The 144,179-nt window shown below is 40.7% G+C and overlaps 1 protein-coding gene and 1 pseudogene across 2 annotated transcripts; one reads left to right on the top strand and one right to left on the bottom strand.

Annotated features, from left to right (window-relative positions):
• The first annotated feature begins 562 nt into the window (after window positions 1-562).
• LOC118995216 (small ubiquitin-related modifier 3-like) lies at window positions 563-10,502 on the top strand (annotated as a pseudogene).
• Window positions 10,503-86,281: 75,779 nt separating this feature from the next.
• Window positions 86,282-141,948, bottom strand: GXYLT1 (glucoside xylosyltransferase 1). Of its 2 annotated transcripts, XM_037058145.1 has the most exons (8): window positions 141,679-141,948; window positions 133,604-133,696; window positions 115,460-115,631; window positions 111,405-111,530; window positions 107,647-107,898; window positions 100,118-100,241; window positions 99,647-99,819; window positions 86,282-91,219 (listed from the first exon to the last, which is right to left on the bottom strand). In XM_037058145.1, the coding sequence occupies exons 1-8, from the start codon at window positions 141,897-141,899 to the stop codon at window positions 91,058-91,060; spliced, it is 1,323 nt and encodes a 440-aa protein (XP_036914040.1). In that variant the 5' UTR covers window positions 141,900-141,948; the 3' UTR covers window positions 86,282-91,057. The 2 variants fall into 2 exon arrangements, with proteins under 2 accessions (XP_036914040.1, XP_036914041.1); XM_037058146.1 differs by lacking the exon at window positions 133,604-133,696.
• Between the last annotated feature and the right edge of the window lie 2,231 nt (window positions 141,949-144,179).

The following is a 144,179-nucleotide window of genomic DNA, read 5'->3' as shown; positions in this document are numbered from 1 at the left end:
TTCTAAAACCAAAACTATCTGGGACAAACCATGATAGTGGGTTACCCTGGTGATAGCACAAATCCAACATCAAATCAATAAAAAACAAATCTGCAAGGGGCCAATATGAATCAGTTCAAGTTCATAGGTTTATGCAGGCCTGGCTTTAGCTCAGGATATTTTGGGGTTACCTAGGAGACTTTTAAACCACATAGTCTTCATATAACCCTCTGTGAACACTATTGATCTCAACTGAGCTTTTGAGAGGTAATGTACAGTAGTCCCCCTTTGTTCACAATTCCACTTTCCATGGTTTCTGTAACAGACAGTCAGCCCTGGTCCAGAAATAAGCAATTCTTAAGTTTTAAATCGTGCACTCTTCTGTGTGGCATGAGGAAACCCCATGTGTCCCACTCTGTTTCACGCAGGAATGGGTGAATCACCCCTTTGTCCAGTGTACTCGCGCTGCATAGGATGCACCCCCATAACTCACTTGGTAGTCCTCTTGGTTATCAGAGCAACTGCCCCAGTGTGGCAGTGCTGTGCTCAAGTCACCCCCACCGTAGCCTAATGCTACGTCACCATGTCTACGCCAATTCACCACATTTCATCTCCACGGGCAGGCACTGTGTCATCGCCCGTCAGCACAAGCAGGGTGAGCACAGTACAGTCAGATATTTTTAGAGAGAGAGAAACACAGATATCACCGTAACTCTTATCACAATATATTGTGATAATTGTTCCATTTTATTAGTAGTAATTGCTAATTTCTTACTGTGCCTAATTTATGCATTAAACTGTATCATAGGTATATACAGGGAAAAAACCATAGCATATGCAGGGCTCGGTACTGTCTGCAGTTTTAGGCACCCACGGGGAGCCCTGGAACGTGCCTTCTGTGGGCCCGGGGAACACAGCAGCAAACTTCGTGTCGCACTCCTCAGAACTAAAGCACGGCTACTTCACACTGTCAGTGCGGGACGGATCCTTGGACTCGAGCAGACAGTTGAGCGAGGGATAGAGTTAACGTTCAGGTGAAAATTGAAAAGCCTGACAAGCGCAGAAAGGTGACTTCACCTCCATTTGGTGGTGAGCTGAGGGAACATTGAAGGTCAGGAACAAAAGTCTTTGAAAGTCATTTGGAATCTTCTCTACTACATAATGGCATTCATGGAGGTAAGAATATTCTACTCAAAGAATTGGGCCACCTCAATTTTAGCCTGGAAAAAACAGAAGCTGAAAAAAGGCAGATGTTGCCCCAAAAAATCAATCACAATAAAGCTCCTATACAGTAATTAAATTGACTTTTGCTACTTTAGGGTATAACCAGCCATTGTCAACTGTCTGAGGAATTAACAACAAAGTAACTGAATGGTTGCCCAGGACCTGCATCTCATTAAAATAAAGCATTCCCAAAAAAACAAAATTAAATGAGAGATTCCCATACACCCACCATCTACTCTGTACTAAAATGATAATCCACTCCTCTGTGATGCCCTTGTGTTTCTAATGCATGGAACCCAAGACTTATAGTCAATAATCCTCATTTAGGAGCTCTAGTTTAGTAGCTGTCGTTCAGCAAATAACCTGTGGAAGTCATTTAACAAATAAATATTCCCTATTCCTGAGTAATCTAATCAGTAATCACATGGATTTTCTTTCCTGGTTAAGTTCCAGTTGTCAATTGTAATTTGTAAAAGAAACCAGGAGGAAGCTGAAAACAAAGATGGCAATTATCCAGCTAACTTGGGGTTTGTATACAGCTGCACACATCAGATATGTTACAGAATATCCCCTATTTCCATTGACGAAATTTCCAGATGGTTGCTAACATTCTCTCTTGTGTTCTACTATGTAGACAATCATAAGTAAAACGGAAATGAAGTCATCCTGTGATGTCTGATCTATAAAGCACAGTGTTTGCAGGTAGTGACAATTGTTTCCTGGATGCAGGTTATCGATAGAGGTATAGTCAGTTTTACTTTTTTAACCATATTTCTCCTCTCTTAATACATAAGTTGGGGGAAATATTTGCATAGTGAAACAAGGAAAAATCCGTTGCAAAGTCGAAATAGGGAAGACAATTTTTCTTGTGCGCTATTTGTAGTTTTCTAGGGAGGCGTTGACTCTTACTATGTAACTCAGACATTCACCTCACAAAAGCTGGAGCTTCCTTACGTACCCTGGCTGGTGTGGTCCCATTGGCTGGAGCATCATCCCATAACAAAAGGATGCGGGTCTCATTTCCTGTCCAGGCACCTATAAAAGGCAACCAATCAATGATTCGCTCTTGCACTGATGTTTCTCTCTCTCCCTTCCTCTCTCTCTCTAAAAGGCAATGAAAGGATGTCTTCAGGGGAGGATTTAAAAAAAAAAAAAAAAGGCTGGAGCATCTACTGGGGGCCTTTGAGCTGCGGCAATGGCTCAAAAAAGATTTCCAGCTCTGAAGAGCCTTGTTGCTATTACTTCATCGTCTTGTTCACCAGCTGATTTCCAAACCCCTGTTTTATTTTCTGCTGAGTCCATCCAGTGGAGAACAGAATAGCTGGGTGCCAGAGAGCCATGTACTGAGGCCATGCAGTGAGACATTATGCTTTTATTCCCTTTGACTTCTTCATGGTACCCTACCTGCTTCCCAGCTACCGAAATTCCATTACACACCATTTTGCTCTGTGCATCTGTAGCCTTAGTCATTAAACGGAAGGGCAAGAGCACCCTTTTCTGCACAATGAAGTTATTCCCTCAGTTCAGCTCAGAAGCAAGCGTTTCTTCCTTCTGAATAACTACTTTCATCTGTGACTAAGAGGTCTGAAATTTTACTACTCAACCCGCTAACTTTTGCTTTGCATCAGAATGAAGGTCAGTAATCTTCCTGACAGAAGGTTTAAAGCATTGGAAGCTTAGCATTAGAGTCTAGGAACTTAACCCTCAGCCCCCTCATGGGGCACTGCTAATGCAGCCTCATTTCAGCTTCCAGCTGGCTTTCCAAAAAAGCTGAGGAGAACAGGATGGCTCCACCGCCTCAGCCCCCACTCTGCAGCTAGGCATTTACTCAAACACACCTCTCTGCAAGACAGCCGGGCAAGGCTCCACGGAGGAAGGCAGGACTGCAGCAGGCATCCTGGCTTTCATTGTCGTGAACTCCTGAATCAAATTCTCAAAGAAGTCTCCGTACACACACCCTTTAGCTGCCATCAGAGTGCCCAGAAATTGGATGGCCACCTCATTCTTTTTTCTACAGGTGAAATGACCCTTATTTTTAAACAATTTTTTATTTTATTTCTATTTCTGTTCTATTTTATTGTGGATATAAAGTTGTGCCTTGAACAAATGAATGGCGCGAAGCATGTTTTACTCTCTAAAGAAGCACGTAACATCTCTACTTCCAAAAATGTACGTGCATACATTTGTTTAAAAATAGCTGCCTTCATTATCATAATGATCTTTCCCCTGTGTTTGGGAGCTCAGGGAATTAGTGATAAATGTAAATGTAATCAAGGACACCACCAGGCTTTTAATCTGGCAAGTGAAAGCCATTTATATCTCCATCACTGTGGCAGGACAAGGCAGTTTTATCACCAAAAGAGTTTGGAAGTCATCTGATTGCCATCTGACTTTTTTTTCCATGTTTATATCTTGCCTGAATGAAAATGCTGGTCTTAATGTCAAGTGCCAGTACATGTTACAGGGAAATGCACTGGTGTATTTGGTACTACAGAGTAGTACACTAACAGTGTAAATTGGTACTACCTCACTGGAGAACAACCTGCCAAAATATATCAGAAATGTGAAAATGTGATTATCCCATAACTCAGAAATCATCCCCTTCTATGTATTTACCCTGACATAGTTGCATACCTAGGAACAGATTCATGTTTGCTGTTTTGCTATTTACAACAAAAAAAATTAAAAAGGAAACATCCTAAATGCCCAATAAATGGCAACTAGTCAAATATATTTAGTGTGCAAATAAAATTTAACACAAGTATTTAAACTAATAGGATATTTAAAATATTGTTTAATAAGAAATACACAGTACAGAAAATTCACATTAAATTTATTCAGGCAGCAAATATTTGCCTAACACTAAGTAACAGACATTGTTCTAGAGCAGAGGTCAGCAAACTTGTCACAAAGAGATCCACATAGTAAATACTTTGGGCTCTGCACGCGTGTGGTTCCAGCCACCATTTCCCAGCTATGCCAGCTGACCACGAAAGTGACCACGGGCAATGTGTAAATAAATGGGTGTGGTTCTGTGCCAATAAACCATCACTTGCAACCAGGCTACTGGACAAATTTGCTCCTGGCTATTAGCTTACTGACCATTGGAACATATAAGTGAAGCAAAACATACAAAAAGCTCTAACTCCATAGATCTTATATTTTTATATGTATATGTATATATATGCATGGTGAATATGCATCTAATCAGATTATATATATATATATATATAAATATATACGTATATATTTATAATATATAAATCCATGTATTTACATATTTATGGTATGTGTAAATATAAATATATATTTATATAAATGTATTTATATTCATATATGTATGTGTTTATAAATTTATATAGGTTTATATTTAAAACCTATATAAATGTATAGATGATGATGCCAGACATATATATTTCTGTATATATAAAATCTGATTGGATGCACGTTCGCCACTCATTAAGCATATCTTTAAAGATGATGCCAGACACCATGCTATAATTAGCTAGTGATTCAACGGTAAACAAAAGCTATTTGGTCTCTGCTCTCCCAAAGCTCATGGTCCAGTGGAGAAGACAGGCAAGAATGCCAGCAAAAGAACAATTCAGTTTTAAATATATATATATATATATATATATATATATTGATAAGAAGGAAATAAAATGATTAACATTGGTTATCTCTGAGTAGTGAAATGTCTTTTAAGTTTTCCTTTATTCTTTTTTACTTCACCCTATCATTTGAAATTTTTACAATAAATATGTTTTATCATTTCAGAAATAATAAAGCTAGTCTCAGACAGTTGTAAGTAATGAAAAGGATAAAAGTTTAATTTGTGTTTTCTATAGAACACCTAATCCTAATGGATTTAGAAAAATGGATGGTCTACATTTTTACAGTGATTTGTCTTTGAAATTGTCTACCTAGAATGAAAGGTCTTACTATCTTCTAAATAAATAAACAAACAAAAATCCTTGTCTTTGGGATATGGATGAGAGACTTAGTGAGAGACACAAAAACCTTAATTCTTCTCCATTTATTCACTAATCTCCAGTGTAAAGCAAAGTGCTTAAGGAGGTATAGGAAAGGAATAACGCAAAGACTGGCAATCCCCTGGGATAATGGGTCCAAGTATCTTTTCTTTTATTTTGAAAGGAAAGTGTACACTAGAAAATGTGCTTTGCCCAAAGAGAGGTCTGGCTTTTGCCCTTCGCTTCTGGGAGGTCACCTGTGACATATTGGATAAAGCATTTTTGTGTAGGGTTGGGGCTGGCCACCCTTGACAGTCTTAGGTTGGGGGTTGACTGTGACAGAAAGACCAACCATGTTATTTAGAGTGGGAACTTTGGGCCTCATGGTCTCAGTCAACCTGGTGACTGAGTTCAACTCCATAGGCAATTGACCGATCATGCCTGTTAATAACGTCCCAGTGAAAACATTGAAAACCCAACCCAGGTGAACCTCCCTGGTGGACAGTACCCCGTGTGTGTTGTCAGGAATTGCCAGCAGGAAAACAACAGAAGCTTCTCCCAGACTCTGCAAATCAGTGCATTTTTTCGATGCATCTCTTTGGCTGATGTTAACCTGTTTCCCTCCTCATAAGAAGCATAAGCACAACTATAGTTGGTTTCAGTGAATTCTTGTGAGTCCTTCTAGTGGATTATGTAACTACAGCGGGGTTTTGAGAAGCCCCTCAAACTTTCTGTTGGTGTCAGAAGTAAGTACGGTCCTGTTGAGACCTGTGCATTTTGGCAAACTTTATATAGGGAATGTTCGGAGGAAAAGAAGAGAAGACAATGTGTTAGTGGAACTTCAGCTCTCCATTTCTGGTGAGACCATATTCTCTGGGCCTCTTTCTCCCTCTGCTCCTTCTGAATTCCAAACACCATTCACCAGGTTTAACAGAAGGAATACCTGCATAGCACATTCTGATTTTACAAAGATGCCCAGCTGCCCTGATAAAACGAATGGCATTAGGGCACATTTACATATAGTATCTCCATACTGTACCTACAACTTTATCTTAGAAACATTTAAGTACAATTTTCCTTCTTTAATGTTTAAGAAGCAAATAAAACTCAAAGACTGAAATTAGTGCATATCCTTGGTGCAAAGAGCCCAAATTTCGCCAAAATATTTGCCTGTCTGCTTTTTACTGAGTCAGAGAGAAATGTTTCATTTGGCTTCCTAATTCATTATATTAAAAAATATTTCCTAGAACACTAGGTTTAAACACATTCCATTTTCTCAAAAGAGCTACAAAGATCACATGTTTGTGACAGTTTAGATGTGTGTTTATATCTATCACCCAGTGTTGATTCTGAGTAGTCAACAACCTCTACCGAACCTTTCTTGGGGGAAGACTTAGGCTTTTGGTAATGGCGGCCTCTAGTCTGTTTATCTTTAAGGTATGAAAATTTGAGAAAAATCTCTAAAACTTAGACTGTCATGTCCTTAAAGATTGCCCTAGAGTCTTTCCCAGTCAAATGTGAGTATATCAAATGTGAGTAAATCCTAGCTCATCCAGCCCATTGTTTTTTAAATACCAAAAAATAATCCAAGAGAACTAGCATTGTGAACCTCCATCAAAAACTTGGTCTGAACCTCGGAAGTATTTCTTCCTTGCCTGCATTTTACTTGCACAAGCCATATGTTACTCATTTTGAGGACTTGAATTCAGGGCAGGGTCAACCTCTAAAAACTCAGCCTAGTTCTGTGTCTGTCCTTGCCCAGCCCTTGAAAAGATCAGGTGCGATTCAATTATGAAGTCGTGTCTGACTTTTTGAAGTGTAAATCCACTCCACTTGGAAATGGCAAGTGTAAAATCCATTCTTAAAAAGCACTCGACATTTTCACATACAGTTTTACAGCCGTGGAAATGTGAAGTGGCTCAAAATAGATGGCCAAGAATAGCTTTTTTTTAAAAAGGGGGGGAGGGTTCTAATGCTTGGTCAGGAGCAGAAGGCTGATGTTTAGCTCTTCGTTTTAACTAGAAAATGTGAACTTCTTTAAAATCTGTGCTTTGTAACACTCACCTGTGTGAGCTAATTTTTTCTGATAATATTTTAACTGTGGCTCTGTGTGCTTCATCTCACATGCCTTTCTCTTCACAAGGACTTAATAGGCTGTCTGTATTCTGCACTCGCAGTGAAAAGTAATCATACAGATCAGGAGTTGGCAAACTTCATCCATAAAAGGCCAGACAGTGAAGATATTTGTCTTGGCAGCCATATGGTCTCTGTCATCTCTGCTGTTTTAACGTGTAAGCAGACAATATGTACACAAATGAACATGGCTGTGTACCAGGAAAACTTTATTTATGGACACTGACATTTGAATTGCATACAATATTTGCATGCCACAAAATATTATTCTTCCACCATTTAAGAAACTAAAAATCATCCTTAGCTTGCAGGTCACACAAACACGGACAGTGGGCTAGACTTGGACTCCCAGCCATAGTTTGTCAGCCATTGATACGGATGGCAAAAATAATTGAACAAAAGAAAGCATAAATGGCAGTACACATGTTCTGCGTTTTTACATGCTCTGTGGGAAAGATCTCTCAGGGATCCTCAGCACCATCAGTGGTTCAGGATGCTGGCTGTCCCGATGACGTCAGCCAGTGCACGCTCTGGCCTGCCCTGCTCCTCACTGGGCCGCAGCCCCTCCGTCTGGGAGTCCAGCTCCACCCAAACACCATCCTGACACCCGCAGCACTGGCACCATCAGGGAGCATGTTAGAAATGCAGAACCCCAGGCTCTGCCCTTGAACCTTCTGAATCAGAATCTGTATTTTACTGAAAGACGCCAGATACAAAATCACATATTGTATGGCTCCATTTACTTGGAAAACAGAGAAGAGGTAAACCCATAGAAACAGAGAGAAGATTGTTGACTGCCAGGGTCTTAGGAAGAGGGAGGAATGGGGACTAAGTGTTTGAAGACTATGAGGTTTTCTTGATGGCATTGATGTCTTGGAACTAAGTGGAGATAATGGCTGTACAACATTCTGAATATACTAAATGCCACTGAAATGTGTACTTTAAAATGATTAATTTTATGTTACGTGAATTTTACCTCAATAAAAACAATTTTAAGAAGAATCTCCCAAGTAATTTATATGCACATTAAAATTTGAGGAGCAACCTCTCATTGATGAACTACAGGAATTTTCAGTCATTTTAAGTCTGGTTTATAGAAATATTTTCAAAACAAAGGAACAAAATCTATCCATTGGTGCTAATGCATCACCAAATTAATGGTTATCTAAATATTATTGACACATTGTCTTAAGCCTTTGGGTTATAAAATGTTAAAATAATCTCACTTTTTAAGTTCTTTTTCCCAAACTTCTCCTACATATTCAATGAGGAAATTGCTAATACGTATGATATATCAAATGTACTTCACCTATTAAATATGTTTGTGTGATTTTTTCTTGTTCTGAAAGCTGTTCCCCAGCACCACCTATTTCTTCCTGTTGTTTATTCAACTATAACATTCTTTAAATTTTTTTAACTTTCATAGAATAACTCTCCAGAAGAAGTTTACCCTACTTGATATTCAGTATATATTTTCTTATGACAGCTTTATGGTACAATTAAATTTCATACATTTTTTCAGCCCTCTCTGAATATGCATTAGAAAGCCGACCATCATAATTCTAAGCCAATTGGCTTAATTTGCTTATTTAAGCCCACTACATCTCACAGCCCTGCTACATTTCCGTACATTCCTCTGCCGTCTGTGCTCCATCCACCTGCCCAAAGTTACTGGTTGTGCTGACAGTGAAGAAAACCACAGGGCACCAACAGTCAAAATATAACTTCCATTTGAAAGCTTGTTAGAAAACATAAAGTCCCTATTTAGATTTTGAACTTTAATACTCCCAACTGTATAGCAGCTTCAGGGTCATGGAAGAGACCAAAAGTTGAATATCAAGAGCAGCCTGGGCCTCCATTTTTTCAAAATCATTACCAGAGTTTAGCACGTAAAACATTATCACAGCACAGCTTGTGAGAAAAAAAAATCCTGATGTTTAGATGGACTAAGTAACTTAATAAGGCTCATCTGGATGCAAAAATAAATGAGCTTCAAGTTAACATCAACTTTTAATGCTTGCCATTTTATGTTAATTTGTATTTTTTAAATTATAGCTGATTCTTTGCAATCAGTCTATAGCTAATTATATCTCCAACATGTAAATCTGAGGAAGTTCTGGGACCAAAGAACAACAAAAAATACCCGACAAAGACCTTGGAGGCAGAACTGTGACAGGCCTCCATCGCCTGGTCAGACCCAGCCTGCAAAACACCCCTCCAGCTCCGAACTTCTGTAGCTGTTCCTTCCCAGAGATCAAAGCTTAGTTTGTTTCACCTCAGAAACCATACTGACACATCCGGTTGCAGGTATTTTTCCCGATTTGTTTTGTTATCTTTGTAATCGATGGCTCTATCCTCGGGAGCTACGTGTCAGGCGGATGTAGGCTGGATTTTTGAGAAGCCTGCCTGCTGATACCATCTAAATCAGGAAGCTGGAGTAAAATATATTCTTCCACCTGCCACTAACACTCTACATGGTCTTCGGTACCAGACAAAAGGATTCCTCCAATTATTAAAAGATATCACATCGAACTAGGATGTATTCTAGGATGTTAATATTTAAAAAAAGTAATTCCCGCATCCTCATCAGTACTTTAGATTCTGATAACAACGAAACCAATAGTTAACATTTAATGGGGGGGTACCCTGAGCCAGGCACTTTGTAAATGCTATTTATCTCACTTTTCACAACAGCCTCGCATGACAAAACTGAAAAACAGTTAACCAAAGATAGCAACCTAGAGTTGCGAGGAGGAGCGGTGGCCAGAAAGCATGATTGTCTGCTCCCACACTGCCTAATTACCCGCCACAGCTCTGCCAGCCTGCACCCTTCACAGCCATTTCTAAGGAGAAGCCCAAGGAGGGAGTGAAGGCAGAGAATGACCACATCAACCTGAGAGTGGTCAGGCAGGATGGCTCTGTGGTCCAGTTCAAGATCAAGAGATACACCCCACTGGGCAAGCTGATGAAGGCCTACTGTGAGAGACAGGGCTTGTCCATGAGGCAGATTAGATTCAGTATTGATGTACAGCCAAGCAATGAAGTAGGCACCCAGGCCCAGCTGGAGATGGAGGACCAAGTCTCCATCACTCGTTCCAGCAACAGACAGGAGGCTTGCAAGTCACTGGCTGCCTTGTGGGATGTGGTCTCTGGAGGGACCAGCCCCACTTTGCCACCATCCACTTTCCTCTCTGACACAGTGCAGGCACAACTCGAAACTGCAGGGATGAATCCTCACCTGAAACCAGGCCAGCCACAGTGTCATGTGCGTTTGGGAGAATTGAGTTGCAAGGTTCACGGGGGTTGTTTTTGCTTTCATTCATTCTTGTCCTTCCTGGTCCTATATTTCTTTGAAGCTTGTGTGGTGAATGTCCTCTTTCAGCCTAGACGGAGATCTTATCCTAGGTATGGAGTAAGCCCTCCTGCTTATTTTATCATGTAGAGAGCTCACGTCACCAAAGTAGGGGTGCTTCTGTGGGACAAGCGTTGGGGGCATTGTCCGGATGGGAGACAAACCTCCTGTTGCTAAACATTGCAAGTTTAAGTTCTGCGAGAAAATGGGAAAGCTGGAGAGAGAACACTGGAATGCTTTGTAAAACGTGAGGAGAAAAATAACCGCGTCCCTCAGTGGTATGGCCCTGCATGCTCTGTCCCGCTAGTGCCTGCCTGAGCAGGTGTCAATCCAGGGCCCCCGACAGCGCATGAGCAAAATGGGGCACAGCAAAGTGGGCTTTTCTCCTTTTGTAAAAAAATTTCATTCACAGATTACATTCAATATTAGTTTGTTTAGTTTTGGGTGTTGCCCTTTTGTTAATACAAAAAAAAAAAGTAATTCCCACGTTTCTCACTTTCTAGTAGTACTGTGGCCTCAGAGTTCTCCCAGTGTTCGCTTATGATGAATAATTATGGTCTCTACATAAAAAAAACAGGGTTAAGCATTGCTGATTTGGTGGTGACGTTTTGGTGCAGAAGACCTGCTTCAAAGTGTGCTTACGGAGGGGTCCCGTGCAAAGACGCCTTCGTGTCCTTCTCAGGGACTGCTCTGCCGCTTTCCAAACACTAGCTGGGATTTCATTTCTGTGGAATATCGTGGAACATGTACCTATTAAACTGTCGGTTCTCCAACTGCCCCTCTGTGTGGAACCCCTGCTACCTGGCGGCCCAGCCCTGCCTCGTTCTGGTCCCTGGACAGTGAGACCCCAACCACGTCTCGCTTGCCGGGAATCTTGCCTTTCCTTTGTGTTTTGCTGTTGGGTGTGGATGTGGTGTCTGTCAGCTCTGCTGTTTGTTCACAATTTATACATTCTTTGCTGTCCTTTACTACTGTAAACAGTGAATATACCATCCTAGGAAATGATCAAAACAGAGTGGTCTGATTTTAGAGTCAGGTAGATCAGGGTTGTTCAAATTCCAGTGCAGCAAATTCAGCTAATAATTTACCTGCCTGTTGACCACTGGCTTTAAGTCTACAACTCTCACACTTCACAGGGGAAGACACTGAGGCTCAGAAAGGTTAAGCAACTTGCTCAAGTCGACACAGCCAGCTATTGGCAAATTCAGGACCAGAGCCAAGATCTCCTGTCTGCTCAACCATCTCTGATGTCCAGGGTTGGGTCCCCCATGGTGCCCTGAGCTGCCAGGATAGGCTCTGGCCACCAGCATCCCTGATTGAAAATAACCATCCCATCATTAGAATAATGATGTTGGAAAATCATTATCTTGTTTCTATGAATCTTCCTCAATGTTTGTATAGCTCACATTTATTTCAGTGTTTCATATTAGAAGCATTTGAGGTATTTATTTAGAAATGTGGTAGAGTTTTTGTGAGCAGAAACATGCCATAGGAGCTTAACTCTTGTATATATTAATTAGCCTATGGTAATAGTGGTTTTGCTATATATTATTTCACTTGTGAACAATGCCAAGTGAGGCCTTACTGTATAAGGGTTCCAATCGCTCCACATCCTTACCAATACTTGTTATAGTCCATGTTGTTGTTTTTTATTATAGCCATCCTAGAGAGAGTGAAGTCATACTTCACTGTTGCTTTGATTTTCCTGAAATTCTTAAGAGATTTGAACAAGGGATGCCTCATTTTCATTTTACCTCGGGCCCAGCAAATGATGTAGCTGGTCCTAACTGGAGCAAAATAACTACAAAGGGATCCCCAGCACACAGGAGCCACACTCCCTCCTTCTTTGCCCCGGAGACTAAAAAAAGGCTAGGGTGTGGGTGGAAGGAGAAGAAACCCTCGGACACCCAGAAGGACTACCAGGTTTACCCCCAGAGGGGACCTACAGGGATTTCAATCCACCCACTGTCCTAAACCTCCAGACATTTCTACCCCACCGGAGCTTTTCCCTCTCTTAACCCCTCCAGCTTGAATTTCTTCAAGTGAAATGAAACTAACTCTTTCATTATCCTTTCAACAACAGTCTGCTACTTGCCTGCTAGGTACTGAGCCCGAGCTGCAGGTACCAAGGCAAACAGTCCTGAGTCCCTGGATTCTGGAGCTTGAATCAAAAGCCTGGTTGGTTTACCATGTTCATCAAACTTCATTCACATTCAATCAAAATTCTACGTATTAACTGACAGGCATAATTTTTACAAAATCAGTTTCCCATGGAAGAGGAGGAGAAAAAAAGAGGATATGCAATTCCTTAAGTCGGGGTAGAGGCAGCCATTAAGAGGTAACAGAAAATGGAAGGTGGAATAACAAAGAACATTGAAATATTTTATAAATTTGCCAAAGAATGACCCTGTTTGCCCACACTGGGCAGGGCTGAGAGCCGCCCTGCTCAGAGGCGTGTCTGTCTTGCCAGTGCCTAGTGGCAGTTCTGCTTGGCTTGATTTATGGAGATGAGACTGGAGCCTATTTTTTTCAACACCGTCTCTTTCCCTGAGGATTTGTTAATTGAGGTATCACCTCTCAAGAATCATTGAGTAAAACTAATATATTACATTGCATGTTTCTGATTTCCACCAGGCCAATTACTTCACAATGTGAATTAAAGGGAAGACCTCGCTCTTGAGCATGTCAAATAGGAAGCAGTTTATTCAGGACCAAACGGGAAGAGGTTGATTTCCCTAATTTACACCCTGGAATTAGATTTTATTTCATTTTTTTACCCTATTTCTAGAAATGAAATCATAAATTTCTCCTGACAGGTTAGCACAGATTAATTTTAAGTGCTCATAATTCAGTTATCTCTGGCTCGTCTTGACCAGCGTTCATTAGAAGTTCATCACATAACTTTGTAACACCCAAAATTGTATATTTAACTCTTATTAATATCTTGGAGTGGTTATGTCCTATTGAGGAAGATTATTAAATAACCTGGCATAATTTTAGGGTTTCCCAGACTCTTAGCAATTTGAGACTGTGCAGATAAGGGGCCTTAAGTATTTTCATACTTCCGAAGATCTACCCAAAAAAACAACAATAAACAACACACTCCAACATCAACAAAACACTTATTTGTATTTGGCTAGAATTATATCAACTCTCACATTCATCAGACATTCTGACTGACAACCATGTGTGGTTGTTGTTGTCATTGTTGTTTGACTAATAAAAATATATATATTAGTCACCACTTAATAAAATTGTTTTGTAGATATTTTTAAATCTGGGTAAAAGTGAGTGATGTTACTAAAGAGGTCCTTGGTATTAAGAAGTTTGGGAAAAACCTGGAATTAAACTATAAAACATCAGAAAATCCTATTCCTTTAGCAGCTATTGCTTGTAAATGCAAAGCTATTTATGAATTAATGTTCCTTCTTTCTCATCCCCAATCACAGGTTTTTTCCCCTCCCACCCATTCCCACCTGTCACCTGGAAGTGACCACACTTGAGGGCTAGGGCTCCCCAGCAGGTTCTCTTTATGGGTTGCACAATCAAAATAATTTGTACTGTTGACATACTATTTTCTTGACAACCTCAGCTTAGATTTCATTTTGGATATTAATATCAACTGTTTTCTCTCTGCTTACTGGAGGGGGTCTTGCCCAGCATGAAAACCCAATGAAATCCAAGTGGGTACCCCTGCTCCCATTCGAAGGTTTAAGCAAGGATCACTCTAATTAACTTGATTCTTCTCTATTGGGAAGTTCCAGAGATGAACAAGCTAATGAAACTTCATAAACTGGGTCTTTACCAAATGACTCTCATCATTTGTTAGAAGTGAATTCTAGCTCATATCTAATCCTACCAAAAAGTAAGTTGAAATGTACAATAAATCAAAAGGAGGCAGAAAAGAGGTGGGGGGGGGGGCATCCCTTCTATACAGAAGATAAAGGAGCGACAGTTCCATGTGCACTCTCATGGTCAAGAGAGTTAGTAATAATAGTAACAATAACAATAATGCATAAACAAATGTTTTCTTAATACCTTTCTTTCCAAAAACAAATAGGGAGTACAAAGGGCTGGCTGGGATCCCATGGGCAGCAGCTGAAGATCTGGAGAGACATTTCTGTGGCCAGGGAGGTTCCTCTGAGAAGTGTAAGATCTGAACCCCAAGCTGGACTCCCCAGCCTACAGCGCCAGCGTGAGGACAGGAACCCAGATAACATCCAGCTGTGGAAAGCAGCAGGGTTCTGTCTGCCAGGGAGGACAGCTGGAGAGGCAGAGAGCCTCTTAAAGGGCCAGCACACAAAATTTTGCTTCCAGCTACTTATCCTGTGCTCCAGTAGAGGGAGGGCAGAGTGGACTAGAGTTGTTTGAGGAGAATCTGGAACTGGTGGGTCTGGGGAGAGAACTGAATGAACAGCCACCAGATCCTTGTGCTGAGTCATTCCCCATACAGTAGAAGCCATTCTCTGGCAGAGCACTGCCTCCACACGGCAGCAGCCTGAGGGGAGGCAAGAGCCCCGCCCACAGGAATTACTCTGCCCCACCCTGTGGTACTTAAACTGGGCTGGTGATTATAGCTTGATTGGTTTAACAGCAGATCTGTTTAATGGCTGATTAGTTTACAATGGAGGCAGAAAATACAAAGAAACAGCTAAACTGGGAAGACAAAGAAACAGACCCCAAGTAAAAAAAAGAGAGAGAGAGAATTCTATGGAAGACGACCAGATGAAATGGAAGCAAGCAATTTATCAGATAGAGAATTTAGAGTAATTATTATAAGGATATTCAAAAGCATTAAAAAAGCAGAGAAACCATAAAAAAGGACCAGTCAGAAATCATAGAGAACCCCAAAGATTCCACCAAGAAACTACTAGAACTGATCAATGAATTCAGAAAAGTAGTGGAATACAAAATTAATACCCAGAAATTAGTTGCATTTTTAAATGCCAATAACAAACAGAAAGAGAAACCAAAAATAATCTCATTCACAATTGCTTCAAAAAGAATAAAATAACTAGAAATAAACTTAATGAAGAATGTAAAAGACCTGTACTCTGAAAACTATAAGACATTGGAGAAAGAAATTCAAGAAGATACTGCCCTGGCTGGTGTAGCTCAGTGGATTTGGCATGGGCCTGTGAAGCAAAGGGTCGCCAGTTCGATTCCCAGTCAGGGCACATGCCTGGGTTGCAGGCCAGGTCCACAGTAGGAGACACATGAGAGGCAACCACACATTGATGTTTCTCTCCCACTCTTTCTCCTTCTCATCCCCTCTCTCTAGAAATAAATAAATGAAATATTTTATAAAAAGAAAAGAAAGAAATTCAAGAAGATACAAATAAGTGGAAGCACATATGGTATTCATGAATAAGAAGAATTAACATCATTAAAAAATCCATACTACCCACCCTGGCTGTGTATCTCAATGGATTGAGCACGGGTCTATGAACCAAAGGGTCACTGGATTGATTCCCAGTCAGGGCACATGCCTGGGTTGAGGTCCAGGTCCCCAGTAGGGGGCATGTAAGAGGCAACCACACATTGATGTTTCCCTCCCCCTCTTTCTCCTTCCCTTCCCCTCTTTAAAATAAATAAAATCCTCTTTTAAAAAACCCATACTACCCAAAGCAATCTACAGATTTAATGCAATTCCTATCAAGATCCCAATGCCATATTTCACAAAACTAAAACAAGTATTTCAAAAAATTTATATGAACCCACAAAAGGCCCTGCATAGCAACAGTGGGTCTGAGAAAAAAGAACAAAGTTGGAAGAATCATGCTCCCTAATATGAAACTATACTATAAGGCCATAACAATCAAAACAGTATGGTACTGGCATAAAAACAGGCACATAGATCAATGGGACATAACAGAAAGCCCAGAAATAAACCCATACTTTTACAATCAATTATTATTCAACAGAGGAAGCAACACATACAAAGGACTAAAGATAGTTTATTCAATATGTAACATTGGGAAAATTGGACAGATATGTGCAGAAAAATGAAACAAAACCACTTTCTTACACTACACACAAGAATAAATTCAAAATGGGCCAAAGACTTAAATTTTAGACCTGAAACCATAAAAACCCTAGAAGAAAACATAGGGAGCAAACTCTGGACATTGCTCATAGCAATGTTTTATTGGATATATCTCCCCAGGCAAGAGAAACAAAAGAAAAAAATAAACAAATGAGACTTTATCAACTGACACAATTTTGCCCAGCAAAGGAAATTATCAACAAAATAAAAAGACAACCAACAGAATTCAAGAACATATTCACCGATACATCTGATTAAGGGTTAATATCCAAAATTCACAAAGTACTTACAAATCTCAACACCAAAACAAACAAACAATCCAGTTAAAAAATGGGCAAAGGGCCTGAATAGATACTTCTCCAAAGAGGACATACAAATGGCCAATAGACATACAAAAAGATGCTCAAGGTCACTAATCATCAGAGAAATGCAAATTAAAACCACAATGAGATATCACTTACACCTCTCAGAATGGCCATCATCAATAAAATACCAAACAACAAGTGCTGGTGAGGATGTGGAGAAAGGGGAACCCTTTTGCACTGCTGGCCAGAATGCAGACTGGTGCAGCCACTGTGGAAAGTAGTATGGAGTTACCTCAAATAACTAAAAATGGATTTGCCTTTTGACCCAGTGAATCCACTTCTGGGAATATATACAAAAGAACCCAAAACACTAATTGGAAAGAACATAAGCTTCCCTATGCTCATTGCAGCATTATTTACAATCACCAAAATATGGCAGTAGCCCAAGTGTCCATCAGTGGATGAGTAGATGAAACAACTATAGGACATTTACACAATGGAATACTACTTCGTTGTAAAAAGAAGAAAATTTTACTCTTTGCCACTGTATGGATACACCTGGAGAACATTATGCTAAGTGAAATAAGCCAGTCATAGAAAGACAAATACCATATGACTTCATTCACTTGTGGAATCTAACAAATAACCTGAACTAACAAGTAAAATGAAGACAGACTCACAGAGAGCAGGATGACAGCTAGTAGGAAGGGAGGTTAGAGGGTGGAGGGATTGAGGAAAAAGGAAAAAGGACCCATGGACACGGACAACAGTGTGGTGATTGTTGGGGGCAGGGAGGTACAAGGAGACTGAAAGGTAATGTAAAAAATACAATAAAATTGAATTTTAAAAAATTAAAAAGAACAAAAAAATAAAGAAACACTTCACAGAAATCTCCAGCAGTTGAAGTTTACCTGTCATAGGCGACATAGTTAACAAAAGCAAACTCTCATACTTGGCCTTGGCTATACTGGTGGGAGGGGGACAATGGCTCTCCTTCCTCCCAGAGAGAGAGTCTCTCTAATCACACAGCTTCAGACACTGCAGGGCCAAGCAGAATAGAAAAGGTTGGATGCTGTGCTTTGTTTTGTGTTGTTTTGTTCAGTCGGGAAATATCATTAGCCATAAATACTAGTTATTCACATCCTAATTTTGTTTATTATTTTTCTTTATACTATGGGCAATAAAAAGCCATCAAAGTTTTCTGAACAAGCAAATGACATTCTCAAACTTGTGTGTAGCAAGATAACTCTGAAGGCTGTGCGAAGGATGAACAAAGTGATGGAGAGACAGAAGGTGAAGCAGATAAGGAGCTTCTTACAAAAGGTGGTGCCAGGCCAAACCAGGATAAAGGCAGAAAGGCAGAGGAGGGTATAGATAAAAGAAACACAGCAAAGAATAGAAATCATTAGTAGTTAACTGCTGATTATGGATGAGGGAGAGGGAGACATAGGAATGATGCTCAGAAACTAACTAAAGGACAAAGGCATGCACTGAAAAGCTGTAAAGAATGTATTCTACGATGGCTTTACAGATGCTCATGAACCTTGCCCGTGTGCCACACTGAATGGTCCATGCTCACTAGGACCTACTCAGATGGCTGGCTGATACCTGCCTCTGAACAAAAGGGGAGAATTGAGCCCACTGTTGTAGCCCCGTAGGAAAAGCACAGATTTGGAGTTAGCTGGCTGGGTTAGATTACATGCTTGCCCTTCCTTCTTCCTGCTCCACCCTGAAGTCACCTAGGGTACGCCACTAATCCTATCAGAGCCCATGCTTTCTGATCCGAACATGAGGGCTATACCCCTCATAGGATGATTGGAAAAACCAACAATTTTACGCAGGATGGCACCTACGGCAGCCTGGAACATATCATGGGCCTAACCATTAGTAACAGTTTTCAGCCACAGAAATAGTTCCACATGGGACTCAGAGAAAATGCATGATTTCCCATAGTCCTGCAGTAAATGAGTAATGAAACCAAATCTCAAGGTCAGTTTGTCTAAAGTAGCCTTCCCCGTAAGTGATATTTCCCAAACAGCAAGAACATGAGATGCTTTCTCCCTCATAGCTTTCTTTGTGTTCTCTGTGTCCTGTGCATACTTTCTTTTCAGGTCCTGAGCAATGTCCAAGGCAAAACACTAAAAAAAGACTTTCACTCCCAATAGCAAAACATTTTTCTACTTATATAGTATCTATTGTTTTCCTTAGCCCACATAACAATTTTCCTAATTCTGAATGACACAATGTACCACATTTTATTTTATCAGCTATTGGGGGACCCCCAAAATAGAATTTATTAAAAAATTGTGTTTTATTCTTACACGTTTAAACTTCAGTCACCTACAAAGTACTCTCCATTTGATATAATACACCTATCAAGATACTTTTTTCGCTGTTACTGTTTTTTCCAATTGATGAGTTCAAAACAGTTTTGAACTCATCGATTTTGATGCCTTTTAGAGCCTCAGCCATGTTTTGTTCTGCCTCTTCCACATCAGCAAAACAATTCCCTTTGAGGGTTGTTTTCATCGGAAAAACAAAAAAAGTTGCTTGGGATGAGATCAGGTGAATAAGGAGGGTGGAGGTCATGCTGTTTTGGGTCAAAAACTGCTTAAGACTCAGCACGGTGTAGGCAGATGCACTTTTAAATCACCCACCATGAAACCGGCAAATGCGTTGAAAGTCTTCAAAAAGCATTTCACTGAAGCAGAATGCAGCCTCTCACAACAATGCCAGCTGGTACACTGATATAGATGGGTTCCTAGAACACTCACTCACCTAATGGGTGGAAGCCTGAACTACAAGGGGTACACCTTCCAGAAAATAATTCCAGAGTTTTGTGGGGTCCCCCCTTATATTATTACACAACTATCTCAGAACTTACTGTCTTGAAAGGACATTTTGTGATTTTTCTCAATTCTGTACCTTGTCTGAGCTCAGATAGACAGTTCTGTTCCACATGGTGTTGACTGGGCTAGTGTTCATGGCCACAGTCAGCTGGGAGCTTTGCTGGAAAATCCGAAATGGCTTCACTCATGTGTCCAACAGTGTGGCTAGAACAGCTGGGAGCTGGCTGGGTCTCTCTTTTTTCCACATTCTTCAGCTGTGTGGCCCAAGCTTCTTTACAAAGCAGCTAGCTCCCAACGCGCAAAGCAGACATTGCTGGACCCCTTCAGGCCAGAGCTCAGAAATCCAGAAAGTCACCTCCACAGCATTCTCTTGGTCAAAGCAAATCCCAAGGCCAGGCCAGGTGCAAAGGGAGGGCAACAGATGCTTCCTCCAGATGCACACAATCTCCCACAAAGGTAGAAAGGAATTACTGGGGGAAGTATTGGTGGCCATCTTTGAAAATACGTATTTACAAGAAACACTATTTGTAAAATAATCTGGGCTTCCAAGTCAACAGAGAACTATTTCATTATGACTTTTTAGAAAATATCTCATCCATTCCTCAACAAGGGCAAAATACCTTTACCTCTGATTTCCAGGGAATATTTATTTCTTTTAGGACCATAGTAGGTTAGATGGTGGCCTCCAAAAATATGTTCAAATCCTTAAAACCTATGGCAGTAATCTTTACTTAATCTAAACTTTCTCTTTTACTCAGAGAAAGTTTTTGCAGATGTCATTAAGAAGTCTGAGATCACATTATACTAGATTACCTGGGTGGGTCCTAAATCCAATGACAAGTGGCCTTCTAAGAGACAGAGAGGAGAAAACGCATAGAGGAGAAGGTGATGTGAAGACAGAGGCAGAGATTAGAATGTTGTGGTCATAAGAAAGCCAAGAATTGCTGCAGTCACCAGAAGTGGAAGCAGGGGAAGAATTCTCCCCCAGAGCTGCCAGAGGGAATAGGGCCCTGCTGACTCCTCGATTTAAGACTTCTGTTCTCCAAGACCCCAAGAGAATACATTTCTATTATCTCAAGCCACCCAGTTTTTGGTACCTTTTTAAACCAGCCCCAGAATCTTTATACTTCAGGCTAAGTGTCTCCCTCCCACTTTGGGACTAGTTTGGCAGGGCACTGGCTGTGGCTGGCAGCCCCTACTTTCCCCATCCACTCAGCAGAGGTGAGGGCCTCCGGGAGGCCCTCTACCTGAAAACTCAGCTCACCCAGGCTTTGAGCCAGTCCTGACAAGAACATGTAGGATGTTAGAAGCTTCTGTCTCACCAGGTCCTTCTGGAAACAGTCTTGGAGCTCAAAGTTCCCAGAGCTGTAGCCCTCCGTGCACCCATTTGGCTCTCCCACAGGGAGGGCTCAGGCTTCAGGATCAGAGAGCTGAAGTGGCAGCCCCACCACCTGTGAACTTGAATAAACCACATAAATTCTCAGAGCCCTAGTTTCTTTCTCAGTAAATTAGATGACACACCTTCCTCATAGCACTATTTCAAGTATTAATAAAGCACGTAAAGTGCCTGGCACATAGTAGGACTCTCAAGAAATAGTGCCTATTTTAACTAACATTCTTTTTTATCTTTATCATATATTTTTCCATTACCATTTAGTCCCCTATATCCCCTCCCCCAGCAGTCATTAACTAACATTCTTTTGATCTGCCTTGTCTGTTGTCCACCTGATGCCCCGTGCGGCTGGAGCAACAGTCTGAACCCCAATCTGGTAGGTGAGGTCTCTGACCTCCTTCCTAGCTCTTGTCAGCCCCTCCACCCCCACCCCAAATCATCTGTCCTCCATGACTTTAACCTAACGGCTCCTCCACCACCGTTACCTGGCCCACCCAGTAGATTCGACCTACCAGGATGCAAGTTCACTGACCCTTAGAATTAAGTCAGAATTCGTGGGACCTGGGCATCAGTATTTTTCAAAGCACCACATCATGATTCTACAGACAGCAGGGGTTGAAAACCCTTAACAGGAGGTTAAAGCTATTTCTTTTTGAATCAGTACTCAGTGACCTGGTCCTCCTGGTTCTGGCACTCACCCTTCCCAACAACATCAGCATCACCTGGGAACCTATCAGAACTGCAGAATCTCAAGCCCCACCACAGACCTACTGATTCAGAAACTCTGAGGTAGGGCCCAGCATTTGCGTTTTAACAAACCCTCCAGGTAATTCTGACGCACACAATCTGAGATTTGTGGCCCTAGTGTATTTCAGTGACAGTTCACACTATCTGGTAGGTAGCCTCTGAGATAAAATGAAAAACCCTACCTGGGTTTCTGCCAAAGGTGCTGCTAGCGCCCTCTGCAGGCCATGCAGATAGAGAGAAATACACCAGACCTTTCAGAACAGGCACCTACATTCTGCCTCACCCAGGGCAGAGCTCTTAACAGCTGATACGCAGGGTGTGCCCAGTCTGTGGCTTCACAAGCCCACAACCCTAGCAGCCTGGCCACTCTGCTGCAAACAACAAAATCGATGCAATGAATGATCTACAAGGTCAAAAATCTGAGTCTGAACTATAAAAGTACAGCATTTGACATTTATACTGCCAACTGCTTTCTATAGCATTTCAAATATTTAACAAATAGCACCTCCTGATATTTAATTTTTCAGGGTTAACAATGTATTTGATGCTCATAGGGTGTGGAGTCAGATATCAACCTCACCCTGACCATAAATTCTGCATTTATCTTACCAGGACCTTGTGAGCTAGGCTGTAAAAGGATGACATGCTTACAAGACTCAGAGCTAAGTGCCAGCATGCCATGACTGGGCATTTCTTGCTGTGACCCACCCTGGAGGAGACACAAAGCAGATCCTCAGACTCTTGGGCCCCTCCTTATAATGGTTCTGACAGATTCTGTTATTAAAGCTTCCTCCTTAATTACTGACATATGTGCAATTCAAGTTACTTTCTTGCAATTATGTTATTCAGCAATAATTGGATTTCTAGTTTTAATTGGGCCTTAAATTAGCGACAGCTTTCCTGAAAGCCATTACAGTGATTTCTAACTACAGTTTTTGCTGCTTTTTGAGTACGTTATATTTCAAACAGGTTGATTCACCAGTAGCAGTCACAGCTGCAATGAACTCTTACCTGGTTTCCTATTAATGATTACAAGTTGGGTGCTATTCTGTTACATCTAAACTTTTGCTACAAATACTATCCACTGAGCATTGTTTGGTCACAAGAAAGGCTGTCTCCTGCCCGGGGCTTAACAAGCACAAAATTCTGTTTGTGACAAAGACCCAGCCATGCAAACAACTATTTAGCTCAGTTAAATGGGACAAGAATCTATTTTTTTTGCCACCTGCTACTGCAGATAAACACTTGAAACTAATACAAAATAAAAGAAAATCACATTATTCTTAAATGCTATTGAAATCAACATTTTGTTACAGAAAGCATTATCCCATTGGTGTCTTCTTTTCCTAAAAGGGCTCTCTACTTAAATCAGCCCAACAAGTAAGCATTGTATCTTCCATGCCCTCGTTATTGCGAAGGACACTAAGCTAGTGACAGACAATGCAGTGATGTGTTGAGAGTATGAGTCAGGCCACCTGGTAGAACTCCAGTCCTGCTCCTTCCTGCCTATGTGACCTAAGGCAAGCGGCTGAATCTCTCTGGGGTTCTATTTCCTCATTTGTAAAATATACCCCAAGGTGATGTGGATTAAACTATTTACTACATGTGAAGGATTTTTAAAGTACCAGCCACATGGTAAGTGCTTATTAAATGCTAGTTCTATTACTCAGGCTCAAGGTGCCCAGGACTCTACCTCTGTGGCCCGTCACTGTATTCTCTGCCTCCAGAGTGGTGACCAATAGATGATAAACGATTGGTGCTTTTGGTCTAATAAGAAAATCCGGGACTACAGGAAATGCCCTAAGGGTGAAGAGATTCAAAGGAGAGTAATTTTGTCTACTTTCGAGTATACCAGGCAGGACATTGATAGGAAATGCATGGAACATTCAAAAGGAATAATTGAGGAACAGTTCATGAAACCACTACTCACAAAAGTATGGGGCAAATTAAGAGAAATGAAAACTATGGTAAAGCACTGCAGGGGTAGCAATAGCAGAGCACCATTACCCACCCCCGACCCCCACCCAGGCCTGGAGGGACCTGGAAGGGCAGAAGCTGTGGAGCAGGGCCTCTGAGAGGAGCTGCAGCCTTCGGTAACCAGTGCCGTCTCTGCTCCCTGCAGCCACACAGGAAAGGAGCCGGGGCGATAATTACCCTGCCCTTCATAATACTCTTGCTCTTCGATCTTGTCCTGTTGTCCAAAGGCAATCAGAAGCAAGAGGGCAAATGACATCATCCATACAGGTCAGCTTCCAAGGCATAGAGCAGAGTGGAGAGGGGTGGAGAGTGAATGTGAAGAAGGAAATGAAGAACATTTGCCATAAGGGGAAATTAGGAAAAGATTTGGTAGAGGTGGAATTTAAAATACACCTTTAAGCAAGGTTGGGCTACACAAGGTGAAGTTGAAGGTGTGGGGAAAGGTAGCCCAGGTGGAAAGAACAACATGGGTAAATTGAGATAGGGAATAATGGCAAGACAGGTTTAGGAGTCATCATCCAAGTTGGTTGTGGAATAGGGCACAAGTTTGTAGTAGAGAGAACCCTGAAATGATAGACTGAGCACTGTTGGTGGGATTGCAGACTGGGGCAACCACTGTGGAGAGCAGTCTGGAGATACCTCAGATAATGAAAAAGGGAGCTACCTTCTGACCCAGCAACCCCACTTCTGAGCAGAGATCTGAATGAACCCAAAACACTAATTCAAAAGAACATAAGCCCCCTGTGTTCATTGCGGCATTATTTACAGTCGCCAAGATATGGAAGCAGCCCAAGTGCCCATCATTAGATGAGTGGAGAAAACAACTGTGGGACATTTACACAATGGAATACTACTCAGCTGTAAAAAACAAAAAAAGAAGAGAATTTAACCCTTTGCGACTATAAGAACACACCTGAAGAACATTATGCCAGATCCTACCCTTTGCAACAGCATGGATGGAACTGGAAAGCATTATGCTGAGTGCAATAAGCCAGGCAGTGAAAGACAAATACCATATGATCTCACCTTTAACAGGAATCTAAACAACAAAACAAAGCAAGCAAAATATAACCAAAGATACTGAAATAGAGAACAGGGGGACAGTGACCAGAGGGGAGAGGGGAGGGAATTTCAAGGGAAAAAGGGGAAGGATTTACAGGAACTAGTATAAAGGACACATGGACAACAACTAAGGGGGGGGTGGAAATGGGAGGGAGGTGGGGACCTCTGGGGGGGGCGGGCTGGGATGGGAGTAAAAGATAGAAAACTGTACTTGAACAACAATTAAATAAAAAATGAAAAAATATGATATTAAAAAAAGAACATCATGCTAAGTGAAATAAGCCAGTCAGAGAAAAACAGATACCATATAAGCTCACTCATATGTGGACTCTAACAGACAAACTGAACTAACAAGCAGAATAGAGACAGACTCAGAGAGAGCAGGGTGACAGCTATGCTGGGGATTGGTTAGGGGATGGAAGGACTGACCAGAAAATAAAAGGACTCAGGGACACGGACAACAGTGTGGTAATTGTTGAGGGCGCGGGTACAGGGGATTTAAATGATAATGAAAAAATACTATAAAAAAATTAAAAAGGAAAAGATAGATTGGAGATTCTCACACAATGTCTCAAATGACAGGGGAAAGACTGGGAACTTGATTTGGGGGGCAGCAAGGGCCTCTAAAGTTTGGGGTGCAGTAGATAAAGATCAAAGCTATGGTTCAAGAAGTCTGAATTTACAGGTGGTGCATCGGAGAGACTGGAAAGTGAAAAGACCAGTGCTAGTAAGGTGACTGGTCTGTACAATGGCCCAAGGCAGAGGAAAATGACGAATGAACTCAGCTGGGAGCAACAAGAGCGGGGCTCCTGTGCCCGTGGAACATGTGGGTTAGGTAGGAAGTGAGGGTGGGGAACCAGAGTTCAGAAAAAGTTAACGATTTTTAAAAAAATATCTGACCTGGATGGCTGAATATCTAGGAGGAGAAAGGCAAGCATAAGAGTAGGTGCAAGAAGCTTCAGCCGTTGGGGGCAGAAGAGTAATAACAAGGAAGTCGCTGGGTGTCTGCTCTCACACCCACTCCCCTTGGATCTTGTACAGACACTTCCCCATCCCAGCCAGCTGGATTCTACCCCAGCGCATTTCCACTTGTGTTCATTCTCGTTACTCTGACAGCCCACCCGGTTAACCTGATTCGCTGTCTTGGTTCTATTGTCTTTGATATCTGACTCATTTCCAGGTCCCTGCTTCCTTGCTGTCCTGAAGCTCCATCCTGGTTCTAAGCCCACCTCTGGTTAATCTCAGGCCTTTGAGGGGCTTGTGTTCAGGGACCCCTTCAGCGCTGGATCCATCCAGAGCAATGCTATCCTGCAGAACTTCCCACAATAACGGACATGTTCTATACTGGCACTGCCCATTAAGGTAACTGCTCACACAGATGGCTACTGAGCACTTGAAATGTGGCTAGCAAGGCTGAGAAAGTGAAGTTTTAATTTTACTTAATTGTAATTAATTCTAATTTGAATAGCCTTGGGTAGGAAATTCATTTCAGTGTGGAAGGTGGAAAAGAATGAAGGTCTGTTAGATTTTGAATTTTTAAACAGATGTTGCTGGAAACAGCCCTAGGGGGAACTGGCAAGAATAAAGTTTGTCTTTAGCATGTTTTCAGCTTCACTCTACTTCCTTTCCCCAAACCTATATATCATGTCCGAAGCTACTTTCTGAGCCTCCCGCAGCAGGGCTCCGCCATGCCCTGCTCTGCCCTGCCCTGCCTCTCCTTGGGACCTCTGTGGTGTGTGTCATAGACCCCACAACTTGTCCTGCACCAGGCTAGGATCAAGCCCTAGGCAAACAAAACAAGGAGAGGAGGGCAGGGCCATGGAGGGGACCACAGCCAATCAAACGAAACTGTCCAGCTGACCTCCAGGAGAAAAATTCTAAATCTCACTGTAGATCCTCCTCTAAATTTTTTCCACAGAATTTTTCATGTTCTAAAACACCAGATAATTTAGTTTACTATTGAATGCTCCTCTCCCCACACAAGAATATAAGCATCACAAGGGCAGGAAATGTTGTCTGTATAGTTCACTAATATATCAAATTACCTCCAGCAGAGTCTGTTGAATGAATGAATTGGACCAGGCGAGGAGACAGGGATTGTGCCAAGTGACACATAATGGCATCAAGATTCTAGGATCTTGACATGTGGCTCATTTGGTTGAGCATCATCTCACAAAGTGAAAAAACGCCAGTTGGATTCCTGGTCAGGGCACAAGCCTGCTTTGTGGGTTTGGGTCCCCGGTTGGGCCACACATGGCAGGCAGCTGATTGATGTTTTTCTCTCACACATTGATGTTTCTCTTCCTTTCTTTCTCCTCTTCCCCTCTTCCTAAACTAAATAAATAAAACCTTTAAAAAACATTCTAGGACCCCAGATAATAGGTGGAGGACATAAAAGTGGGATTTATTTCAGGACTAGACCAAAGGGTGAAACCTATGTGCACCTCCAAAAGAATAGTAGTTGCCCAACCACAAGGTTAGGAAGGGCTGTGAAACCAACCCTGAGCCCAGCAAAAAAGAGTGTTAGAATTGATTAGTTATGTCTGCCATGAGTGCAGGAGGGGTGGTCTCGAAGCCCCATGTCTGTCAGTCTTGCCTGGTGGGCAAGCAGGGACTTCCCCCTGCACTCCCTTCTGGCACAGATGACACCATGGACATCCTTGATGATCTAGTGAAGCCTGAACTCCTCTTTATAAAAATAGCTTTGAAAGCGTTAAGTAAAATACACAATATTAAAGAAGGCAAAATATAGGGTGGGCAACAGTAGGTTTACAGTTGCTCATGTGGAAAATAATACAATAATTAATAAATAGCAACATAAGCATAAATTCTGTTTTATGTACTCACAACTATAAACCTACTTTTGCCCCCACCCTGTATATTAAAATATAGCTATCAAATATTTTTAATAAATTTATGAAATAGTAATATACATGATTTTTCATTAATGCTTTAAGTAATAAAACTAGAGACAAGTATAACTGCCATAATTTTGAAGTGTTAATAAGTGACTGTATTATTTTAATATATCTGTAATAATGTGACTTGAAAAAATCTGTGATTTTTTTTTTTTTTTTTTGCTGACAAAATCTCTTTGGGTTTGTTGCCTACATTTATAGTTGAAGAAAATACTAAATTGTAGCTAGAGGTGTCCAAGTTCACGGTCACCATGAATTACTCATCCCTGGCCTAGTCTAATGACACCTATTTTCACCTCTCCAATAGGCAGAGGGATGCTACTGAAAGCAAAACTTACAAGGCTTCAGTAGAGGTGCATTGATTCAGGCACCACTACCTTTCACCTGGTGGGAGAATGTGGTTGAGCTAACTAGAATACACACAGTCATGAGAAAGATGATCACTGGTAACTTATAGAGATTATCTATTAATCTAGTCAGTCTTCATAAAATGTATTCATTCAGGAGATATGTATTGAGCATATACTATATGCTAGACACTATTTTAGATACTGGGGATAGGTCAGTAAACAAAATAGACCCTCCAAAATCCCTTTCCTCATGAAACTTAGATTTCAGTAGAGGGCAGTTGGCTGGGTGGGTGGGGGGCAGTAGCATAGTCAGACAATAAACACAAACAAGTGATATAAATGTTGTCATACGTAGGTACATAACACGTGCTATGAAATCATATAAAGAACATTGTATAGAGAGCCAGAGAGAGAATTGCAATTTTAAATGGAGTGATCAGGGTAACACCTATTAAGAAGGTGAAGTGGACATTTAATAAAAGACTTGAAGGAAGTGAAATCAACCACACTCCCTTGACAAATGAGTTCTCTTATCCCAAGTGGCCATGTTCTTCTGGGTCAACAGGCAGCCTGGTTTAATGAAAGCCACGCAAGAATGGAGGTCCCCATCCTCTCTCAGCCAGCTGACTTTTCCTGAACTTGGTTTCCCCAGCTATGAACAGAGACTTGGTGTACATTAACTCTAGGGTGGTGGAGGTACATCAGGGGCCTTGGAGGGAGACGATACTAGACGCCAAGTAGCCGAAAATTTGAAATACTTTCCCACCTCAACTTTTGGCCTATTTTATACAATGCAAATCAGGTTTTGTTGGAAAAATTCTCACTACAAACCCCCCCAAAAGTCTGAAACCTATTAAATGGTGATTATAATTATAACAATTATTCGAAAGAAAAAACCAACAACGCAATATGCTGCTGCCTTGACGCTTCACTTCTCACACAGCTTGCGATGATTTCACTACTGCTTTCAGCTTGATTTCCTTAGTCTCCACACCAAAGTGTTTATAATGACGATAATGAGTTTCAAAAAAAGTCAGATAAAATGCGCATTTGGGGTAGGCTTGTAAGTTCCAAGAATACATTAGCTTTGATTTAGGGAACTGCGTCATGCAGCTACCAGGAGAAGGTGAGGCACAGCGTTGCTGCTCCCAGCCCCAAACTGCCCCAAACACCCTGGCTGCCCCACTAATGCATTCTGGGTTATTTCATTAAGGGATCACCTGGCTATCCCCACTGAAAACAGTCCCCCAGCATGCGCGCGCGCTCGCACACACACACACACACACACACACACACACACACACATAGACACAAGCTCACCGAGAGGAATTTTCTAATAGGCGATAGATCCTCAGGACAGGGTCCTGTTCAGTCAGATGTCAGACATAGCGTACCCACATAACTGATTACATCGCTCTCCCCATAAATATTCCACCACCAAGGAAGAGATTTACGATATTGTATCTTCAGTTCAATTTTCAGAACGATTTACAGCTCACACACATCCCAAAACTTATTACCAACTGCATTATTTGAAAACAAAGCGATAACTTGCTGTCCTCTGAGAGGACCGACAGAGCCATGGGCGGCGTGCTCTCTCTCTCTCTCCGCCATCTCTGCCACTCCTCTTGCGAGAGTATATATAGAGCAAACCTCTTAAGTGAAATTACGAAGCACACATGCTACACAGCGCGTGTTATCTATTAAGTGAAAAGCCTTCAGAGGACCACATATTTGTCTTCAGACTGGGAACCTTCACGGGACTTCATAAGAAACTCAGAGGCCGCAGAGATTGGGCTGAGAAACAATGAGACTCTGGGATCACACTCCTGTGATACGAAGTAGTTTACTAACATCCGACACCACAACACAGATGTGGACTTTAGCCATTCATCATGTTCTCCTGTCCCCTGACTTTGTGACTTAGACTCCTGTCCCTGGCCCGTTCAGTGAGAACTTTTAGCAGTGTTCAGTGTTTGGTCCCTGTGAAAGCCAACTTCAGGCTGCTCTTTAAAACAGGAATACTTTTCACGCCCTGGGCCAATCAGGTCAGCCCCCGAGACATTGTTCTGCGATGCACGTTCCCCAGCTGCCCATCAGAACCCAAGGAAACTTTAAAGAAACACTGGTCTCCAGTCACGTATTTGGCATGTCTGGCTTAATTGATCTAGGTTTGTGACCAGACATCACTATTTTCAAACGCAGAGCCCCTTGGATGATTCCAATGCAGCCGAGCTGACTTCAAGTCCCTGAGCTTCAGTGTCCTCAGCTGTGAACTATACAGTTAGTAGACACTTACTTTGACAAGCTGGGTGAATCGTTAACCACCGTAGCTCACACTAAATATGTTCATATTTGACTCTTGCTTTCCCACTCAAGAGCCATTCCCTTCTTCCAGGACCAGAGTTTTGTTGCATTATCACATAAGAGGGAGAACTATGAGATCAGATATGCAAAGAAGTACCATCATTCAGCATCTTCATGCATCTTTTTATCCCATAATATTTTCTATGTCCTGTTTTGGTTGTATGCTGGAGAACAAACAAAACACAGTCCTCGTTTACTGAGAACGTATTTCCCCCCATGACTAACTTCATACTGACATGGAAGAAGAAAACGATGTCCCTAAATTCAATATGCTTCCAAAAACTGAGCGAATACCTTTGTTCATGGAGGCAAAATCACAAAAAGAAAACAATTTGAATGCGAGTGTTCATTTTCATTTTAGGGTCAACAGCATCAAAGTCCTTTGCTGTTCAAGTAGGAGTGAGGCACCAGTCATATCTCTAAATGAGATGCACCCTTTTGTCATACACACAATGCAGTTGTGTTGGCCCATCTCATCCGCCGGTGCCAACAACCACACAGTTGTTGTAGAGGTAGCCCTGAAGATCGGCACTGGTGATGAAGGCAGCTCAAGGAATTACTGCCCCTGAGCTGAGCTCTTGGACGATAAATGGAGGCAACTGTAGACTCAGTCACCAGAGAAGGGGACTGCTGCAGCAGTCGCCAGTGATGCGGCCCACACAGTGAATCCGGCCATTTCCTTGGGTGTCATTCCTCCTTCCTTCTGTTTTCTCAATGTGAGTCTCTCCACATCACTTAGGTCGCCCTGTGATTCGCTTATACTAAATCTTCCTTTTAAAACCAGGTACTTCGTAGTCATGACTTAACACTTTCACGCTTCACTCCGGTTTGGTCCCTATGAAAGCCAACTTCAGGCTGCTCTTTAATAAAAACAGGAATACTTTTCACGCCCTGGGCCAATCAGGTCAGCCCCCGTGACATTGTTCTGCGATGCATGTTCCCCCAGGATTGCCTCCCATGCTTGCATCTTTGAAAAATATCTGTAATAAAAATTCAAATACATTCAAAAGTAAACATAAATAAAACATAATTTCTTCCAAATGATTTATAAAATACTAAAGCATTCACTTCCCTGTCTTTCTGTCTGTCAAGAGAGCCGCCACACACACATCCTTGGGGGGTGGAGCTGCTTTCCCCTGCGGAAACTTCCACAGGCGCTGCCTTGAAGATAAACACCCAGAAGCCTGCCGCTGCTCCCAGAACGGGGATCTCACTTTACTCATCAAAGCATCCGGATGATATTCTCCATAGCGAGATGGTATAACTCTATATAAACTCTCCAAAGGGCTCTAATTTCAGCAAAAATGCTCAGATGTAAACAGGATGGCCACAAGTAGGGGGCAGAGGAGCGGCTCACCTTAGAGGATTTTACTACAGCCCCAGTCCTAGGGAAGGCACTGTGGAGTTAGGATCACTCCTCCCCCACCTCCGCCCTCCGGGGCGCCTGCCAATGCCCAGTGCCCTGCCTTAGTAACCATGGAGACGCCTAGAGTCTTAGGTCTCAGTTGCCATGCGCGGAATCCCCAGGGGGGCCTGTGAAAACACAGGATTCTGGGGCCCGATTCTGAGTTCTGATACACTAGGTCTTGGGGGGAGCCTGAGATTCTGCATTTCTGTTTTCCAGCTCTATTGAGATATCATTGACATAAAACATTTTGTAAGCCAGAGGTGTACAATGTGATGATTTGATATATTGATATGTATATATTGTAAACTGAGAACCACAGTAAGGTTAGTTAACACACCCATTACCTCATATAGTTGCCATTTTTGCGGGTGTGATAAGAGCTTTCAAGATCTACTCTGTCGTCAGCTTTCAAGTATGCAATACAGTGCTGTCAACTATAGTCACCACGTTGTACTTTAGATCCCCAGAACTTACTCATCTTATAACCGGAAGTTCGTAGCCTTTGCCCACCTTCACCCATTTCTCCCAACCTCCCTATTCTTCACCCACCCTGACAACCACTAATCTATGCTCTGTTTTTGTGGGTTCTGTGTTTTTAAATTCAACATATGAGTGAGATCATAAGGCATTTGTCTTTCTTTGTGGGACTTAGTAAGTATTTCACTTAGCATAATGCTCCTGGTCCATTCATATAGTCCCAAACAGTGGGATTTCCTTCTTTTTAGGGCTGAATAATATTCCGTTGTCCATCTGTGTGTGTGTGTGTGTGTGTGTAGGTATATCCAGGAGCTGGATTGCTAGATCATCCATTAGTTCTACTTTTAATTCATTGAGGAACCTCCACACTGTTTTTAATAGTGCCTGCACCAATTCACATTCCCACCCACAGTGCACAGTGCTACTTTTTCTCCACATACTCATTAGCACACTATTTCCTTTCTTTCTGAGAACAGCCATTCTAACAGGTATGAGATGACATCTCATTACAGTTTTGATTTGTATTTCCCTAAAGGAGAGCCACGTTGAGTGCCTTTTCATGCACCTGTTGGCCATGTATGTATGTTCTTTGAAACTATGTTTATTCAGGTCTTTTGCCCATTTTTAATCAGGTTATTTGGATTTTCACTACTGAGTTTTATGACTTCCTTATATATTTTGGATATTAACATTTGTGAGATACGTATATGATTTTCTGCCTTTCTGAAGGTTGTCTTTTCACTTTGTTAACTGGTTCTCTCATTGTGCAGAAGGTGTATGGTTTGATATAACCCCACTTGTTTATGTTCACTTTTGTTGCTTGTGCTTGGTGTCATAACAGAAAATCACTGCCAAGACCAATGTTAGGGACATTTTTCCCTATTTTTTTCTAAGAGCTTTATGGGTTGGGGTCCTCCTTGAAGTCTCTAACCCATTTCAAGTTATTTTTTTGGTGTAAGATAAGGTCCAGTTTCATTCTTCTGCATGTAGGCATCAACTTTTCCAGCACCATTTATTGAATAGACTGTCTTTTCCTCATTGAGTATCCTTAGATCCTTTGTCCGTTATTAGTTGATTCTATGTGCATGGGTTTATTTCTGGGATCTCTACTCTGTTCCATTGATCTATGTGTCTGTTTTGGGGCCAATACCATATTGTTTCTTATTAAAATAGCTCTGTAGCATAGTTTGAAATCAGAAGTATAATGCCTCCAGCTCCCATCTTTCTCAAGGTTGCTTCGGCTATTCAGGGTCTTTTCAGGTTTCATACAAATTTTAAGATTTTTTTTCTGTAAAAAAAAGGTCATTGGAATTTTGATATGGATTGTATTGAATCTATAGATGGCTTTGAGTATTATGGACATTTTATCAATCAGCATATTAGTTCTCTCAATCCATTAACATGAAATATCTTTCCATATATTTGTTTCTCCTTCGGTCTTTACCAATCAATGTCTTATAGTTTTTAGTGCACAGATCTTTCACCTCCTTGGTTAAATTTATCCCTAAGTACTTTATTTTTTTTTGATCCTATTGTAATGGGTTTGTTTTCTTTATTTGTTTTTCCAGATAGACTATTGTTAATATATGAAAACACACCTGATTTTTGAATATTGATTTTGCACCCTGCAACTTTACTGGATTTGTTTATTCTAACAGGGTTTTTTGGTAGCTCCCCTGGAGTTTTATATACATAAGATAATCTGAAGAGACAATTTTACTTCTTTCTTTCCAATTTGGATATCTTCTATTTCTTTTTCTTGCCTAAATGCTATCTAGAATTTACAGTACTATGTCAAACAGGAGTGAGGAGAGTAGACACATGTGTTTTCTTTGGAAGTGGACACACCCTGATCTTAGAGGAATAGCTTTTACATGAGTATGTTAGTTGTGGACACGTCCTCTATATCCAATTTGTTGGAATCTGCACTTCTAACAAGTTCCCAGATGATACTGATACTGCGGCACTTGGAACCACACTCTGGGAACGACAACTCATCCAAGTACTCAGGGATCAAGGCTTCCTTGATGGGACTCAGGGAAGAATGGGGTTGTGCTCAGAACAATTCGAAATGCACCAGACCTGGTCACATCATAGTCCATAGAAAGATTCCAGGGTTATATGATTCCCGGGGGATTCTATACACACACACACACACACACACACACACACACACACGAAGATGAATGACACATTAGGACTAATTCAAAATAAGTAAGATATATGATGAATTCTTCTTTTTGAGTAACTCACAGAGTAGTTAAATAAAAGTTACAAAAATAAAAAGAACAATGTAAAAATGTATTAGAGAAGTGAGTGATTAACTGCCCAAGAAAGTTAGGAAATTTTTAAACAAGGAGGTGAGCCTGGACCCAGGACTTGAAGGGTGAATAGGAGAGGAGAGGTGAAGTGGGGAGTTCCAGGCAATCAAAGGGCAGCTGAGACCTGAAAGAGCCTGGTATGCACAGAAAATTAAAACATGTCATGTGCACTTGTGGGAATGTTTGAAGACTAACTAGTGTGTATAGGTCCTTAAATGTCAACCTAAGGCGCTGAACCTTGTAACAACCAAAAGATTTTTCACATCAGATATGTATTCACATGAGAGACCAGTACACTGTCCTTCTGAAATCACATTTGGGCTCCTGTCCAGTTCCAGCTGTCTTCAGTCTCCAGAGACATCCTAGAGTATGAGAAAGCTTTAGCCACAGAAATCAAACAGATTCAATAAATGGACTGAGAAATTAGGATACTAAACAGAGACCACCCAATAAGCTGCTATCTGGAGGTTTCTGCATACAATAGTAAGATCTGCCTCAGACCCGAGAACTCTATGTGGCCAGATATCGGCAGGAATTCTCAGAGCTGGGCCGTGTGATCAGCCATCCATACCTGTGAGCATGCAGGTATTCTATTGGTAATTACGAGGCTATGCAAACTGCTTGATGTACAGCCACTGAACTGAACACAAACACGAGTCAAGTGCATAATTAATGACAAAAAAGGTATTAAGATAGTTACTATATGGGTATAAGGTTTGCAGTCACAACTCAGATGTACATAAACAAATAGAACTTTTAAAAAAACCATTTCCCTATAACCCAACCTATGTCAGCTCTCCAACCTACACTTCCCCTGAAGTAGAAAACCTTGCTCAGTCACTCACAGGAAAACTCAGCCAATTCAGAGTTCTCACCCTCTCCTTTTAATTCTTTTTTTTTTTGCCCAGGCATCATGTCAGCCATGGGGGCTTCAGCAGCCTTCCTGTGTATTAGAAGGTGGCACCCTGCCCCATCTCCATCTTCTGGCCGTATACTGTGTCCACTCCTAATGCATCTTGCAGGATGTTTATGCTCTTTGATCACTAACCACACTGCTACTGAGCCGTACAGGCTATCTGTCCCCAGCTCTGTGGGCACCGGGGCCCTGCTGGTCACCTGCACCCTTCTGGTTTAGATCTCTAGGCCTCTCAGATCTCCTGGCCACTCTCAGCCCCCTCTGCACCCCTCCTCAGGACACAGAAACCCTCCTTTACTCTTCCACACTACTTCAGGGCCAAGGAAACTTGATGGTTATGGGCTGTCAACTCGTTTCTCCTTAAGTAAACCACTCTGTCATTTTTATACTGGGGACCTAGTTGATACAGGGGATGCTAGGTCCAAGAGGCTCCCGCTTTCTCGGACTTCACCCAGAAAACAAAGCACACATATGCCTGCTCTGGAACTACCCCCAGACTTCTCTGGGCCTCCTCCTGTCTAGTCTCTGCCAAGGACCCATCCCAGAAGGTGTGGAACCCCTTCCCCGGCACCCTCAGCCCTGGGTATAGCCCCTTCCACCCACCTCCTACCACCAACTGATTGAACTTATATCTCTTTTTGAGCAGTAAAAACTGTTACCTAAAAAAACAATCAACCTCATCTACCTTCAAATTACTTGGATGATGTACCTTGGTCATTCTTTTATTCACTTATTTGTTAATTATTGACTATCTACTATTGTAACAAATATGTCCTAGGCACTTAGGATACATCAAAAAACAAAACACACAAACAAGTATCTGCGCACTGAAGCTTGCACTAGAGGGAGAAGGCAGACTATAAACAGTAAATACAAAACATTATATTATCACATTTAGTATATCTTCTATATGATAAGATTATATAGCATGCTTACTAATTACATTCTATATTAGAAGATGACACGTGTTATGGAAAACAAATCCCACTGCGAGAAGCCGAATGCAAACCACCCCTCAGGTTCTGGGGTGTGAGGTCCTGGCACCAGCCACTTTTCAAAGCTCCCGAGTGAGTCTAATGTGCAGCCAGATGTGGGAACCCCTGCCTCTGTCCACGGAAATCATCATCATTGCTCCGTGGGAATTCTCCTTTCCTTATTAACTTCTTTACTCTTTGACTCACTTAGTAAATTCAGTAATTCCTCAGTGGGTAGGTAGGGAGTGAAGGGATTGAGCAGAAAGGAAAAAGGACTCATGGGCGTGGATAATGGTGTTATGATTGGGGGGTGTGTATAAGGAGACTAAAGGGTAATGGAAAAAATACAATAAATGTGTTTGTGCTCCAAAAATTTAAAAAGTATGATAATTCAATAAATATGTATTTACTAAAATGTAGCCCCTCCATTTTCCAGCCTTGTTCTAAACACCAGGGCCAGAGCAATGAAGAAATGAGACAAGGTCCTTCTTCTCATGCTGTCCACATACCAGAGGATCGTTTCTTCCATTCATCACCTCATTTAATTCTCACAACACAGACACACGCAGGGAACACTGTTATCATCTCCACTTCCCGGGGGAGGAAACTGAGCCTTCACCACGTTAAGAAACTTGCCCAAAGTCCCAGGACTACAGAGTGACAGTGCTGAGACTCACGCGGAGGCCTGAGGGATCCAGAGACCACATTCCTGCAACCTGCCTTGGAGCAGCGTTTCCCAGTGGAAGGAAGGCCTTTATTCCTGCTTCTCTCCATTTTATTTCCAACACTTCATGACGGACCGGTTTCGAGATAGAATTTAATGGAATCAAATTTGAACAGCTCAAAATTGTGTAATTGATTACATTCCATTTTCATCACAAATTACTAATTTGATTCACACTTGCTAATGTGACACCTGAGGGAAGGAGACGAGGTCGGTGGGGGGTTGGGCCTTAATGACCTACAATATATGTGCTAATTGTGTAAGGTAAGTATGATTTTACATTCCCAGGTGGGCTAGGATTAGACAGGCCACATAGCTATCATTAGCTTATCTGTTGGATGCCTGAAAATCATTGTCATCAAGCCTGGTAAATTTCAAAATTAATTTTTATTAAATCTCCCCACACGAGAGGTACTCTGCATCTGGATGTATATGAGATATTCTCAATGAATATCTCACGCATTGAGATGCATATCTCACGTGATACATCATACATGATATGGGTTCTTCTACTTACAGAAATTCTAAGTCTTTTATCATCATATCACATTCAGTATAACTGTGAGTTATTTTAAAGATATATGCTGTTCTGGCTGAATTGTGCCCCTGACAAAATTCTTGCATTCAAACTCTAGCCCAGTACCTCAGGATGTGACTGCATTCAAAGATAAGGCTTTTAGAGAGGGGCCTGAGTTCAAATGAGGCCATCAGGATGTGTCTCAGTCTTCGGCGACTGGAGCCCCCAGAAGAAGAATTGTGGACACACAGAGAGACTCTGGGATGCATGCTCACACAGGAAACAATCGTGTGTGGATACAGCGAGAAGGCCACCACCTGCAAGCCAAGGAGGGGGCCACAGAAGAAACTAAACCTGTCCATACCTTGATCTTGGCCTTCCAGACTCCAGAACTATGAGAAAATTAATTTTGGCTGTAAGACACCCAGTCTGTAACATTCTGTTATGGCAGCTGTCGCAAACGAACGCACGTGCATACTGTGTTCAGTGGAACAAATCATTACCTTTCTCTGTCTGACATAAAACTATGCTCTTGGCATATGCCATGGACCCTTTCTTCCAGGAATTTACAGTCTCCTGGAAACACACACACACACACACACACACACACACACACACGAATGAGACAATTAGAGAACAACAGGGGGTCCAGCAGAGGAGCTGAGTGCCACCCGAGGCGGTCAAAGCCAAGTGAGATCAGCATGGGTCAGAGAAAGACTGAAGTTAGAAAAGAAGGGATGGCTTTTTAAAAAATTTCACTGAATTTATTGGGATGATGGATACAATCAGAGCCTAAGTGATTATAAACTTTTTAAAACACACACACAAAGAAGTTGGGTGGAGCTGGGGTGAAATGCACAACAGTACAGAGTGAAAAGGGTTCAGAAGAAATGGTAAGACACAGCAGTGAGGGGTTTGTGCTTCGGAGCCGCCCCTGCCAGGTACCAGATACGTGACCTTCAAGTGAGGAGACCACGCACGTGGTGCGGCTGCGGCGCAGAGTGACAGACAGGCTCTGAGCGCAATCTGCTGGCACGCGGTACATTCTCAGTGAGTACAACGGGCGTATGAGCGGGCAGCGATGAGAACCTCGCCCAGAAAAAAGGAAGAAGATTCCGGCTGAGAAATAATGAAAGATAAAGGACGTCTGTGCTGAAGACTTGAGACTAACCTAAATTCTCCCGATAAAAAGGATATTCCCTGAAAGGAGTGTTTTGCTTCCAAATTGACAATACATCAGCATAATAATAGCTGACATTTGCTGAGCACTCGGGCGCGCCAAGCTCTATTTTAAATACCTCACATGTATGAATTGCTTATATATGCTCATAAAAATTCATTGAGGTCGGTCTGATAATAATCGTCCCCACTTTAAAGATGAAGAAACTGAGGTGGACAAGGTGACGCGCATGTCCCACAGTTACACCGTTATAACGGGGGAGGGATTCAGGCACAGGCAGTTCCATCCAAGAACATTGCACCCACACTGTCCTCAAAAGCACCTACAGGGCTCCGTGTGAAAGAGCTCTTAGAATCCACACCAGAGAGGCCCTAAGTTACCCCAAATCGTGTAGCAGCCGGTGGCAAAGCCAGAACACGAAGTCCTGCGAATGGCCCGTGCCCTTCTCCAGCTACGCACTGGCGTTCACTCTTCAAAATGCATAAAACTGGGAACGTTCAGGAAGGGTCTTATATTTTTTTTCGGAAGAATACATACTCTATAACCATCCCAAAGAATTCTGTTGATTTCCACCAGACTCTGGATACTTCCTACTTCTCCATGTGACTTAGTAACTTTCAGAACAGAGAGAGAGAGAAAGAAGGAAGTTCTCAAAATATAAATTCTATGACAATGGGGGAAATAGAAATTTAACTACAAATTTTCTTATGCATTAATAGTAAAAGCTAATGTTTATTAAGACTACAATATGCACATTAACTGCATTTTCTAATTTAATCCTCACACCAACCCTTGTATATATACATGCAGTGTTAATCCCATTTTAGAGATGAGCAGACTGACAGTCAGAGAGGTGAAGTAACTCATGGAAGCTAGAAGGTTGTCAGTGGCAGGGCCGGGGGGCTCAGACCCAGGTCCGGCCGCAGCCCTCAGCACCCGTACTCCTAACTCCACGCTGTTACCTCCAACTCACTCTCTTTTCGGCACGTCTGCTCGAGCCAGCCTCCCACCCCCACCCCCGCTGCTGAATGCCTTCTCTCTCTCCAAATCCTAATTATGTTCTCAAGTTGCAGTTCCCTGCCACACCTTCAACTCCTTACACCAGAACAGGGGCTTCAAAATCCCCCAGGGGGATTGGCTAAAATGGAGGTTCCTGTACCATACCCCTAGTTCAATGAATTACAGTCTAGGAGAATGGTGCTAACTCTGCATTTCAGCAGGGTCACTGGGGGACTCTGACGCTCACGGAGCCCTGCACGAAACTTGCGCACTTATCACAAGTCAACCCAGGGGCACTGGAGACTGGCAAGGGGTGCACCAGCTCCAAGCAAGCTTGGTCACAAAGACAGCTGCTTGCCATTTCTCGTAAAAGCAAGACTATAAATGTTTACTGAGCTCTCGGGTCCGCCAAACAAAGTTGGGTTACCTATAATGTGGCTTCATTATGGAACGAGTTAACCCTTGGTACTAATAACTGAAAAAATATTAAGTACAGAACACAAAGAAAGAGAGACTATGGGGGTTCATGTTGACTCCATTATACAAGTTAAAGAGTATCCATACCCTTTAGGCATTTCCACTTCAAACATATAAATGTTCAGGAAAGGAAAATGGATACTGGGAATTTAAATCAAGCTTTGTAAGAAGCCACTTCTAAAAGCCAGGTGGCTAATGCAAATTAGAATACATTGTGATCCTCTTCTAAATAACAAGGAGGAGAAGAAAGACACATTTTCAATAACATTTGTGAAGCATTGATTTCCCTTTCTTTCTTACCCAGGGATAGTCCATTGACTCTGGAAATGCCACCCTAAATAGGAACATGATTAACAATGATGATTTGGTGACAGGTGCATTTAGAGTAAAGCAGCTCCTTCATCAGCATTAATGAATATTTATTGAGCACCTACTATGTATAAAGCATACGATGAAATAGAGATTTGAAAAATATTTGTTTTTTTCAAGATTTAATTTATTTATTTTTAGAGAGAGGGGAAAGAAAGAACGAGAGGGAGAGAAACATCAATGTGTGGTTGCTTCTCATGCGCCCCCAGCTGGGGACCTGGCCTGCAACCCAGGCATGTGCCCTGACTGGGAACTGAACCGTTGACCCTTTGGATGGCAGTCTGGCACTCAATCCATTTAGCCACACCAGCCAGGGCTGAAAAATACTTAGGTTTACACCACGGAGACCTAAGATGACGGTATCTGAAAAAGTGATTAAGCTACGTCCTAAATCGGATCTGGAATATTTAAGGAGCATCTACATCAAGTCTGACCAAAGGAATCATAAAGACAGGTGAACATAAGTTTTCCTCAATGGCCTCATCAACTAGCAGGGTTCGGTGAGCAGGAGCTGTCTTCTCCTGGCCGCCCTTCTATTTCTCCAGAACAGCCATGATTGAACAAATGGTCCCCTGTCAACAACTCCAGATAATTTGAGAGGGAAAAAAATCCAGGCATCCTTTATTATATTGTTTTTAGTGTCTGTTAAAAAATGCATATGATTAAAAGGTACCATAAATTCAGCATTATCTTAACTTGTAATTTATTAAGCACAGTAGTACGGATGAAAAAGGAGCCACATACTAAACCCAACAAGCCCACAGGAGCCCTGCATGGTGGCCTTATAAACTCAGAGACCAAAAGTGACCATCTAGGATGGTCTGAAATTAAAACTTTCTAACTGGAAGGGGTTCGTGGCAAGGAGTCACGTCCTCAACCAGAATTACTTTGGCCTAACAAAGGTCAGTCTCCACCTTAATTAACTAAGCCTATCTGATGTCTTTTTTTGCACCTAGGATAACATACCTGATAAAATGCCTTTTGGAATAGCAAAGTAATTTCCTGTTTTCCAGACCCTTCAAAGTACAAGCACCCGAGGGGAGACCACAACTCCCTTCGTTGTTATTGTTGGCTGTTAACTCTCCTGTACCCACCTATGTAAAACACGCGTCTGTCATTTTACTTCCTATCCCATCCCAGAGGTTTCCCTGCTTTGCCTTCTCCCACCTCCCTGACCGAGCTCCAATGAATTTCTGTAACACCCTTACATCCTCCCCTTAGATGTATCGAATAAGTGGTAAACTGCCATTTTCTGGACCATTTTCTCAACTCGTTGAGATTTTGCTTTCTGGCAACTGACAGTTTGGCTCAAATAAACTTGTAAAAATTCTTACAGGTTAGGATGTTTCTTACATTGACAGCAGTTTCTACATATACCTAAAAAGTAGTTAAATCATCTCATTTATCCAGTCTACAGACAATGCTCGGAACACTAAGGGATTTGAAGTTCCCTTTAATCATGTCAACGGCCCAGAGGAAGCAGAGGTTGGAGGCCTACTTGCTGAGATTTGTTGCCTCCGCTTATTATCTCAAGGGATTTCCTCCCAGACTCTTCTTCACCGGGCCATGGAGGGAGAGCCCCGGTGCCCACTGAAAGCACCAAGGTCAGACCTGTTAGGAAATGGGAAGGCCCACAGCAGACTCCAGGCTTCTGCAGTTTTTTTACAGCAGCATTTCCAGGGTCTTCATGTTTACAGTTGGGGACTGAGCCTGGACGGTCTCAGAGCAACGGCTTCATTCTCTGTGAAGATTCAATTTCACCCCAGAGGATGCCCTGACTGGCATAAAGCTGGTGAGTAGAAAAGGATGAGGCAAAAAAGCATGGTCAAGCAGGTCATTAATGCCCAGTTCTCTCCACAGGGGGCAAGGACTGTCCTTAGGAATAGGTACGCTGTAAAACTGTAGGCAACAGAGAAGTGGATTAAAGTAGATCATTCTTAACGTTTATTCCTCAAAACTCTCAGAAGTCAAACAGGATTTCAACTTGGGGTCATCCACCAAGCATGAAGGTTGCAGATAACAGTATTATTAATATTCCATAAATTCTTTATATAGTACTCAGTGGAAAAATCATCATTTGTAATATTTATCTGGTGCTTGAATGAGAACATGCGATAATATGACAATTCAATTTTCTACTTTGACACCTCAAATATGACCAAGTCATTATAATCAATCTGTAATACATTTATCATTTACATGAAGCCAATTATGTGCCAATAATCAGTGAAATTTCTAACTTGTAACCTAGTCCCATGTGCCATGGTGACAGTGAAGGTGGAGACATTTGCTGTAATTATGCTGTTATTGCCTCTAAGAAAATGTTTTATACCTGAAAGGGCAGGCAGTTCTTTTAAAACCTCAATTCCAGTCTGGCTCTTTATGACAAATTGCCTTTTGAATCATAAGCATTTTAGAAGGGCAATAGGAGATGCAGTCACCAAAACACAGCATGAGTATGTGCCTTTGGAATCAGATAAACTGTGGTTCAAATCCTGGCTGTGCATTTATTAACAGAGTCACCTGGGGCAAGTAACTGAAGCTCTCTAAGCCTCAGTTTCCCCTACTATAAAAGGGATGGTCATAATTACCATGTGAGGTTGTGGAAGGATTCACCGTGTTGTAGGCACAGAGGTGCCCTACAAATTATAGGAGCTGTCATTATCATCAAGAGAACACAACCAAACCTCAGGTCATGTTTTTAAAAGAGTAATTGCTGAGACAAGAGAAGCATTTAAAGTATAGCACTCATTCTAATCAAGAGTCTTTTAAAATATTCTGATTACTAGAGAACAATTACATGTACTATTTTAATAACGTCATAAATGGTTGCACTTTGTTCTTTGTTTATTGCATGCTAAAACCCCGCATTAGAATTATAGGCATGTAAACTGGGGTTATTAGGAGTGTCTGCAGAAGGCACTTGCTGATGCATCATGTAGCCTGAGCCTTGTCTTTGGAAGAGAGAAATTCAAATGGCTGCTCCTTTCAAGGGTCGCCCAGATCCAGAGTGTTCATTTGAGATCATCTGCATGGCACATGTGTGTGCATTTTAACTCAGCTTTCCACAGTCAGCCCCTCCTAGGAATTTTTCTTACCCTATGAGACAGTGAAGAATACTGTCTGGGACCAGGGTGGATTTGGAGATAAGCAATATGTGGGGAAGCTGGGAAGCTTCCCATGAATTTCTTCTCTGGTCCCAAAGAGCTGTCTTCAGGCCTCCAGGAGCCACAGGTACTACCTGGGATACCTGAGTCGGTATGAGCACATACTGTGGAACACACAAAGCATGTCATCACCAGGCGTCTGAGTTCTAGTCGCCTAGCATGAAATAAACCACCCCAAACATGGAGGCTTAAAAAACATGATTCTCATAATCCTCTGGGTTGACTGGTGGTGCCACTTTCCGTGGTGTCCGGCGCGGTGCCAGGATGGCCGGGGTCATCTGGGGACTTGGTGGCGCTGGAACCTCCAGGATGGCTCACTTCCGGGCTACCGCCTGCTGTTGGCTGGGAGCTCAGCTGAGGCCACCCACTGAAACCCCCACACGTGGAATCCCCGCAAAGAGGGGACATCTTACGGTTTGGTGGCTAGGCTGCCAAAGGTGGCTCTCAGAGAAAGCAGAATCACAAAGAGCCAGATGGAAGCAGCAAGGTTGCTTCTTCTAAGGACCTTGCTTTGGAAGCCACTGGTGTCATGCCCAGCTCACCATGGGGCCCAGCTCACACTGGCAGGGCCGGCCCGCCGCAAGGCGGGGCGGGGCAGTCAGACTTCCATCCCGGGAGGTGCTGCTGTTTGCAACGTGAGATTGATAAAGCGCAAACTTGTTGAAGGACATTTTGATTCTTGATAAAGTTTAGTCATTAAGTAGTTTTTAATCAACGTATAAAAGTGTATAAGTCATCTAACAAGATGATTCAGAATTTAAGCTTTGTAGTCACTTTCCTAGCACTGTGAGGCCACACTGTATGATTAAGAAGTTGGTCATCGGTGCCTACTTTGGATTGATTTAGGACCAAGAGGGGGAATCGTGGACAAAAAAGACTGGCGGTTCTATGAAAAGTAACCTCACAGGATGATCTAATCGTAAATTCCTAACTGGGCAGGTAAGCGCGGGCAGTCCAGGCCCAGGAATATAACTTCTTAGTAAAGGGCTTATCCTTGCTTCAAGCCAGCCCTGTCCACTGTTGCTGTGCCTCTAGGTTAACACACCGTGACAGAAGCTGCAACCACATTCACCCGAGCACACAATCTCGTTAACACCCCTATAACCCAATCCTGCCTGGTTTTTTCATTCTGCCTTCAGTGTAAACTTTCTTACTTTCTCTCCCTAATTTCAAATGCATAAAAGAAGCTGCATAACTGTTACTCTCTGGAGATCTTGCTCCCCAGCATGTTTTGTCACTTCGGCTCAAATAAACTTTTATTTTAAAAAAAATTTTTTTTAAAGCTTTGTAATAAGACAGGTCTGAATTTAAATCCTTAGATCTACTGGTTGTATAACCTTGAGCAAATCACTGAGCCTCAATTTCTCTACCTCTAAATTGGCTATAGAAATGAACCTCACAGAGGAGCTCCAGGGATTGAATTTAAAAAATGCATGGCCTGTGTTTAGCACTTTGAAAAAGTGTGCCTTGTAGTTACCGTAATTCCACAAGGCAGTGATGTAGATGAACCTCCATCCTTCTCCATCCCCCTCCTCCACTCCCCAGCCCCGTCTTGCTTCAACTTCTATCCTATTGGAGTAGATGCTTTGCTACCTACCACGCCTGATGCGTGAGCTAGCTGGGAAGTGGCCTTACTGGAAAGAAGCATTTTAACATTTGTTCATACAAAAAAATATATCAAAGACAAACAATTTAAGGGGCAAAATGTCAACGAAAAAAAAAACTAAAAAAAATAGCCCTGTCATAATCAAAGGTTCTTTTTTATTTTTCTAAATATTTTATTGTTTATGCTATTGCAGTTGCCCCACTTTTTCCCCTTTTCCCCCTCCACCTAGCCCATCCCCCACTGCCATAATTAGTCCCTCACCATTGTCCATGGCCATGAGTCCTTCAGAAATGTTCTTCAACTAACCCCTTCGAAAAACAATTTTTAAAAGGCCACTACCTGACAAACCGGAAGCCAACTCCTACATATTAATCACACATGGTAAACTAGTGTTGGCCCCCTTGCCACATTTCTCGGGACAAAATTGACCCAGAGACAGAAGTGGGCTCCATGCAGAATGAGCTGAAGGTGGTCTCTGAATGCACAGTGGGCACATTAGGCCCCAAGCCAAGGAAAGCAGGGGTAGGAGGGGCTGCGGGCCGAAGCAGGGCTCGTAACTGGGAACCAGAAGAACTGATTCCAGCCTATTCGGTTAGAGTAACAGGGCACATTAAATAAAAGAAGGGCAGGAAGTCCTCCAAAAGAATTCTAGTGGCCTCCCTGGGAACGTTCCTCCTCCTGCCTGTTCTAAGCAACTCTTCCCAGCCTGGGGTGCAAAACTGCACAGTGCGGCTTCTGACCCAAGTTCGGCCCAATCAATCCAAGTCTAGCCCCTCCAAGTTCCTAGTAAACCAAGCGCTTACGGCAGATTTTAAAGTGGACATTTTGCTCATTTCAAATATTTTATTGGAAGGAAGGAAGGGAGCTCTCTGGCCTGAACTGTACAAGCGACTACCTTATGAAGCAGTGAAGTGGCCCAGCACACACAGAGCATGCGGCCCCAGCCCACCCCACTCTGAAGCTAACAAGAGCTATGCAGATCAGCCATGCTGCTCTGCTCTACAAAGTGTCGTGGGAACTCTGCTGGTGACACATGTATGCAAGCTGGATGGACAGGGTGGCAATGCTCTGGCATGGCATGGTGAAACAAAGCTCTCCTCGTGTATCCAGGTAAAGCCTTTTTAGGGGCTGCCTACTCCTCAGCACTGCCGTCCATCTAGTTATATATTAAAACCCCAGTGGATGAGGCCTTCTCAGTCGCGGTTTCCTCCCAGTTCTTGCCTAATACCTACAAATCCGCCTGGCTACCCATATTCATTGTTGCCATGTTTGATGCTCTATAGTAACAATGCTGAACAATGGACTTACGGGCAATGCATTAGCCAGTGCAAACAGACTCACGCTAAGACTTTCACATCTTGTTACAGTATTTTTTACGCTGTTCAGAAAAAAAAACTCTTAGATGCTAACCCTTTTTTAACTTAGAAGCTAGAAGGGAGAGCCATCCTTTAACATTCTGCGGGTGCCCCAAACAAGAAACAGCTTGCTAGGAATGCCGAGTCCCTTTGAGAAGTTCTCTAACACACCTAGTCACAACCATCTAGTCATAGCTTAGATGTGAATTGCTTATATGCTTTTGTTTCAACTCAAGAGATTGTAGTTAGATGACTGGGTGGTTCAAATGCATCTCATTGGTTTTTGCCCTCAGTCCCCACCCAGGGAGGTGATTTCCCAAAAATTCTTATTGGCCAGACTATATTTTCATGGAAAAGAAGGGCCTACCTTCTGTAATCCTTCATGAAAGCCTGCCAGTAATTCATGGATGATACTCAAATGATTGCCCCACAACTTCAGGCAGCCATTTTTTATTTAAAACCATTATATCAGTGAAAACTCGGTTTATATGTCATAGAACTAAATTCTGCTGATTACACTCAGCCAACTGTGTGCACTTAAATGTCACCTAATTGGATGGGAGTTTAGCCAGGCGAAGGTGACGGATCTGCTGCCACCAGGCCATACAGAATTGACTGTCACTCATTAAAGTTATCCTTAAGATAAAGTTAAATCTATTTCATTTCCTTGCTCAGGATCAGTAAAGTAAATAGGACTAAGATGGGAGAATTAAAGGAGATATTCTAGGGAAGAGCATTGACAGCTGAAATATAATCAGTTTCTAAGATTTATAATGCTATTGACTTTTCTTTTGCATCATAAATTTCACTGCTGACTCTCTGCCTGGGCTTTATTATAATATCACATCATATTAGGGAGATCAGCTTTGCTGGTGACGAATGAAAATCACTGATATGAAAAAAAAATTCCCATTATCAGCTTATCATCTAATTATATTAGCATCTTTGTATCCTATTATCAAGTTTTTTAATATGAAATAACATTTCCTAATGACAGGGATTTCACTAATGCTATATGAGTGATACTAATATTATTTGTGAGTTCTCATCATGCATATCCTGCTTGAAAGCAGAGAATATTTGTTTTCTACACAGACTTCAATGATTGCAAATGGTGTCTGGCAATTCAAGTAAAAACGATGCTTTATGGAAAAGCTCTCCCCTTGCTCAGAATTGAGGGCCCTTCACAGTTTGTCTACAGCCTTCGATTAATAGCATGGTGACTCAAAAATACGAAGGTGGTTACAGCAGATAGGAAAAAAACTGCTAACCTACAGAATGCAAAGTAGAATGTATCTAATTTCTTTGATTATCACTCATCCTATTCTCAAACTCAAATCAGGGTGACGTTCAGCTGAGTAAACTATTATCCAAAACCACAAATATTCTGTATCAAGTGTTTGCCCATGCCACTCAGTAAGAGATTTTTACTTATTTCTTAGCAAATTCACAACTTTCTTAGATGGGGTGACACCTGATAAGGGGAAAAAAGGCATTTCTAAAATTCATTTTTTAGAGTGTGATCGAATCATTGGAGTTTGTGGCTCTATCTGCAAGATGCTGAACCAGTCAATCACCTCCGCGATTCAGTATGACAACCAGTCCGTGCAGTGAGAAAATCAATTTTATCGGCTCATTGAACTGAACCAATGCCTGTGGGCACATGCAAATCAATGGCCTTCCATGGCTTCCCATCACTGCCATGGCAGCTGCTTCTCTCTCGTCATGGTGGGTAAAAGTGGTCTCACCCAGCCAAAATTTCCACAAAAGGAAAGCCCAGCTCTTTCACGTATTTTTAAGTTCCCCTGGCATCTGGCACCAAACGATGAGACACTTGTTCGGTAGCGTCTCATAGGGCCAAATACGTGCCCTGGCCAACACCAACCCAGGGCCCCAGAGAGCAGATCGGGCCCCTCGACAAGCTCCTTGGCTGCCCTGCTCCTTCCTTTTAGAATTCAGGATTCGATTCTCACTCCAATAGTCAGAACGGCTTCTCTTCAGCATCTCTTCTAGGTCCTCGTGACAGTCATATACCTGCAGGGCCCATCATGAGATTCCAGAATTCCTACAGCAGTTAAGTAGTTTTACTTTATGAACCCTCCCCGCACATCACCAGCTGAAATATAAGCCCTTAAAATGGAGCTGCTGGGTGTTTATAACCCATGCAATGAATGGCAGATCACAGGGTTTATTAAATATTGAGTCACTGCCCTGGCTGGTGTGGTTCAGTGGATTGACCACTGGACTGCAAACCCAAAGGTCACAGGTTCAATTCCCAGTCAGTACACTTGCCTGGGTTGCAAGCCAGACCCCCATTTGGGGATGTGTGAGAGGCAACAGATCAATATATCTCTCATATATTGATGTTTCTCTCCCTCTCTTTCTCCCTCCCTCACCCTCTCTCTAAAAGTAAATAAATTAAAATAAATTGAATGACTGAATTCATTAACTAATTAATTAAAAGCAATGACTCTCAAACTTTAATTGGCATTTCTTAAAATCACCTGAAATCTTTTTTAAAATATGGATTCTTGCACTCCACTCCCCCCGCCCCGAAAATCTTATTTGTCCTAGATAGGATATATGCATCTAAATCTTAACAAGCAGCCTAAGTGTCATGCTTTGATTCAAGTGTCAGTTGTCTTCCATGGATCTGACTTATCTCCTACTTTAGAAAAACTACATAGATGTTTACTATAAGAAAAATGTTGTAAGTTAGCTCATTTCTACAGCAAGTGGCTATTTCTGCTGTTGTGTTGATTTCGTCGTTTATGTAAGCCTAGGAGAATGGTCAAACATTTAAAACATATTTTCAGCTCTTAGTTTCAGTGAAAACCAGTTGGGAAGGCCTCCCTAATGAAATGTGTGAAAATATTTTCACCCAGAATGCCTGCAAGTCTCAAGAAATGTTTCCCCCTGCTTGACTCTTTTGAGTTACCTTAGCCTCAATGTATTTCCAAGCACCCTGGAGCAGAAAAATAAAAAGAACAGGTCCTGAGCAGTTTCCACCATTACGAAGAGGTGAGAGAAGTCACAGGGAAGCCTAATTAGGCTGTCAGACTAAAGAAGAAAGTACGAGAAAGCCAGCTTCTTGAAAAGCTACATAGAAGCTGAGCAACATGGAGACAGTGAGGAGGTTAAAAATGTCGTGTCTCTGAAGGCTTCTCAACTTCTCACAGGCGGACGTGCATCCTGTTCGGCATTTCTGTTCTGAGTGCATAAGCTCCTGTGACAGACCTTCTACAGCACAGCGAACTTAGGGGCTCCCTGGACATTGGGATGTGAGGTCCTTGCAAGTGAGGCCTGTGACCTCCCGTGTTGTGGTTAGAAGCTTGTTTTATTAGAGTTAGACCCCAAATTCAAATCCAGATGACCACTGATCAATTGTGTGAGCTTTGCAGCTTATCCTCTGAACCTCAACTTCCTCCTCTGAAAAGTGGACACAGTAACAACTTCCCTGGTGGCATGGGTGCGCGTGAATTAAGGGAGATAGCTCATGAAAATCTTAGCAAACTTGCACTGTAAGCATCCGATAAATGTTAGCTTGTATAAATTATGATCCATTTTGGGTCCCCAGTACGACTTGTGATAATGGAATGGAAAGGAGGACCTCTGATACCCACCCTACCACAGCCAGCCTCTGCCTCCAGCTGGGTCCCTAAGGAAGACAACTCGAAGGCCAGTCAAATGTTCACTGCTCATCACTCTTAAGAACCCGACACAAGCCTTACAGGAAAGGCTTAACCCTCGTGCCCCTGGACCTAAAATCCCAGGAGACTTCCATGGCCTTGCCTTCTGTGTCTAACCTTTAGCTCTTAGCTCTTGAAGGTTCCCACTGCCTGGAAAGATACTCAAAAAAAGGATGTCAGTGGAGACAGCACCAAGACAGGCCACCCAGAAACCAGAAGTGAGCCCCTGCCTTGGCTTGCCTGGGGCAATCCCAGTGGAGTTATTGGTAAGACACCCTCGCTCCTGCTGTGTTGCTACCATTATCCAGCCACTAGGCTTCGGGGAACCAGAGTCTCTCCAAGGCCCTTGCACACATTGGAAGCAGATGGAGCCTCTCTCGTGACACCACCCTCGGGGGCTAACAGGGAAGAGAAGTGATCAGGGAGGAACAAACCTCCAAGGACATAAGCTACTGGCTCCCACCTCCATTCCACAGGCCCTGGTCCCGAGCCTTGCAGCTCAGGTGGATGCCTGGGAACCCCTCTGCTGGAACCTTTGTCAAAGCCCCTCTTCCTCCGGTGGGGGAGCCCAGGATAATTTTAATTAGACCCTTAAACCTTGTTCCTAATAGGGTCTCCAACCAGTATAAGAAACTCAAAATGTGAACTTTCACTTTAGAAAAAGCCTTTTCAGTTACTTAAAAACTAATACATTATTGATGGTCATAAGATTCTTGGGTGAGGGAAAAAAGACGACCTAGCAAGTCCGAAAAAAATCACAATCAGCCTTATTAACTAATTCCTGGCGAGCAATTTGCATTCACGATGTGCTCCCAGAATATGACCTCACTCCTGCTTTTCAGCAGGACCATGAGATCGGCAATGCAGCCCAACATTCACAAGTGATAACAGGACACCAAATAACCCTAGGTGACCGGCCAAAACGACACAGCAGAAAAGCAGCAGGCCTGGAACCCGCGCCCCAGGCTTGTGGCTCCAGATCTTGCGAGTCTCTCCCATACCAGTCACATCCAACCCAGACTAAGCTTGCAGTCCAGTATACAGAAAAGAAAAAAGAAAAAGAAAGGAGAAAAACACAGAGAAGGGAAAGTCCGGGAGGGACCCTTTAAGTAGCCGAGGCAGCATCTCTGACCCGCCCTGTCCATGCAGACGTGCCGTGCAATGAGACATGACTGGAAACCGGGCCACGTGATTCACTCAGTTTGGCTCGGTCTCAGATGTTTCCATGATGAGAGCATCTCACTCACTGGATGTGATGCTGAGATGTAAAGCCTTGTACTTTTGGTAACACAACCCCTGAACACACAGGGACACAGCTGGTGCACCTGCTGCTCAACCCAGGGAAACAGATGTTGGAGGGAAAACCCTGGGGAGAGGCGATGTCAGGCGCACCCCGCCCCCTGCCCCCCGCGTGGCACCTCTGAGGAGCCGTGGCGGCTCGGGCGTCCAGCACTGCCGGTGTGGGGGGGTGGGGGGAGCGCTTCCCCAGGCCCCACCTCACCCACTCCTGTCAGCGTCCCTGAGAAAGGGGGAGGCAGGAGAGAGGCGGTTGTCCCCACCCTGTAGATGGGGCAGGAGAATACTTCAGATAGTACACTCTGTTGTTTCTCTGCATCTGTGCTGCGGGGCACAGAAGTGGACTATGAAGGTCAGGCCCCCGAGGGCTGGGCTTTCGGGGCGGGGCAAGGTTCTCCGGCCCAGCCTCGGTCCAGAAACCACAGAGCACCTGCCTCCAGGGCACCAGGCTTGGCCTCCGGGGACAGCGCAGATGCCAACGGGGATGCTTCAGACCTCAGGCTGGACTGTCCTCCCCTGAACACAGGGCACCACTGATACTCCTGGGTTCTCGTACAACCCAGGGAGTTGGAAGGAGCCCCAGAAATAATGATAAATAAGTCTCTTGCTCACTCTGGGAGATAAGCACAACGTGGTGGGGGCGGTTCCAGCTTTTTTTAAACTAAGATAATTTTTAAGGTCATATAAGGTAAAAGCAATTTAAAAATTCACACCAGAAATACAGGGAAAGTACAGAGATTTCCCCTATACCCCCTGCCCCTACAGGTACATATCCCCCATCATCAACACCCCCCACCAGAGTGGTACTTCTGTTACAGTTGATAAACCGATACTGGTCACCCGGAGTCCATAGTTCACAATGGGACTCACTCTTGGTGTTGCGAGTTTTATGGATTTGCACAAATGTATAATGACAGGCATTCGCCATTAGGGTATCACACAGAGTAGTTGCACTGCCCTAAAAGTGTTCCGTGCTCTGCGCATTCATCTCTCCCTCCACCCCCAACCACAAATCTTTTTACTGTCTCCAGAGTTTCACTTTTTCTAGAATGGCATATGGTTGGAATCAGACAGTAGGCAGCCTTTTCAGACTGGCTACTTTCATTTCGGACTGCATTTAAGGTTTCTCCATGTCTTTTCACGGCTTGATAGCTGGTTTCTTTTAGCACTGAATAACATATTCCATTGTCTGGATGGACCACAGTCCACTTATTCCACCGCCTCCTGCAGGACAACTCGTTTTGTGTAGACTTTGTTTAAATGAAGAAATATGAAACTCTGTGTGGATCTTACTTTGTGATTGTAAATTTCTTCCCACCAGACTAGTGAGAAGAAAACTAAGATGCCAAACATCCATAAAAACCCATTTTTGAGGTATAAGGGCAACCCATGCTTGTAATGAGACACTTGGTTTATTGGGCAACCTACTGGCAGATTTATGGTTCTCCCTTTATTTCCTACATGGACCTCAATTGTTTAAAGTAACTTTGGGGTGCCCTGTCCTTCACTGACTGACTTCATTGATCGTCTCAATACCAGTTACGATCCTAAGGATGTCTTGCCAAGACAGCCTATGTGGTTCCCTTTGGAGGGGTTCCCAAGGCTCCCAGTCATTAAGAACTTTTTGTGCCCTGGTTCCAGGGGCTTTCATTAGGACATAAAAAGTAGCTCAGTTTTTTGGTTCCTTGTCTTGGAAGAGTTTATGAATATAAACTCACATGATATTCATCTGGTTGTAAATGTCTCTTACACCTGTCCTGTTCTGCTCCCATTCTGCAGCAATATGAATTTTGGAGTGTTTTTTTTTCTTAGCACTGGAAGATTTCTTTTCTAGTTTTTCTTGCTTTCTAGCTCAGCTATACTGTTATGGGTTTCTCTTACATTTAACCCAGCATATCTGTGTGTTCAGGGCCCAAGGAGGGCTTCTCCTGGCACCTCGGTTTGCCATTCCCAGGGTAATCTCTGTAAAAAATGTCATTCATCCCTTGATTCACTCATTTGACAATTTTGAATTCTTATGAGGTTTCAGACACCATGCAAGGCACGTGGAATGAAACAAACATGAGTGACACGAATGCCATTTCCCAACAAATTCATAATCTCAGAAAGGCAGCAAACTCCAGGGCAGTGGGGCTTCTGCCTGGCACAGGTTTGCACAAAAGGGAACAGCAGCAGAGAACACTGAGCCACTGACTCACAGGAAAGCTGGGGAAGGCTTTGCACATACGGCCCTGGGTGATGAATGCGACCAGGTGAAATCCATCCATGATCAGCATGTCAGTGACACAAATTAACCTTGACATTTCTGATCTGCACCTGTTTTAAAATGCAACAGAGCATAAGGTGAAGTGGGTTGTTCAACTACTCGAGAAACCTGGGTCAGAGTCCTCACTGCCCCTCTCTGTGAAGCGTGAGCAAGTCCTTGCACATTTCTACACACCAGTTTCTCACCACATTGTTTAGCCAGTTGGCTGAAATAATCTCTACAATCTTCTCTAGCTGAAGATTGCGTGATTATTATACCGAACCGTCATCGTTTTCCCACAAAAAAATCATTTTTATTAAATTATTTAAGGAAATGAAGCTGCATGTATCTGTTTTTGCTGAGGTCAACAAATGCAAATTTAGCTAAAGCAGCAGAGGTGGAAGAAGAAAACAGAACAACCAAAAAACTGAAGAGAAGAGAGATTGCTGGTGAGCCTTGGATGCAATTAGCACAATAATGCTGGCACAGGGCAAACTGAAACCCAGATTGTTTAGTGTGAACGGGCGTGAAGTCACTTTGACTGAAATCTGTGGTTGCCCTGCTTCACCACAAACTTCTCAAAGTTACAAGCAGCATCTTTTCCTTGCGGCCCACTACTGAGCACCAAGGGACCCTTACTGAATACAAAACGGTGGTTCAGAAGAAGAGAGCACCGGTTTCTCGGTGTTTGTTGGGCTGCTGAAAACATTCTTCCAAGCACAGAAGAAGCAATAAGAAGCAATCCCATCCTTCCTCTGGGCAAGCAGCCGCTTCCCTTAGCCTAATGAACGCGGTTAATCCAACTCCCAGAAACCCTGCATCAAGGATAACAAAAACTATGACCTCGAGAGCACAGATTGCTATGAAGTGAGGTAATTTATGGTGCTAAATGCGTAGCTACAGTTGCTCACCCAATTCTGAATCTGTTGTTTACAATCTCCAGCTCAGCTCTGCCAACATTGGGTTCCTGTCCCAGCGGCCGAGGCAGACAAAAGGGAAAGCGCAGCGCCACCTGCTGTCTGTCTTCCACTGGAAGCTGTGAAGAAATTGCTACCATGTCCGGAAGGAATTCCTTCCAGTGGGACTCTGACTACATTTTGTAAATTAATTTACTCCACTGTAAAGGAATACATGAAATTTAGTTGTTTTGGTATGTTTCATTATTTGTGATTGTTTTTGTCATATTCTACATAAGGGTCTCACGCAAAAATGAAATTTGAAGTTTAAACCTAGTCTAGAATATTGTATGTTTTGTAAAACCACAACATACATTTTTTTTTTACTTTTTAAATATGTTTATTGATTTTAGAGAGAGAAGAGGGGAGAGAAAGAGAAAATCAATGAGAGAGAGAAACATCAATTGGTTGCCTCCCATATGCACCCCAACCGGGGATCGAACCCACAACCTAGGTATGTGCCCTGAGCAGGAATCAAACTGCAACCTTCTGGTGTACAGGATGATGCTCTAGTCAAATAAGCCACACTGGCCAGGACAACATACATTTTTAAAAAATCATCCCATCTTAATTTCAATGTTTACCTTTGCATTTATCTTAAATACCATAAAATAATGCCATACACTCAAGTAACTATTGACTAGGGGAAATGTATCAAACAACGTTGTAAAACAAATAGCATCTTTTGAGTTATTGAGATAAATATTTTTAAAGAAACATATTGAAATTTAAAGAAACTGATTCAAGTGTAGTCTTGCTTTAAAAAAAAAAAGCCAAAACTTTGCATCAACTTTACTGGTCTTAACTGGACTCAGTATGTGATTTTATTTTTATAAAACCTATTTTAAGTGCTAACAGTGGTGCCCGGGGACTCTTTCAGCTATGAATGAAGAAGCCCCGGTTAGGACGAGATACTTACCTTCTAGCTTGGATGATTTGGAGCTTGAGTGTTATGACCAGAAAAAAAAATGGTGAAAAGGTCAAGGACAGACACAATGTCCCCGAACCCTTGCCTCCTACACAGCCGTCCCTTAGACTCTGTATTGCTACCACAGCAGCGACCCAGACAGAGAGGCCCAAAGTCCCCTTCCCCTGGCCTCTTCCTTCCAGCATCTAACTCCAGTTGATTTTATTAATTAAGCTTCTATTTCTATAACAAGCAGGAGTGACAGCAGGAGATAAATGCTTGTTTCTTAATACAAATATTCAAAAAAATATTAAGAGAGAAAAAGGTGCTAGAAATAGTTCTCATGAAACAAAGTATAGATTGAGCCATAAGAAAAAGCTGCTATTAATATTTTAGTAGCTAAAATAAAGCAGTTTTGCACACTACTCAGGAACTACTTAGAAGACTCGAGGAAAGGAACACTGACGTGGATGTGACTAGGAAATAACATCCCGAGGAAGTGCGGTTTTTAGCCTCACAGAATTTGTCCATGAACACGATCGTGCTTATGTAACACTAAGTTGGACAAAACTAAGTCGGATATCACTCAGCTAGATGCACACACTCAAACACACCTCCAATAGGGGCTATCGGTTTGTGTGTTAAGACTCAGTTTTTCATCCTGTTTTAGTAATGAAGTCTCTGTCAAACTTTTCTTGTTTTAACATAAATAAGAACTACACATAAAATTAACATCTTCACACATTAACCAATAGACATGCTCTGTTACAAAAGTCCATTCTTAAGGCAGCCCCTTGACAGTGAGAAAGCATCTCCTCAAGGAAATGGAAAGAAGTTAAGCTCCCAAGCCGACTCATGGGGAGCTGCACCATTCACAACGCAGCTACACTACAATGCTATTTTACAAACCTGAACTGCAGGCTCAGGAAGTGGAAAGTTGCGGGGGGAGAGAGTAAAAAAGATCAGAAAGTGGCATTGTGATACTTAGTGTTTGTGACACCATTTCTAGTATTCTGATATATTACACAATTTTAAGTACCAAAGTATGTATTTACTTCTAGACAGCACGTGAAAGAATGTGAAGTCTGAATCATTTATGTATTCGCGGATCAATGACTCAGCAGTTCAATTTATACCACCATACAAACTTAGGTTCATTTTCTTTGTCTAAGCAAAGCCACGCCCGTCGAGGTCCCAACAAGCAACCAGATGCGCCATGGCGAAGCTTCCACTGAAAGGACGAGGCCTATTCCAACCCAACGGCTTTCTGAACCAGTGAAGTACGAAAGTGGCTGTATTGAACTTGACCAAAATCCCTCCGCCTCAGTCTCTAAATGGTGAAACAAAGAAAGACAAAGACAAACTCAAAATGCTGGCTTCAAAACAACATGTTATGGCTTACCGTAATAAAAAAATTGACACTCGGGGAAAAAAAGAGTATACAAATTTTAAAAAAGTACTCCTCAAGGAGCCGGGGTTATTTGAAGATGAAGGAGTCAAAAGTCAAAGTCTGGAGTTAGCTTTTAGTCCCAGTAAGAACATTGGCAGCGGCTGGAAACGTTTGTAGAAAAACATGCTTCCAACTGAATGATGATACTATTGACCTCATTTTTTTGAGTTGGTATTCCTTAAAACAACTATAAGTTATACCAAATACCTGACTTTACATTTGTGGCTAATTTGCTTCCTTTTCTAAAAAGACCATTTTAGTGAGGAATTATTTTATATATTTCATCTCAATAATTTATATTGTTACAATGTATATTTATCTATTTTCATAGATTTGTATTTTACTTGAGGTTTTCTAGGTTTACATTTGTCATTCCTGACATATGTGAAGTTTTTAGTCCCACTGAATTGTTTTTCAGGCATTCTGAAATTTTGTTTTCATTAAATTATGGATAATATGTGTATTTTAGTGTTTCTTTCACTTAAAATCAAAACAAACACTGAAGTGCCAGAAATACCATTTTTGCTGGTGCATCATAACGTCCAATGGAGCTCAAACAATGATGGCATGTTGAGGAAGAAGAAAGAAGTAGGACCCAGGAGATCTGTAGTTCAGGTTTAAATAGAACGTACCGAGGCCATAAATAGGGAATGGAAACCCTTCACCAATACGTAAGTAAAAATTAAAACAACACTGAGCCATCCACTAAGCCAGTAAGAGTCCTTATTTTTCCCATAATGAATAATAAATATTTTTGTTAAATATTTCACTTCCCACCCCCCCCCACACCCCCCAGAAAATAGAATGTGTTGGTTCCCTGAGCATAAGACACGCCCCATCTGTTTACTGGAGCCCAGTTCTCCTCTCCAGCCGGTTCTGCTCCTGATTCAGCTTCTATCCATCAATAACTTCAGGCCTTTCATCTTCATGTTTAAAAACAAAATTCAACCAACTAAATGTGAAGATCCAATCGGCTTTATTAAGATATTCGTGAACGAATATCTTAATAAAGCATCTCATCTAGCAAGTAGAGGGTTTGCATAAAATGGAATCTTCTACAGGAAGAAGGGTGGGGCGAGGGAGCCCTTAGCAAAAGAGGGAAGGCTTGTTCGCAGGCCAGGACATCTTCTTTTGGGGGACAGGGCCCGGCAAGGGCTTTAAATGCAGATCTCTTCTTCTTCCTTTGGGGCTGGGGGGGGGTGCATTTTGAGGGTCCCTGTGAGAGATACCTTACCGGCACTAAAGCAGAAAATTCCACATTGGTTGATTAAGATTACATTTCTGGTGAAGGTTAAAACTGCAGTTAGGTCAAGTATTAGGTCTAGGTTTGGTATCATAGGCTTTAGCCTAAGCAACACCTTTGGGCCTGTGTTTTTCTCTTCATTCACACAGTGGAGGTTTTGACTAGATGACATCCAGTCTCCTATCCAGCTCTAAAGAATTACTCCCTGTTTCCAATCATTGCAGAGTCAGTCTTTGACAATTATGACGTTTTGTTTTATAATAAGAAATGGGGATTTGGAAAAAGATATATAGACTCAGTTTTCATCCCCATTTGTAACATGGTACTTCTAAAACCCTTGGATTTTTCTAAGCGATGATTGAGAGCAAAGTGCCTTGATATATTAATTAGGTGACTTGGAAAACATACAAGGATGGGAGCTGGTTTCCAGGGTAGCCTATCTCATAATCAGTATCAATGAGGTGTCTGTTAAATACATTATGACACATATAAACAATGAAATACTGAACAAATGTCAAAAAGACCGGTGTATCTCTACTCGTATCAATATGACTAATCTGCAAGTTATCAGAGGAAAAAAAAACAAACCTAAGTACAGAATGCCCTGTATGGTATGTTGTCATTTGCATTATCTCTCTTCCAGTTGAATTTTCAGATCATAGACACTGTGCTCTGTCTGGCCAACCGGCATGGTTTGTCTACCTGGCTTTGTGGCCGCTAAAGCCATGACACCTTTCCGTTTTCTCTTTACCATCGCTTCTGTTTACCACCTACCCAACCAAACATTCCACTTCTGTCATGACTATGGTTGACAAGATTAATGTGAGCCTGGAATGTAAAAAAATTAGACTCTTAGATCATTTCCTATTTATGATACAGTAGGAGACTAGATCTTCAAATTATAAGCTTCCACCCTGAGGCTGTTTAATCTGTGGATTTTGTTGTATTTGTAAAATTCTGTTGATATGGGATAATGCAACAATTTTATGTGTTCCTGGCCTTTGAGTCTTAAAAAACTGGGGCCTATGAAAATATTTTTTAAAAGTTCTCCCTGAAATTCATGTAATAATATTGGTTGTCAACTGTAACTAAAAAAATTTAAAAATTTTCTAAATGTTCTAGAACAGAGATCTGGGGTATGATTGAGCATACCCTAGTATCTAAGATATAACCAATTCTCTAGCTATGACTGAAAAAATAATAGGAAATGGGAAGAAATACAATGAGACTAATTTCATTAGGGTCACTTAAGAAAGAGAAACCCACTTTTTGTACTTTGTTGGAACAACAGAAGGAAAATATAATAGTCAATTATGTTAATTGTTGATAAGAAAAATTATAATATTAATGAGGAGAGGAACTTAAGCTTTCCTGTGAAATCAAGAAATTAGTTCACAGTCCAGTTTGGGGCCCGTTGCGTCACTGGAATACACATCCAGTATACCAGAAACAAGGGGAGGGGGGGAATCCTCCAGGGTAGAGAGACGTCTACCTCTACAAGAATTTATTGTATATGTAGCCTTCGGGTTTCCTTAATTAATGCTCTTCCTTGACCCATTTCAGAATTTCTGGGAGCAACATAAAAGAAGAATTTACATAAAGCCTTCTGGGGCTTCACTGAATTTTCAATTAGCCTAGGAAGTGTGTAAGATTTTTGAAGTAACTCCAGCAACATCCAAGCAGAATATGTTGCTCTGGATTTGGTCAGACAACAGAGTCACTGCAAGTATTAAGACATGAGTTTAATATAGGAGCTCAAGTCTGCAGCTAGAAAAGAAGGAAAATGGTCACTAATATCCTTGGTTTCCACTAAAGCCCTGGAGGAAAAGGAGGAGCCGGAACTCACAGGGAAGTCGGAGAAACTGCTGCACCATCACAACTGCCCAGGGGGGGCTCCGGGGAGCCCCGCAAAGCCACTGTGTGTGGCCGCCATGACTTCCTGTGCACGATGGCTTTTGCTTCCACTTTCACCCTCTGAGACGCCATGCCAGTTTCTCCCCTGCCCAACTCTAATTCAGATTCTAATTCAGAATCATCTCCTGATCCCCTTTTACCTAGTTTCTCCATCCCAGGCTCTTTTCATGATTCCTCTTCATCTCTCGGAGATCAGTCCCAGGACCTCCTTTCTACCGGATTTCATCCGGTCCCATGACTGTAAATAGCATCTCTGTACTGCTGATGAACCCCAGTATACATCTCCAGCTGGGACCCTGACTCTGGATTCTTGCCTCATGTATTCAAGTGCCTCTTGATTTCTCTGCTTGAATGTCTAGGAGCACAAATCAAACTTTTAATTTCCCCCAAGAAAAATGTCTCCCTCAGTCTCCCTATCATAACAAATAGCAACTCTGTCTTTTCAGTTGCTTACATCAAGTCCCCTTGATTTCTGTCTTCCACCCCAAATCTAAATCATTCCCAAACCTTGTCATCCTTATGTTCAGAATATTATTGAGTATCTTACTACATCTCATTACCTCCCCTGCTGTGATCTTGTACAAGCTCCCATCTGGATTTCTGAAACAGCCTCCTAAGCCAACCCACCCAAGTCTATCTCCAATCCCACCGGCAGAGGGATCCATCTGAAACCTAAGTTACACCACATCCTCCTCTGCTCAGAATTCTGCAGTGACATTCCATTCACTCAGAGTGACGTCAAATATTTTACAATGTCACATTATCAGGAAGGCCTGTCCCGATCACCTTACATAAAACAGCAATCGCATAAGTACCCTCCTCTGCCTGCTTTATTTTTCTCAATAGTGCATATTACCACCTGACCTGTTATGAAATTATTTAGCATTCTACATGGAATCCCACTGTGGACTGAATTGGGTCCCTCCAAAATTCACAGGCTGAAGCTGTGAATGTATCTAGCCCCAGTGTAATGATATTTGGAGATGAGCCTTTGCAGCTAATTAGGTTTCGATGAGGGTGGGGTCCTCATAACGGAATTAATGCTCGTATAAGAAGAGACACCGGAGAGTTTGCTTTCTCCTTTTCTCTCCACCCTGGGAGGCCTTAGCTTAAAACCAAGACTACTCTTTCCTCATTCCCCGAGGAGCGCTGTCTACAAGCCAGAAACCTCACCAGGAACCGACTCTGCCTATATGGTGACCTTGAACTTCCCAGGCTCCAGAGCTGTGATAAAATTACTTTCTGTTGTTTAAGCCACCCTGTCTACGATATTTTGTTATGGAAGCCTGAGTAGACAAGGACACTCCCACTCTCCCCAACTAGATTATAAAATTCATAAGGGACCAGATTTTGTTTTGTTCACCACTGTATCGCAGCACCTAGTTGCCACTCAAAAAATACAAAGTATTCTCACAATTAATAAACTAGTGAATAAACGAGTTGCCCAGTCTTAGGTTGAATGTAGCAGAGCTTGAATGTAGCTTTGGCTAGCTCAGATGGTAACTGATAACTACAAAATGAAGTGGGAACAAGTTTTCCATCTTAATTGTACGACTCTAATTTGCAAGTGACAGAATAAACAGCCTACCTTCAATATTCTGGAACATTCAGGAAATGCAAATACAAATTCTGCCTCTCTGGTGTTCTCCTATCTGAAGGGAGTGGTCCTCTATCTGAGAACCTCACAGCACATCTGTCCTGCCGCAGACCTCATCCAGTGAGCAGCATTTAGGGATCCCGCAAGCACAGCATTAAATTCCACTCCACCTGAAAACTGCAGAAATGTGCTTCTTCCTTAAAAGCTATCATCAAAGCGGTAACTCCCAGTACAAGGGCCAACCCATAGGCACGTGAGGTCCTGACTTTGAAGCCAAGGCAGTCCTTTCTTAATTCCCCCAAGAGGGAGCGCATGTTGTTACAGAGACATAATTCACGATGTGAATTAGCTTTCGATAGTAATTCATCTGGTTCCACTAACAGGGAAAGCTCGAAACCATTCGGACGCGTTGCCTTCAGACTGCTGAGGCAGAGTGCTTTGCAAGCAGTAAGCAATGATTGTCTTTGAAAATCAAGCCAAATGGGCCAGAAATGAGAAGCAGTTTGTAAAATCCCATGTCTGGGCCCACCAGAGCCAATTACTCTAAGAGGGGCAATTTGTGTGTCTTTATTTGGATGCTTGAGATAGCCTGTTTATTGCAAGGTAAACGAATTGATGTGCTCTCTCCGTGTAATTGAGGAAAAGCCTGCCGGATCACAAATTCATCCGGTGATTACTTTAGGATTCCTCTGAGAAAGTGCTTACATAATTCCTTTGTCTGTGTTTTCCAAAAGGACATATGTCTCCTATGCAGTGTTCTTGAGATCACAAATGTACCCCATTGATTTTCTCCGTCTACAATGCGTCGATTTTCAGACCATTGTGTGTAAGGTGAGAGGAAACAATAACTGTGTATAGAAAATATTGATCGGCAACCATTGATTGAAGGCCCCATGGTGTCAAAAGATTAGTTACTTTTAAGAGAAGCACTAAAGGTGACTTTCAACTACTTTTTATTGACTAACACGACCAGATAAACCCTTCTATTCAAAGCCATAGACTCTTCTCCAAAAGCCATAATGAAATAGACCATTTTTGTACCTTGCTTGAGATCTAAATAATACTGTCAACATATTTTCCAAATACATATAAACATATGCAGTATTGTTACCGAATATCATATTGTAATTTAACTACACTACTAGTTAATATCTTTAGTGTTTACTATGTTCCCAAAATTGTTCCAAGTGATTTTAAAAATATTTTTTATATTTACTTATTTAATCTTCACCAAACCCCTCTGGAGGAGATACCAGTTTTATCCCCATTTCACAGAAGAGAAAACTGAAGCACAGAGAGATTAAGTAACTTGTCCAAAGTCACACAGCTAGTAAGTGGGAGAGCCAGACTTTGAAATCAAATAGGCTGGCTGTAGAAATTATACTCTTAACTACTACACAAGGGTGCCACTCACATACTGAGGAAAATGTGAGAAACTTCATTGGTCAAAATTTCCAGTGAAAATTATTCAAATACTAGCCATTACTTCTGCACCTGAAGAAGGTGAAACAGAAAATGTAATTGTTTAAACCATAAGCAAGTTTTTTTATTTATCTTCAAAATTTATACTTTCATAGCTTAATAACATACTCAAGGAAGATTTCCTATTATGATTTATCATTTTAAATCCTGTAGGCTTCGAATCTAAAAGATTTAAGAATCTAAAGAAACCATTAGAGAAATACAAGTCAAAACCACAAAGAGCTACCACTTCACACCCATGAGGATGCTAGCACCAAAGACGGGGGAAAAAAACAGAAAATAACAAGCATTGGCAAGGATGTGGGGAAAATGGCCCCCTTGTACACTGTTGGTAGGAATGTAAAATGGCATAGGTGTCATGGAAAATAGTATGGCGTTTCCTCAAAATACTAGACACAGGATATCATGGAGTCCAGCAATTCCAAGTCCAGGTACATACCCAAGAAAACTGAAAGCAAGGTCTTCAACAGATACTCATAAACCCATGCTTGTAGCAATATTATTCACAATAGCCAAAGGGTAAAAGCAAACCTAAGTACCCATCAACAGGAAAATGGATAAACAAAATATCATACGGACGTAGAGTGGGACTATTATTCAGCCTTAAAAACAAAGGATATTCTGACACATGTACAACACAAAGGGACCTTGACACTGATAATGAAACAAGCCAGTCCCCAAAGAACAAATACTGAATGAGTCCACTTACATGAGGGACCTAGAGTCATCGACTACTGAAACAGAAAGAGGAATGATGGTGGTCAGGAGCCAGGGCAAGAAGGAAATGGAGAGTTATTTTTTAATGGGTGTCGAGTGTCCATTTGAGATGGTAAATGGGTGATGATGATGGCTGCCCAATAATGTGAATGTGCCTAGCGCCACGGAACTGCACAATTCAAAAATAGTTAAATTTTGTGTTATATATATTTCACTACAATACAAAAGACTAAATATGTTTGTGTGCTCAGATTAGATAGATGGTTAATGGGTAGATAGATCCACTCTTTTTCATGGTAGTCGAAGCTGTGAAGACTGCTCTGCATCTTCTTTTCTTACCGCAACAAATCAGATTAGAAATAATTCCATATTAGCGCACTACTTTAAAAAGCTGCTTGAGATTCTATGGGTAGGGATACTATAATTTATCCAAGCTACCTGTTAGCAATGATTGTTTAATTAGCTACAGTCTTGCGATAGACAATGCTGCAATAATAACAAAAATCCTTTAAAATAGAAAGTACACAATAGTTCTTGCATTAGTCTCAAAAGATGAGAGAATATAGTGTTAAAATAAAAACAACCCCAAAGCCGTCTACTAAGGTAGGAAAACTCTCGACTTCTCTTATAACAGCAAGAGTTTATTTATTTCTTACTCACGCAACATGTCCTACAGGGGTCACCAAGAGCTTCAGCTCCACACAGCTCCACCATCCACCTCCCGACTGCATCGACTCTGCAGCATCCAGACGTTACAGCCTCCCTCCTTAATCACTGGGCTTCCCACCACTGAGTCCAGAACGAGACTCAGGGCTCTTAGCCAGAACTAGTATTCGCTGTCTCCCAACTTTAAAATGGCTTTAAAGTGTAGGAGGATAAAACGAACTATTCGGTGAGTGTTATGACTATGTCTTCCACATTTCAATCACACGAATAGAAATACTTTTCTCACTACTGGTAAATTCAAAGTTTGCAAATTATTTATGGAAAGCTTCCTAATTCTCAACTGATTATATTTCATTCAACAACTATTTATGTCACCCTTACTACATGCGGAGTGCAGGAACATGGTACACATTCGATCCATATTTGCTGAATAAACAAAGGAATGATCCCTAATTAAACTAGTAATTGCTGCCATTTCTCCCAGAACAATCTAACTACTAGAAATGCATAGAAAGAACAAATGAGAAATGACTTCCGTTTTCTCACCTACCTACTTGGCCAGGGCCCAAATTACCCTAACTTCCTAATGACCTTGATGGCTGGGAGAACCAGGAATCTTCCTGAGCTCTAAATTGCAAGTAAGCAATGATCATTACCCAATTCAAAATTCTCATTGTTTCAAGGTCAAACCATAAGCCTCAGTTGGCACGTAAACATCTCAGTTTACAGCTCGCATTTGCATGTCACACAAACATTATGCATAGGTAAAAGATGAGGATACATTTCGACCCAATCCAGTGGCTAATTAGAAACACCTGCACCAAGGCACCATCCAACTCTTGATGTTAGGTTACTGTTTGCATTAAAGGGTAAGTGATTATGCCTGTCAAATTGTGACAGGACTTGCCTTCTTCTTGTTCCTGTATAAATTAAATGCCACAATTTTAAATATCCCACAACATTTTTAAATGACACTGCTATTTTTGACTTCCAGGTAACAGATTTCAGTTGTCGGTGACAGAATTATAATTGGATTTATAAAAAAGTAGAAAGGTATATTTACATGTATAAGCATATCGCTTTAATCATTAGTGTCAGAGTATCTTCTCCACTCAGACTGGTGCTCTTCACTTTATCTGTACGACTAGCAGGGCACCCAGCACGGGCAGGTACTCAACACATACTTGTTGAAATAATCCAACTCCGGCCTCAATGTCCTTGACTTCCAAATCTCCAGTCCCAGCCACTCTCTAGCTAAGCATCTTTCTGCGTGTCACCATTCCACAGACAGTGCATGCTCTCCTGCCATAAGCATTTACATTTTTTCTAAGTTTACAATCCTTCAAATCAAGGTCAAAAATTCAGGTTGCCCCTTGTCCATGCACAGGAGAAACAGGTCTCCCTTCAGTCCCGGAGGCAGTATCACGGTGTGAAGTGGACTTTATAGGCCAGCAGTCCTAACCTGGGACCACAGGGAGGCCTTTGGAAATTCAGGCATCCCCCAAACTTCACACAAAATCGGTGTCGTGTGGATCTCGTCTCTCCCTCGGGGAAGGAGAGGGGTGGTTGCAGGGTAAGGTGTGTCTGTGGCATTGCCACGGAGTAGTGGGACAGGTGTAGTGGGACAGGTTTGGGTGTCAGTGTGGTCACCAAGTCGATTGCTCCAGGTCCACGTGAATGGTGTCCACGTAGGATCAATGGTGGTTGTTACGAGGCCTAGTGTGCGGTCAGGGCTGGCTAACGAATTTGCAAGGCCCAGGGCAAAATGAAAATGGGGATCCCCTTGTTCAAAAACTACTTAGAATTTCAAATGGTGACAATAGGGCACTAAAGCAAATGTGGGCCCTTCCGAGCCAGGGCCCGGTGCAACGGCCCCGGTGACAGACCCATGAGGCAGGCCAGTTTGCAGTGTCGATGTGGTGACAGCGGTGGCCGCACAGTCCGTGTGTTTCAAGCGGGGCTCAGGGACTGGGCTGCAGGGCCAGGTCTGTGGGGTTGATGGGGGCAGCAGTGACCTCAGCAGCACTGAACTCCAGAAACAGCAGTGCATTTGTTGGGGACAGCGGCTAGTGTCTCCTCAAGAGACACTTCTGGGGGTGGGGGGTTGGCGTCCCTTCCTGGCTGACTAGTGTCATTCCTGGTTCCACAGATGCCCCCATGATTCTACGGGCTACCAATACCTTAAGAACAGAAAGCCTCCCTTCCTATTTCAAAAGCAGATTTGCTTCTTCAGTTCACAACAAAGAACCCCAGCTGGTCTGTGGCCTGTGTGCCTCCGCTGGGGAGGGAACAGTGGCTTTTATCCGGGTCCCAGCGTCCCGGGTCTCAGACTCGAGCCTGACAGCATTTCAATCCCAGCTCTGTCCCTTCCATGCTTCATGACCTACTTTCCCCTTATATAAAGCAGGATTAATAAAATCTGCTTTGCAGTGTGGTTGTGTGAGGAATAAGCAATAATGCAGGGGAACTGCCTGCCATTCACGTACTTAAATTTAATTCCCTTTTCCAGACTCCCTTAAATTATAAATAAAACTCAAGTTTCACTAGAAGAAATGGGGTTATAAGGTGAGTTAATAAACAAGGATCAGTGATGGCTCAGATGTGTTTAATGTTTTTTTAAAAAAATGAGTATTCTATGTTTACTAAAGATATTTTGAAAATTCAAATAAAATCTGCAGAAAACTGAGATAGAGCATTCTATAAATTATACAGGAAAGATGAATGAAAAACTGGATGTAAGAATTAAATACCATGATAGTTCAAGATCACTACAAGTGTTTCGTTTCTGGGATTGATAGGTCAAGTGATATTGGTCATGTACCCAATACTTCTGAATTTCAGGATGGCGTCTGACAGGGTCTCCTGATACTTCATGGGGCCCTTGTAGACAGGAAGCAGGAAGAGGTAGGCACCGGAAGTGACTCAGCATGGTGGGTCCACAACCAGTTACATGACCACAGCCTCAAGAACGGATGACAACACGAAGGAGCAGGGTTTCTAGTGTACATCCTGGGACAATTCCTTTGGTCCTATACACATGGTTATTATGACTTCAGTGAGGCCAATCAACTCATTTAATTATTTATTCATAAAAATGCAGTAAATATGTACTCTATGTCATGCACTGTGCTAGTCACTGAAGATACCATGCTGAAAGAATATAGAGTTCTGCATTCCAGAAACTTAGAAGTTAGGAAACAAAAGAAGTGAAGCCTATAGACTATTAATAATGTAGTCCATTAAGAGGTTGGACTGGCATAAATAGAGAGTAGTAGGGCAGCTGGGGGGGTGGTCTAGCTCAGCCAGTAGTAAAAGAGTCCTGGAAAAGTCGGCTGAAACTTGAAGAATAAGCCCTGGCTGATGTGGCTCAGTGGGTTGAGTGCCAGCCTGTGAACCAAAGGGTCACTGGTTCAATTCCCAGTCAGGGCACATGCCTGGGTTGCAGGCCAGGTCCCCAGTAGAGGGCACACGAGAGGTAAACATACATTGATGTTCCTCTCCCTCTCTTTCTCCCTCCCTCCCTTACTCTCTAAAAATAAATAAATAAAATCTTAAAAAAAAGAAACTTGAAGAATAAGAAAGAGTTAACAGGTGTTTTTTTAAAAAGGAAGCATTACAGTAGAACAGTACATGCGATGACGCAAATTGAGATAAAGCCTGGACTGTTCCAAGATTCACACTCCTGGTTGTATGTATGGAGCAGAGTGTATGAGGTGGGAATCACGAGAGATGAGGATGGAGGTGACAAGAGCATTTGACAGGCTCACTAGTGACACTATGTTATATAATAAGAACCCTAAGGACTCTGGTAAGCCAAAGTGATAGGCTAAATACAAGAAATTTAATAGGGATAAACACAAATTTCAAAATCTAATTACTGAAGGCCAGGGTGGAGCCTTGAAAGAAGACATACAGATTTTTAGCTGATTACAAGACCAGTGTGACTTGAATGAGTGAGGGAGTAACCCATAAAACACACTGCTTCAAAATCCAAGTCCTAAAAGGGAAAAGTCAGAATCTGACTTCATGGTGTGGTGCTCGCCATAAATTTCACATCATTGTATTTGCCTTCAACTGTCAAAGGGCTTTTGACAGGGAGGTAGGATCCGACTGCTCCGTGAGGCCTCTGAGGACAGACGGGTGTGGGGAAGTGAGAGGAGAGCCCTAAGGAGGAGAAAACAGCTCTGCCTGAGCTCGTCAACACCGAAAGGGCCGCCGGGTGTGGTGGGGAGTTGATGCGCTGAAGCACAGTCAGGCAGAGGCTTGCTGTGATCATGTGGACCATGTCTCCAAAGACCTTCAGGCAGCTCCGACTAGGTATGGTAGGAGTGAGGAGATGAAAAACGAATAAGAAATGACCTTGCCTTCTAGGCAGTCACAATGATGGCATGCTCTATATTCAGCGGTACGTGGAAGTTAATAAGCATATTGAAATTATACTCTCACTCAAAACTGTTGTATTTTTGAGAAGTCATTTCCCCTGAATATTAGTTTTTACAGCTCAGTATGTATTAAAAACAAATCTATATCACCAAAACGTCTTGTATTCCATTGTGAAGTTAAAAATGGCATTGATTTACAACCTAACATAAGCAAACCCACACTCGGACCATAAAGATTAAAAAGCTGTTCCCAGTGCATGCCACCCTGGGAACCCATCCAATAATTAAGGCTCCAAGGTTTCTGTGGAAAAAACTCAGATTTCTGCCTCCAGCTGTGCAATATAGAACCTTGTAGACAACATTTTTAAATTTACCATTAAAAGTATAAGAACCTTTTCCAGACCCAACAGAAACTTCTCTTTGAGACAATGAGAGACGTTTTTCATGGCACTAAGCTGAAAAAGGCACAATAGGTCTAAGGCTTTATATTCAGAGAGCACATATACTCATTTATTTCAACTTCTATCTGAGAACCAGCCACAGCAGTGGTGATCTACAGTTTCTTACAGACAGATTCATCCTGAAAAGATGCAAGACAGCCTTTCTACTCAGCATGCAATATCCACTCTATTCTGGGACTCTCATCTTGAATGCATATTTTCTTCAGGTTATGGATGTTCTTCGCAACATTCACTTGACTTTGATCACCAGTTTGACAGTTCAGCTCTACTGCAGAAAATATTCTCCAGTCTAGAAATACAGCCTCAAATAGAAAACTGTAGTAGATCAGTCAAAGCAAGGCCATTTTTATCTATTTTAGAATCTTCAGAGACTTTTGAGAATAAGACATTTTGAACTTGCTACTTTTTATTAGTATTTTTCAAAATAAAATATAGTATTTTTTATTAATGGACTCAGAAAAACAAAGTTTGCCAAACATCTCTTTTATATCAAGGAATTTGGAAAGTAGAGAAGGGAAGAAATAAGGCACAACAATTTTTAATATTTCTCTTCAACGTAGTGAGAACTTAAAATATACTTTGCAAATCAAATGATATCTACTTTTCAGAAACAGGGCAAAATCTGCATGAAGTATGACCAATAGGACTTGGAAGTTTTACTCTGTGATGCTGACTCCATGAAATTTCCTTAATTCTGTGCAATATAAATCATCTAAGAGCATTGAAATTAAATATAATTTGAAACTAATGATGTGAAGAATTTATTTCAATTATCATTTCATCAAACCACTTTCCTAAATTAGCTATTCACCTTGGCTTCCCAGAAACTAATGAAAGAAACAGCTTCCCAAATGTCTGGGGCGGGGGTTGACTTCACTATCCAGTCTTCACCACGTGACTACCTCTATAACCTCAGACATGTCACTTCATGCCCCTGGGCCCAGGTCCTCATCTGGAAAGAGGTAAAGTATTACCTACAGCATAGATCATGTTCATCTACGTGGCAAATGCTTCTTAAATGCTCACAAGGACCAAGTCATATAGATACTAGAAATTCAGTTAAAAATAGGATAAGGTCCCAATCCTTATGAACTTACGCTTTAGTGGAACAGGAAAATAAGAAAGCAGACAAATAATTACATATCATCATGGCCACACCTGATACAGTGGGACTGTGATCTCACTTCTGACCACCACCAAAGACTCGGCACTCGACTCTAGCATAGAAACAGAGGGGGATTCCCGCACCACCTCAAAATTCTCCAATACCAGCTGGGTGTCCTACCATTCAACTCCAATCGGACACCCCCTACCCTGAGAGAGCACCAGATTCCACAGGTTAAGGGGTGAGTCCTACAAGTATGCCCCTCCCTCTTCAGATGCCAGTCACAAATCCAGGTTGTCACCAAGGGGTCACCAACTATGGATTGGAGGTCACAATACCCCCCTCCTTGGTTTCAATTAATTTGCTAGAGTGGCACATAAAACCTAGAGAAACACTTTACCTACTAGATCACTGGTTTATTATAAAAGGATATTACTCAGGAACAGCCAGTTGGAAGAGATGCACAGGGCAAGGCATGGGGGAGGGCGCAGACCACCCCTGCCCTGTTGGGCGTCCGCGTCCGGAATCTCCACATGCTCACCAACCCGGAAGTTCTCCAAACCACGTCCTTCTGGGTTTTTAGGGAGGCTTCATATCATGAGCATAACTGATCCAATCTTTGGCCACTAGCAAGTGATTCAACCTCCAGCCCCTTTCACCTCCCCGGAGGTCAAGGGGGTGGGAATGAAAGTTCCAACCTTCCAATCGCCAGTTGGTTCTCCTGGCAACAAGCCCTCATCCTTCCATGCAGTCCAAATGCCACCCATAAATATACCAAAAGACACTTTTAACACTCGTCACTTAGGAAATTCCAAGCTCAATGAGGATTAAAACCAAATACGCACATTTTTACTATAAATCACAATATCACACCACTATCCAGGATACACATGGGGTAAATACAGGGCATCATAGGTAGGGTCCTCTCTATAGTAGGAGTCCTCTCTATAGGACCCTCTCTATAGGGTCCTCTCTATAGAATGATTGGGGTTGCAGTAAAGATGACAACAAAATGGGACCGCAGGCAACAAAGCACTTGGTACATAAAAAACACTCAATAAACAGTTGGTTTTATTATTGTGTTGCTTCAGGACAAGATAAGGAGAAAAGTCTGGAATATAAATAGGTAGGATTTGAAATTTAAAGGAGTAGCAGGCTAGATAATTTCAAAAATTCTCCTGTAAGATACCTAGGAAAACTGAGTTAAATGTAACAGTCAGCATTTCTAATGCACTGCTGAGTTATTAAAATAAAAAAAAGTAAGGGAAATTCCCAAGGGCCAAGACTAAAAAGCAAGTAGGAACCCACAGTTGTAGGCTGACACCCTGGAAAGGGCAGTTGGCCTCAAAGTGATTTGCACTTTCCGTTATCTAAACACTTGGGTTTTAATGGCTGCCTGGGGACAGGAAACAAGGCCGTGAACTTGCAAAAGGTAAAGATTTGGAACTGAAGTCCCCCATAAATTGCTTACCCTCGGTGAAAAGAAGGCTAGAAAAAGGCTGTCCCCCAGCAAAGAGGAAACACAAGGAGATGGGCATATCTTGGCACAGATCCAGGGTATTATTTGAAAGTAAAAATCTCCCCTGAGATTCATAATGACAGGCTTTATCTTCATGCATTTGGGATTAAAATTCAGTCTCTGACTGGCTTTGGAAACTTCAACACAAGCAATGAACATATAAGGTTCAGACAAACATGCCTTCACAATCCACAAGTACACAACGTGCTGGAACACAAACCAATATGAGCAAAAGCTGGCAGAAATAAGAAATCAGACTCTCAAAGCCTCCAGCTATTGGAAATACCATTCAGAGGATACAAAATTGGAATGCACAAAAAAAAGCCTATAGTGACCCATAGTAAAAATTGAGAGGAGATTACACTGGTGATGGGGTAAAACACACACAAAAATTAATGGGAAATAAACATCAAACTGAAAAAATGGTGGGGGGTGAGTGACTATAAAATTGTACGGAGTCATCTGAAGGATCTCGGAAATTTAGACCAGTGACCCAAACTGCCTCTCACAGAATGAGATTTGCAATCTCACAGATTGCAAATTTTAAAAAGGTTCAGGACTGAAAACAAACTGTGGGAATAGTCCCTTCCTTGGTGAAATGAAGTATCCTATGCTTTTAATACAGTAGAATAGGATGCCCAAGGAGATCTTAGGCTTTCATTAGAAGTATTTTGTTTATAAACGAAACAGCTATTCGTTTTACAATTTTGATCAAGGGTAATTTGTACAAAGAGACTCTCTTAGGAAATTAGCTTCACAGAATCAGTCTGTTGTCACCTGAGGCACATGCAGTCCAGGGCTGGTTGGGAATGTCCAAAAGAACCGGCTGTGAAACACTTGGGTGGGTATAAGTAGGGGCACAGCCATGCTGTTCTCTATTTAACTGCTGCTTAGAAAGGGGCCTTGCATGGCTGCTCCCTGGCAGGTCTGAGGAGAGGGAGGGGAGCAAGGGAGAAGGGCAGGAATGGAGTCAGCACGTGTGCAGTCTTGTATGAGCATGCCTTTCCTGGGCATCTGGTGGAGCCACAAGACTCCCTGGGCTGCAGTCCCCTGACCCAGCCAGCACCCAAGGCGGCCATTCACCAGGTCTGGCAGCCAGGGGAGGTCCAGGGGAGAGGCTGGCCTGCCACCAGAGATCCCACAGGAGGGGACACGGCAGTGGGGGGTTCCAGCAGAGAGCCAGCAATTGCACTTGGCGAAAAGGCCTCGTTTGCCAGCAGCATTACCAGAAAAGCAACTACCCAGAGAAGAGCTTAATTACCCAGAGAAGAGGACAGGTGCTTGTCCCCCACCCTCAGCCTCTCCTCCATGCTCTAGAGAGAAGATAGAAGAAGAGCAACATGTCTGAAAGCAACTGGGGAAGAGTTTTCAATCAGATATGAAATTGTTGAAGTGGACCAGGCTGCTTTAATAACAGAAAGTGACCAGAAAGTTGAAAGTTATGGGATCTTCTCAAGGTGTTGTTAGGAGGTTGTAGGATCTGGCATAGAATTATTAAAAGAGGTTTATACCCAATTTATTCTGTATCTTGGTGCTGCAGTTAACTATGTAAAACACGGACAGAACAATACAGTTCTCGGTCTTCAGTCCCTCTCTTGAACGGTAGACCTGCATGAAAAAAGCCAATTTTATTTGTCAATGGAAGTTTACATCTATCTAGAGAGATGGGGTATTTGGGCATAAAACATTAGTGAAAAACACTTCACATAGTGACAAGTGATAAGGGCTGACTGAGCTGCGCAGACTATGAGCTGAGAGAAAGAAAAGGACTGTGAGCTATGCAGTGAAGTTCATGGACACACAGGACCGAAGCTGTTCCCGGAGAGATGGGTGTAATCAGTGCTGATAATGGACTGTGAGGAGGATTTTGCAGGAGGAAGGTGGAGCATGAGCAAAGGTTAAAAAATCCAAGCACCATGGTCTACCTGGTGGCTACAGGACTGCGTGAGGGGGCAAGGGAGGAAAGTTCGCAGAAAGAGTTCCGGGTCAGATTTCAGAAGCTCTGACATATCAGCTAAAAGAATTTGCATTTGATTAGATAGGTAACAAAAAGCCAATAGAGGCTGTTGAGGTGATTGTCAGAGGAAGACGTAGAAAGAAACATTTAGAAAAAGAAAATATTTATTCTCCAAGAAGGCAAGAGAGTCAGACTTCAGAAGAACAAGCTGGTCCAGGTATTTAAATCTGAATACTGCAAAATTACCCAGGTGACCAAGCTCACACTGATCTGTCTGTGAAGAGAAAAACAGTAGCTTTCTCGCAGGGCTTCCATATTCAAAAAGTCACAATGTCTCTTCCGACGCCAGCATGGCAAACAAATGGTTGACAGGGAAGACAAGTTTTTACTGTTGTAGTGACCAAAATCCATTAAGGCGACCTTGTTATTTTCAGTTTATGTCAGAATGACATGTTTTCTCTGACTGTCATGAAGGAGGTCCTTAGTCATATTGGAGGCAGAACAAAGGGTCACTTCTCGGTTCGACATGATCAAGGCGGAATTTGTGGCCAACAAACTTGACACTGGTGTGCATGATGGGTTGCTTAGATGAGTAGAATAATGCTGTGTGGTCTGAGCTGCGTGTGTTTTCCAGCTTCACCACAAAGAAACTGAGCTACAGGACCAACCGGCACATTAAGAACATCTCACACAACATGACTAGGCCTTGGCGTGCGATTGCTTGTGGGGCTTTCAGCCCCGCTTTGCAGCCCCGCTTTGCAGCTCTTCTGATTACCTGCTGAAACATTCACTTCTCCTTCAGTAAGTCCCAGTGAATCAATCCACGTGTGGGTGTGTTTCGAAGTTACTTTCAAGAAGACAAATGACGTGAGCTTCACGAGCAGCACCCAGAACTCAATTATTAGCAATTAGGCAGTGCTGATCTAAGGAAGAGTCTTCCTGCAGGACCCCTGATGCCTCCCTGGCTGTGTCAGCGTTACCGTCAGACATCTGCCTCCTTCACTGTTCATTCCCAAACACGTGACTTATCTCAGTTTATTACATCGCGGAGCCTTCCCCCTTGCACCTGGAACCTACAGTTGGTGCCCTGTTACCGTGTTTTTCATCTGGCCACAGAATGAGCTATGTGAAGTTGTACGTAGTCACAGGAGTTACCGTACTGATTCAGACATTAAGGGATTTCCATTATTTCTGTTACCTGGCTCTATTTGTTTCTATGATGATGAAAAAAAAGTTCTTTCTGAAACTATTGGTTTGGTCTGTACTACAGAATGGGCTTTCTTGTCATCCAGTAATTATTAAGCATAGAAAGTATGATACTTCTACATAATATAATTCATAAAGCTGAGAATTATTTCCATATATGTTCAAAATGCAAAATTCAGATCTTCTCTGGTCTTCATTTCTGTCACAGATGAATTTTTGAACAGAGTATTGAGTGGGACTTTTCTGTGATCCTGATATTCTTATTAATTTACTCTCTTTGTGCTGGGTAACAAGCGTGGGGCCACCCACCTTGATACACTCAACTCCCTAACTTTGCAGTTACAACTGTGTCTGTGAGCACGTGTATAAAACCACATCAAGGCGGGGAAAGTTGGTACTGGAGGTAGGAGGGGAACAGGATAAATGTAAATGTTTGAATGTGGGAGTAGAAAAGCTATCAAAATGGTCTGAATAAAATTATTTTGTTGATTTTTCTTCTGTTTCTATTATTCTTCAAAATTATAATAAATATGGTTATGGCACAAGTAATATCTGAATAGGATTGAGAATACTTCAAAGATGTTTTTGCTCAACAAGTGCCCTCTTAATAATTTAGCTGAAAAACTAAGTTGTAAATTAGTACAATGTAAATTAAAATACAAATAAAATTGCCCCCTGACAAGTAATTTTTGAGAGCAAAGCTTGTCCCTTGAATTTCTGTCTTTTCCCACTGGTGGCAATTTTCACCTACGTTGGTTCTCTGGCATTTTATTAAAAAGCATCGGGTTGTCTACGCGGGTATCTAACACCACGGCAGAGGGACCCCCTACTTACATTGGATGCTGGAATGGAAGCTTGAAGCTGCCCACGAAGGCCTTTGTTGTGCATGGTGGTGACACACATAGAACACGCAAGTTAACATTTTAGCCATTTTTAAGTGTATGCTTCAGCAATGTCAGGTACATTCCCATTGCTCTGCAACAATCTCCAGAACACTTCGTCTTTTACAGCCGAAATTCCATACCCTTTAAACAAGGACTCCCCTTTCCCTCCCACCCCAGCCCCTGGCATTCACTTACACCCCTCTGAGAAGCTGTGTCATTTTCCTCAGCGCCAAGGGTCACCCCCACCAGTTTTCTGCTCTGGAAGTTAGTCATAAGCTTTGTCACCATCCATGCCCTGCGTGTCTGTTCCCCTCTGAGCTCTGTCATACTTGTCTCCATTCCTTTCCTCGCCATCACTCTCCCCCTCTTCACATTCCTAACCCTACTCAGGGCTCTTTCTCCTTAGCATCCCCATTGGCTGGTGCAGCTCTCTACCTTCTCCCAGAATTTCTTGTAGACTGATTCACAACCAGCTCTTTAACCCGGGGGGAAGACTTCCCCGCAGGCTGCGTCAGCTGCAGTAGCAGGAGTAGGAGTGTGGATGCTGCAGCAAAGCAGAGGGGCTGCGGAGACGAAGCAGCGGTGATGCTCAGAGCGCCCAGGCCAGGGCTGGTTCACAGAAACCACAGCTGCTCTGGTTACTCTCCTGTGGAGAGGCCCCTTCTTTTTCATCCAAGGCTCTGACGCCCTCCCTGGGCCCCACCTTCCAGCCTGACCTTTGCAAACAGCCCTGTGGAGAAAAGTGTTCCGAGAGGCAGAAGGTGTGGGGAAAGGCTTCAGCGAGCGTGCACATTCAGGGAACGCTGCATGCTCTTTTCTGTTCCTGAACATGCTCGATGTCATTTGCATAGTAAGCTCTGACAAGTCTCACATTTGAAGAAATTAATGTAATTTTGTCTACACTAGCACTTTCCAAATAATTTCACTCTGTACCTCTTAACATGGTGATTAAGAACACAGGTTTTGGGGATTCACAAAGCTCTAGATTCCAGAACCAACTGCTCCTTTAGAAGCTACGTCAAGTTAACTTACCCTCTCTTGACCTTGGTTTCCACACCTGTGCAATAATAGGTTAAATAACATCTACCCTGCAAGGTTATTGTGAAGATTAAGCTATATAATTATGAAAGTATTTGACATATAGTAGATGCTTAGTGGTCAGCTGTGCTACAGTTATAGACCCTAAATCAGCAAAAAGAAAGTGTACAACATGATGTACTTATAACTCATATTTTCTGTTTTCCTGGGCCAAACTAGAGCAATTTAGACTTGTGCCTCAATTCTAAGAGTACTTATTTATGTATCTACTTGTTTATATAATTACCCTCACCCAAGGACAGGCTTATCAATTTGAGAAAGAGGGAGAGAGACAGAGAAGGAGCAAGAGCAGAAAATAAACATCCATGTGAGACAGAAACATGGACTGGCTGCCTCTCAAACGTTCCCAGACCGGAAACCAATCCCACCACCTAGGTATGTGCCCTGATCAGGAATCAAACTCACATTTCAGTTTACAGGACGACACTGCGACCTGCACGGAGGCACATGGGTCAGGACCTCAGAGGAGGGGTTGGCATTTGAATCCCACCCCCCCCCATCTCTAGCACTATTACAGGGACTCTTAGGGCCCACTACCCCCTGTCACATAAATTTAAATTCTACACCGTGTTTAAAATTAATCGCTTTGCTTTTTACAAACACAACTCGCAAGCCGAAACAGCCTTTAATTATATTTCAAATATTAAGAGTAGTTGCACCATCATTTATCCCAAGTCAGTTCCTTACAACTAAATCAATGTTATCTTTGAGAATTAATTACCACCAAGGTTTACGGCTCAAATTACACACCTGCCTCTAACACCGCTTACACTGTAGGTTGATCAGCAGCCTCTGCAATAAATATTCCTGTAAATGTGTTGCAGTTTCTGATAGCGCATTCCAATCTCGGGGAAACGAGTCAACACTCCTTGAAAATGTTAAAATAAAAATGTTCTTATTCCAAGAAATCGCTTTGCCTTTCGTAAAAACCAAACAGGGTAACAAAAAGGAAAGGAGGGAGGGAGGAAGAGAATCCTGTCAACTCTATGAGGACATGAATACAGAAGTATAGACACAACCTAAATATGATACATAGAGCAAAAAAATATCAAGATCAAGAAAAACGAAGAAAAGCTGAGGAAATGTTCTAGATTAAAGGAGACTAAAAGAGACTTCACAATTGAACACAAAACATGAGCATAAATTAGATCTTGAGTCAGAGAAGGAAAAAGCTATTAAGGACATTATTGAGACAATTCAAAAAATGTTAATATGCATTATGTATAAAACAATAGATTGGTATCATTGTTTAACTTCTTGATTTTGATTATCATGCCATGGTCACGTAAGAGAACATTTTTATACCTAGGAAATGCTGCCCTGGCTGGTGTAGCTCAGTGGATTGAGAGTGGGCCTGCGAACCACACGATCGCAGTTCGATTCCCAGTCAGGGCACATGCCTGGGTTGCAGGCCAGTTCCCAGCAGGGGACTCACGAGAGGCAACCATACATTGATGTTTCTCTCCTTCCCTTCCCCTTTAAAGATAAATAAATAAATAAATCTTTTTAAAAAAAAGGAATGCTTATGTTAAGTATTTAGCTTAAGAAAGGCACAATGTATGCAACTTACTCTCAAATGGCTGAGGTAAAACACAGGGGTGGGGAGAGAGTGGGGGAGAAATTAAGCAAATGAGGCAGAAGCAAAGAGTAAAGGCTATATAGGAGTCACTGAAACTATTCTTGCAACTTTAAAAAAAAAGATTTTATGTGTTTATTTGGAGAGAGGGGAAGGGAAGGAGAAAGAGAGGGAGAGAAACATCAACGCTTGGTTGCCTCTCCCGTGTCCCCAACTGGGGACCTGACCTTGCGCCATGACTGGGAATCGAACCAGCCACCCTTTGGTTCTCAGGCCCATGCTCAATCCACTGAGCTATAACAGCCAGGGACATTCTTGTAACTTTTCTAGTTTGAAATTTATTAAAATAAGAAATTGTCTAAAATTCACAATAAGATATAAACACACACAATACCTACCTCAGAGCCTATCATTTTCCCACAAACACCTGTGCTTCACAACACCTTGTGCTGGGCCTCTAGTACTTGCCCCTCCAGAGCCACCCTCTGCCACATTCCACGCCCGGGTTCAATCTCCAGGAGGCTGACTTCCAGGGACTCTGTCGATGTGCTTTCCGTTCTTCGTGCCCAGTTCTGGCAACCTCTACTTCTCTCCTCTGCCCCTTTAGGCTTGGAAGTGACAAGTTTTCCACTGTTAGGAGCCCTGGTACTTCACCATCAGGTGTTGTTCTCCCACACATGCGCAAGTTGTTTCTTCCTGAACTTGTCCTGAGCTCCCCGATTTGAACATGCTCTCAGTATCCTCCGTCACCCTGACTGACACATTCCTGTTGTTCCAAAGGTTCTTATTAAACAACCAGTCAAAAGCCAGCTTTGAATAAATTTATATAACTTCTAGATAAATTCAAATTTTAAATATACAGGATTCATAATTTTATGCTTCCACATACCTAAGTTCCTTTCCTTTCTGTATATGGGTAGCCCTAAGTTCTTTAGCCGCTGATAGCGTCGGTTAATTTCAGCCTCATTTCTAAGTGTCCTAACTCCACTGCTCCTTCCAAATGGGGGCTCACACTCCTGCTGGCCAGGCTCTTGGCCCCCATTCCTGCTCCTGCCCTCCCAGTCCTGTAGGGGAGGCCCTGGTACTTCCCTGGATGCCAGTGCTATGCAATTTAGCTCAATATTCTAGAAATACAAAGATGGCCAAAGCATGGGTCATGCTTTCTAATGGCACAAAATGCAAAGCCAAAATGTAAGTGAATACTGTTAAAATGCACTGGGACACCCCCAGTCAAAACCTGAATCACTGAGACACCTTTCCACCCTCTCACCCGACCTCACAGTTAGATCAGTCCTTCCTAAGTGTCTCCCTGCTGTATTTGAGCAGAAAGCACCTCATGATGCCCAGGAGCACAATCTTTGGGCTCTTCTGCTCTGGCCTCCTCATGTCCATGTGCCAGGTGTTGATGACAATGACATTTGTAAGATCACCATGCCACTGAGCCCAGTTAACGTGGTCTTCAATCCAATCAAGAGGAATGGTCTTCCCTTTTGATTTCACAATAGCACGTCAGGGAAAATGTCAGTTTTAATGAGAATTCACTAAGGGTCCTGGAATGATGGAAGGTCACGATTTAACCACACTGTTCTCTTCCAGGCTGACATGGTGTCCTTCACGTCACTGCTTCCATCCATCATCAGAAGCACTCCAGCCTAAATCTTCAGTGTTAAACAACTGAGAAAATTCACAAATAGGTCAAATAAATCCTCTAAATGATGGGGGTCTAAGCAGCCATTATAATTATGCTGAAGATTGATATAAACACTGATAATGTTCACAATGTTTCAAGTGAGAAAAAATTATACACAATGCCTAAGTGTTCTGTATATTTGTAGACACACATACACACGTGTATATACACAGATACACACTCAACACATACACACATACACACAGTATTGTCAAGTTTGTCAACCTGGGAACTGTGTTTCCCAGAAGCCTTTTCCTGTTTGGCTCTGGGTTACAGTCCAGCTAAACTCTGAAGAAATTTTTGGTGAAATACACTGCCATGGACAGACTCAGCTGGTAGGTTCCCGCAGCCCTCACTCCTCTTGCTGCCCGTCCCCTCCTCCAGAGGCAGCTACACAGAGATGTCACCATAGACCCATGTTTGTCGTGGGACGTGGGACATAGTGAGATGTCTTGATGTCTTCGCGAGCTCCAACTTCTCTGCCCACGCCAGCACTTCAGGAGAGCTGGCCAGTGGCTCTTGACTGATCCTCTGAGTCCCCGCTTCCTGACCTTCACTCCCCAGCCCCCTCCGCAGCTGGGTGCGGTCTGATTCCCACAATCAAGCCCTTACGCCGTAACATTCACGGCCGCTGAGCTTCATTGACTGAACCCTGGTACAATGTATGTCTATGCGTACATAGTGCCTCAAAAGGAGAAATCTTTCTCTTTTTACCGGTGTTTGCTAATTGTTAAAAATGACCATGGATTAACAAAACTTAAACGACTAAAGAAAAAATTACTTATGTGACAACAATTAACCACCCGTTCTTCATCTTGTGTTCAACAGGAGCCGTAGTAGAAATGAATGGGACTCAGCCTGGTTTGCATCAATGGAAGACCCTCCTCTCCACTGTGTGCAGCCGTAAGTACTCAATTTATTCCCTGGGACAACGGAGACATCCCTGAAAATATTACGTTTTTTTAAATGAGACAGAATAATTGTATATTTTCAGACTTTTGACTACCTTCCCATTTCTTTATTCTTTTCTTATCCTGGAAAAATAGATTTATACATGATTCTACAAAGGACAAGTAAGAGTCAATTAAATACTTTATAATACCAATTTTACATTTCGTGTTTTCTAAAACCATTCCAAATGAAGACCAAAGATATTTGTGATCATCTACAAATACATTTATTTGGTCAGTCTAGGGTGGGGCAGTAGTTACCAGGAGTTTTTTGTTTGTTTACTCTTTCAGGCAGGCTGGTTTCTTCTGAAGACAAAGTCAACACTTGTTTGAAATCATCTGTCAATATTATAAATAAATTTTATAGATATTTTGGTACAAAAAAGTTGGTAAATGATCAGCAGACTTGACAATTCTTAAAAAATAAACATTTTACCAAACTTTCTGTACTGTATAACATATAATTAAAGAGCCGTGGATATGGTGCTATCAAAAGGAAAAGAAAAATTAGCCTCCTGGAGTAGAAGGGGACAGTAGAAAGCACTTTATAGCACCCTAATAAATCACCCCGGGCCAAGGCGTTTCTCCAGATTAACCATTTCTGGGTGTGTCTGTGAGGGTGCTTCTGGATGAGAGTAACATTTGAGCTCAGCTCAGTAGATTACCCTTCCCAATGTCAATGAGCACCATCCATGCCGTTGAGGTCCTGCATGGAACAGACGTGGAGGAAAGAGGAATTTGCCCTCCTTTCCGTCTCCTTACTTCTCAATCTGGAACATTTCCATCTTACCTTCTCCTGCACACAGACTGGGATTTTTTGTCCCCAGCTTTAGTGAGGTATAATTGACAAATAAAAATTATATATATTCAAGTGTGCAACATGATGTTTTGATACACGTACATATACATTGTGAAATGATTACCTCAGTTACCATTTCGTGTGCGTGTGGTAAGAGCATTTATCTACTCTCCTAGCAAATTTCATATACACAGTAATCTTATGGTCAACATGCTGTACACTAGATGTACAGAATTTACTCTTCTTTAAAACGTTTTCCTCTCCAACCAACATCTCCCCACTTCCCCCAGCTTCTGGTAACCACCCTTCTATTCCATGCTTCTCTCAGTTCAACTTAAGATTCCACATGTAAATGACATCATGTGGAATTTCTTTCTGGTTGGGCTTATTTCACTCAGCACAATGTCCTACAGATTCTTCCACGTTGTTGCAAATGGCAGGATTCCCTTCTTTTTATAAGGCTCAATAATATTCTATTATGTATGTATGACACCTCCTTCATCCTTTCATCCATCCAAGGGTACTTAGGTTGTCTCCACATCCTGGCTCTCCAGAGTACTGCTGCACAGAACAGGGGGAGGCAAGTATCTCTTCGAGACACAGATTTCACTTCAGACTGGGATTTACAGGGGAGCATCAGCTCCCCTGGTTCTCCAGCCTGGTGGCAAATGATCATGGGACTACTCAGCCTCCATAACTGTGCAAGCCAATTCATTATATCTGTATATAATTTCTCTGGAGAACCCCAATACAAACAATATAGGAAATTAAAAACCAACAGACCGATGTTTTGCAAATTTGAAAGGCAAACTGCCCAAATCAGAATTCTATACCCAGCCAAATTATTCAATAGGCCAAGTATAGGGGGAGAAAAACATTTTCAGATGTGCAAGGTCTCTCTCAGTGATTGTTTTCCCTTACAGGGGTATCCGACCTTTTCACATCTCTGGGCCACACTGAAAGAAGAGTTGTCTTGGGCCACACATTAAATACACAAACACTAACAAAAAACAAAACAAAACTTCATAATGTTTTAAGTAAGTTTACGATCTGTGTTGGGCTGTAGACACAGCCATCCTGGACCTCGAGTTGGACACCCCTGCCTGTTCTCTTCTTCAGTAGCAACGGGCATGACAAATTTTACCCGGGCCCACATAAAGAATACGTTAAGACTATCCCAGTCTTGCCCTGGCCAGTGTCGCTCAAACTGATTGGAGAGTCATCCTGTAACCAGGTTTGCTTCCTGGTCAGGGCACATGCCTGGGTTGCAGGTTCAATCTCTGGTCCAGGTATGTACAGGCCACCAATTGATGTTTCTCTCTCATGTCAATGTTTCTCTTTCTCCCTTCCTCTCCCTCTAAAATGCAATAAAAAAATGTCCTCGGGTAAGGATTAAAAAAAAATCCCAAACCCCATTGCAGCTAGAGAGTCCCCATGACTAAGTGCAGAAGCGAATGAATGGTAATTCATGATACTCCTGGAAAGCTGTATTGAAAGCTGTTGGAAGGACCTTCCTTCCATTTCCTCCTCCCTGCTAGCTGGGAAGCAGACATGATAAATGGAAGCAGAATAACACTCTTGTACCATTGGTAAAAGCCATTCACTGGAAATGACGAAGGAGCAGGTAAGGAGACCGAGCACAGTGGACCCTCAAATCAGACTTGACAACTGGCCCACATTCATGCGAGACAGAAACACACTATTTTCTTTAAGTCACCATTACTTTGGATTTCTGTCACTTGTAGTCAATTCTCATTCCTGGTAATCTTACCTAATATACAAGTTTACAAAGATTTACTTTCCAGGTTAAATAATTCTGGAAGTATAAATGTAGTACAAATATAAAACATGGTATTTATTTTATTCTTTAAATACTCTGAATAAAGCTGTTTATTTTTTGGTCTTGATGTGCAAATTCAGAAATAAATTTATTAAAATTGACACTATTAGGGTGGCTTTAACAATGTTACATTTCTGGAAAATTCTGCTATACGTAAACTTCTGTCTGGTATAGAACATGTATGTATAGTTAGGTAGACTTCTAACACAAAATTGTTTAAAAATATTACTCTGTCCATTTTAAACTTTGACTCTTGGTTTTACTTTTTCTAACATTATTTCTTTTAGGGTTTTTTTCTTCTATGTATTTCCCCCATTTTTTATCTTCTTTCTTCCTTATACACTTTGCTAAGGTAGCGCAGTATTAATTTTAGAGAGTTCTGAAGGCCAATTCTTTCAAGGGATGCTAGGCCTGCCTAGAAAATTGTTTCATCCATTCTCATAGTAAACATTTAAAAATACATTGGAATTACTCTGCTGCTGGTGAGGGGCATTTATTTGACTTACTGTGCTAAACTTTTTTTCTATGTCAACAATTTAATTTTCTTTGTGTGTGTGTATACATACATACACATATGCATATATATATACATATATACATACATACACATACATAAACACACACACACAAAAGATTTTGTTTTTAGAGAGGGGAAGGGAGGGAGAGAAATATCAATGTGCAAGAGATACACTGATTGGTTGCCTCTCACACACCCCAACCGGGGACCTGGCCCAAAACCCAGGCATGTGCCCTGACTGGGAATAAAACTGGCAACCTTTTGATTCACAGGCCTGAGCTCAATATACTGAGCCACATCGGCTGGAGCTAATTTCGTTTCCAACTGTCTTTTCTTTTCCTTTCCAGTTTATTTATCAGATTTTTAATGGCATCTTTCTGATTTTCAACTTGCTTCTTAGGCCTAAATCTCTTGTTAAATCTCAAACATTTTAGCATTTCATTTTGGAAGTTCACCTCAAAATTCATGACCTTGGTAAGTTATCCCACAGAATGAAGCATGGGAGGGAAATGTGTCCCCTGGGGTACAGTTTCTAGGGCAGGATATATCCTACCCTACACATTCCAAGACTGTGTGTGACCACCAGAATAATTCAGACACGTCACCTGAAGAACTTTGACATTTACTGAGATGTTTATTTATTAACAGCAACATGGTTTCTCAAAAAAAAAAGATGAGTTGAACTCCCCCCCACCCCCAAATGAAGGAACTTTCTATTATTTCAGGGAACAGCCCAATCTACAATCCTTAATAAATGTCAAGATACATAAAATACTTAGAGAAAGACATCCAAATTACCTTAAAACTATAACATTTTAAGATAAAAAAGCAGTTTAAGGATAGTAACCTCTGCATATCACAGTATACCAAGATGCCTTCTGCAGCTTTATAACCATTCTACTCAAATTATTAATATATTTATGCAAAATGCTTGTAAAAAATGTAAACACCTGCAACCTTTACCAGTTTTCCATTTTAGAAACAGGTGCAAACCATCCCCTTCACAGACCCTCTGTGAGAGCCCCACCAACGCCCATCGGCCGGGCTCAAAAATGAGTATGATGTATGTGTGTTTTGCTAAATTTCAAATAAATGACATAGTCTACAGCTATACTACAAGCCCTGAATTATTCTTCCACAACATTCCAATATTCCCTGAAGAGATTGTATACAAAGGTTGAAAATAGCTATTTTCCATCATAGTCAAAGTCAATTTACCTGTACCCAATATACATCGCTGAGTTCTGTTCAGTTTTACAAGGAGATGCTATGGAGTTGTAGGGGTGAAGGGGCTCCCATCCTCAGACTGTGTATATATGGAAACGTAACTGAAGGCTCTGTATCAGTTAAGTTTCATATCAAGGTGTCTGACCACAGATTCTCTGAACAGCACTCACAGGGTTAGTAGTTACAGACATTTTCATTTCCTATCTTTTCAAAGGCTCTCTTTTGTTTGAAAACTGGGTTTATAGAAATTCTAAAGAAATAACCCCACTAGACATTTGGAATTATTGATAGATGAGGTGACAATATATGTTTTACATTTAAAAGTTAAGTTTGACACTGATGTATAATCAACTTTATAATTCCCTATTCCAATATGCTATTCCATGTTCTCATAATCCTATACATGCTAAATAGTTGAATATCATGTTCATTTTCCGTTTTAAAAAGAACATCCTCTCGTACCACCTCTTAGACTTGTCTTACCTAACTTTATAACTTAGTTTTTAAAACCAAGTTTCATGTTCAATGAATTAAAAAACAATAAACATTAGAACAGTTTGGCCAGAATTTAATAGGCAAAAAAAGGTTGCTTTGGCAGTGTATAAAAAAACCTCATTATTTAATGTTTTCATTAAATATTAAAAGGCAATTGTTGTTTTAAGACACATTAGATTACATTTAATAAATGTGTAACTGACCCCACAGCTGGCATAAATGCTCTACTTTTCTTCTCCATCTACTCTAAGGAACCGAAGAAAAAAATTATTTTAAAAAACAAAAAGATCAGTGGTCTTTCTAAAAATACCTAAAAGAAGTTCTGACTACTACCTAAGGCACTTACTACTACAATATAAACTTCTGAAAAAGATGACACTTTTCTTGAATTTATTCGTAACTGTTGAACTGAAAGTATACCCGCTGAGGAACTGATAGACACGGTTTGCTGTTTACGCTGCCAGTCAACGCAGGGCAGTGGTTTCCACCCCCGGCTTCCTATCAGTACCACCTTGGAAAACTGGTAAGGCCCTGCTCCCCTTCAAACCTAAGGAGGCCACCCCCTCCACCCTAACCTCTCCTGTGATCCTACATGGTTAGTCTTGGCATAATCCAACATTTGGGATGACTAAAGGGACCAGGTTAAAGGAAGGTAGTTGTCATCATGCTTCCACAGGTCCTACCCTCATAACTGGAACCCAGTAAAAAAAAAAAAAAAAAAAAAAAAGCTGAGTTCTTAGCGCTAAATGGTGAGTGAGTAGTGTGACTAGAAAACAACTTTAGTACCAACAAATCAAACAAAGGGAGCCGCGCTGCCCGCCTCCATGAAAGCCGCGCCCTTCCTGACCCTGGAGGGACTCTGGCACAGACCCGGAGGAAGACCGAGGCACAGGGTGGGGGCCCACAGCTCAGTGACTGTCCCCACACCGTTTCTCTCCATCTTGATTTTCCCACTCTCATTCCATCTTTTCCAACTCTGCCTTTTGCCATTCTCACTCTCATCCCCTTCTCTTTCCTCACTTTTCTCACGTCCTCTCTTTTCCTTCTTTTTTTTTGACCATTCACTTATATCGTTCTCTTCTCTGTTCTCAATTCCTCACATAATATAAGCAATTTAATACTGGAGCTATAATACATATCAGAGAACACTGAGCCTAAGGAGACAGTATGATCTGCACGGGAGACAACAGGGCAAACAGAACTTCCACAGCAGCGCCAGTGTGACCTGACATAGGCCTTGCACAGTGTCTTCAAGCCCGTTATCTAGACGAGTCTCATATCTTCCTAACTCACGACTTCGGGGTCTCAGGAGGTCGGAAGGGCACACTGATTATTTACCAACCCAAGGCACAGAGAGGTTAAATAATATGCCCAGGGTCCCTAACCAGGAAGAGTATGCACATTCAGCTCACAGTCGGATTTTCTTTCCTTTGCACCAGTAACATCAGACTGAACGCAAGATGAGAGCAACAGTAAGCTATAGTATTATTTCAGGCTCTAAAGTACTGAAAGATAATTGGGTTACCTAATACATTCTGAAGTACTCTACATAGGGAAAACAAAAAGCATATATTTTCTTAAAGTGTAAATCACAATATATATATTTCTACAAGTTTTCCAAGTTCTTTTAAGATGACTACTTCATACAACTAAAGTTTTACTGCATTTTAGTCATTCCACTTTGGTAATACTGTAGCCCAGAGAGAGTTCTGAGGTCAGAATTGTTCTAACACATAGACTCAAAGAATATATGATGTAATTTATATAAACTGCATAGATATATACTGTTTTATGAAAAGAAATGTAATATTCTCTAAGTTGTTCTATAATTTAACCTCATTAACATTGAGTGCTCTATTTCTCATAAATTCTCAAGGAAAAAAGTTACCTTATCTAAATTCGGAAAACTCATTTTAATATTTTTTATTAACTTTCTATGCTATCCTAAATTTCAGGTTAAAAATAGTCCTTAAGTGCAAATTCTTCACCATAACCCTACTTGTAGTGAAATGCCCAATTAGGCCAGATCCGAATAAACCAGATGAAGAATCTTCCAAATGATCAATAGTGTGTAGAGTGTGTGATGGTGTAAGTCACAGCAGGTGTGAGATCACAGTATACAGTCCACTTGGATTAAGCTATGACCACACTCTAGAGTCCCAATCAATCCTATCGGAGTCAGTGAGGCTGAGATTCTCTGTTCAGTGAGGAACTCAAATCTAAGGAACTCAAACCTATCTCCTGCTTAGGAGATAAATTTCTATCTTATCCAACCCCAAGTACTTCCTCTAATATTTCAGAATCACAATTATAATCCACTAACTGTGCCAAGAATTGTAATATTCTAATTTCAACCTTCAAGTTGACGAAATGACTTCCAGTGGTTCCAAAACTAGCTGACACTGAAATCAGCTGAGATGCTTATAAAAAATAGAATCATAATGTAACTCATTTTTGGACCCTGCTCTAACAGTGGAGACAATCAGGGTAATTTGCTTAGGGACTGGAGATTCAGGTAACATGGAAGAGGAATGATGTCACTGTAGTTAACAAAGTGTTTGTGGCAGTGAAATAACATGCTGTCTGGGATTTTCTTCTCATCTGGAAAATCAGCACCACTTCTCTCTGCTTTTGTGTAATTTTTAAAATCTCTTCTTAATAAAAAATTTCTGTAGATTTCACCCTAGACGCAGGGATTCAGAGTCCTCAAAGGCGAAACCCCAGACTCCATTCTCAGCAAGCTCCACACACTCACCCCGAAGAGTCTCACATGGCCCAGGAGGCAATTATCTTATTTGGGGGCCACTAAAAACAACCTTCTATATACCCTCCAAATGTGCATTAGATAGTGGTCAAGAACACTATGAGAAGTAGTATATTTCATATTTTCAACACTAAAAAATTAGCGGTCTTAGTGATACTCAAAAAAGAAAGACATTCACACTGACCCAATCAAAACCACTTTTTCTGTAGTCGGAGGTAATGATTTTCTTAATCAAAATCACCCACGAATGCTGTCTAATATATTTAAAGTAAGGTTCTCTATATATGCTTCTTCAAGAATATCTTGCAAAGTTATTTTGAGGTAGAAGAAAAAAAGTTTAAATGAGCACTTTTTCCTGCTCCATTATAACTAAAATCACTGTTCACAGGAAGTATACAGCTACACATTTTGGTCTATCACATTTTCTACCATCACATACGTGTATTATTTAGGTTTTCACGTTATTATCAGCATTTTTTCCTTCCAGAATGCTGAATAAAGCTGAAAATTTTCATTTAAAGTCATAAAAAATTCTCCAAAATTTATGTTTAACGATCTTAGATCCAAGTTTGGCAAGACAGTTTTAGCATACACAAATGAAAATACTACATTTCACAAGTATACAGACAGAGACTAAAATGCCACAATTTTCACTGTTTTCCTTCTTTCCTATACAGGTCCATTTTAAACGTGCAGTTTACTTGTAATATAAAAATAATTTTAAATATGATTGTCACAAAAAGATCTGAAAGCAGAGATGAAATCTAAAGGCACACTACAGATTGTCAATGGTCACATCACATTTCTTTAGAAACAGAACCTCTTCTGCTCCTGTAAACGTCTTCTCACACATTTAAAGTGAGGTTAGTGCTGACACGGAATTATTGCCATACTCACAGTTCGAGTGTTCCCACTGTGTATGAGGTACATCTCCAACCATACACCCTACTGTCCTCACTCCCGTGAGAATAAGAGTCAGCCAGAGGCTGTAGGCTACAACCAGGCAGTATTTCTCACCAGTACTAGAATGACAGCGAGTGACATCACAAAACATCAGAGATGAAAAAATGTCTTCTTGTTGGAGTCCAAGACTTTAATTTATTCTTCATTAAATGACTATATTGCTTATTTAACTTCTTCAAGAAAAAAATTATTTTGCAGGTGAGTAATTCCTTCCTGAACATTTCATTCAAGACTATTCCTTCACACGTATCCTCTAATATTTTGCGATTTAATTCATTTGATTCAGTGATTTCCAAGAATCACCTTTCCTTTGGTCGTCTATCATAACGAGCTTGTATGCTTTTGGTTAACTGTTTAATAAATATTTTGTAAAGTTTTCCACAGTACGTATGCACCGTCTTTTGCAATTCCAGTTCTAAAGGTTTTAATAAGGAACGAATATGGTCATCTTCAAAAGAACACTAGAGAAAAACAAAAGACAAATACATATAAATATCTAATTAATTTCAAACAACTTCAATCAATTTAATATTGTCAACTTTCACTTAAAGTCTCATAAAAAGCACATGCTCAACTAATATTTTCAGTGAGTTAAATAGAACTATGGTCTCACATTTTAGAGGAAGGAAGTAATGGCAAATCACTGAGGTACCAGGGAAAGTTCTCCACAGATGAGATCATGAAAGCAGGGCGTTCCAAGACAAGGTAGAAAGCTCTAATGTATTTAAGGGCATAGAATACCCAGAGATACCGACTGCTGTGAGACAATGACCAAAAGCTCTGAAACTAATACAAGCACCAACTCACTCTGATAATAGTGTTGAGGCTGAACTAGAAAGGAATGAGATAGTGCCATGGAGTGACAGGAACGCAAACGATAGCACAGTTCTGCATTTCACAAAGGACCCTGACTGCACAAATGGATCCCGAAGATAAATACACTTGAGAACTGCTAAATATTATACTCTTCACGGGGACTCACACTGACACGTGAAAAACTAAAAAGTAAAACAAAATACATGTGTTGAATGTTGTTTGGCACACTAGTTCCAAAATGTATTTCTCACTAGTCCTTTGTTACTGTTAAAAAACAAAAACAAAAAAAAACCACTGCCCTGGCTGGTATAGCTCAGTGGATTGAGCGCAGGCCTGCGAACCAGACGATCATGGTTCGATTCCCAGTCAGGGCACATGCCTGGGTCGCAGGCCAGTTCCCAGCAGGGGATGCACCAGAAGCAACCATATGTTGATATTTCTCTCCTTCTCTCCTTCCCTTCCCTTCTTAAGATAAATAAATAAAATTAATAAAAGAAACAACATACATATATATCTCCATATCCATATCCCAAGGAACGTATTTTAGAAAACAATGTGGTAGTGGTTAAGTTGTGATTCTAGTATATTCAGACAGATACATTTTTTAATTAGCATTTGAAACCAGGAAAATTTTCAGTTAGAAACCTGGATGAAGCTTGCAAATAGAACATTTAATGTGAAAGTTTGAAGTCAGTGAGGACTGCAAGACCCTGCTGGAAGGTCAGAACCTGTGATCTCAGAGGGCTGTAAAATGCGGAGAGTATCCCTGAGCTTCACTATCAGACACCACGGACAGGAAACGGAAGCACCACCAAATCACAGTTAGTAAGCCTGTAGGAAGCCAAAGCCAATCGAGTGGTAAAGGGTGAGCTTATGCTAATCTCCTACCTGGATTTTTTATCAGTGTAGAGGCCAAAACAGATCCTAAACCTCGGTATCCCTTGGGCTGAGAAAACAGTGACTGTTAAGTACATGAAAACCACTACTCTTGGGGTGATTTTAAAAACCCAATCACCTACACTAAATATAAAAATCTAAAGTTGTTTCAAAGACAAAAAAAAGACAGGGGTGAACCTTAACTAAGAAGAATGTAATAAAAATTGTAACAGTCAGCACCTGGGTATCTGGGAAAAACTACTGAAAACTGGACTGATTTTTAAAAGGGTGCTTCCTACTGATACACTTCAGGCTCCATGCTAGCCTCACCAACCTTATGAAATAGGTAATATAATGATCCCCATTTCCAGAATTTTCCCACAAAGCTAGGAAGTGGCCAAGCTGCACCCTACCTACCCAGCTCCAAAAAGCTGCCAAATCCCACAAAGCTAATATGTGGCAAAGCCTGCGTCCACCCCACCTACCCAGCTCCCAAAGCTGCTAAATCCATATAAGCAAATGAAACTGTGCCAAGTCAGTTTCCAAAATCCTGTTGAAAGCCAAAGCTCAGTTAACAGTGGGAAACTGAAAAAAGTGCTGTGCTGTATATGGATATGCTGTACAGAGTTATACATTTGTTTGGGGTTAAAGTGGCAGCCAAAGTTGAAGGAGGTAACGTTTACCAAGAGTATTCCCCTATACCAAGTGACACTCTCCAGTAACATATCAATGTACACAAAAAACGTACTTGGACAACTGTGGCTGAGAGGTGGGTAAGAATGAGAAGACCAAACTGTGATCTTCTCTTACTATGCAATGACAATAAAATGAAAACATTATAAAGGTATTTTGGAAGTTAATTCCCAGGAATATGAAGTATTTCAGATTCAGTTCATTCATTTTCATGGAATTTAAATCCCAGTGTTTGTGGTTAAAATTTTTCCAGCACTGAGACAGTCTTTTGATGATTATTTTCCTAGAATAAGACTAATGCCTCAGGAATTGAGTTCTTTAGTCCATCATTTAACAAGTAATTTGACCTTTGGGAAAGAAGATAAACCCTGGCTGGTATGGTTCAGTGGGTTGGGCATCATCCCACAAACTAAAGGGTCACTGGTTCAATTCCCAGTAAGGCACATGCCTGGGTTGTGGGCCAGGTCCCTGGGTGGGGATGTATGAAAGGCAACCAATCGATGTTTCTCTCCCTCTCTTCCTCCCTTCCCATCTCTCTAAAAATAAGTATTTTTTAAAAGATGATAAATTACCAAAATTTCCACTGATGTGTACATAGCCCAAAGTCACTGCATTCTTCCACTCATATAACGTGCAATGCCTGCAGCTGTGCAGTACGTAGCTGGCATCTGGGTGTTTTCCTTTTCCCAGAGGTCACCCTGCCCTCACCTGAAAGCAAGGCTTCTTTCCACACTGCGTGCTGTACCCGACTCATCTTCACCTGCCTGGTTCGCATCCTTACAACTCAGATCAAGTATCAGCTCCTCTGAGAAGCCTCTCCACAGTTCATCGCCCTCCCCCATCACTGACCCAACACCCAGTACAGAAACTTTTAGGAAGGTCTGGCTCTGTATATAAGACTGTCAGTTGAAAGGCAGCAAATAAATAGTGAGGCTATGGTGACAACAATTAGATAATTCAAGGCATTTTCAAGGAACAGAACATGTTCTTAAAATATGGCAGAATGGCAGTTCGATCCAACAAATGCTGGTGCAACTGTATCTGAGAAGGTGGTGTCAGAGGCACACACCCCAGACTCCCTTGCAGAGACAGCTCTGCAGATACAAGCAGGGTGTGAGGTGAACCAAAATTAACATAGAAATACTGAGAAATGTAATAATTCAGAAAATACATTAAAATATCTTATACTGTAATAAAATACTATGTTCCCACTTTGAGTTTGTAATGTTTAATCTTAATACTTTTATTCACCCAACAACTAATATTTAACAAATATATGTGGACTGTAAACCCTGATTTGCTGGAAGACACAGCCATGCACTCACAATTTAAAAATGATTCGCATCCTTTATGATTTATATTATTCACTGTATTGGATGGCTGTGACTAAGTGTCTGCCTAAAACTTGCATAAATACCTTTATCTGAATGTAATTTTCTTTAAAATTATACCTCTCACTGAATTATAGATAAGGGAAGATAAAAATGCTAATCAAAAGCACCATAAAAGGCTGATTAACTTCATAAATGGGAGTTACTGCAGACCCAAAACAAACAGAAAAAATCATTAACTCAGTATTCAGATCCTTTTAGGAGACATATTTTTTAAAAAAATCAAGTGTAATTTCATCAGCCTAAAACTATTACGCATCTTTTTAAAGGTATATTTATAAAAGATCAAATAAATTAGCAAGATTTAATTCTTCAATAATGGATTTTTAATGCTCAAAGGAAACAAACTGCATTTTTATAAGAATGCATTTCTTTTGTGTTCTGAAAAGTCTCAGAATCCCTAAAAGTACTTCTCTTCATTTTTATCACCTTCTGAAAACCCTTGAAAAAGCATCATTTAAATACGATATTGATTTCTGAATCTACATTAAACGAACATTAACACTAACTTTTATATTCTTCGATGAGTGGAGCTGTGTTGTGTCACAGTGGGTTACTAGACCACTGTGTGCTAAGTATTTTTATCCTCATTCCTATTAATTAGGCTATACCAGACCAGAGGTTTTCAGTCATTGGAAATTAACTAGAATGAGAATCTAGCCAATAGGGACATCAGCTTTTCCAACCCCCACATGAAAACCAAACCAGCACTCCTAGTATTTGCTTATGTGTTGCCTTCACATCCTTGTAAGATAAGGCACAGTCCAGCCTAAAAGAGAGCAGAACTACATGAGAGTAAGTGGCCGCATATATGTCTCCCCAGGTATCAGTAAACTAGCTGCATGCACAGCAAGTGACATTGCTCACTAAACAAAATCATAAATTCAATCTGCCCCAAGTCTTGGTCCACAACATATACGGAGACCTGGTTTCATGCATCAATCTAGAGCAGGGGTACCTAATCTTTTGGCGTCTCTGGGCAGACTACAAGAAGAGTTGTCCTGGGCCACACATTAAATACACAACCCTAACAAAAACTGATGAGCAAAAAAAAAAAAAAGGTTTATGCATAATTTTCACAATATCTGCCACCACAGGTAAGCAAAAACAGTCCTCACATAATAACCCTAACTAACTATGCAGCAGTCCTTTCAATAGTCTTTTAAAATCACCAGGCAGGTCCTAAGTTTGTGACTACTAATGTAGAAAATGCACATATCTAAAAGTATAAAACTCAGTAATAACACCAAGTAATGTTTTAAGTAAATTTATAATTTTGTGTTGGGCCACATTCACAGCCATCATGGGCCACAGGCAGCCCGCAGGCTGGACACCCCTGATCTAGAGGTATGTGAAGTATAACTACTGCCCCTCGTCAAACCACCATAAACACACAAAAGAGGACTGTAAGAACAAGGAAAAAAAAACCAGAGAGAGAGCTATCTAGGGCAGTGGTGCAGGGAGGGGCAGTTCATTTCCCCCACAAACTCAGTGAAAGCAACTTCTGAAAAATAAGAAAACCCCATTTACAAAAGCAACAAAGAGGATAAAATACTTAAGCATAAACTCGATATGTGTTCAAAATCTATAAAGAAAACTATTAAGACATTCCTGAAAAACACAAATGAAAAGACAGCCCTTGTTCTTAAGATGTCTCAACACCATCAACATGTCAGCAGCCCCTAATATATGAAGCTGATACACTCCCAATGAAGATACCAACAAGATTTTTATGCAGTTAAAGGAGCTGGTATTTGTGGAAAAATAAATATACAAGATTTAGGAACACTCTGAGAAGGACAAGCTATGAAGAGGAAATGGCCCTCCCAGATAATAAAACACGCATAAAGCCTTAAGGAGTGAGACAGGGAAATGACATTAGTGCACAAATGAACAGACCGGTAAAACCAAACGGAAGATCCAGAAGTTACAAATGCGACTTCAATACATGACAAGGTCAGGATCTCAAATCTTTGGGTTAAAGATAGACTTTTAAAGAAATGGTGCTGGGACAAGACTGCCATTCGGAAAAAGACCAAATTAGATCTATTCCTCACCCAACACAAAAGAGTAAATTCCAAATTGAGCAAAGAACTAAATGTAATAAATAAAACACTACATAGGTGAATTTTTCTATAACCTGAGTGTAGTTACGAAAAGGCTTTCTAATTACGCATTTTTTTAAAAAAAAAGATTGATAAACTGATTACACAATTTAAAAAAAAAAAAATCAGACTGAGCCCTGACCAGTGTAGCTCAGTTGCTTGGCACCATCCCTGAAAGCAAAAGGTCACTGGTTCAATTTTTAGTCAGGGCACCTGCCAGGATTGCAGGGTTGGTCCCCAGACAGGGCACGGAAGGCAACTTACAGATGTTTCTCCTTCACATCAATGTTTCTCTCCCCCTTTTTTTCCTTCCCTTCCCCTCTCTCTAAACATAAATAAATAAAATCTTTAAATAAAATCCAGATTAAATGGCAAAAAAATGCCACGAAGTTAAAACTGGGAGAAAAACACTATAACAGAAACTGCAGAGAAAGAACCGATATCCCTGATGCACAGATTTTTGCGACAGCTGTCAGGGTCGGGGAAGTAGTGACCAAACACCTTCCCAGTGATGGTTATATTGCTGTGCAAATATGCTAAATGATCACTGATTTTACACTTTAAATGGATGAACTTTGTGGAATATATAATATGTACCAATCAAGTTATTTTTAAAACACTATAAATAGGTGGAAGAGCTGAAAGAAAGTTCACCAAGAAAGAGATAAAAAATGGCTCTTTAACACATAAAAATATGTTCACCTCACTCATAAGAGAAATACAAATTAAAACTAAACCAAGATGCCATTTCTTACTCATCCAAAAGGCAAACTTTTAAAAGCCTGACAGCACACTCCACTGAGGAGGCTGTGGAAGACAGGCCTCCTCACAGATGGCTGGTGGGTGGCTGGCCGCAGGTGAAACAGGCATCACCATCAATCCATCATCCTCACTTCCAGGGATTTACCCTGGGTCACATCTTCCAACAATACAAATATTTATATGGCACAGTTCTACAGTGCTGCATCATTTGCAATTCAAGTTGTCAGAAAACTAACAAAATATTCAAATATAAGACAAGTTGAATAAACTTTGGTAAACAAAACAGAGTATCACACAGTTACAAAAAATGAGAAAGCTATATATAAACACATGCATTTCCAGAATATTTTAATTAGAAAAATTAAAGAGCAAAAATATATAAACTGCATGCTACATTTTGTTTAAGAAGTGGGGAATTATAAAACATACACATATCTGCTCATGTACGTAGGCAGGACAGACCAGAAAACCTATGGATGGGGTGAGGGATGGGGGGTGGCGATGGGGTAAAAGAGGTGCTGGTTCTAAGTAAACCCTTTCACAGTTTGACTTTTTGAAAGCTATTAATACTCTACATATCAAATGAAAGTTAAATCAACAGGGATAGGGAGAAAATACTTAAAACTAAAAGCAAACCGAAAGAAATGAACCCAAATGCATTTGAAATGAATAAAATGAACTTCACTGAAAGGGAGGATAAAAGAACTAATTCAAGTAACTTCTGAACACAATTATTGAGTGCACGCCCTCACGCTGGGGCAAGGGAGGGGAAGATAAAGGACTGAAAATAATCTTTAACTCTTCTTAATAGGTTAATTTTTTTTGAAGTGGGGAGCTAAGATAATGGTTATGAATAGAGCATTTTCAAATGATTTCAGATGTACTGTAGAATTAAGCAAGTGAGGAAATGTTTCATGTTAGGAGCCAGGATTCTAACTATAGAAGGAGATAAAACACAAAAACACAGAATTGAAAATGGCAAGGAAGGGCTTTGGGGGAACAGAAATAGGCATCCTGGTTTGGGCGCATTATTGTAAGAGTGTGTGTGTTTATACTTCCTAGCTCTGTTACTGAAAGGGCTGAGAACTAAAGACACCCTTATAGCAATAAGCATGCCGAGCACCTGAGCTCACCAAAGGACAAGGCTCCTCTGTCATATAGTTAATTTCAGGGCAACGGAAGGGAAGGCATATCAAGATGAGCCTGGAATAATTTGTTGGGACAAGTAATGAATTACTCAAAATAATAATGTGAAGTACTCAAAATAATGATGGGAACACATCAAAAGGGCATAAGAGGTGGTAGCCAAAAGGGGCTCCCAATGGCCAAGTTTTGAACACAAATAAAAGGGAATAACGCATTATAAATCATCAGAAAAAATACATACTGATTTCATACTAATAACGTATAGATCAATAAATGGTAAAAAAGGGAGTGAGTGCAGAGTGCCAACGCTGTGCAAGGGAGAAGTGCTCCAGTTGGACAATCACCAATTAGCAACTACCACAGTGAAGACTTGCAACAATGGACCCTCAACCTACTGTGGACACTTTGATGGGCAGGGTATTTATATGATTTTAAAGAGTCTCCCCATTAACTGTTTACAAGAGGAAAAATAACTATACGATGGATAAAGTGAACAACATTTTGACCGAGTAATTAAAACCAATGTCACCGATGAGAGGCAAGCAGACAAAGGTGAGTGTGAATGTGATGTCCTGAGAAGAGCACAAATTCACCTAAACAGCATGCTGGCCAGGAGGGCGTACCCTGAACCTAATCATAAGAAAACATCACACGAACCAATATGAAGAACATTCTTACAATAAAAGTGGTTAAGGGACTCTACTCTCTAAAAAAAGCCAATGCCATAAAAGATGAAGAAAGCCTGAGAAACTGTTCTAGATCAAAGAAGAGTAAAGCCATGTGGACAGTAAAGTATCGTATCAATATGAAATTTCCTGAGTCTGATATCTGTACTGAGGGTAATAAGAAAACACCCTTATTCTTAGTGAAAACACACAAGTTATTAGGGGTAAAAACACATGATGTACTCAACTTACAGTCAAATGGTTCAGAAAAAAATGTATTATTAAGAGAACCAACGATAAAGCAAATGGGGTAAAACGTGAGCAACACACCCACTTCCAGCAGTAAAGGATATGGGGATTCCTTGTACTATTCTCACAGATTCTCTGTAAGCTTGCGAGGATCACCACATAAAAACTTTTTAAAAAACGCTTACATTTCTCAGTGCTTCATAAACAGCTCTAAATGCTGGCTGCTTATCATCATGGTAAACACCTCTGTTCCCATGAAGAACAAAGATTCCTTCTTCTTCTGCTTCTACGCAATTACTTCCATATATACAATGATCTGGCCGATAGTTCCATTGACACGGAAAAACAAAAAGGCTTTCTACGTGAGAAAAGACAAAATAATGAAGCAAATAACCACCACAATTCCACGGAACTCACTTTGCAAAAACTTCAGTTTAAAAATACAGTCCTTATGAAATAAAATTTAAAATAGTAAATTAAAGTAGGTTTAGCATTTAGATCTCTTCCTACTAAATCAATGTTCAAGAAAAGTCTTATTGTCTTTAACATAGTGACAATCATTTACAAGCCAAATTCAAATAAATGCATTTCTTCATTTTGACTAAATATTACAATTTTTCTACAAATGCAAAGAATTAAGGAAATTCAATGGGTACCTGGGTTATGAAAAAATATGATGTTCAACAGATCCTGATCGCCCCACGTGATATTCAGTTTGTATTTTTTGAGCAGTGGCACCAGGATGTCCCCCCATCGCAGTCGTACAGGTGTCATGTCGTTCTGTTGGTAAACACAGTGAAGAGGTCCTCAGGTTTCCAAGTTCAAAATGTCAGCATGATGACAGTTGCCCATTCTTTCCTTAGCAATCATTACAGAGCAACAAGAACAAATATAAACTTTTGTTACGAAATCCAGTGACTCTAATGTAACCCTAAATGTGAGTAAGGCTGCCCAGTTGGAGTGGGGAAGATAAAAGAAGCTATCTGAAGCTGCATGGAAAAGTGATAACACTAATAAAGTTAGGAAAGAAATGCGAAGTAGGAAATGAATAAGTCTTATGACTGTGACCTCATCTTAAAATCCAGAGCATTTTAGTGTCTCTGTCACACGTCTAGACAAAGTGCCTGTCTTTGCCTATGTCATAGAGTTATTGAGGATTAAATCTGTAATTACACAATTAAAAAGTACTTGTAACAGAACCTGACAAATGGTACATACATGGGTAGCTTTTACTATTCTTGCCACAATTACTATTATTCTTAGACTGATTTGCTAATCTTCTAAATTAGCATTTCAAAGAGATCATGTGATACTGATATTATCAAAAATAGATACTGGCCCTGGCCAGTGGCTCAGTTAGTTGTAGCACTGTCCCTATACCAAAGGGTTCCAGGTTCAACCCCTAGCCAGGGCACGTACCTAGGTGGTAGGTTCAGTTCTGGTTGGGGTGCATATGACAGGCACTTGTAGTGAGGCTTTTTCCTCACATCAATATTACTATTTCTCTCTCTCCCGCCCCCTCCCTCCACCCCCACTTCCCACTCTTCCCATTTTCCTTTCTCTCTAAAATAGGTAAATAGATCCTTGGGTAAAAATCTTTAAAAAAAAGATACTGAATTTCATCAGCTGCCTTTTCAGCCTCACAGATTATTTTAAAACACAAATACCTAAGCATACAGTAGCACTGAAAGAGGTCTCTGGATCATATGAATCTAGAGTGTGAAAAGATGGGTTTGAACAGTAAGCTTCTTATACCTCTTTGAATCTCTTAAACTCTCCAGACTGAAACCCGTATTCCTGAAAGTGCAGTGGGCAGCATGCCCAACAGTGACTTTGTCATGCCCTCTCCAAAGCTCAGTACAGAAATTAAGAGAAAGGTTTAAACACTTTTATAGAAATTTAACACAATAATTTTATGTCTATTTAATCTAGTATTTTTCTAGTAACTGATTACATCATTTTTAGAAAAGTATCAGCTCATGACAGATTGTAAATAAAAACAAAATGGCCCTTATTGGTGTGGCTTAATAAACTGGGAGTTGTCCCATGGACCAACGGTTGCCAGGTCCACTCCTGGCCAGGGCACATGCCTAGGTTGTGGGTCCAGTCCCTGATCGGGGAAAGAACAAGAGGCAATGGACTGATGTTTCTACGTCACATCGATGTTTCTCTCCCTTTCTTTCTTCCTCCCCCTCCCTTCTCTCTAAAATTAAGTAAATGCATGAATAAATAATCCTCCTCCAAAGTTTGAAAAACATTGTTATAGCTACACTAGGATACATAATAAACTCAATGTGGGTTTAAACAACCTATCCTTGAAGAAGCTAGAATTCCGGGGGGGGGGGCGGGGGGAGCCACACATTTAAACTAAATTTGGTCTTATAACCAGACACACTGAAATTAAGAACAATCTGACAGTAACCAGAGGGGAGGTGGAGGGGATAATGGGGGAAAGGGTTTTCAGGAACAACTACAAAGGACACACGGACAAAACCAAGGGAGGTGGATGGAAACAAGGGAGGAAGGTGGGTTTGGCTGGGATGGTTAGGGGAGTGGTGGGGAGAAAATGCAGACAACTGTAATTGAACAACAATAAAATATTTTTTTTAAAAAAGAAATGACATAGATAGAATTTTAGGGCATTATGCCAAGTGAAATAAGACAAGAAAAGATAAATATGGTACACTCTTACTTGTGAAATCTAAAAACCAAAATGAAATTTAAAAAAAGAAACACACAAACTCAGCAATACAGAAAAGATTGGAGGCTGCCTGAGGTGGAGGGTAGGAGATGGGCAAAATGGGAGCCAAAGGTACACATTTCCAGTGTTAAATGAGTAAGTCATGAGGCCGTAGTGGACAGCATGGAGACTGTAATGAGCAATATGGCAGTGCATATTTGAAAGGAGCTAGGAGAACAGAGCTTATCAAGTTCTCATCAGATGAAAAAATTATAACCATGTGTGGTGATGAATGTTAACTGGACTCATTGTAGTGATCATGTTGCAATACATACAAATAAAGAAAAATAAACTAAATTTGATCTGCTATAATTGTATTACCTTTGTGTGAAGTATGTCAGAATGCAGTAATCACAGTAATTATAAAATAATCAAAAGTCCCTCCTCCCCCAAAATCTGGAAAATGACTGCAACTAGTTTAACTTAAGGAAGTAAGAAAACACTGAAAGGATGACTCTGAAATGAGTCACTGAATAGGTTAACAAAATGTTCTTAGAATCTGCAAAGGAAAATATGAATTGCACAAGGACAAAGACTGGCAACACAGGTAACAGACAGGGCTGCTGGAACCGTGGTACCATGCCATGTTCAAGTCCTCCCTGGGCCCAATCTCCTCAAATGTACACAGACAGATTTATACACACACGTATACACACATATCTACTAAAAAAAATCAATTACTACAAGGTCCAATGTAATCTTGAGGGGGGGAATCAAAGAGGGGAAAAAAGCCTTTATGACTGAAAGAAAAATCCCACTAGAAAAATACTGGATGGGAAGCAACAAAACTCATATTATTTGCTGGTCATGTAACCTAGAATATCCAAGACAACCAATGAAAATGAGAAATGTATTTACTGTAAAGCCATTATATATAAAAGGAGTTCAAGTCAACAGAATTAGAAAAACAATCAAGTACAAAAAGAGTTCAAGGTTATGGATAAAGAGCTAGTCAAAAAGGGAAAAAAGGAATGGCTAAAAATTGTATTAAAAGATTTTTATACTGGTGGAAGTCAGAAAAATACAAATTAATGAGATATTTTTCAGCCATATAACTTCATGTTCATACTAGTACACACAAACAATAATACCAAATTATCCATTCTCCACAATACCATACATACATTAAAAATGTAATAGACTATGTGTACTGACAATAAGCAATCAATTATATATTTACTAAGTAAAAAAAAAGCAAGGTAAAAATGTATGAAAGGAATCTATATATACATGCTAATGTACATGTGTATGAGTTGCAAATGAGATTTTTTAAAGGGTCTGGAGAATATGGTACATAGCAAAGTTTATGTGATTTGGGCAAAGAAATGAAACTGGGGAGAGTGGTATGTAATGGAGGAATTCTACATACAATGCAATGTTTTTTTAAGTTTCCATACAATGAATTATGTAAATTTTTGTAAGTATGATACATTTTCATAATCCAAAAAAATGGGTTTGTCAGTTGAGAGTATACAACAGAACTTATTTGTTATTATTTATTATTGTATTATTTTCTATTTGAACTGTACACCTACTCTTACCCATCCCACACATAATTCTAATTTATTAATTTTAGCAAACCTACTACCAAAATGCAAATGTATTATATTAAGATCAATTAGCTTCATTTTTCAGAATTATGTATATTTGAAAACATACACACTCATTATCATTACCAGTCTATGTATCTTATAAATATAAAAATAACAGGCAGCTGTTCACATTATGTTCCAACAATGCTAGGAACAAACTCATCAATTCCCAAAGATTAACTAGTCCACTCATCTCTGAAAATTCTATCCCTTTGGTAAGATATTCATTGATATTCTCTTCTCACAAGATATAGTATATATAAACCAATGAAAGTTTTCTGTCGCATACATCTTTCAAATATGTAAAAGTAATTACCATGTCTACCCCATGGTAAGTGTTCTCTTTCCCAAAGTTTTCAATAATTTATTAAAGTCCTGGTTTCTGAAACTTCCATCTGTCTTTTCACATGATTATCCATTGAGTTGGCACTTTATGCCAGGCTCCATACTAAATACTGAGAATACAAAGTTGAACAAAAGTCACTTCTTGTTCCCAATAGGTGGAGAAAAATGACAAAAATTACTCTGTGAAGTAATATATGGCAGGACATGAGTGGGTACAGTAAACATAGAAGGAAACATAGAATCTAAGGATTCCTAAGATGCCTTATTTATATTTTGTTTTTTCTCTAAAAAGTAGAAAAAAGTTAAGAAATATCCTAACGGGGATTCAATACTGCACATACAATAACACAAAATACAAAGCAACAGTTTAATCACTGTTATACTATTGTCTATCAGGCATTATGAAGAAAGAATTAAAAAGTACAATTTTTACTACTTTTTAAAACTTATTTTACAGAGGGGGAAGGGAGGGAAAGAGAGCGGGAAACATCAATGAGAGAGAGAAACACTGATTGCCCCTCGTACGCACCACAACCAGGGACTGCACCCACAACCCTGGCATGTGCCCTGACTGGGAACAGAACCTTCGACCTTTCAAGTTCACAGGACAACACACCAAACCAACTGAGCCACACTGGCCGGGGCAGATCTTTACTACTTTTTTTTTTTACAGTCTTTTTTTTTTCAAGTATAGCTTTCTGTCTATTACTCCCATCCCATCCCACCCCCCCATGCTCCCCCCTCCCATTTCCACCCTTCTTAGTTGTTGTCCATGTATCCTTTATATTTGTTCCTCTAAATCCCTCTTTTAATATATATATATAACTATAATACATCAGTTTAGAACTGAACGCTCATGAATGATACAAATTGGGAGACAGCGAAGCAGTAAGAATTTAAAACATGGCAATTATCCTAAATGGGTAGTCTTACAACTCTTCATGTGGTAAGAATTATGGGACAATATTCATGGATCTGTATGAAATAGTTTGGGAAGTTATTATGAGTAATTCAGTTACATCACTAGAGCTCTAAAATCTAAGATCTGTGCCAGAAATTGTAAAACTACAAAAAAACAAAGCAATGTTTGCTACAGATATAGCCTGGAAAGCAATCAGGAAAACAAAGAAAGATTATGAAAAAGGAATAAAAAACTCAACAAATTTTGTCGAAGCATCTCAGAACTCATAATTGTAATAACATCTGAAAACAAAGCCAATTTGCATTGTTACCAGCGAGCCAGAAGAGGGTTGTTTGGAATACAAGAGACAGTAGGTGAAGCAAACTATACCTAATAAATTAATGTACAATCAGGCCTCTCAGTTTTCTTCTTTAAGTCATTAACACACAGAAGAAAGCAAGTTTGAAAGTTTAGAAATTATTTTAAGTTCCATATCTATACATCCAGATGGTTTAGAATATGCCACAGACAAAATAGAAAAGGGGAGAAACTATTAAAATACTTAAGAATGACATTTAAATAAGTAAAAAGTTAGTAAAAATAATCATAGATTTTAACTACATAGCTGCACTTAAAAAATTTTTTAAATTCAACAATGATGTTACACTATATTATCTCTAGGGTTGTTCACAACACCAAGTTTCTCATAATTCTGTGAATTTCCAATGAAGGGTTACTGAGAAGTCACATTACTCCTTAGCAGATAATCTTATAGCACCATCTTCTGGTATACTGTTACTGTGCATAGAAAAGGGAAAAAAACTCATAGTTTTACACCTTATTTAGTAAATTTACAGTATGTGAAATTTCAAAACTCAAGATATATTAAGTTGGGTAACTGAAGAAAGATGTTCACTATTAAGCATGAACGCAGATTATACCACCCTCATTAATGCATTCAATTGTGGAAGACAATGGTAAAATGAAATCAAGTTTTCAGAAAATGGAAAAGCTTTATTTTAAAAAAAGCTGAGATTTACTAGGTCTACAGAAGACAAGAGTGATGGGTATAAACGGTCTGTCCTAAGGCTGAAATGTCAGGATGTAGTGGTGACAGCAACATGCATTACTGCAGACTATACTAGAGGAACAACTCTAAATGAGGCAAGATTTAAATCACACACATAAAAATAAAAACGAGTAATAAATAACAATGTATATTCTGGTCCATCAGAAGCCGTAAGAAAACTATCTGACATATATGTATACAAACATACATACGAGGTCTGTCCAGATGGTATGCAGCCATGTAATATAAAAAATAGAAACATTTATTGAAAAAGATACAAGAAACATTGTACACAGAACCATGACACCTCAGTCCCCTTCAAAGTAGGCACTTTGGGACCCCACACTGTTCTCCCAATTGCCATCAGCTGTCCCCTTGTATTTTCCCAAATCTCTTCAATGGTCTGAAATCTCTTGCCTTTCAAAGGTGATTTTAGTTTTTGGAAAACCCCAAAGTCCCAGGGCACCAAATCTGGACTGTAGGTGGGCTGAGTCACCCGAGTGATTGGATATTTTGCCAAAACCCTTTGCACAAGAAGTGATGCATGAGCAGAATGCATTGTTGTGATGAAACTCCCAGTCACCAGTTGCAGCCTTCTGAATCATCTGAATAGTTTCCATGGAGGAGTGTTCAAGCTTGACGCAAAATCCGATGCAGATCCATTGCTCTACACACTCAGTTACTTTGAATGTGACAGCCACACAGTACACATGCTCAGTCAAACGGTGTCTACAGCCCCCATTGACTAGTACAGTGAAGTCGTCATTGTTCATGTACGTGCATTCCAGTCTACTCTCCTTGACTCCCAGGATACATTGATATCGCACAATATATTAACACTGGCTGGACTTTTTCCGGACAGACCTTGCATATATATGCATATCATGTAAGATGTAATATCTCTTAATGTTTAGTTCACTCCTAACTAGATGCAAAGAGAGAAACAGTAAGTCTATATGAGTGTTTCAGAAGTCACTGATTTTGGCTAACACTGGAGTGTTTAACTATGTGCCATGTTCTGTACATTTCCTATGTGTCAGTCACTATGCTAACTCATCCTCACAAACATTTAGGACATAGGTACTGTTACCTTATCATCCTATTTCACAGATGAGAAAACTAACGCCCACAGACATTCAAAACTTACCCAAGGTCCTAGAGTTTGAACCAAGCCAGCAGGATCCAGAGTCTTACACTCTTAACTCTTTGTGTTCCCACAAGATGTATCTATCATACTTTAGACTCAAGTCTATGGCTACATTAACCAGAAAACGACAACTACTGCCTGGAATAGCCATCTAAGAAAATGGGGTTCACCACTATATATTATTTGACTTCACTGTAATACTATCTGGTTTGAGCTACTATAACGCTCTAATAGACAAAATACTATGAACTCACATTTCTTCAAATATTTCACACAAATGGAAAAATCCTGAATAGTTCAACCTAGTTTTTAACAAAGCTACATCAAATCAGAAACCAATGTGGAGGGAAAATAAAGTAATGTTAACCAACTACCTCTACCAGTGACTTACCTTGAAATACTTCCTTCTTATTCTAGTCATGTTCATCAGCATAACTCCAGAGTTTACTCCAGTTTTTCCGTAGTATGGATGCCTGGCAAAGCGGTTATACCATCCTATTCGAGGCTCTTCGTGTTCTGGTGCCATTGCAGCAATTTGTGTGGAATTAAATTTCTTAAGTAAAGACCAAATGTCATCCACAGGCCGTAAAAACAGGATATCAGTGTCGACGTACAATAGTGAGTCAACTTCTTTCAGGATTAACTATGAGAAGAGATGCTGGAATCATTAACTATAATTCTATTTATTTAATATAAAATATAAAAGAGGCTCTAATGACAAAGAAATACTCAAGAGATAAGCTAATTTACATCAACTTTTTAAAGTAATTTTTCCTCAATCTGTCATTTTTATAACACGTATGTATTACATTAATCTTTATATTAACTTTTAGAGAAGAAAAGCTATAAAAACAAATCAGAACAAAAACTCTAACAATAAGAATAAAATAAAAGCAATATTCTGAGATTAGGGAGAAAATTTTAATGAAAAAACATTAACTTAGGTGAATTTCTATCTCGAATCTCAATTTCTTGAGATAAAGAAATACATCAGTACAAGTGAAGATCTTCTGAACTTGCTCCCTTGGCTTGTAACACTAATGGCTGGTGTCTTTACATCATTTTGGTCCCAACCAGTAATGGTAGAGGGAAAACTGGAACCCAGATCACCCAGCCCAAGACCATGCTCATACTTGGGTGCTTACTATTCCCCCCAGCCAAATCAAAGAAAATATGCACACACTTAGCAAAAGTAAAGACAAAACTTGTCTTGGAAGGCAGACTGCTATGCTGTTACTGAGAGATGTTAAATCTCCAACGTGTCTTCTGCAGGGACTTTCAAAAGTATTTTTTAAAATTTCTACCTTACCTATGAACCTCAGAATCTGACTCATGCAAATTTAAATGTATTGCCTACCCCCATGTATTGGTAAGACTCAATAATTAGTTTAACCTAAACCCTTTAGTTAAAAATAAGAGGGTAAGAGCTTGATGTAGACTCTGCTCCTTTGCAAAGATGCTACCTCCTCCTATGGCTAGAGTTAAGCAATGACCCTAGTGAGCAGCTGGGAGGCTGAAATCACCCAGTTCCCCTCACCAGCTGGTTTAATGTCAGACTGAAAAAAAATCTGATAGTTGACTGCAGCAAAGAATAGGGAAGGCTCACTGTTCAAAGCCTCAATTAAAACAGAATGTTATGTGTGTCTATATGTCTATCCCACTCTCTTTTGGGGGAAAGAAAATGAGGGCAATTGTTTTTATATCAACATTCTGCTTCTGTACCATAACACAGTGTCTATTGATTCTATATTGTTGCAGACTAGAAAGACATTGCATAAAGACCCAAGTTCACGGTTGGAGCCCCTGACAACTGGAGATCAGACATAATGTTAAATGATAACCACATCGGTATGTTTCTGTGGTTCCTTTTGGGGGAAGAAGTTAGCAGAGCTTATATTAGTTCAAGGGTGTCAAACTCACTTTCACCAGGGGCCACATCAGCCTCCCAGTTGCCTTCAAAAGGCTGAATGTAATTTTAGGCCTGTATAAATGTAACTACTCTTAACTGTTAAGCGAGAGCTCAACATTGGCACTGCTGCCAGGTAGAAACAAGGTGCTGGGCCGGATAAAACAAGGTGGAGGGCTGGATTTGGCCAGGGGGCCTTGTGTCTGCCCCCTGTGCATTATTAGTTCCTTTGATCCACCAATTTTTAAAGGAAGAGAAAACTCAGTAAAAAAACAAGTTTAGCAATTAGAAAAATAAAGCATCAACTTAAAAGATGCATAAGTAATAATGAAGTATGAGGAGAATTTGACAGGTTTCAAGTATTTTAGTATTTCAAATTCCATTTAGGAATTCAACCAGATTACATGATTAAATGATCTGGCAAATCTTATAACATCAAAAATTAACTTGTGTCCATCAATAGATGAATGGATAAAGAAGTGGTACACATACACAATGGAGTACGATTCAGCCATAACAAAGAATGAAATCTTGCTACTTGCAACAACATGGATGGACGTAGAGGGTATTATGGTAAGTGAAATAAGTCAGGGAGACAAGGACAAATGCTGGATGATTTCACTTATATGTAAAATCTAAAGTATCAAATAAACAAGCAGAACAGAAACAGACTTATATGCACAGATAACATTTTGACGGTTGCCAGATGGGAGAGGAGTTGGGGATGGGTAGAAGAGGGGGAGTCATTTTGAAGTACAAATTGGTAGCTACAGAACAGTCATGGAGAGGTACAGTACAGCAGAGAATATTGTCAATACTGTTGTAGGAACTACGTATGGTGTCAGACAGACTAGATTTATCGGGATGGTCACGTCATAAGTTATATAAATGCATAATCATGGGGTTGTATGCCTGAAACTAATATAATACTGTATGTTAACTGTAACTAAAAATAAAAAAATTTAAACTTGTCTATAATGAAGAATAGAATATAAATAGCAGTAATCCCATGTTTCTTTCATCACATTTTTAGTCACACATTTGTGTTCATTTACTGTCATATAGTGTTTGTTAAATGTCTCTCCCACATCAGACAAGAAACAATGAAAACAAGAAATCTGTCTGTTCTACTCATTCCTATATACCCAGCACTTTATCACAGATGTCTGGCAAAAAACCAGGCACTCAAATTATTAAATGACCACAACACTGCAATAATTCAACATAAAAAAATTTTAACTTATAAAGCCTTTTAAAAGTATCTAAAACTTCTTAGGCTTACCCCCCTCCATCTTAATCCCTTATTTGCATGCTTCTGACATTGGAAGTGGAAAGAGAAAAAGATCCTAGGACCCATTTTTTTTATGCAGAGCAACTAAGATACTAGTTAGGAGACTCAGCAATCAAAATTATAACCTTAAATCTTACTGATATTGTGAAATCAGTCAACTACATTTTTAATATGCTAAGACTTGCCTTAATCCAATTAATACTAACAAGTAACTAAAGTTTCTTCCCCATAACCCATATACTTTCAAGAAACTTGTAAACTCCTTAAATCCAGCATTTCTACGGCTGTAAATATCTTAAACAGTGTTGTGGTCCTAATTTTAACTATTGTGAATTTTAAAATTGTGAATGAAATCATTTTTCATTTCAATTCAAAATAAAACAGGTAATGTTCTTTCGGATGTTTTTAGATTAAAAAAATAATAATCAGGGTTTATCACCAGAATACACCAAAGAACAGCCCCACTAAATAAATGGCTCCCCTGTCCCTTTAAGTTTACGTGCCTAAAATCTTTTGTGGGTTAAAATGTTAGTTAGAAAAGGTAACAAAACAGGTTACTTAATGACACAACCTACTTCATTTCCCAAATATTATAACTGAAGTCTGCAATGTGAAAATACTACCACCAGTGCCTGTCTGCTGGCAAGGAACTTAGCTCTAAATCGGACGACCTCCATTTCTTCTTAGAGATGTAAGTTTACAGCACTGAATAAATTAAAATGTAAGAAATAGTACTTCAACAGAAATTACTCACATATTTCATTTTAACACAGGTTTTTATTGTAGCTTTTATTTGTTCTATGGGAAGATATTTTTTCCCTTACATTCAGAGGGAAAAGTATACATGTGCTTACTTAATGATTTAAATGCAAGTCTTTTATTAACTCATGTATAAAGGCAAGAGTCAAAAAAAAAAAACCCCAAAACCAAAACCACTGGGGGAAAAACTTACCGGTAAGAATAATCTCTGGGAAGCACATGGTTTAAAGAGCTTTTTCCACTCTGCTGCATTTTCACTTGGAAAAGTTATTGGGTATAATGAATAATTAAATGTATGTAGAAATGACCAGCCATCGAGCTAAAAAATATTTAAAAAGTAACTCAGTTTAGATTTGTTTCACTTTCAATTTTCTCTGTAAAAGCATATATACCAACAGGTTATTTTTAAAGCTAAAAATTAAGATATTACACATTTTGTGTTATATACAGTTAAGAGAAAGCCAAAATCTCTGTCCTCACCACTTTGTTTCATTTAAAATCATAGTAATATGCTACAAAGACACTACCACAAACGCACAGTAAGTTTTACAAAAATCAATTACAAAATCAGAAAGTTGAAAGAGCCTTGCAAGTTGTTCATCTCCCTGAATTTTACCTGATACATAATTCTTCTCAATCCTTAAACAAACTCAGAAAAATTAAGTACTAATGTTATTACCATAACATGTATGATATAATAGACAATGTTTACATTCAAAATCAGATCTATAACTGATTAGAAAATATTTGTCTATGTGCTTTTAATACGCATAGATATTACTGATAATACTCTGATAAATACATATCCAATGACAACTTATAAAAAAGCAAAACATCTGAAAATCTATAATGAACATGTTTACCCTTTAGCATCCTGAATGCATTTCAAGACACTGAATTATTTCAAATCTAGTTTAAGTTTTACCTATAACTGCTGCTTCCACGGAACTGTGATTCAAATTTCCTACAAAGCATTCACAACTGGGAGGGTCTCAAAACAAGCAGGTTATGTAACAGGCTAAAGATGTTCTTTTTGAATGATGACTGTGTTCAAGGAATTTTTAAAACAATGCCTTCCAACACAGTTTGAGGGAGTATCTCCACTTCCAATGCACTACTTTGATGTCTCTGTTAATCAGTTTAAAAACACTAGCATTTTCTTTTCCCTGAGCAACCTGTATGGATCCTCTTGATTCCAACTTCAAGATGAAATCTGAGTCATTTTAATTAAACATTCTAACATTTAGTCTTCTTTACTGCAATAAAAACATGTTCCACAAAATATTTGATACTTTTCATCAAAAACAAAACCATTCTCAGAGTTGACTATGACAATTTTTAAAAAGTAAATGTAACCCTGGCTGGTGTAGCTCAGTGGATTGAGCACGGGCCTGCAAACCACAGGATCGCAGTTCGATTCCCAGTCAGGGCACATGCCTGGGTTGCGGGCCAGTTCCCAGAAGGGGACTCACAAGAGGCAACCATACATTGATCTTTCTCTCCTTCTCTCCTTCCCTTCCTCTCTAAAGATAAATAAATAAAATATTTTTTTAAAAAAAGTAAATGTAAAATAATAGTATTACACAAGCAATAACTCAGCCAAATACAAATGTAATACAAAGGCTGCATATAAAATGAAGCAGAGTCCCTGGCTGGTGTGGCTCAGTGCACTGAGCACTGGCCTGGCAACCAGGTTACCAGTTTGATTCCTGGTTAGGGCACATGCCATGGGTGCGAGCCAGGTCCCCTGTTGGGGGGCCTCTGAGAGGCAACCTCCTTATTCACTGTTTCTCTCCTTCTCTTTCTCCCTCCTTCCCCTCCCTGAAATATAATAAAATCTTTAAAAATAAAAAATAGCCCTGGCTGGTGTGGCTCAGTGAATTGAGTGCCAGCCTATGAACCAAAGGGTCACTGGTTTGATTCCCCATCAGGGCACATGCCTGGGTTGAAAGCCAGGTCCCCAGTGGGAGGCACGCAAGGGGCAACCACAAATTGATGTTTCTCTCCTTCTCCTTCTCTCTCCTTTCTCCTCTCTCGAAAAATAAATAAATAAAAATCTTTTAAAAAAATAGATAAAATAAAGCAATAAATTGACTGTATTTTTTATTGCAATTTCAAAGGTTTCCATAGTTGGTAGCAATCTATTCTGTGAACTGTTAAGATCAGATTAATTCCTCAGTTAACATTTTAGAAAACAATCCAGATAGAGATTAAGATTGCAAAATCTCATATTGAAAATACAAGAGGGGACCCAAAAAGAAACTGGAACTTCTTTATAAAAATTTATGTTATTGATTCTTATATGTTTAAACTTCAATCACCTTCAAAGCACCCTCCATTTGATGTGATACACCTATGAGATGTTTTTTTTCACTACTCTAAAACAGTTTTGAACTATTTGATTTTGATCATCCTGGTGCTTCTGCCATTTTTTTGTTTCACCTCTTCCACTTTGGCAAAACATTTATTTCCCTTTGAGAAATTTTCTTCATCCAGGGAAACAAAAGAAAAGTCACCCAAGGCAAGATCAGGTGAACAGAGTGGGTGGGGCATGGGGGTCGTGCCATTTTTTGGTCAAAAACTGAACACTCAGAGCAATATTGGCAGATAAGCGCGTAAATCACCCATCATGAAATTGGCAAATGTGTTGAAAGAATCTTCAAAAAAAATTTGCTGAAGCTGACCTTCAGTGAATTCACAGCCTCTCACAACACCACCAGCTGGTACACTGATACAGATGGGTTCCTAGAACACTCTCCTAGCAGAGGAAACAAGGCATTTGCCCTTCAGAGGATAATTCCAGAGTCTTTTTGTGGGTCCCCCCTCACACAGCTACTGGAATATTTTAAAATAGTACATAAAACTTTATAGCTCTTGGAACAAAGATTTTGGCAGAAAACTAAATGCCTGAGATCACAAGTAGTATTTTTTAACTCAATGTGCAAAATGAACTTAACTTAAAAAGAAATGCATGTTTCTATGTTTACACCAACCATAAAAATCCAAATTTGCCTGAAAGCTTAATTTAGTGTAGCTGAGTGGAGAGGAGATTCATTATCATCTTCTTTACCACCACCTCAGAACACAAGGCAGTAAGATTTCGGTGAATTTTCTTTTTCTTATGTTCCTCTCCCTATCTTTCTGTTCTCTTGCTGCACAGTAATAATTTGTTGTTGCTGTAAGGAGGTTACATGACTGCTGCAATTAAAGAGCACGTCCTCAGTCCTCACTAACAGCTAGGTATGGTCGCATTGATAAGTTCAGGCCAATGAAATGCTGGCAGGAATGTCCTGTGCAAATTCTGGGGAAGAGTCCTTACAGGAAAGGAAAGGACTGCCCTCTTCACTGCTTCCTCCCTCACACTGGCTAGAATATGAAGGTGATAGCTGGAGCCTCAGCAGCTATCTTGGATCATGAAGAAGAAGCCTTAAGTTAACGAAGGCTCAGCCACAAGAGAGAGGTCAGAGTCCATGAGGAAGTGGAGCCACCATATACTACAGACTGCTTACTTTTAAGTGAGAGAAAAATAAACAACTATCTTGTTTACTCCATTGTTATTCTGAGTTTTCTGACATTACAACCAAATTGATTAAAACTAATGTAAAACCAAAATAAAATTTTTATCAGAGCAAGAAGCCACTTCCCTCCATATTGTCAATCAAGAGTTTCCTCTCCTTGAGGGGAGAGAATCATAGGGGAAAAGGGGAGGGACTCCCATGAATAAGTATAAAGGACACATGGACAATAATTAAGGTGGGGGCGGAAATGGGAGGAAGGTGGGGAAGCACGGGGGGGGCAGGGCAGGGAATATAAAACAGAAAACTGTACTTGAATAAGGATTAAATTTAAAAAAGATCCATTGTTTATTGAAAAATTAAAAAAAAAAGAGTTTCCTCTCCTCAAAACAGAATTCAAACCTTTGTGTACTCTCTCACTGAGGCACTACCATGCCAAGGATAGGAGCAAAACTAAATCACAGGACTTCTCAGGCAAACATCCTAGAACTATGGTCAATTTAAACCTACATGATTGGCAGAAACTTCACGTAGCCTATTCCCTTTCAAAAACAAACCTTCATCTTTACACCCTAGACCTTGACTCTCAGATGGAAGTGGGAGCAGGGAACAGTCCCCTCTCTACAAGGCCACAGTTACAGAATGTTTCTGTTCAATGAAGGAATAACACAACATTCTATTATAGCACGCCATTAAATATTCAACTCTACAAACCTAAGTCTCAAATACTTACTATGCCTTTAAAACTATCATGTAGTTGATCTTCAGCAAAAACATGGAACTGAAGAGGTTTGATACTGAAAATGATCGCTGACTTCAACATGGTTATAGTTTCTTCCAGTCTTTCACCACAGGCCACTACTGCTAGGTGCATTCTCTCAATGGGCTGTATTTTCAGACTGTACCTAATAGGAAAGAAAAACACATTTTCAAAAAGTTTTAGTACAGGGTTAACATGTTAACAAGATGGTATTTTGACCATGTTCAAAACCTGAAGTTCGACACTTCTATTTAAAAGCAAAGAAACATCAAGTTATGAAACAGTACAATGTTGCCTCAATCATCTATGTCTGTACTCTCAACCAGAAATTTCTATGCCCTCAACCAGCCTTTCAACGTTCCTCACTAGGAACCAAAAACATTAAAAAAAAAATACACTTATTTTACTTTCTCAAGTGTTGCTGCAAGAGTAGTACATAATTAACACAATTCCAGATGCATGCAAGAGAAGTATTATTCACACTGGATACCTTACGGCATTAGGGTTTAACTCTCTCAAGGAGCGCCCCGCCCCCCCCCCAACTGAGAAAGTGAGTATCACTGACTTCATGATCTTCCATTCAATTTTTAAATGTTATTATTTTTAAAAATCTCAAACACACATAAAACTGGAGAATACAACAAAAGATCCCCATGTACCTATTTCCCAGCTGCAACAATTATCCACTCAATATTTTTTAATATTTTATTTACTTATTTTTAGACAGAAGGGGAGGGAGGGAGTGAAATATGAATGTGTGGTTGCCTCTTGCGCACCCCCTACTGGGGACATGGTCTGCAACCCAGGCACCTGCCCTGACTGGGAAATGAACTGGTGACCCTTTGGTTCACAGTCTGGTGCCCAATCCACTGAGCCACACCAGCCAGGGCCCATTCAAAATTATTCTTAATTTGTCTAAAAACCCTGCCCACATCCTCTTTCACTAACCAACAAATCATAAAGCAAACACAGAATGAATTCACCCATAAATATTTCAATATTATATTCAATTTTCACCCATGCTGATTATAAGAAAAGTTTCCATCACGTAACTTTTCCCATTGGCATGTATTCGGTCCCATTTACCAAGTAATCAGTGAGTAGTAAAAATGTCTGAGGAGGTCTGAGACATACAAGTCGAACACTAGTAGTGCATCTTGGAAGGAAATACTCCCTAGACCCAAGTTGTGGCCTAGGCTATGTTCAACCCCCCACTTCTAACCCAGACCACCAGGAAACAGCCCTAGGCCTCTTTCAAACCTATTGCACCTTAACACTGAACTAATAATTACCAGTACCTAAAGAACAGAACTAATTATGTATGATTGTACTGTCATTAAATAACATATTTATATTATAAAGTAAAAATCCCATCTATGATTACAGCATAAAATAATCTTTTTGGAACTGACAGCCAATGTAATGTAAAAATGGAAAACAACATAAAACAAAACTAGTAACACATTAATGCATCATAAAGTACAAATATTCCAAACTAAAAATATGTAAATTTGACTTCAATATTTGCTTAGAGATCCTTTCTGTAAAATACGCAAGAATTAGACATTCTATTGTTTAACACTACCAGTTGTATGCATATAAAACTGGGATTTGCAGTAGTAGTAGGGATGGGCAATTAACCACGTCTCTCAAATTTACAAGCCAAAATTACTGCAGTTATATTCCTTAGCATGGGACTTCGCAATCTTGGAGTATTCACAAGTCCATGTATCAGAGTGGTCCCAAAAGTGCTTTCTGATGAAAAGTTTAGTCTTCTTCATGGGCAGTCCCTCAACCAAATAGGATATCAGAAAAGAAAATACTGAGTAACACTGAATATAAATAACTGAGTACATAAAACATATTTGCATATCGAATTCATAAATTTCAATGTTGTAACATTAGTAAACATTTGGAATTTTTCACAATAGTAGAATAAAAAATTGTGTCTGAATCCTGCTCTTACTGTGATCTTCCCTTGTTTTGCTCAGGGCCTGGAGACATTTAAGACAGCAGGTGAAACTGAGGCTTTTCTGGTCTGACTGGGTTCCCGAGACCTGAAAACGGTTTCATTTCTCTCGCACTGCAGTATCTCACATACACAGTTACCTGCAACGGACTGTCAGCCTTCACTCAGCAGAGGGGCAGAAGAGCCCTGCGGCCAAATTCTTATCTCCCAGAAACCAGAGCGGTCATTTCCTTCCCTGATCCCTCTCCTGGGAGGCTGAAACATAAACTCCTCGATATATTGATAATTCGGCTTTTGTCCAAGCTAATGAGTCAATTATTCTATAGATGAGGTTCTTTAAGGGAGGACCCCTCCTCCCTTTTTTAAGGGGGGGGGGGAACCTTTCCCAGATAGTTCATAAAGTTAAATATTATTTAAATGGCCTTAAATGGAGAAGTGACATATGAAATGGTGTTCTTGCAAGAATTATTTTTACTATTGCAGAAGCAGTAGTGAGACTCTTCATCATGTATTAAGATCACCATTAAATTAAGATAATATTAGGTACATACTCTGCTTTTACAATTTAAATTAACTACTAGAATGAATTTATGAATGATTTGAGTTAAAGACAATTACGTAATTTTGCACATGGTTATCCAACGGTGCAAGCACCATTTGTTATAGTTACCAATTTATCCTCTCCCCACCCGCCTGGCCACTTCTTTCACATGTCAGTGTCAGCATGCGCTTGGGTCTTTTTCAAGCAATAAAAAGCAGCAGCATCTCCTCCCTTGTCTGCACCTTCTGTATGTGCCCCTTTTCCGTGGAGCCTCGGTTTACAACATTAAAACCCTAGCAGAAGGAGGACTAGATACATCTATGCTTTCTACACTCTCAAGAGGGTGTGACACAGTTCAATGGAAGACAAGGTAATGAAGACATGCAACAATTTCACAGAGCTCTAAGTGACTTCATCTTCTCAGCAAATGCCTCCAGATCCTACTTCTAATGATGGTATATAAAGGCCCCAATAAAGCTCTCTGACATGAAAATCTATAATGGGCTTGGATTGTTCAATTGCCCATAACTAGATCCTGTCCCAAAGCTCAAAGCCAGAGATTTCAAAAGCCTGAATTGTCATGTATTGTTTAGCACAGAATTCTCTACATACAAAGACAAGAAACCTTAAGAACAGTAAGTCAAATGTTGTTTAAGAAAAATTCCTTCTAAAATCAGTCCCAGGGACCCCTCCTCCCAGGCATTTCAACAAGGCTTGTTTTAGTCACACCACCACTCCTTCCACCAATTTCTACAGAAGTAGTACCATCAACTACATTGCATTTGCTTTGTTACATGTCCCTTTATAGTAAATGCATTATGAACAGTACAGACTCAATACCTAAACTGACAAGAGGAAACCTACTCTAAAATGTCTCTGCCCTCTACCCTGTCCCCAGACCCGAAGGACAGGAAATAATTGCAACTGGAAGAAATCTAAAGTGGGCTTCTACTCTACAGGAAGGGAAAACTAAAACCTTCTAAGAAGTCACAGGGTAATCAGTCATTTAGGTAATTTTGGTTACAGGTGAATGGCGCAATCTTATTAGACTCTACAAAAATGTGTTGTATTTTAACCACACTGTAAATGAGAAATGACCTGTGGATTTAAAGAAATGTTATTTGAAAATGAAATCAGAAAAGTAGGCATTCGTGCTGCCTGTCACTACCAGAACCAATATATACAGACAAGGAGGGACTCTTTATGGGCACTTTATTCAGACACCAGTGATCTGAGAAGACAATGGGTTATGTACACTGAAAACCATCTCAACAGCTTATTCCAAGCCTACCTTTTTCCAAGGTGAAGAAAGAGTAGGTAAAGGGTATGTGAAAGGTTATTCAGATAAGAGTTATAGTCCAGCAGCAATTTTATTTTCCTAGTAGTTTTTTAAAGTATATTTTATTGACTATGCTATTAATAAAGTTGTCTCAATTTTCCCCCTTTGCCCTCCTCCACCCAGCACCCCTTACTCCCTCCAGCAACACCACCCTCCCACAAGTTCATGTCCATGGGTCATGCAGTAAGTTCCCCAGCTACTCCATTTCCTACACTGTTCTTAACAACCCCATCTATTCTCTACCTACCCATCTGTACTTCTTAATCCTTGAATCTTTTCCTCCATTCTCCTCCTTCCCCTCCCAACTAATAACCCTCCAAATGACCTCCGTATTTATGATTCTATTTCTGTTCTGCTTGTTCAGTTTGATTTTAAATTTAATTGTTGACAGTTGTGAATTTATTGCTATTTTAATGTTCATAGTTTTGGTCTTTTTCTTAAATAAGCCCCTTTGTCATTTCATGTAATAATGGCTTGGTGATGATGAACTCATTCAGCTTAACCTTGTCTGGGAAGCACTTTATCTGCCCTTCCATTCTAAATGATAGCTTTGCTGGAGAGCGTAATCTTGGTTGTAGGTCCTTGCTTTTCATCACTTTGACTACTTCTTGCCAGTCCCTTCTAGCCTGCAAAGTTTCTTTTGAGAACTCAGCTAAGAGTCTATGGGAACTCCTTTGTAGGTAACTCTCTGCTTTTCTCTTGCTGCTCTTAAGATTCTCTTTATCTTTAATCTTTGGCATTTTAATTATAATGTGTCTTGGTGTGGTCTTCTTTGCATTCATATTGTTTGTGACTCTCTGTGCTTCCTGGACCTGTATGTCTATTTCCTTCACAAAATCAGGGAAGCTTTCTTTCATCATTTTTTCAAGTTTTCAATTTCTTGTTCTTCCTCTTCTCCTTCCAGCAACCCTATGATTTAAATGTTGGTACATCTGAAGTTGTCCCAGAGGCTCCTTACCCTATTCTCATTTTGGGGGGGATTCTTTTTTTCTTCTTGTTCTGATTGTTTGTTTTTTGCCTTCTTTACGTTCCAAATCATTTATTTCATTCTCGGCTTCAGCCACTCTATTGTTGCTTCCCTGTGGATTTTTTTTTTTTATCTCACTTAGTGCAGGGGTGTCAGACTCATTTTCACTGGGGGCCACATCAGCCTCATGGTTGCCTTCAAAGGGCCAAATGTAATTTTTAGGAATCATAGGTCATTTTTAGGACTAAATTATAAATGTAACTAATCCTTAATAGTTAGGTGAGAGTTCAACACTGCCATCAAGTAGAAACAAGGAGCCAGGCCAGATAAAACCAGGTGGAGGGCCGGATTTGGTTCGTGGGCCTTGTCTGTCACCTGTGACTTAGTGTAACCTTCACTTCTGCTTGGGTCCTTTTTATGCTGCTAAAGTACCCAGTGAGTTCCTTGAGAATCCTAATCACGTGTTTTGAACTCTCCATCTGATAGATTGCTTATCTCCATTTTCTGTAATTTTGATCTGTTTTTTCATTTGGGCCTTATTTCTTTGTCTCCTCACTTTGGCAGCCTCTTCCTTTTGTTTCTATGCATTAGGTAGAGCAGCTTCAACTCCCTATCTTAGGAGAGTGGCCTAATGTAAAAAAGCACACCCATAAATTGGATGGGGCAGAGGTTACATAATCTCCAGGGTGGGGCCACCTGTGTAAGCCAGGTTGCTGTGGTCTCAACTATGGTGTCACACCTCTGCGGCTCTGTGTAGGACAATGGCTGCTGCCTGGCCTCTGGAGTTTTGTCTGGGAGGAAGCATTGCTATTGCACTTGCCCAGATGCCAGACATTTCAGTTTCTCCCGATATGCCACTGGTGCCCTTCCAGGTGTTGCCCCAGTGCTAGAGCCCAAAGGGAGTGACTCTGTGTAAGTCCTAAGACCATTGTAGGCCCTTTAAGAGGAGATGCCTGATAATCGCAGTTTCTTCTGCAGCCCCAACCTCCCCTTGTTTTTAGAGCTAGAAGTTATGGGGACTTATCTTCCTGGCACTGGAAACTTGGGCTGCGTGGTCTGGTGTGGGGCTGGGATGCCTCGCTCCCAACGTATCCCTCCTAATTTTTATCCACCACACATGGTTGTGGGACCACAAGTTCTGTATCTCCACCCCTTCTACCCATCTGGATGAATGTGACTTCTTTAATTCTTTGGTTGTTGAACTTCCATACAGCTTGAGATTTTCTGACAATTCTGGGTGATAGCTGTTTTGTAATTTAGTTGTAATTTTTGCTGTGGTTGTACAAAGAGGCAAGCCATGTTTACCTATGCCTCCATCTTGACGGGAAGTAGCTGGATTTTGGGGGGTTTTTTTTGAAACACCTTTATTGAGCTCTAGATCCCTAGATGCTCTGGGAACACCAATCCCAGCATCCTTTGCACCTTCCTAGTACTTAACCTGCTAATCAACAATTCTTCTTTATTTGCTTCACTGACATTCCCTCTCTGGAACACAATGGCTCAGATACCATCTCAGGGACTGTTGGCAGACTCCCCTGGGGCACAAAGGTTAATTTGCTTGTCATGTGGGTCATAGGCCATGTATCCCAGTTCCTGAAACAACAGCTTTCCACATGCATTAATTCACATAAGCCTACCAACTGTAACTACAGCTATAATCTTGAGTTCCCCTACCAAAAAGGCATTTTTAAGTCAAACCTATCTTTCACAGATACATGATCAGAAGAAAGTCTCCAGATAATTCAAAAATAATACCTGAAGGCTCCTATGGCTAAACAGTATAATCTGAGCATGAATAGGAATTATGAGAGTAATGCATGGTAATTCACTAGATTTAAAAATGAGTCCATGAGTCTAAAATGATAACTAAAGCAAGCATAAGGGGGAGGTGAAACTCTTCTTTAAAGATGGATACCAATCAATAAATACAGAAATAACAGAATTACAAAAAATCACCATTATAACAGATGATTTTAACAAGATTAATGGATGCTAAAACCACAGAGTATCAAATTATTATCCCCATACCTTACAAAGGTGATAAATATACTATTATAAGTGTAGATGTGAAAACAGCCCAAGAACTCATCAGTACATGACTGGATAAAAAAGGTGTGATACATTACAGAATGGAAAATTACTTGGCCATAAAAAAAGAACGTATTCTTACCTTTTGCAACAGCATGGATGGACCTGGAGATTATTATGCTAAATGAAATAAGCCAGTCAGAGAAAGACAAATACCATATGATATCACTTATATGTGGAATATAATACACAAAATGAACTGATAAACAAAACAGAAACAGGCTTGGATACATGGAGCAGACCAACAGCTGTTAGCGGGAGGACTGGTAGGGGACCTTTGGTAAAGGGATTAACCAAAAACCATCTATAGATAACACAAAGATACAGACAACAGTGTGGTGGTATCCAGAGGGAAAAGGGATGGAGGTAAGTGGAGGTGGGCAAAGGGAGGGAGAAGGGCAGAAATGGAGACAGTAAGAGACATTGCTTGTGGCAATGGGCACAATATGAAATGTGCACGCAATGTTTTATTAAGTTATATACTTGAAACTTATATGGTTTTGTGAACCAATGTCACCCTATTAAATAAAAACAAACAAAAATTGAAGAAATGTATCATCACCACCTTAACCATAATGTGTTAACCAATAAGGTTAAACTTATGACATCAGGGGTTTCCTAAGAGAAGGTCCAAAGAGAAACAAAATACCTAGTGTGAAGTATTCCTGCCAAAATTCCTGAAACTGACCATGGGGAGACAGGAAAATCCACATAAACACATATTTTATAAAACAAAACAAAACTATCAAATTGTGAAGGATATTACCCCTCCAAAAAAGACTGAGAAATTGTTTTACAGTAAAGGAGACTAAAGAGAGCTAGCCACTGAATGCACTGTATAATCCCTGACTAGATCCTGAATGGAGAAGAAAAGATACAAAGTTCATTAACAGAAAAATAAGAGAATATTAGTGTGAATATATAGTATGCCAGTATTAAATAAGCTGAAGTTAAAATTATATTACTTACTCAAGAATATCCTTGTTTTTAGGAAACACAAGCTGAACATGTATCCAGTGTGTAATAATGGCTGCAGCTGCCTCTCAAATGGTTCAAGAAAGAAAATGTGGCAAATGCAATGCTAATAAGAGGTAAAATCAGCCAGGTGTAGGTATGCAGTGTGCTCACCATACTATTTTTGTAAATTTTGTAGATGTGAACGTTATGAAAATAAAACACTCAGAGGGAGAATCTGAAAAAAATAGTATTTAAAGAATATTTTACGGACTTCCGCCAAGATGGAGGCATAGGTGGAAAAACTGTGCCTTCTCCCACAACCAAGTTTGGATACAACAAAAGTTTTGGAGAACTAAGACACACCCAGAGACCAGAAAACCGAATTATACGGAAGTGCAACAGCTACGAACCGTTCAACGGGGACGGTAAGAGAGGCAGAGCCAGCAGTGGAGCAGGGTCGGGAAGGACAGACCTAGGAGCGCAGGCAGCCCGGACCTAGTCGGGGTGGGGGGCAGACTGACCAAGGTCGCACATTCGCGCGCAGTGAGACAGACCACACAGGCTCCAGGGGGCGAACCCAGTGGTGGAGGGCTGACAGTGGTGGCACACTCGTGTGCAGTGGAGCGGGGCACGTGGGCCTGGTAACGGTGGTGGCTGCAGTGCTGGTGGGGGTCGCGGAGGCGGGCGCCGGAGGGAAGCCATTGTCCCTCTTTGACCCCACCCCCACATACAACGTCACAACCCAGCGACTTAGTTGCCCTGCTCTGGTGAAAACCTAGGGCTCCGATCCTGCTACTTAACAGGCACGAACAGCCCAAAAGATGGTGCAAGAACTCAAAGTCCCAGAGCCAGTAACTCTAAGCGACCAACAGATTGCCAGCCTCTCAGAAGCCCAATTTAAAACACTATTTATCAGGATGCTCACAGAATTGGTAGAGTACAGTCACAAATTAGAGGAACTTAGTCACAAATTAGAGGAACATATGAAGGCTAAACTAATTGAAATGAAGGGAGAGGTCCAGGAAACCAATAGCGATGGAAAGGAAAATGGGACTCAAATCAAGGGAGTGGACCAGAAGATAGAACAAAACATCCCACGAGAAAGGAATGAAGAAATGAGAATTCAAAAAAATGAGGAGAGGCTTAGGAACCTCCGGGACATCTTTAAACATTCCAACATCCGGATTATCGGGGTACCAGAAGGGGGAAAGAAACAGCCACGAGTGGAAAACGTATTTGAACAAATAATAAAGGAGAACTCCCCCAGTCTGGCAAAGGAAACAGACTTCCAGGAAATCCAGAAAGCTCAGAGAGTGCCAAAGAAGTTGGACCCAAGAAGGAACACACCAAGACACATCATAATTACATTAGCCAAGACTAAAATGAAGGAGAGAATCCTAGAAGCATCAAGGGATAAGGGGACAGTCACCTACAAAGGAGTACCCATCAGACTGTCAGCAGATTTCTCAAAAGAGACCTTACAGGCAAGAAGGGGCTGGAAAGAAGTATTCCAAGTCATGAAATCCAAAGACCTACAGCCCAGATTGCTTTATCCAGCAAAACTTTCATTTAGAATGGACGGACAGATAAAGTGCTTCCCAGACAAGGTCAAGATCAAGGAGTTCATCATCAACAAGCCCTTATTATATGAAATGCTAAAGGGACTTATATAAGAAAGAGATGGTGAAAAATATCAACAGTGAAAGGACAGCAAACACACAGTTATTACCAACCACACCTAAAACAAAAGCAAACCAAGAGGACAGCTAGATCAGGAGTGGAACCATAGAAATGAAGAACACATGGAGGGTTAGAAACAGGGGGGTGGGAGGAGGAGAAAGGGGGAGAAGGCACAGAAAATAGCATAGATGGTAGGTAAAAAATAGATAGGGGGGAGGGCGAGAATAGTGGGGGAAATATAGAATCTAAAGAAGTTGAGACACGTGGTTATAAACTAAGGGGGGAGAAGGGTGGGGGAGGGAGTGTGCGGGTGGAGGGGAATGAAGGGGGGAATAGAACAACTGTAATGGTATAATCAATAAACTATATTTTAAAAAAAAGAATATTTTACATAAGAAATTCCAATACAAACATTGTTAATAGATTTCTAAACCTTAGAAATAGACTTCTTTTAAGTAACATTACTGCTATAAAAGAATCACAATACAGTTGACTCTTGAACATTGTGAGCATTAGGGGTGCTGACCCCCATGCAGTCAAATATTTGCATATACCTTTTAATCCTGCAAAACTTAACTAGTAATAGACTACTGTTGATCAGAAGTCTTACTGATAAAATAAACAGTTGATTTACACATACTTTGTTTGTTATATGTATTGTATACTGTAGTCTTACAATAAACTAAGCTACAGAAAGAAAAGTCACAAAATACATTTGCAGTATAGTACATATTTACTGAAAAAGAAAAAGAAACGTTGCATAAAAGGGACCTGCAAAATTCAACCCCATGTTGTTCAAGGGTCAAATGTAATTTTTCTTCTATTTTTTTATTTGGACAGCATGAAAAGCTTTCAGTGTGCTCTTCTAGGCTGCTATTAAACTAATGTTCTCTCTATAACAAAACAATGTATAATACTTAGGCTAGGAATTGGCACTCTGATGAAATATATAAAGTCAAACTAAACAAATTAAATTTTTAAAATATTTTATTGATTATGCCGTTACGGTTGTCCCATTTCCCCCCTTTATTCTCCTCCACCCTGCACACTCCCTCACACCCACATTCCCCCTCTTTGGTTCAAGTCCATGGGTTGTAAATTTAAGTTCTTTGGCTTCTACTTTACCTATACCCTTCTTAACCTCCCCATCTATTTTCTATCTATGGTTTATGCTGCTTATTCTCTGTAACTTTCCCCCCATCCTCCGCCTTTCCTTCCCCTCTGATAACCCTCCATGTGATCTCCATTTCTGTGATTCTGTTCCTGTTCTAATTGTTTGCTTAGTTTGTGGGGGATTTTTAGGTTCGGTTATTAATAGCTGTGAGCTTGTTGTCATTTTACTGTTCATAGTTTGATCTTTTTCTTAGATAAGTCTTTAACATTTCATATAATAAGGGCTGGGTGATAATGAACTCCTTTACCTTGACCTTATCTGGGAAGCACTTTATCTGCCCTTCCATTCTAAGTAATAGCTTTGCTGGATAGAGCAATCTTGGATGTAGGTCCGTGCCTTTCATTACTTGGAGTACTTCTTTCCAGCCCCTTCTTGCTATGAGGTTTCTTTCAAGAAATCAGCTGAGAGTCTTATGGGAACTCCTTTGTAGGCAACTGTCTCCTTCGCTCTTGCTGCTTTTAAGATTCTCTCATCTTTAATCTTGGGTAAGGTAATTATCATGTGCCTTGCTGTGTGCTTCCTTGGGTACAACTTATTTGGGATTCTCTGAGCTTCCTGGACTTCCTGAACATCTATGTCCTTTACCGAATGGGTTAGTTCTCCTTCATTATTTGTTCAAGTAAGTTTTCAATTTCTTGCTCTTCCTCTCCTCCTTCTGGCACCCCTATGATTCGGATGTTGAAACATTTAAAGAAGTTCTGGAGGTTCCTAATAAGCCTCTCCTCATTTTTTGAATTCTTTTTTCTCCATTCTGTTCTGATTGAATGTTTCTTTCTGTCTCTAGTCCATACCATCGATTTGAGCCCATTTCCTCCCTATCACTGTTGATTCCCTGTACATTTTCCTTTATTTCAGTTAGCATAGCCTTAATTTTTTCATCTAATTTGCTACCGTATTCAACCAATGCCGGAGCATCCTAATCACCAGTGTTTTGAACTGTGCATCTGATAGGCTGGCTATCTCTTTATCACTTAGTTGTATTTTTCCGGAGCTTTGATCTATTCTTTCATTTGGGCCATTTTTTTGGTCTTGGAGCACCTGTTAGGTAGTAAGAGGCAGAGGCTTAGGTGTTCACCAGGGTGGGGCAACCCACATGGCTGTGTTGTGACACTGTATGTGGAGGAGGAGTTCAAGAGGGAACAGTGCCACTTGCTCTGCTCTTGGTTGGCTTTCAGTCACTTCCCCTGCTACCCACAAGCAAATTGGGCCCTTCTGGTACTGATTCCTAGGTAGGTGGATCTAGGACTCTGTGGGTCTCTCCAACAAACTCTCCTGTGCTCCAGTGAGGCTGAGAGTTTCTCCCATTGCCGCCTCAACCCCCACAGGTTTCTTTACTCAGGAGCTTTGAGGCTTTATTTCCCCGAATTGGGGCCCTGGGTTGCTTGGTCTGTCTCACTCCCCAGTTGTTCCTCCCGGTTTATCTACACACGAATGTGGGACCACCAGCTCCACCAGCCACCGCCTTGTGCAAGTCCTCTCTGCCCGGCTGCCCATCCCCACCCCTCCTACTGGTCTGGGTGAGTGTTTCTTCTTTACCTCCTTGGTTGTTGGACTGCCATACAGTTTGATTTTCTGAGTTCTGGTTGTTTTATTTTTAAATTTGTTGTTGTCCTTTTTTTGGTTGTGCAAGAAGGCACAATGTGTCTACCTATGCCTCCATCTTGGCCAGAAGTCTAAAACAAATTAAATTTCTGATACCAATTACTCAAAGAACTTGTAGTCAACAAAATGGACAACTATCTTCAGAAACACTACTGATAATTTCCTTAATGTAGAACTGAAAAAATGTTCTTCCTCTTACTATAAAAAAAAGTTGTGCTGAATTATACTAGGCAAAGCTACTTTAAAGAGTTGAACATAAAATCACTTTTGAAACAAAATACAATACTCAGACTCTTCATAATGTTATGCAGGCATAAAAAATAAAATCTAAAAATTCTACATTAAATATAAATATTAACTGCTAAAATATAATTTTAAATAACTTGCAAAAATATATTTCTTAAAACCAGCATGTGACCACTCAAGAGAAGACAGGTAACACTAAATTCATCTATAACCATAAACTCCATGAACCGAAGATCAATTACCACAATAAAGGAAAATACTAAATTTTTTAAAAGTTCGAGTCATTAAAAAATCAGTACATTAAAACAATAATACTAAAATTAAGAGATTGAATAAAAGAAATAAATTTTAAAATGAAACAAATTATGAAAATATTTCTAATCCACGGCGAAAGCAAAGTATATAGTTCCAGTTCATAAAATATGTATTAAAAACTCAATAGGTAACATCAATACAGAAAAGATTAAAAAGCTAAATATGGAAATATGTTCAATAAATAATAAAATATACACTAGCAATAAGCCATCATTTTACCCTATTATGTGATAAAATTATAACTCCCAATAATGCTAAGGTTATGGTGACACCAGTACATTCACACAATGCTGCAGCAGGCTTAAATTCGTATTAGTTTTAGGACACAATTCAATGATATAATTTATTCTTTCTAATGAATATGTGAACTCCTTTCAAGTGCTAGACATTGGGGATAAGCAGGAAAGCCAGAATCCTGACCTCACACAATTTCCAGCCTATTGTGAAAAGACAGAATTTTAAAATATTTAATCAGAAATCTTGCTAAATGCTTAAATAAAAAAAATTTGAGATTGTTCAGGAAGCTTACTACACAAACATCTATGCTAGTCAGAAAGTGCTAGGGAAAATCATTAGTTATTCACTGGTTGCCAAGCACCTTGCTAGGCATGGAGCTTACATGTCAAACACCATGTGGTATCCAGAGGTAGACTGAGAACCATAGCAATAGGTCCAATAATACAGAGGACACAGAGAAGGCAGGAGCAGTAGGCAGGGAAGGGAGATCACATCAGCCACATGAGAAGTGATGAGCACAGTAGTTAAGGCAACAGGAAGGAAGAGGCCACCAGGAACAACCGTGAAAGAAGGCAGGTAGAAGAGTCACTGAGGAATGACATGTGGAAAGTCCATCATAAATCAAGATACAAACTACAGATGAGGGTAAGTGTGAGGAGGTTAACCCATGATTTTGTTACAGAACAGAGGTCCAAGGGGGGTAATTATTTGGCCCAACCAGGGACGCCAAAAACTGTTACAGAACAGATACACACACAGGGCAAGGGGGTTACAATGTACCATTACCGAAAGGACCCCTCAGGTTTGTTATGTCCACCGCCCTATCGGAAAGATGTCTCTCAATGCCAGGGATCTGTGAAAAGGAAATGTCTATTTAATGCTATACAGACTTAAGTTAGTGACCTAATGTCTTCATTAAGACATTGAAGTCCTTTTTGGATACCCACATATGCCCACAGTGCTTCCTTCTCCCCCTGTCCCCAGTTCAGGGTAGCATAACTCAGGAAAAGAAGCAAACGTCCGGGATCCAGGCTCCTGGCATCACTAGCTGTGTCGCCATCCAGGCAGGATCTCTAATTAATCCAAAGCCATGTGGCACCTTCTCATGGCCTACTGGCAAGAGTTCTTTCACCCTTCTTCCAGGCAAAGCCTCTCCTTTTTCCCAGGCCACTCGGCCAAAGGGAGCACCCCAAAGCCACATGGTCCTCTTCTACCAAAGCTGTGGGGATCTGCACTCTGGCCAAAACTGCGTGGATCTCTCCCAGCAAAGCTGCAAAGGGGGGAGGGTCACCACTCTGGCAAAGCTGAGTGGCAATTCTCTGCTAAAGCCACATGGCGACTCTCTCTACCCCAGCTGTGAGGGTCCCCACTCTGGCAAAAGCATGTGGCTCTCTCCTCAATGGCTGCTATGTCTGAGTTTTAAATCTCCACACCAGTCCTCCTCTGCAGCCCCATTTCCGACTCCTCCTACAATCGGCTACACTTGCCAGCACTCCCTTATCCTTCCAGGTTTACTGGGCTGCCATTGTGAGTCTGGGCAGGCATGGCCCCATGACATGGAGCCAATCCTCTCCAAGCTCTCACACAGGCGCTCTAACTCAGGGACCTGCCTCCCCGTTATGTCTTGGGTGGAAGTCACTTCCATCCCTCTGGCTCAGAACATGGTCACAGCTCTTTAGCATATCTATGCAACCAGTTAAAGGTTACAGATACATTAAATGACCATGGCAAAGGTTAGCTGCAAAGCTGTTGCTGTACACAATAGCTCTGCATGTTCCTGCTCCATGTGTCCCTTCCCCCAATTCACACCTGAGCTGGGGAAGGGGTGAGGACACCTTATATGTCTTTCTAATATTTCCTAGACACTTTCTTGAGTTCTGGACCCCATTCCAAATCCCCTTTTGGGGGAGGGCCCTCTCTTGGCTGCACCTTGTTACAATTTCAGGTTTGAACAACAGTATTTGAGGTATCTCAATCAGCAAGGTAAAAATGTCCCATATGCAGCTGGAAATACCATTCTGGGCCTCAGAAAAGAGCTCTGGCCTGGAGATACCAGTGAAACAGATTATCCTCAGTGGGGAGAGAAAGGAGCAGAGTCCTGAGGGATGTCAATGTTTAGGAGTCAGGAATAGTGAAAGGAGTCAAGGAGCAGAGAAATCAAAGAGCTGAGGACTCTGGTCCCCAGAGCCAGAGCCTGGCAGAGTCAAAATAAGAAAGCAGAAGCAGTAACCAGTGTAAATCAGACAAGAAAAGTAAGACTAGGCTGAGAGGAACAATACAGAGGCTGGGGTAATTTCAACTGGGTGACTTCAATGAGGATGGGTTTGTAGTCAGACAGCAGGCACTGCTCACAGTGGATTGAGGGGTGAAGGGTTGGTTGGGTGGGTGGTTGGTTCGCTGAAGGAAGTAAAGCCAGCAGATTCTCTTCAAAGAAGTTTGCTGGTGAAGAGAAAGACTAAACAAGAATGCCTGAAGGGAAAAGGGTTAACTGAAAGCAGGCCTCTGTAGGGATTTTGTGTTTTGTTTTGTTTCAAGGACAGGAAAAACAGAAGAGGCTGAGCATTCTGACAGGCTGCTGAGAAGCACTTGGTCCAACAGACGACTCAGTAGTAGATGCAGAAACAATAACTAAGGGACATGCTTGCTCATCAAAGATGAAAACACTGCTCACAGGTATTTTATGTCACTTAATGTTCATTGTATAATATATTAATTGGGAGAAAATAAACCCCTAGATAAGCTTTGTTCAAAATAAAATTATATAAAGAATTCAAAGTGAAAAAGCTGAGACAGTCCTGGGAAGGAGAAGAGTGCCCACCTGTCTTCTTCCCAGGTGCCAGCTAAGTGCCCACTGGTGCCAGGCAAAATGTGACACGTAAGTGGATGGAAAAAGGGGATTTCAAAGAAGCTTTACTTCTCGAGGAGGTGGGGCAAACAAGACAAGTTCTTAGAGTCAGGCAACAATGAGGTGTTACTCAGAGTACACAGTGAAATGGAGGGGGAGAAGGATACGGCAATTGTATGACATTCTGGCCTGGCTGCACGTTTGAAGAGAATGAGTAAATGTAAGGGTTCCTAAGTACTAAGTAAGAAACCAAAAATGGTTATAGATATGTTACAAGTAGACAGTACAACAGAAAAGCCTAACTTTTGGCCCTGGCTGTGTAGCTCAGTTGGTTAGGGTGTCCAGATATGCCAAGGTTGTGGGCTCAATCCCTGGTCCGGGTACACATAAGAATCAACCAATAAATATATAAATAAGAGGAACAACAAGTTAACATCTCTTTCTCTCTCTCCTCTAAAATAAACAAATAATTTTTCTTAAGGTGTAATTTTCAAAACTTCAAATTTAGGAAAGCACGAAGCACAAGGGTATACATTATGTATTCATCCACATGTAATTCCTCTGGGAATACTTGGAAGTATTAACAAAGCAATGAGCTGGAAGCCAAAACAAAGGGCATGAAAAGCAGAGGCCCCAATATTAGATGAGGTCAACTTCCCTGGGCCACTCTTATAGTAGAGGAGGGGAGATTATTACTCATTCGTAACTTACAGAGGGTCGGGTTGTAGAAATCAGAGCACATGAAAGTTTTCAAACTCACCCAGCTTCTAGAGGGAGGAGACTCATGTCACAAGACAGGAGCCAGCAAAGTGGAGCCTGTCGATGCTCTACTCATTAGCGAACTTCCACAAGAATGAAAGATACGGAGCCCCAAGTCTCCAAAATTATGAACAAGCTGAAGAGCGAGATTGTCTTCCAACAGGATAAAAACATTTTAAAAAATCTGAATAACCTGATATGACTGATCCATATTAGAGTTTCAATCACTCCATCTTTTCCAACATAATTGGAAATGCAATGCAATATAATTAAAATATCTGATTTCAACGATTCCCTTCCAGTAGTTCATGAAAGGCATAATGTATTGGGAATACGATCAAAAACCTGCATTAGCTCTTCCCCCCTAGACTACCTCGACTCCTGCCCTTGAGTCTGTTCACAGTGCAGTCGCTCCCTCCACAAAGCCTTCCCTCAGCTGCCTCAAGATGATCCTGCCTGATGACTCCCTGTTCTCCCATCATCCCAGCACATCCCCCTCTCCTGTAACCTCAGGTTCACCAGTGTGAGAGCCATCGGGACGCAATCTCCAGAAGGATGGGGCCACAGTAACCAGATGCACAGTCTGGCTCTCAGCGCCGGGCACTATGCCTGGCAAATTACATGAGTAAAATTAAAATTTAAATGAGTCACAAAACACAGTAAAAGTAGGTGACTCTCAAATGTTACTTTTGGGAAGGGTGTTTCAGGCTAGAGCCTCACTCTCCCCTGTTATTACCTCAAGGAAATAGGCTGATACCCCATTCCTATCAATACTTGCTTGTTTCACTGCAAATTAGAGCAGAAAAGGGACCCGAGAGGTCAGCCAATCCAATGCCTTCCTTATCCAGAGGAGGGGGCAAAGCCAAAATATTCGGTAACTTAAAGGATCACTAAACAATGCCATATCATTTGCTCCTTCATCAAACCCTTATCTCTACCCGCCCATTCCCCAGTATTCAGTCTCTGTGAATAACTAGCACAATCCTTGCCCAGTCGTCACCATCCACCTAATAAATGTTTTTTTGGCATTCCAACTTTACATTAAATAAATGTCATATATATTTATATATGCCTGGAAATATCAGTGTAAGTCTGTCTTAAACCACCAGTTTATCACCTGTTACCTACAATTGGATATAAACTCTAAGAACAATGATTTATCTATCGTAATAATATCTAAAAATGTTAAGAGTATTTTATATGCAGTATGTGCTAAGTATCAGTGATAACTACAAAGTGGGGGAAAATAGAAAAATAAATCAGAAAATAAATCATTTACTTGTATTGTAATATTATATCACAGAAAAAGAAACCTTTTACATCCTATTTAGTATCAAAAATGTATCTAATATCTAATCTTACCTACACTGATCTACCAATTATATATTAAGTGCCTACCTAAAAGCCGCTTCCCAAAAGCAGTTCATTCCACAAACATCAGAGGGCAGCATCCAATAGGGATTCCAGTAACACAGAGAGAAATCTTTACACCTAACAGAGTAAGACAGAAGAAATAGAGTCCTATGTGAGTATTTCAGTTTAAAACTAACAAGGAATTTACTCAATAACAGTAACTCACTATTCTATTTTACAGAAACAAAACTGCAGATCCAATTTTGCAAGTTCAATATTGCTATGGTAACCTAAGGATTTTTGAAAATTGATTTCTACATTACTAGGGTAACATTATTTTAAGTAGAACTTTAAAACCTTAGGGTAGAATATACTACGGACTAGAAACCAGTTCCTAGTCAAGAACTCTCCTAATATATCAAAACTTCCTCCTCAGATGACACAGAAAATATGGAAATACTCCTAAAATTTTCCTTCACGAGCTACTCCCCCAGAATAAAATCCATTTCAGCCAAACAAAATATCTGCTTATCCTAAAGCAAAACAAAAATGCCACAAATGCAGATAAAAAGGTATGAGAATTACTTTCAATGTTTTCAAAATAACCCTCAATCAAAGCTACTTGTATGGTGTTTCAAACTGAAAAAATTAGAAATCATGCTGCTATTCATTGGTTCAGTTTCGTTATCTACACCATCTCAGTTTTGCTAAATTACACAAGCTAAAATGGAGGATATCAAATGTGTTCCTTCTCCTTCAATTGCAGGTTGGAGCAAAAATAAAACAATGCCTCATGTTACAAAAAGTAAGTTTTTCATTGTTATTCTTTTTCAAAATAATCTGGTTTGAAATTCACTACAGTGGGGGCCTGAGTATTAAATTAAGCAAGTTTGAACTCAGGGTGAGGTGCTAAGCCAGATCACCTCATACACCATCACCATGTATCTTTGTTTTCTCTCACTACGAATTCCATTATAAGTCGCTCTTCTTACAATGAAAGGTCTATGAAATTTCAGATTCACAAAGATATCTGATCATTCCTCTCACAAATGTCTATGCCCCATACCAGGCCTATTAAATGAATCCCTGAGAACAGGGTCTGGCCCTGGTGGTTTTTAAAATGTTGCTTAAAGCACCTGTGTATACTACTGCATAATAAACTACAAACTCTAAATTTTAAAATCAATGGGAAAAAAGTTACATTGTAATCTGGTTTTCCTTTAAAGGGACACTATTTTCAAACACAATATAAAATGTTACATATCTTAATATAAATGGTTGACAAATCAGAAAAAGAAACTGTGTGTAGACCAATAAAACATACAACGTGATCAAAAATGTTCCACTAAATGTATGTATTTTTTTAAGTCTTGCATTTCATATTATAGACAGGCTCAGTGGCTTGCACATCCATTTAAGCCTCACAACAAACCTGTTCCAACAGACATCTCCATCTTTCAGAGACAGACATTATCACTGCTTTCCTTCAACAAATCCACAATGTATTTATAACCAAACCTAAAGAGCACCTTTGTTCCAGGAAGGAAATAACTAATCTGGGAATTCCACCTCCTCATGTCTAACCTTACGATGGTAGAACATGGAAATGGAAAATACAGTCTCAAAAAAATTACTCCCAAATTAAATTTTTCTATAAAAATTCTCTTGAAAGTATGTAATAATATCATTTTCTGCTTCAATTGGCACACCTCAATCCCTCCGCCCTAAGTAATCACACATCAATTTTCAGTCTCCATAGATTCACCTGTTATGAGCATTTCACATAAATGGAATCATATAATATGTGGCCTTTGAGTGTGATGTGATTTCTTTCACTTAGTACAGTATTTTCAAAGTTCATCCACTGTAGCATTTAACAGTACACTTCATTCCTTTTTATGGACAAATAATATCCCATTTTATGAATGGATATGCACATTTTGTTTACCCATTCATCAAGTGATGGACATTTTGGGTTATTTTCCAATTTTTGGTTATGATATACAATTTTTCTGTGAACCTATGTTTTCAATCCTCTTACATGTATACCTACAAGTAGAATTGCTAGCTCATGAAACTGCAAGGAAAAAGTCACATTTTAGGTAAGTTTTTTTTAACATAATGTCAGAAAACACAGTTTATAGGCGGTTTTGTCATTCTTTAATGAAAACATAAAACATAAGCACTAATGAGTACACGTGCTACTTACTTTTTAAAAAAATCATACAACACAGGTGTTGCTGGCAAAAGGTGGCAGAAAGTTTATCTCCCAAATTTATATTCTCCTATGAAAAGTTCATTTTAAAAATTAAGGTACAGAGTAGAAATTCATTACATACAGTAACTATCCCTAGCTAACCTGGGAACAGATAGCACTTGTACTTTCAGGCCAGACAAAAAATAATGAAGCTTAGTACTGGGAAAGTAAAGGTAGTTTACCTAAGTTCTGATTATTAATTGCTTTTGCTTTTACTGCTTAAAACTATGAGAAATGGAATATTAGATACACAACATTCAAAGAGGCAGTGACTCTATCAAATACTTTTAAAGGGGCAAAATTGTAAGCTAAGTGGGAATGTCTTCAGTAAACAGTGACACCGAAATCAGACAAGTCCATAAATGCAGTTTTTCACTGGGAATCAAACTGAAATAAAACTTTACTGTGGCTCATTCTCAAATTTCATGTGGTTTAAAGATTCTGGCTCTAGATGGCTTATCTATAGGCAAATTCATCTTTGCTGTAATAAAAAGTTCTGTATCTTGACTGTTACATGCACTTACATCTGTGATAAAATTGCATAAAACTACACATACAGAACATATAAAACTGGTGATATCTGAAAACTGATCTATGGGCTGTTCAATGCCAAATTCTGGTGTTATAATATATACAATATTACATATATAATATTATATACAACATATATATGTATGTATATATATATGCTCTTGATATACAGGTAATGTACTATGTCCATGTTAAGATTTTACTACTGAGGGAAACTGAATGAACATGGGGTATGTCAGCAACTTCCCATGAACTTATATTTATTTCAAAAGTTAAAAAAACTGGCCAAAAATAAAATTCCCCCAAATTTCAGTACTTGAAAAATGTTTCAAAAATCGAGAGACGTTTCATGCTCTAGAGTAAAGTGAGCATTTAACACAATGCTCACCACAATATCAGTTCTCAAACTTCCCAAGTTTTCTTTAAAAACTTAAAAGTTTACTTAAATCTAATAACAGGTCTTTTATACTTTTAAATTAAACTGCACAAAAGTATTTTTCATATCAAAATGTCCGTGAAGCTTTAGTGAAAACATGCACAACTTAAGAGGCAGGGATAAGCCCAGGCATACCCAGCATGCGAATGTGGAAGCCTGAGGGAGGTGCACAAGCCAACAATGCAACCGAAAGGCACGGGCACCTGCACAGTAACTGCAGGAGAAGCAAAGATGCAGGCGGACAGGAAGGCAGACCATGCCAGTGAGTCTGACACCACACCATTATGTACAGATCGTGTCTGGGCCCCTCTTTTTCAATTAAAAATTGTCTCCAGACAACTTCGATTAATAGCTACTTTCTTCTTTCACAAATCTCTAATGTCACGGAATACTCAAAGTGGGAAAAGGACTGCTTACATACAAATGACAATGAACAGGGTTTTCTAACCATTTCAAAAACAGGCTGGCATCACACTGTTCACCCCCTACAAAAAAATCCCTCCAAAAAGCTGGATTAAAGCTTTAAATGGAAAAAAAAATGAGGGAAAAATCATCTGGTTATCAAGTTCTTCTATGACCGACAAAAGTAAAAACAATAAAGGAAGAAACTGCCTATCTGCATACATAAGAATTTTAAACTTCACGTGGTATACACACCGAACTAATTCAAGTCAACATGGGAGAGTACTTTCAACAAAATATGAAAGTATGACTGATAATAATCTTAATGTTTTAAAACAGGATTTCTAAGTCAAAAGTATACATTTTCTCATTAGCCTACTCACTTTCACATCTGAAAACACTGAACAATATTATCTTAATTAGTTAATTATTAACCAGGCTTGTGCTAAGCACTTTATACATATGTGAAGTATGATCTTCAATGAACTAAAACTACAAGTAAAGAAAACTGGTTTTATGTAAGATGTCTCTGCATTAACAAAGAGAATTACAGTCAATTACACTGTAATAACTATGTATGGTGCAAGGTGGATAACAGACTTATTGGGAAATCATCACTTTGTAAATTACATAAATGCCTAACCACTATGCTGTACACCTGAAATTAATATAAAATAATACTGAATGGCAACTGTAATTTTTTTTAATTGTTTAAAGAAGAGATTAATTAAGGTGACTTAAGTAACCTTCTCCACTGTTCACTGTTCCAACTCCTGTCTTCCTCAAAAATAACTGCAGGGAAGAGAGAAACAAAATCTCGCCACCAAAAGCAGCAGGGTGGACATAGTGGTCAACCATTTCCAATTAAAAGAGTGCTTCTCAATCTTTGGTTTTGTAACAATAACCTGGACCCCCACTGCCAGGCATTTAGGTTTAGCAAGTCTGGACTTGTGCCCAAGCACAAACACTGGGCGAAAACCCCTCAAAACTTAAATGATCAAAATCATCACCAGAGTAGCCACAATTTCGTCATTACAGGCACCATACTTCATAATCCATAGAAGTTACTTCATTTCAATTCTCACAAACAACCCAATATCACAGGTGCTGTTACGTCTGATGAGGAAACGTGTTCAACTTTAACACAACCGAAGTGGCAAAGCTGAAATCCGTGTCTCCGAAACCCTCACTCTAAAATTTCACTGTACCCTACCAGTGTTCCCAGGACCCAGCAGAAAGAACTCGATGGCCTGACCAGATCTGAAAAGGGGCATGAGGCGACAACCTCCCTGCGTGAAAATCAGTCACAGAAAGGACAAGAACAGTCTAGAAATGGTGTCACTGAAATGCTTAGTGTTTCTTGATTCCCCATGACCAGCATGCTGTACAGCCACGACAGGGTGAGATCTTGATAATCACTGTCAAGGATTGTGGGTGCAATGTGAGAAATAAATCACCCAGAGAAGCTAACGTGTCATAAGATGTTACATGACTCTTTCGCAAAAATACTGAGGCCTCGTAATAACAACTGCTTTAGGCTGAATACCTTAATACAGTTTGTCCTTACTGGGTGGTTTAAGAGTCTATGAGGGAGAACCCCCACCCAGCATTCCCTCCTTTGAGGCATCATTTCTCTCCACCAAAGGGATGTGCAAGTGACATGTGCAAAATGTATCTTACCCTAAGATTTTCTATTTGAGGTTAAAGAGGAAACACTGCAAGGAATGGAAAGACTCAGTGAATCAGCCTACCTACAGTGGCAGAGAACAAGAGTCCCCAGTTCTTGAGGTCCATGGAGATGTCTGGGCATTTGTCCTTCAATTTTATTCTTCCAGTGACCCATAAAAGCCCATAAATAACTATTTTGCTTAAGTGAGTTTTATTAGATTTTGATCACTGGCAACTAAGAATTCTGACTATTACAAATCAAATAAGGTAAGTATTAGCCACAGTTTTCACAGCAACTGAAATAGAGAGGTAGTCAAGGTTTCACAGCAACCAGAGCCAGAATGAGAACACTGATTTGTCTGACTCTAAGACCTGTGCATCTCCTAAATACCAAAATAATGGATTTGAACAGAATGCACCATTTAATAACAGATTTCACTAAAAAAATTGTTCCCATCATTTTATAGGTTTTACTCTGAGACCTTTTCCAAGTATTTTGTTGTCATAGAATTCTGTGCAACCAATAGTTCCTGTGAGAGTTGCCCATGCAACCTGCTGGGTATATAGAACCCTAGATCCCATGTGTTAAATAAAAGAAAAAAAATAGTCTTAACCTTTCAGGTAAGATGGCTTCAAAATAAACAATGCAATGATAATCAAGTCCTAGTGAAAACAGGGAGATGTCGTTTGCCTCACACCCCATTCCCTGCTGATGAAACACTAGAGACCAGATTCTTATCACAGCCTTGTAGAAAGCGCACTTGGAGGGCAAAGATACACTTTTTATCCTGACTCAACGACAGACGCCCTAGGAACCTTGGCCAGACGCTTTAAACTCAGGAAGAGAGGTTCAGGATACCTACTCCATATCCCACAGGAGCCAAAGAAGTTGCCTGAACTCTATGAGAACTCGGAAACAATGTTATAATAAATGATCATATCTAAAAGGAAGAGTCTTAGGACTCTTAGTCCTGATGTCTTAGGACTTATCCTAACCTTAATCAAGTGCTAGGGTAAAAACATGACAATCCAGCTTCCCCCTGTTGTTCCTCTGCGCAAACTTCTCCTTATACATGCACAAGTACTTTGCTACATGTTTACAAAGACGAGTGTGTTTTGTTGTTACACCTTTAGTTTTAACTTAGATGTATGCCCCTTTTACAATGAAGAGTTTTGCTGCTCGGAGGACCTGTTATGTAACAGCTTTTTAATGGACTCTACCCTGACACAGCAGATTTAAGATTGCAATAATGGTTCTATAAAATACTTATTAAGAAGAAAGTGCTTATTTTCTAAATGTCAAGTAAAGAAATTTTGTTAAAATTAGCTGATCAAACAAATACACTTTATAAAAATCAGTCACAAAATAAAGTATGTGTGACAGTTAAAAATCAATGTTATTCTATCAAATTGAAAGCTAAAACCATAGTACAATTTAACTCAATGTTTTGAACTGTAATGGCATAATCAATAAAATATTTTTTAAAAAGCTATTCCAAAAAAAGTATCAGCATTTACAATAGTAATTATATAAACAGAAAATTTTTTTCAAAAGAAATTTCAAAAAAATAATTCAATGTTTTGATTAAAATGCTGCTTACTTATCACTCTAGCCAATAAAAAAAAATTATTTTCCACAATTTTCAATGCTTCACAATAACATAATAGACCAAAACCCGCTGCTTTTCATGAGAATGTTTCAGGACCTAATTCAATTCTCCAACTCACTGCCTCTCCCAGGACCAATCACTGACAGCTGACAAACCTGGCTCTGGAAGAGTCGTCCTGATGTCGTAGGAATTCACCTGACTGTAATCAAATCATAATATAAAAGCATGACAATTTCCACGCTCCTCTGCCCAAACTTTCCCCTTTCAATTTGGGAATGACCATCAACTCTCACAACGTTAAACAGCCCACAGATGACTATGCTCCTTCTCCTACCAATCTCGTACTTTCAATATCAAAGCAGCCTTCCCCACTCACTAAGGAAGCGCTCCGATCTCCTAGAGAGATGCCCACAAAGAGGAGAGTCTATTTTCAAGGAAGTGGAGACGCTCAGATTTTGTTAAGCATTCATAACGCGTTGCGCTCTTTTCTCTATTTAAATCGCATGTTGAGTCCAACTCCAGCAGTGATGTGTGTAAACCCACGTAAGTCATTCTACTGCTTTTTAATACCAATTTTAAAAGAAAAATGCCTCTGTCCTCTTTCACAAAAGACGTGAGCAGGTTAAATATCGCTCACCTTACTTAAGTTGTTCTAAGTTTCTGAATACATTGTTCCCTAAAGAAAAATTTACAATCCGCATTAATGTTCTGTGCAGATTAATCAATTAACAATGGCAAATTTAAGCGTTAACACACAAAAATTAGACGCCTCGTTCAGGAGGGTAAAAAAAAAATGAACTAGGGCGCCAGCCTGATGTTTAAATAGCTCAACTTGAACGCCATGGAAACAAGAGGGAATTCTCACTAGTCAGACAGCAAGAAGGCTCTTGTGGGGCACCTCTTATTTTGAAAGAATCCTTTTTTAAAACTGAACGGCCAATTAAAAGTTGAAAATTAATTTTTTCCACTTAAAAGGCGTGTAAGGAATGGGTTAGAAGGCAAACACAGATGCGTGGGGTGCTCCCAGGATGGAGCAGCGCCGGGCTCACGCCCCGGGATTGAGGGAAGGAGGGAACACAGGGATGGGGTCCCAGACGGCGGCAAAGAGGCGGGAGGCGCGGGACGGACGGGCGAGCGGCCCCGACCAGGCCGAGCCCGGCGACCCCGCGCTCCCAACCCCGGCCTCGGCTTTCGCCACCCAGGAAGCGGCCCGTACCTGTCCCACCGGCCCGGACGCGCTGAGGTGCCCCGGTCGCCCGCCCCTCTCGCGGCGCTGCGTCCGCCGCCCGCGACCCAGGAAGCCACTCCGGCCTGCGGCTTCCCGCCACTGCCGGCGGCTCCTTCCTCCAAGGACACGGCGAGCTGGCTGAAGGCGTAGAGGAGCGAGCAGAAACCGCAGGCCAGGCACAGCACCACGATGCGCAGGTAGCGCCGCATCGCGCCGGTCCGCACCTCCACCTCCCCTGCCGCCGCCGCCGCGCTCGCCCAGCCGAACTGGAGGGGAGGGAGCCACACCGCGCAGCCGCGGGCGCAACAAGTCCCTCCTCCGCCGTGGCCTTGCGCCCGCCCGCCCACCAACTTCGCCGCCGCGGCCTCTGCCGCCACCCGCCCCGCGGGCCCCTCCCGGGAGGGCGGGCCGCGGCCGGACGCGCCGGCGCACTAAGCGCGTGAGGGCAGGGCGTGCCTGGGTCTGACCCCAGAGCTCCGGACTCTGAACTGCACAGGAGACGTGGGGTGCAACGAACGGGGCGTTGGCGGGTGTTGGAGACAGCTGATCCAAATTCAGATGACGGTTCTTCTCCTTGGTAGTTGGTGATGCTGAGCAGCCTAAATTCTCTGAGCCTGTTTCTTCGTCTGTAGATGGAGACAATATCCTCATCATAGTGGGGTTGTAAAGATTAAATTGCTTAACGCACATAAAACGCTTTTTTTTTTCAGTTAGAAACCACAGGATTAAGCCACTTTTCAGCTCCATTGTCCTCAGCAGGTACATACCCAGCCTCAGAGTTTCTATAATGGTGTCTGTGCCAGCCATTTCACCCAGATACCTAATTATCTTGTAATACTGTTGGGGAATACTTACTTTGCCTCCTTAAGGAGGCTGTAAGTGCCTGTAAAGTTGAGGTCCTCTTTACATCTTTTTTACCTTCCTCACAACTCATTTCTACCTCCAAAACAATTTTGCATTCTTCCTACAGAGCCTTCTCATTAGCTGTGCATTTTTTTCTGCCTCTTCCTCAGCCATATTATCATTTATGGAACATTTATTAGAGCAACACAATGTGCCAAGTACTGTGTGAGTACCTTGGGGTATAAAGACGCCTTGTGGGACAGTGGATACTTGTAAGTGCAATACAGACCTTAGGATGTAGCCTGTAAAGGTGTGGGTACGCCCACAAAGGAGTAATCAGTTCTATCTGGGTGTAGTCAAGAGAAACTATAGCAAGGTGGCCCAAACGTCTTGAGAAGGATTGGAGAAGGGGAGGGGGCGCGGATGGGAGTAAGGGAAGCAATTCCATACTGGAAGATCGATGAAATATACTCTTGTGTTTAGGGGAACTGTGAGAAGTTTGATACTCCCAACTAAGTGATACCAAGCAGCTAAATGAATGCAAGAAAGGATAAGATCAGTGATAAGACTGCAGAAGTTGAAGGGGCCCGATACCTGAGTGCCTTGTTTAGTATGCCAAGGAATTTGAACTTAATCTGGCAGACAATGGTGAGCCATTGAAGGGTTTTTTAAATTAGGAAGTAACATGATCACATCTGGCTTTTAGGGAGCAGATTCTGGCTGCAGTGTGAAGGCTGGGACAGAGATTGAGACTGGGGCCGGAAAGCATCTGCAGTGCCCAATAGTTAGGGAAAGGAAGCTTTACACACACACACACACACACACACTCTTCAGGGAGAAAAATCATGCTGTTAGCAAACTGTTCAAATTGCATTTGGAGGTCTAAGAATTTGGCCATCAGAAACAAAGTGGGGCAGTGCCATGTAACTGAATTCTCCATTTGAAATCCCTACACCAAAAAAGTGCTGGCTCTGTGATCCTGGGGAAGTCACCAAACAAATGTAAGCCTGTCTCTTCCCCTATAAGAATAAAATGGCTTGCCTTACCTGACAAAAAAAATTAAAAACTAGCATTCTCTCAAGATGTGTGAATAGAAAGAAAACACACACTTATTCATTCAATAAACTTTTATTGAATATATTCTACATGCCAGACAAGGGGCTAGAGTATACTGCCGCTAAAGGGGGGACAGGCAGATAAAAACGATGGCAATATTAAGTTATCCTTCCACTACACCTTACAATTCTTAGGGAAATAAAGATAAACGTAAGGAGATACAAAGTATTTATAAGAATGGAAAATAGAGTTTGAGGTAGAAAACTAAAAGATATTGTACCAAGATACTAGATTAAGAATCAGTACTCAAAAGATGTTTAATATAAAGAGGTGCTAACTCCAGTCGTTTTCTATTTCAACAAAGAAACTAAATGTAGTGAAAATAAAGAATAACTCAGTGACCCACAGATTGTTAAAATACTGGAATGGCAGTATTCATTTTTTCAAAACATCATGGGAAAAGCATATCCAGAAAAATAATCATCCATTTGCTTAACATCAGGATCCTGGACCATATCATCCCTTTAGGTTCCTTTTAATCCTTTGATTAAAAAGGAAATTCTGTTGAAAAAGTATATAAGGTATTCCAA

Source organism: Sturnira hondurensis, unplaced genomic scaffold (assembly GCF_014824575.4).
Source record: "Sturnira hondurensis isolate 20B ecotype Veracruz unplaced genomic scaffold, ASM1482457v3 Scaffold0009935, whole genome shotgun sequence".
Classification (NCBI taxonomy): domain Eukaryota; kingdom Metazoa; phylum Chordata; class Mammalia; order Chiroptera; family Phyllostomidae; genus Sturnira; species Sturnira hondurensis.
The sequence above is the reverse complement of the archived record's forward strand: the minus strand, read 5'-3'. Positions and strand labels throughout refer to the sequence as shown.

What these genes read in the sequence shown, in the direction of transcription:
- GXYLT1 (XM_037058145.1), bottom strand. Translation starts at nt 141,899, where the DNA reads ATGCGGCGCTACCTGCGCATCGTGGTGCTGTGCCTGGCCTGCGGTTTC. An exon ending in CCCAGAGATTATTCTTACCG is followed by an intron (nt 107,899 to 111,404) that starts GTAAGTTTTTCC and finishes CTCTTCTCATAG; the next exon opens with TTAATCCTGAAAGAAGTTGA. An exon ending in TAAGAAGGAAGTATTTCAAG is followed by an intron (nt 100,242 to 107,646) that starts GTAAGTCACTGG and finishes GTTTACCAACAG; the next exon opens with AACGACATGACACCTGTACG.